This window comes from Manacus vitellinus, unplaced genomic scaffold, assembly GCF_001715985.3.
Source record: "Manacus vitellinus isolate BGI_N305 unplaced genomic scaffold, ASM171598v3 scaffold_96_pilon, whole genome shotgun sequence".
Taxonomy (NCBI): domain Eukaryota; kingdom Metazoa; phylum Chordata; class Aves; order Passeriformes; family Pipridae; genus Manacus; species Manacus vitellinus.
In genome coordinates this window covers 525,312-667,608 of record NW_021940901.1, presented here as the reverse complement: position 1 = coordinate 667,608, position 142,297 = coordinate 525,312, and the positions used below count along the sequence as shown (strand labels likewise).

At 40.1% G+C, this 142,297-nt stretch overlaps 2 protein-coding genes across 2 annotated transcripts; one reads left to right on the top strand and one right to left on the bottom strand.

The window, feature by feature from the left end:
• The first annotated feature begins 1,119 nt into the window (after positions 1-1,119).
• Positions 1,120-11,822, top strand: OTULIN (OTU deubiquitinase with linear linkage specificity). Its single transcript, XM_018086488.2, has 7 exons — positions 1,120-1,459; positions 3,011-3,084; positions 3,878-3,972; positions 5,192-5,335; positions 7,552-7,677; positions 8,706-8,975; positions 10,264-11,822. The coding sequence occupies exons 1-7, from the start codon at positions 1,161-1,163 to the stop codon at positions 10,456-10,458; spliced, it is 1,203 nt and encodes a 400-aa protein (XP_017941977.1). The 5' UTR covers positions 1,120-1,160; the 3' UTR covers positions 10,459-11,822.
• A 9,057-nt stretch (positions 11,823-20,879) lies between these two features.
• ANKH (ANKH inorganic pyrophosphate transport regulator) lies at positions 20,880-126,366 on the bottom strand. Its single transcript, XM_029965292.1, has 12 exons — positions 126,178-126,366; positions 69,899-70,115; positions 61,444-61,562; positions 60,232-60,315; positions 57,562-57,732; positions 56,845-56,979; positions 53,765-53,857; positions 49,998-50,093; positions 32,590-32,719; positions 31,428-31,551; positions 30,743-30,842; positions 20,880-28,375 (listed from the first exon to the last, which is right to left on the bottom strand). Exons 1-12 carry the CDS (start codon positions 126,271-126,273, stop codon positions 28,259-28,261), a joined length of 1,482 nt encoding a protein of 493 aa, XP_029821152.1. The 5' UTR covers positions 126,274-126,366; the 3' UTR covers positions 20,880-28,258.
• Positions 126,367-142,297: the final 15,931 nt, after the last annotated feature.

The window sequence follows — 142,297 nt, the reverse complement described above, 5'->3', positions numbered from 1 at the left end:
CTTTTTAAGGCATGTAGTGACAGGACAAGGGGCAGTGATTTCAAACTGAAAGAGGGGAGGTGAGGCACTAGAACAGGTCGTCCACAGAAGCTGTAGATGCCCCATCCTTGGAAGTGTTCAAGGCCAGATTGGAAGGAGCTCTGAGCAACTTGGTCTATTGGAAGGTGTCCCTGCCCACAGAAGGGGGATTGCAACTAGGTGATATTTAAAGTCCCTTCCAACCCAGGCTATTCTGGGGTTCCATGAACTCTAGTCCTGAGCTGTGCTGTGGGACTGCTTGGTACACAGCAGGGCTTGTGTGCCAAAGGGCAGTAACGTCTGTTGTTTACAGATGTTGCAACAAAGGTTTGTTGCAGATGGGTGGCTTTAACCTGGAGATGGAAATATGTTGTTCAGTTTTAAGGTGTACAGAGTGGATATTAAGATTCTGAGTTCGGAGGTGACCAGCTGAGGTAGCAATGAAGTGTCTAGAACACGAATGTAGCAACTGCAAAGCAACCCATAACTTTTGGGGAGGTTTATGTGTCAGTTTAAGATAAATATCTCTGAAAATCTGCTATGTGGTCACATCCAAAACCTTTGGAGAGCTTGCTAGAAAGGGTCGTAGAAATCCTGTCTTGATACCTTGGGTGTCATATTGGATATGATATGGATTCCAATGCATATTGGAAGGCATAAAGATTGGAAACTTTTGCACTAAGCATAATCCTGATGCAATGGAAGTTTCACATTGCAGCAGGTGCATTTGTAAAAATCCTTGTCTTGCAGGACTGAAACTTGTTTCATTGGGATTTCTTTTAATCCTCGGATTTTTAGATGATAATGCACCTTGAGAGCAGCAGGTGTTCAGTCAGTGCACTAATTCTAGTGCGAGTTGTGTTTGAGAAGCTGGCACAGCTTAGCCTTGGTAATAAGCAGAATTGACTTGCCAGTAGGATGAGTTTGAAAATAGCTTGGGAGCTGTCCTATTTTACTGAACTGTTCTGAATTTAGTTGTTGGTTTTGAAAAATCTGTGTAGGCTCTGAATCCTTAGAATTACTCCTTAGAATTACTATTAAAATATTGTAGTTTTCTTAAAACATGTGCTTTTGTTCTTCTGTGAGAGCTGCTCTTCATATATTTCTCCATTCTTCAAAGACAGGATAATTTTCAAGGGTGGATGACAGAACCAACCGGCCTTTCTGCAGCTGCAGAGCAGAGTGTTCCCACACAGCTGATGAAGCATAAAAAGGAAGTTGGTGTTGCTTCTGAGGAACTTGGTTCGGCAAATGCGGCTACAGACCAGAAAGAGCAAACTACATCAGAAATAAGTAAAGACTATGTATACAGAAGTAGTGGGAGACCTGAGAAGACAGAAATTATTAAATCACTTGTGACAGATCAGGATGAAGCTAGAAACTGTGAACTGTATCTACCTGCATCTAGCCACTGTTCAGCAGTGGAGTCACCTGAGGAAAGGTGAGGATTTTTTTTTTAATATATTAATAGTTTTTCTGTAGAAAGGGAGGGGTACTCTCAGTTCATGAAGGTAAATTTCTTGGGAAAATTAGTTAATGGTTTAGTGAGATAGGTCTAAATGTCACATCTTAAAATTTGAAGGCCACCTTCACCCTTTAGATAATTTTTTGTTTATTTTTGTAGTTTATTAGTGGCTTCTTTCTCCATCTAATGGAATAACTGTGGAGTAGTGTGTTTAGTATCTCCCATCTCTGTTGTTTCTCTTTTAATTGATAATTATTTAGTATTGTTACAGAAGAGATTTCAAGCAGTTACTTGAGCACTTGAGTAAAAACTAAACTGTGGTTTGATATGACAGCATAGTAGATGAGTTTCCTGCTATTAACCGATATTGGTCTTTATACTAAACGCTTTTTTTTCTTCTCATGGGAAATATATGCAAATTATTTGAGTAAGCTGGTTTGGATATAAAGAAACAGAAATACAGTGCCATCATTTAGCAGTGTATCCAGCTTTCTGCATTAAACCCTTTCTTGCAGTCTTCCTCTCTTAGTAGTGTAAGGGGGTGGGGCAGGGTCACTGCCTTAATTTCTTCCTGGTCTTTTACAAGCACACTGTATTTGAGGTTTCTGAGTAGTAGAGTAGAAGCTACTGGTAGTGGTGGGCAATAAATAAAAACCCGATAGCTTTTTCTGCACATGTGCTTTCTTCAAAATACAGACTTTAAGTGTAAGTTTTTTTAGTGATAAACCTAAATGATACTAATAAGTTTGGTGGTGTATGTTTTTTTGAAGTATTTTAACTGCGAGACTGATTATTTTTTGAAAGTTTATTTGCTAGGTGTAATTATATGATAAATGACACTTAGAATCATGTTTAAAGATTCATGTTTTTGAATGTGCAATTTACAGTCAGTTTTTTGAACATTGCATGGGCCTCATTTTTCTCAGTAACGTTCACATCCAAGCTGTGAGATCTCTTTGTGTTAATGCTAAGCTGTACGTAGAAACAATAGTCTTGTAGCCCACCATTTCCTCCCTGATGGTCATAATTTGGCTTCAGAATGTCTGTAGGCTCAAATGGAGATATTTGATTCTTAAGACAACGTACCTTCAAGTGTTTGTCTGGATTTCAGCTAGCCTGTATGCTGCAGTTTGGATCATGTTAGAACTTCTTTGACTTAGTAACATTCAAACCAGCTGCAGATAGTTCATTACTTTTCATCATACTCTGTCATGTTCTGCTCACTACTGGGCAGGTTGCTCAGTCCCAGTGGTGTGTAGATACAAAGCTCTGTTGAGTAATGGGTTCTTAGTTGCATGCATAGGTGGTGTTACTCATATATGCAACAAAAAGGCATGTTGGCTTGTGTCTTTTGCAAATTCATTTGAGAGCTAATGTTGCTTCTATGAAAATGTGTAAGATGGAAAGCAAATTCAGTTAAAAAAATAATTTTAGAAAGACTGCAGTACTTGCCTGAGTTGTAAAAAGGTTGAAAAAGAGTGTAAGATTTGTGCTGTTACATGAGGTATGTGTTAATTTTTATTGCAGTGAGGAGGACATGTATCGTGATGCAGAAGAAATAGAGAGAGAGAAAATACTACTTCGTGAGGCAAACTCTTCAGGTACAATTGAACTTTGTGTGAAGTGCTACAGTTCACTGTAGCACTAATTTGTGATGTTTTGACACCCTCATTTCCAAGGACTTCTGTGCACAGATGTCTGTGTGCAATAGAAGTTACTTATCATGACTGAGTACATTGTACAGTTTAATACACAAAAAGATCAATTTAATGTAAAATTAGTTGGTCTTAGTGTATTATTTCTGTGTTTATGTAGTTACTTGACCAGAGAATGTTAATTCTTTGAAAAGCAGTCACAGCCTATATTACAAGTAAATGTTGTGCTTGAAAATTACCGGTTCAATAGTCGTCATAGCAGCATCTGTTGCTTTGATGCCTTGTTAACCTCAGTGCTATATGTTTTGAAATGAAAGCTGTTGGGACTCCGAGACAAAACTGTATTTCTTCTTTCTACTGTTGTCACTGACTTATTGAGAAAGATGTGTCATCTTTTTCCCTGATAGTTTGGCTGCTTTCTGAAGAGAGAAAGTTTTGTGAAATATTTTTCTGCTTGCTAAGAAAATGAAGAGTACTTCACTAATTTCTACAGTATTTGCGGAAGAGAGGACCAGAGTGTTCTGTTTTGTTGGAGGCAAAAAAATTGTTTTTCTTCACATGTAATTTTCAGAGCAAGCTGGTTTTTTCCCCTCCCATACTAATAATTAGTTGCTGTAAGTTGTTCTGCCAGTTTTGTTTGGCACTAAGATTATTTTAAAGTGATAGTGTATTTAGAAATTTGACACACTTTCTACCTTGTTCTGTTTTTTGTATAATGTTACGTCTTCTATTTTGACAGAATATAAACTAAGTGTTTCACCTGAAATGGACATCATGGAGTATTGTAGAAAAGAATGGAGAGGAAACACACCAGTAGCAAAAAGGATGAGAAAGGTAGCAGTTCTATTTTTGTTGAATTTCATTAGGCTTTTTTTTCATTTGTATGTTTGTTAGGTGATTTCCTATGGGATCAATCTTTAGGACAGGAAATGCAGTAGCAGTGTTTTACATCGCCAGGTCTTAGAAGTGGCTGATAACTGGAAGATGCTTTTTGCACTCACTCCAAATGTGTTTTTAGTAAGGCTACTTGCTGATAGTGTAGGGATTTGATTAATACTGTTCTTCTTTACTGTTTTCAATTGAAGTTTTATGTTTTGTTTATTGTCATGAAATGCTAATTTTGTGGACTGTTGAAATGCAGAGCGGATTACCAAATTTTTGGACAGAAAGCAAATAACCAAAGTTGATGAATTGCATGATTTTTAAGGTGGGGAGCTTTAATGAGTAGGCATGGGTTTTCTTAAAATTTCCTGAAATTTTTTTTTCCAGTTTTTGAACTAGTGTTCTTATATTAATCTTGAACTAGAGTAGTAGAAAATAAAGCAAAATTGTTTTGTTGCTGTTTGAAAATTTATTATATGTATGAGTAAACATAATAAATAAATAAATAAAAAGATGCCACCTTCAAGAGATTACTAAGAAATACAGACAACACAGGGTATTGGCTCTTGCTAGGTTAGCTGGGGAGACATGTTGAGCTTTGGAAGTTTCATTTCAACATTGTGGCTTCTGCTAAAACTGTGTGTATGGGAACAGCAGGGAGGGAACAAATGGGCTGAGGCAAGTGTCAAGATATTTCAGTGTAAACACAAATGTTCCCTGAGGCAGAAGCAAGCTACATGTGACATGTGTTGGGTAAGTAGCATTAACTATTTCTGATACTTCTTGTAAACATGATAGGTAGCCTTGTGTGTGTGTTTATATGGGTTTTTTTTGGAAACCTAGGTGAGTTAGCTACCCATATTTCAATGATGTTCATATTCTGTCATCAAACAAATACCTCAACCAATTATCTACTTAGATTTCTTTGGTTTCTTGTTTGTTTTTCAGCAGAACTAGGGAAGTGGGTTTTTTTCTGAAGCATAATTTGTGACATAAAAGCATTTGAACTTCCAAAATGGGTGGTGGGTCAAATGTGGGTTTTGTTTTTTTTTTTTTTTTAAATAGCATTAGTTATTTGGATGCTAATATTCCAGTATTTTTTACACTACAATGTGTGACCTTAAAGTGTTTTATTAATACTTTCACATTATTTGGGTTTTGTGTTTTTTAGGGATATGAAGCAGTTGCTCAGAAGTTTGCATCTATACGAAGAATACGAGGTGATAACTATTGTGCTTTCAGAGCAACTCTTTTCCAGGCATTAAGCCAAGCTACCCAGTTACCAGGCTGGCTGCAGAGTGAGGATTTGACTATGGTATGTCTCAAACTCTGATCTTCTTCCAGTAGAGGAATATTTGTTCTCACCTATTTGGTAATTTTAATCTCATTTCTCTGTTATGCTCACTTTTCAATATCCTTTGAATTGAGAAGTTTTAGTGTCCAATATTGTTTGTGCACAGTGATTCTTTCACCTTGGAATTGAGTCCAGCTGCCCTTAGTTTCCAATTTGTAATGTATATAAATGTTACTGTAGTGCTGACTGTAACGTAACTTGTCTGTCTTCATCTTGCTCTCTTGGTTTCTTCTTACTGCATAATATGGCAGTAAGAGATTTTCCACAAGGTAGCTGGTAATAACAAAAAATATAGACAATAATTGTAACATTTGAGAAATCCCTGTCTTCAGAATTATCATGTGTGCCATACATGGTTTTTCTGGGAAGTGGAATAGTAAATTGGGTGCTGTAGGCTTTTCAGAATGCGTGTAATTACCTGTGTCTTAAATGTTACTTAAAATAAGCTTAAGAGCAACTCCACCCTGATATGAAGAACAGTTCTTATGGAGCACTGATGTGCAAGCAAAGCAAGGTGTCTTCCTAAGAGCAGAAGAAGAATATTGCAGAATTTGTCTTGTGTCAACAAAGTCCGTTTGGTGGTATTGGTGAACATGGAAGAAACATGTGAGAAGCTGCCTACACAAGAGTGACACACCTCAGAAGAGTAAGGTTCCACTTGTCAGGATGCTGCTGGGAGTGTAAATGGTGAATGCCTGATGCAGACTCTGTGTGTAGCAGTCCAGGTAGAATCACACTGCTCTCGCTATTTTTCTGTATAACTTTAGAGACCATTTTAAAATTTCTCATTGTGGTCTCTGTCATTGTTAATTAAACATCTCCTGATATGTTTTTGTAATTACTGATAAAAATAGTTCTATGAATGTTTTACTGTAGCAGTAAGTACATTGCGAAATGGTTTCTTTTTTATAAAAAAACACATTTCTCAGCTGACAACCATTTCCACATTATCACATTAAAGAACATGGTTTCCCAGTGCTCTCTTAAAGAGTGTGCAAACTTTTTTTAAAAATGGCGTACTTTACAGTTTTTAATGATATTCATCTTTTTTTCTTCCTGCTGGTTCATAGAGGAAAATGTGTCATATGATAATTAACATTTTTTAAAAAAGGCACAACTACAAACCCAGCTGACTGAAATGGTAAAGTACTATGCAGCAAAGCAGAAGGCATGTAGGATAAATGCGTGTAGTGACAAGTACAGTATTGCCAGCATATAGCTGGTAGGACAAATTTGTCAGTTTTTTGGTGTTTTGTTGTTTTTAATTTTAAATGGTGTTTACATGCACATTTCTAGTTGTAAAAGTTACTGGCACGTAATTTTTGATTACTTTGTTTTATGTGTCCTGTTAGCATAGGATGCCAGGCTGGAGGGGGAAGATCTGTGTGTATCTGGCACATATTTGGTTGCCACGTATTTGGAATCCTGATAAAATGAAAACTGGCTGGTAGTGGCTGATGGCATGTGTGTCGCTCTAGCCAAATATTTAATTCATTGTGAGATGCAAGGTGGTCTTCCAGTTCTAGTGGTAAAAGGGGTTAATAGATGAGGATAAAAAACGGGACGTGCAATTTACACTCCTTAAAGAGAAGTGTAAAAGCTCTTAACAGGTGTAGCTCATGAGCAGTAAAAGAGGCAGTTCTGAGGCTAAAACATGATCTGGTGCATCAACTAATTCCGAGGTTGTTTTCTTCTTTAATAAAAAACCTGTCATAGAGTGCTTGAATTATGCTCTCTGAAAAGGAAATGTAATTTGTGTGTCCTGGACAAAGTAGTTTGCAGTCCACCAAGACTTCTGGATTATGTGGTGGACGTCGTCGTCTCTTCTGCTGGTTTAGGGACACTTTGAAACACAGTTGCTGTCATCTATCTCCTGGTGGGAGGTTGTTTTAATTAAAAAAAAATAAAAAAAGGCAGGAGTAACTTGGTGATTAATTTTTCCAGTGCTTAGGTGTTTTGTTGATCTGTAAATAGTAATAGACCAATATTCTGACTGTTACCCAAAAAATATAGAGACAGTTGTGTTTGGTTATGATCATCTTACTGTGACATCTGTTCAAAAGAACATATAAGGGATTGTTTTAAGGTGCAAAATTTTAGAAAAAAAGTAAAATATGCAAGTTAGTGGCTTTCCCTTTCCAGACTTTTGACTTAAGCTCCCTTCCCTCAACTTCCAGCTTCCTGAAAACTTGCTGAACAAGTATGACTGGATCAAGCAGTGGCAGCTAAAACAGAAACTGGGCAAGAAGATGGGAGAAATAAGTGATGAAATTAAAGAATATTTAATACTTCTAAGGAAAAAGGTTGGAAAAGTATTTTTTTTATTCTTGGTCATTTACAAATAAAAAAAATGTCAAAGATTTTTGAATGTGGTGAATTTAGCATAAGGATGCTTTCAGGAGTGAAAGTCACTTTTCTGTATGTATACTGCAAAAGAGTCAAGTAAAGAATGTCTGTTCAGATATGTGAGAGATGTGTGATCTTTCACTGCTTGCGATAGCCCAGTGCTGGAAATAATGTGCAAGCAGCTCTGCAGAAAACTGTTAGACAGGTTTCAATGAAGAAATCAATGTATCAGAGTAACTTTTTACCTCTATTATTTCTTGTATTTATTTGAAGGAATGATATATACTATGGATAAATCCTGTTGCTATCTAGAACAGGTCAAGGAAAGAAAAATACAGAACAAAACTGAAGTAATATCAAAGGAGTAGGTTTTCTTCCATTTTTATATGCTTTTATTCTAGGTTAGCGTCACAGGAACATGGCTGTGCCCTTTCAGTGTTGATTCTGTATTACCTAGCCCCATGCCTTCTCCCTCTAGGAACTCTGGAACCTATTGAAAAAGCTTAAGCTGTTCCTGTCTTACTGTGAATGCATATTGTCTTTTTATGAAGGTTTTTAAGAGTATTTTAAAGGCTGCATTCAAGCAGTTTGAAGGCTGGACTGAAATACGTATTCTGAGTAACAGAAATATAAAGAGTATTAATTATGTACGATTTATGGTACAGAAACAAAAAGACCATTATCTTACTGCTTATTGTCCCATGACAGTATTTTTTCTGCCATCTTGCAACAATTTCCAGCATACCCTCCTTTTACTTTGCTTAAGGACCAATTAAAACAAAATCAGACTAACTGAGCCTGACCTTGATAAGGCTACAATTGTGGAAGTATTCTTGTTTGTTTCTAAAAAGGCACAAAGCCCTTTGTAAATTAAATTCTGAGTGCCTGTACTGAGCATCTGACAAATCACAAGTGTTTTTTGCAGCTCTTGCACGGTGACGGCTATTAATTTGTTGTGTGATGGTTTGTTTTTTTTTTTTTTTAGTGGAGGAATATAAGTGAAATCAAGGATCCCATTGAAAAACAAGAAGCTTGTGATAAATTGTTTAAAAATGAAGAGGAGGAATACAGTCTCTATGAAGCACTGAAGTTTTTGATGCTTAATACTGCAATTGAATTATACAACGATGATAAAAATGGAAGGAGAGTGCCTGTCTTCTCCTGGTTACTGTTTGCTCGGGATACATCTAGCAACCCTTGTCAGCTAATGCATAATCACTTGAATCATATTGGTCACACTGGAGGCCTTGAACAAGTAAGGAGAGATTGTTCTCATAGTGTTATTTTCCTGTTTCGAACATTTTAGTTTCAAGTGGTTTAAGAAATCATCCAGCTTTTGTTGGGCTGACTAAATGGAATGGTGTAGTGTCTGGTCTTTTGGTGGGAACAGTATATTAGAACTGCTTGCTTGTAGTGAGGGTTGGTAAAGACCCTCCTTTTAAATGCTGGATTTTGTCTGGCAGGTGACAGGTACCATTCTTTGGAAATAGGGTTTTCTGTTAATAGAACACTTGTATGAATCTCTTAACTGTTAGCTTTTTAAAAAATATCATCATAAAAGCTGATACTCAAATTATGAAGAGAAGATCACATGTAGCACATATATGTGGTGAATTCTGATAAGCTAATGACAATTGGTATTATATGTGGCATAAATGGTACACATATCACAAAAAAAACCCAAACCAAAGTCCAGTAGTTAATAAGCTGAATAGTCTGAAAGATTTTAGAAACATCCATTTTAAAAAAATCCCATTGAATACTTTGCAAGTGGGATACTGCACTTAAATTCACTACTTAATTATAGACAGTAGAAGCATGGAAGTATTATGTTTTGTTTCTGTTTATTGTCTTAAAAATCTGACAACTATAGTATAGATGAGACAGTTTGCTGCTACTCTTAAATTAAGTGATTCATTGGTGACTTTTTTGCTGCTCGGTTTATTCAAGAAGTTATATCACCTATTTTTGTGCTGACTTGATTTGTTTATTTCAGCAATATTCTTTGTAAATTATTATTTAGAACAGGGTATGCTTGCCACTGTAGTAGACAAGATAGAAGATTTTTTTCAGCTTCTTTCTCTGCATTCCTTCTCCTGTCAACAGGTTGTAAGGGCTTTCCATTTACTTTTTATTTGGCTGGAGAGTTCAGAGTATCCTCTAAGAGTGAAATGATCATTGCTTGAAACCTGCTGTTCCCTGGTTTAGTGAATTAACAGGATGAATACTGATACAAGAGAACGTCTTTCCTGCTTGTTTGTGGTGGAAGGGAAGTTCGGATTCTCTGTGTAAAGTAGCTTTCTTTAGGATTAATATCCTACTATGCCACTGTGGGTCTGAAGAGCTTCGTGTTAAGTGCATGTTATCATAGAGATATATGATTGAGATACTGAAGTAGAGATGTTCATGTGAATGCATTCTCACTTCATAATTTTTTCTTTGAAAAATTACATCTGATAGGTATTACTTTTGTAGTTTTATGAGAAAAATCTTGTAAAAAGAATGTTTAATTTTACACATATATTTGTTTTTTTGCAATGTAGGTGGAAATGTTTCTTCTTGCTTATGCTCTGCAGTATACCATCCAAGTGTATCGGCTCTATAAATATAGCACTGATGAATTCATCACACTTTATCCCAATGACCCGGAGGAGGATTGGCCTGTGGTGACTCTCATAACTGAAGATGACAGACATTATAATATTCCAGTCAGAATGTGCCAAGAGACAATGCTATAAACAAGTGATTTTTGGCAGACAAATATGTGCTGCTTATTGAGGTTTCCAGGGCTGTTTTGAAATGGGACAGTGACAAAATCCACACTATTAAATCTACAACAACTTGAAATCTGTGTTTTGGAAGTTGACATCTGAAAAGAAATATCAAATAGGTATTATCTTAAATAGTAAATGTTTCGCAAGCATGGCTTTTATTGTCCATTTAGAAAGGAAAAAGGAAAAGTAACTTCTGTAGTCTTTTTTTTTTTTTGAGGGCTTACTCTGAAAAAACTATAGATTTATTTCTTTTAAGAAGGATAGTGAGGCTCTGGGGTAAGAAAGTAAGGAGGTAATGTCCTGGCTGGTATTTTTAATGGTGCTTAGAAGCAATTATAGAAATCTTGGATCTTGGGAAGGAATATAATTCTTTTGCAGTTGGAATTTAATGCCTGCCACGATTTATGCTATAAGAGAGATGTTACTTAAAGTTTTCTAATGCTTTGGGTTTATTTTTTCTACATGAGCATCTCATATTTGGAAGCCAGTTGTCTGTTACACTCATTTTCAGTGTAACAGACAACCCCTGGAGAGAAACATGGCAAATGTAATAAAGGAGTATAAAAGTTTAATAGTGGGTCACAGAATTCCTGCTCAAGTTGTGATAGCTGATAAGAGATACCCACATGCCTGTCAACTTCCATGTCTGTTCACATTATTGTTCCAGTAATGTTAAACCTCACTGGCAGCTGCTGTGGAGATCATGAGGATTTTAATTTGTCCAGGGAGTGCAGTAGATGGAAATAAACTTCTGGTGCAGCTTACTCCTCCCAAGAGTGGAGATGTGGGAGGTTCTCTTTCTGCTTACAATTATTCATTATGCTCTAAACTGAAAGAATACAGCATGTATCAGATGCTGGGAGTGCTAAAAAAACCTTTAAAAATCATTAAATAATGAAGCATTCAGCTTTTAGGTTAAAGGGGAAATATGCCCTACAGAGGACTCTTGAAACAAGAGAGTGAAAGCTGATTTAACTGAAATGCTGGTCATAGGCAGTTCACTTGGCTTCTCTTAGAAAGCCGCCTTATATAAACAGGATAAAATGATAAAAAGTATTCATTTGAATATTCTGGAGGAGATGGTGTGCAAAAGTTTTATGCTTTGTTCTACGTGAAATTAATTTAATTATTATTGTGAAAGGTAATTACACGAGAAGATGTATTCACTATGTTCTAAAATGTGTTTTATACACAAGTTAATGAGGTTTATCATGTACTCAGTGTTATATTTGTCATGTTGTCTTTGCCTTTTAAAACAACTAGTTTGTTACTGAACATTTCTGGGAGCTACAAGGGAATAGAAATAAACGTAATAAATTAATCTGGCAGTATTTTGTTTCTTGTTTTATGGCCTGTTCTCTGTCTTGCTTTATATTTTTGATGTTTTCATTTTGAAATCCATGTTAAAAAGTTAGTTTATTCTTGAACCCTGCAAAGCATACTAACCTATGTAAAAGAAGTAATTATTGGCCTTGCTGCTTGTACATGGGCAGCAAAAGCAAATAATTCCCTGAATTGCTGTTGTCCAAGAAAAACTGAAGAGGAAAGAAAAATAAATCAGCTTTTGCAACTCACTTAACCCTGATAAAAAAGTTGAAGTTATTTAAATAACTGAAATTATCTAATTGTGATATATTCTTGAGATTAAAATTTAACACCTCTTTGAAAAAGGCCATGTTGTCACACATTTAGGGCAGTGACTCTGAAAGTATGACAAAAGCTCCAAAGCAGAGGCTTTTTAGAGGCCAAGTTTGCAGCCATTAGGTATGAAAACAATTCACATAACTGACTTGTATCTTGAACTTGGAAGGCAGGATGGGGTGCAAGATACTTAAGTCACATATAGTGTGTATTTTTCACTAAAAACTGTTGCTGTCTACACAGAGCTTTTATTTTGTCTTTATTCTGTTTCTTAGTAAGAAGCATGTTATCAAGTTAATGGATACTTATCCTTCAGCTTCCTTTCCTTTGGTGGAAGAGTACAGCAGAAGTTCTTTGTGTGAAGGAAAGGAGAAGTTGCATTGCTGTACCATGTGGGAATATTTGGCTGTCGGCAGAGAGATGTGCTGAAGTGGTGCTGCAGCAGCAATTTAGCAAAGCTCAGACTGAGTAAGGCTCTGGGAAGCCTGATATGGTGTTTTGTGGGAGCTCACTCCAGGACCTGGTATATTCGGTTCAGGACTGTGACTTTATTCAGATAGTTGAGTCAAAGCTTGACCAAATCTTGGCCAAGTTTCTTTTCGTGTGGCAGCAACAGCCCTCTCATCAAAAACTAGTGAATGAGAGTGGAGAGCAAAGTGAGAACTTCTATCTCATACAAATGGTGGACATGGTCATACATCCCTTTGTAGGTGTTAAGTGAAGGGGTGATAAGGAGCTCTTTGCACAACAAGTGCAGGGCTCAATTTGTCATCTCACGTCCCCCGTATGTAATAGTGTCGGTTGTGTAGCCCCTGCATCTTGTTTTCTTCTGGACATAATTGCCATTTGTTTTCCCAGTACACTAGCTGGCAGGATAGGCCCAAGAATGTCTGAAGAGGGCCAAATGTACTTCATGAATGCTCCCTTTTTTGGTAATGGTGGAAGATGACGGGTGGCATGTTCTGGAAGCTTCCTGCAATGAATATTTTTGCTGTGACATTGACTAACGTGCTTCAAGCCAGATAGATTCAAAGAATACGTCCATTTATAAATTTTTTGAGGAGAACTTTAAGCTCTCAGAAATGGAAATGTTGTTAATGCCACAGAGCTGAAAGCGAAGCAGGGAAGGCTCAGCATGGTACAGGCCTCTCAAGGAAGGTGGCTCTCTAGTCCCTTTTCCCCAGAGCACTCATTTCTGGATAGGTGCTGATGAGTTCTTTTACTTCTATTAATAGCTTCTATTTAAGTCAAGGGGATGGCAAAAAACCACCCCGAAATGTACTGAGCCATCAAAGAACTAGTCAGTACTGACTAACAATTGTTTTGTCAGGGATGTTGGGAGAATGCTGTGGCATGCTGGGAAGGAGTGGCGTACTGAATGTGATCACCAGCTGACTCCTGCAGAGGATTCTTTGCCCAGTTTCCCCCTTTTTGGAATTGTGGGGTTTGGGGTGGTGATTTTAGACACCTGTGCACCAGGTCTTTGACATGGTATATTGCCTTTGGGCTATTGCAGCAGTGGCTGCTGCAGGTGTTGGAGTAGCTGGCCTCTCTGCACATGCTCTTCAGTGTCAAGCTTTCAGTCTGACAAATACAATTTTTTTTAATTGAAAAAAATTCATTTTATTGAAATTATGTTATTACATAGGCTGAACAGAGTAGGTACTTCCCCCCCCCCCCATCTCTTTTACCTTTCTAGAATCAGATGATTCTTCAAGTGTTTGTGGCTTGCCAGGATGGGACAGAATTCAGACACTGCCCTTGTTAGATCTGTTGTGCACGCACATAAATTCAAAAAAAAAAAAAAAAAAAAAGAGCTACATTAATGATGAAACTAGTGCTGTCCTTCTGAAACAGTCTTGTGGCATTTCGCAGACCATTCGCTGAAAGCGTTCTCTTATAGCCTACACCTGGCCCCGGTCTCTGAGTGGCTCTGCAAAGGAGCCCTGGAGGCCCCCTGACCCCGCGGGGGGAGCTCGCCCTCCCCTCCTCTCCCTGTGTGCCGCCAGGTGTCACCGCAGGCCAGGGGACAGCTCAGACTCCCTGCTGCCCAGCTGGTGGCATCCGGAGCCCTTCCTTCCCTCCCTTCCCAGGGCATAGCGAGGGCATCTGCTGACTTGCCGTTTCACCTTGGTGCTCCAGCAAACGCAAGGCGCAGTGACGGTACATAAATACCGATCGTGCTTAGGAAGTACGGCGTGGCTAAAATGCTTTTTGCCTTGTGATCTAGTCATCTCAGAAGACCACGGTTTAGCAGCATCAGCTTTACCTTTATAGACCTGCATGACACAATATATTAGTTAAAATTAATAATGCATAGGTAGAAGAAAGACGTTTTAAAAATGTGTGGAACACTGTGAAATTAAGTGGTAAGAAATTTGAGAATTTTCATTCCTTTACATGTTCATCTTTTTGAATATCAAGAAGTTCATCTGTTTTATACCTTGAATAAGAATCTGCTGGTAGGGATTGAGATTTGTAGCAAGTCCTCTCTTTGATTGCTGAAGTATCTAGTCTTGGTTTGTACGCATCCAAATCTTCAGGTGATGTATTGAAGCCTTTGAGTCTTCACAGCCAGAATAATTCTGTAAAAGTTAGAATCTGAGACATGCTCATGAATTCTGAGTAGTGTTTCTAGGATAATTTACTCTCTCTTCAAAAACACAAGGCTATGTAGTGTCAAAAATGATGTATGGTGAGAAGTGGTGAGGTTGGATTGTCAGATTGTCCAAGAGTAAATAACTTTCAAAATTTATAAACCTGTTGGTTTCCAGACATTTACAGGTGCACAAAGCATATTCTATTTTTACTGTCCTTATTATAGAGTGGAAAAAACCAATTCCAGCCATAGGTGTTTATAAAGATTTAATGTGCCTAAAAAAACAGAATAAACATGATAATAACCTTCTATTGCTGCCTATACTATTGTTACTGAATTGCTGAGATGACAAAAATTATTTCTAGCTGAAAGATGTATTCAGTGTAAAACAGTGCATCAGTAGACTACAGGATGTAACTATAATAGGCTATATATTTAGAGATGGACCACTTGCTGGACTGTTACTGTTTCATGTTTCTGAATGTTTTCTGCATCGTAAGATTTTTTTGGCTTTGCATGAAATGTAAGAGAAATGATAAATTATGTTGAGCAAGAAGCATGTACAGAATGGGCCATAAACCTGTGAAGTGTGGCCATTTCACTCAAACTCTTTCCAGAGCCCCCTTCTTTGAACAAACTGGTTGGGTTTTTTTCAGTATTGCAAACATTTTGGCCTTTGTTTTAAAGCAGAAGATCTGGGTGTTTTGCTTAAAGAGCGGAAAGTAAGAACCTGAGTGAGAGCCTGCTTCTTGCCCCTTCTAGGCAGGTTTCTCTCTTGCTGCCAAGGTTCAGCTGCTGTGTCAGGGTGTAATGAACTGCATTGTGAGTGCACTTGCATTTTGGAGGATTGTATTCCCTTCAGGAAGCCAGCAAGCAACAGTTAAGAGAAGTTTCTATCACCTGAGTATCTCTTTTGAATTTATGGTGTTGAGGGGTGGAGGTGGGCAGAAGAATCAATAAAATTTCTTCTCTGGGCTCTTGTTATGCTGCTTGGCTAATAGGGTTGAAAACAAAGAGGGAAGGGGGGGGGGTTACAACTAAACCAGCAGGAAACCTACCAAACTTCAGGGAGTTAACAGTTTATTTCCCTTGTGTTAAATAGCACGTACACAGTGGCAGGCCAAGCTGCCTCCTTCTGTGAGCCTCAGACCCTCATCTTCCATTCAGGCCCCTAAGATCATCCCCAGCAAACACCCAGCTGGAGCATCACTGGCCTCCTGCACCTCCTGCAGGTATTACCACAGGGGACTGGCACATGGCACTTATGTACTAGCTTTTAGTATCTAATATTAATGCTACTTTTAGACAATCAAGTGGTTCCATGGTGTTCATTTACTGATGAGCCCTCTTTAGAGCTCTCTTCACTCAGATGTTCTGGGTTTTGTCTCATCAAACCATGTTACAAACATAAAACGTCTTTCAATTACAAAAAATATTTTTAGAGGTAGTAGGTGAAAAAGAAAAATAAGTTGAAGCAATGCTTAGGGCTGTTTAAAGCAAATCTGTGATTGCTCCCACAATCAACCAGTTTGTAAGACTCCCAGATGAAAGATCCAGGTCCCCCCATCACCCTGTCCCATGGATGCTCATTCTGATGTGTCTGACTTCCCAAAGAGAAGATGTAAAACAACATGGAAAATGTGAAGGAAATAACGATGTGAAATGTCCTTTGAGGAGCCAGGATAGAAGGTTGTGAAGGCAGTTCTGTTGCACTGCAGGGACTGTGTTAACCTTGGTGGGGCTTGCCACCAAAACACCTGATTCTTCAAAGAGATACTGCACTGGATGATGTATGAATTAAGTACTTATTCATGGTAGGTGAGCTGAGCACAGAGCAATCTATTTTGGTTGTAGTTTTGGGAGCATGGCTCCAGCTGCCAGGAAAATGTTTCTCTGCTCATGAGACACAGGAAGATTCTTCACCTTTTATGTCACCTAGAGGAGGCCCATTTTTCACAGCTACAGAACAGCCTGTGTAGAGAGTTAATAATTACTGCTTGACTTTCTCCTGGGTTGTATCTTCCTCAGCAGCCACTCCTAGGCCTTGGTTTTCCTCCCTGCATGTCACAAGGACTGGGAGAGTATTCACTGTGATCATCCGACACCTTGCTCAGAAGTGTCATTTACAGACAAGCCCCGCCAAAAGGCAACAGCAGGGCTTCTGCTCTCTTAGTGCCATACCTCAGTTAGTGTCAGTATTTTTTTACCTGTCTGTGATAAAGAGCCCTTTTCTGTTCCTTGGCATGGAACAGATCTTCCCCTACCAGTATGGATGCTATAAACCTCCAGCATAGCCATGTTCCCCCACTTTGTCAATGATTATTGGACACAAAAGCAAATGCTATGAAACACCACCACCCACAAACGGAGAGTTTCTGTGTGGGATTGGGCACTCTCTCATCTAAGGTTTTTCCATGCCCTCTGGGGAAATAAACTGGATTATATTTCACTATATGTTGTTGATGGAAGAGCTAATTGTCATCATTACTGATGGAGGAAAAGTCAGAGGAGGGGCTGCTGATGGGAGGGAGGGAGACTTTCAAGACTACGGGTTAAGAAGGTGAATTAATAATGCTATTTGACATCATACTGCATGTATTACTTCTTACCTGCTTTGGATCAGACCCTTTCTTGCTTAGGAAGAGCAAAGTAAAGACTACAAGGTAGTTTAAGAGAAGTCAAAATCACTGCCACGTGACTGTTTGCATAGTTTGGCCTTGCTCAGTCTGCTCAAAACAAAGCAGTGCAGCAGAAATTCTCAAACCTGTTTCCAAACAGGCTCTGGCTTTCTAAACCATGGGGATGTTGGCTTCCTTGGCCCTGCCCTCATAAGCAGGCACAAAGGCAGTATCTTTTTCTGAGCCCTAACAGAACCTCTTTTTTTTTTTCTTTCCATTTTTTTTTTAACATGGCCTCCTGCCAGGCCAGTGCTCTGGGCATGGAGAGCTTGGACAAGGTCAGGGCACACTCTGTGCAAGCGGCCATGGGACAGCAGTGGCGGGTGCCAGCAGCTAATGAGTGTGTGCCTGTGGGCGGTGAAGGGAGTTATCGTCTGCTGGTGTAGATGACCTAATTATATTCCCTGCCCCACTCAGCATTCCCAGTCTCGGGCAGGAATGTGATCCTTTCTCTAGCCGTGGCTGGAGATTGAGAAGGGGGAGCTGGACATGGCAAGAGCCACAGCCAGTTCAAGTTCTCTGAAAGGTTCCCTGGACAGCCCTGCACCGAAGTCCAGGAGAAACAGAGCTCCTGTTCCCAACGCTATCAAAGGGAAGATGGGACACACCCTGCAGAGGCCAGGAAACTGCCAACCCCTGCACTGTACTGGGGATGTGGCCACAGATGCCAGTGGGATGGGAAGGTGGTCATGGAGCCCCAAGGAGAGGAGACAAGAGGAAACAGGAAGGAATTGATGGGCTGACAAGAGGTGGGGAATCCTAAGGCTGCCTGAAACTGAAAGCAGTATGAGAGGAGGTCATTTTGTGGGCTGGAGAAGTTGGGCTTCTCTCTGAGAGCACAGTCTGCGTCTGTGCTGTGGGCCAGCATGAGGAGAGCTGAGGCAGCAGGGTCCCAGGGGGGTCATGAGGAAAATATGAGCAAAGCCCAACCATCGTACCTCTCCAAGGCCATTTTAAAAACAGTGGCTGCTCAAGTGTCAAATCAGGAGAGACATTAAAAGCTGTGATCCCATAGTCAGTCTTCTTGCTAGCCCTGGGTGGCTCAGATTTGGTCATTTGGGAGAACATGTTCAAAATAATACGTTTTTGATTAGGAATGTTTTTGCAGCTTCATAAGAACAGCTTTGGTGACTTGCCAGATGGATGGATAAAGCATCTTCTCATGACATTGCTTTGGCCTGGTGAGAATAATGCTCTCCTTTTAATACTAAGTATTTATTTAACAGGAATTATAAAAGTATTTGATTTAGTATGGAAAAAGTATTCTGACCATGGTATTTCCATATCAACGACACTTGGAAGTTTTGTAGAAATAAAGAGCTTGTCTTGTATCATTTTATGGATACTTTTGGATTTCATTAACTTCAAGTTAAGACCTTGGAGTTGGCAGCATCATGCTCATAGTTCAAAAACAATTTGCGTGTTGGATTAATTTCTCACCAGGAAGTATATTTTGCTTGTTCCAAATGAAAAGAGCATTTTAGACCATGTCAGATTATCAGAATTAATAAAACAGAAGCAATCAGAATCATTAATCATATGCAAACTGTTAGAACTTTAATTAAAGTAATTAGAATATGAAAGCTATTGGACAATATTGGAGCACAGATCCCCCTCAAAGAAAGCACAGATCATTCTTTTTAACAATGCAAAAACATACATCTCTGCTAAATACATAAAGAGCACTCAATTTTAATGTGACACATACTTTTATACTTCTGACCTTAGCAGTGATTTAAAAAATGTACAAAGTTGTAACCTTCATTGGTTTCTTTAGAGTTTAAAGAAAACCCACATGTTTAAAGCAAAGCTTTAAATGGTCAGTAAAAAAATGGTCAGTAAAAAAAAAACCCAAACCAGTAGCTATAGCGTGTGTACAAATTACAGAAAGCAACATTTATTTTGACAGAAATCAACTGGAATTCTACAAGTATGACAGAAGATGATGCATGAGGTAACATTTCATTTAAAATCTAGGATCCCTGTACTGTAGTTCCAAACGGTGCTCTGGCTTGACACCTACAGTCCTTGCAAAATTGACTTGTTTAAGTAGTTGAGGATGGCTATTAGGCACACTGCTTTGCATAAAAACAGCTTTATCCTACTAAAAGAATTTGAATCTAATGCTGAAAGATATTCTGAAAGACATGAAAACCAAGTGATACCTCTCAGGTGAAATATGCATTTCCCTCGTTCTCAGATTACCTTCAAATTATAGAAGCAAACTGAAAAATGGGGCCTTTTCTGTAGAGAATTTTTCTATAGAGAATTGACCTTAATCCCAATGCAACTTCAGCAAAGTGTGGTCAGTTACTGCTCTTGCCTCTTTCAGCATTGTAAGCCTGCTGAGAACAACATGTTGTCCTGCAGAATAATCCATGGTCAGAGGGCCATGTCAGGAAAAGATAAGGCTCCCAAACTTCCTTTCCCCTCTTTACTGAGCAAGAGTCTTCAGATTTTGGGCTGCTTTTTTTTAGGATCTTGCTTCCAGACACTACTCCTCGCTCCCAATTATAAAAGTATTTCCATAAAACTAAAAACAAGTCAATTTTAGAGAACCCAAAGGCACAATTAGAACATGCAAATATTCTAATTTTTAGGCATTTCTGTGACACTGTTCCCTGTATTATCCAAGCATCCGTCACCAGCATTAGTGAATGTTATCCTTATAGCACCCCTCTGAGATTGGAGAACCCTCTAGTCTTATGTTATTAATGGTGGAGTCTGACCTTGCATGATGTGGTCAAAGCTATCTTTGTTCAGAAACTCCATCTCTTTTAAGAGACTTCCTAGGAGTTATATCTACACAGTTTGGTTCTCCTCCATGATAATTTCCTGCTGTGAAGACAAAATAGTCCTCATCTGCTGCTCTGCACTTTAGGTTTTGCTCAACCTTTGTAGTTTCCTTCTGGAGTGACCTTGTGGCAGGCCCTGCTCAAGTATGAAAGACGGAGAGAGCAGGGTGTGTGATACTGGCTGCTCCATTGCAAAAGCTGAGACAGTTTGCATGGTAAAGTTTGTCTTTATCTAGTAACTAGTATCTAGTAAGACTGCCTGATAACCTCTCACTAAAGTGAACCTTTCACTAAAGATGATAATAGAATGGGCTTATGGTTCTCTCTGCCTACCAGTGTGGTCCTTGCAGGGTAACATAGCGCAGGGTGCTTGCAAAAGATGCTTCAACTCATTCATTTGCAAGCCTCTCTCCCCATACACACACTCACTCCTCTACACTCACATGTGCTCCTCCTTAGGCACTCCCAGAAGTTTTCTGTCCCATATAGACCAAACAAGGCTTTCTCAAGCTTGGGAATGCTGCTAGGCTGTGCTGCCAAAGAACCAGGATTTGCGCTTGCTTGCCTTTGTGATGGTGGGGGCCATTTCTGCCCAGTTTGAAAACACAGGTTGAGTTTCGCATCTTGTGCGTTTGCTTTTTAAAAATATACTAGATACTGCAGGTATTTCTATTAAACCTTAAGTAAGTGAAGTGAAAAACTTGTTGATGGTAATAAGTAAGGGTATGTCATCTACAAAAATAGGTCCCTTTAACTTTTATGGAGTTTTTGCTTTTGCAATGTTGTGGTGCTTGCGGAGTCTGAAGATAAAATCAGTTGGTCTAAGTAACCAGTAAATTTGCTGCCTGTAGCCTTCCAGTTGTTTTGTTATAGCTCAGGAGGGATTTTTTTTGTTCATCATAACAGCACACAAAAGCAGAGTAACATTAGTGCTGCTTTGGAGAGCAAACTACAAAGTTGAGTAATGAACATTAGTTCCAGGCTCTGCTGTTTTCTGCATGTGTACATACACCTTACTTTCCACCCAGGCAGTATTCTCATTAAAAGTTAATGCAACTAATTTTCTTTTTTTCAGTTCTGCAATTTTTTCTTTGCATTTCTGTTGTGAGTTTTTTTGCTGAATTATGGATAAAGCTGCTGTTCCAATTTTGAAATACATCCTTTCCTAAGAGAGGATTTATATGCTCTCATTTGCAGATAGGCCAAGCCATTTTATTACATAAATATAAGTATTGACTTTACATTACCTTGATTACAGAAAGGAGTTATGAGAAAGGGTAGCTTTTTTTTAAGCACTGAATGATGTACAGAAAGAGAGATGGGAGGAAGCAGGTAATAGGTGCAATTGCTTGCTGTTTTCAGGTGGTTTTGCTTAGAGAGTTAATGGGAAAAGTGCTGAACAGTACTCAAATACTTCATCTGCAGATACAATAACTTATTTTTGCTTTGTCCTTGTTGTGGGCTCCCAGAGGGTGGGAGGGTAATGTACAGCTGGTTCTGCAATATGAACATTTTGTCATCAGCAAAAGAATCTGTGCAGCTCAGATGTTTGCTCACATGTCTACATTGTAGACCCCTATTAGGCACTATCTCCCAACCCTGAACCTAAAACCTAAAAAACAGGCAAGCAATCTTAAGTCCTTTAAGATGAAGGGACCCTTCTATGTTCCTAGTTGAATCAGAGAACAATTTAGGCAGGAAGGGGATTGCAGCCAGTTATCTTGTTAGGTCCTCCTCTGCTCAAAGCAGGGCCACCTTCGACATTGGACCAGGCTGCTCTTGTCCAGATGGATTTTAAACAAAATGGACTGCCCCTGTTGATCAGGCTCTCAAACCCATTGTTATACATTCAGTTGTGAAATATATGAAGCCTACATACTTCAAACTATTCTGTGATGCTCTGGGGATGCAGTGCTAACTTTGCTGTAAAAGTTTGGGTCATGGTCTCACAGATCACTAGAAAGTAACAAAGTGGATGGAGTTAAGAAATGAACTTAAATTAACTCAATTAATTCTAGATTTTAAATAAAGACACTCCCCAATTCCTTCTACTTTTTGACTCTCCTTTTCAGCTTAGCAAATGAGAAGTAAAAAACACTCCATCAAAGAAGAGTTTTGTTGTAAGCTACTTTTTAATCACAACGTTACTTGACGTTCAGTCAGCATGACGATTACATTTTCCTTCTCAAAATGCCAACAGACAAAATGAGCCTAGCAGGAGCCTTCAGAAGAAAATAAGGAAATGTCTGAAGACACTGAACTAGGAATAATAGAAAATAACGAGATAAAACCAATAAATTGATTTGAGCAGTGACAAGGCTTGCAATACTAAGGAAAACTTTCCCCTCAGGATTACAGGCAAAAGACGACCTAGAAATATACTGCCATTCTTTGTTTTACTAAGATAAAGTGTATACTGTGACTATGAAATGCTGAGACTGAAGCCCACTAACTGTACAATTAATTTCCAAATCTGTGGCCAAAATGCCCTTCTGTGCAAGTCCACGCTCCAAGCTGAGCTTAAAGCTCTGCCCTCATATTTGTCTTTAGCCTTTTTGTTCAGAAGGTGCCAATTACTGAGAAGTCTGGCAATGGTTTTGCTGAGGATTGCATCTATGCACTGACAATTGAACTTGGCTCTCCAAAGAAAATCCACACAGGCTGTCTGAGCCTGAGCTCGGAGCCAGGGCTACCCTGCATCCCATGGCCTTCTGCTGCTCTGCAGGGCTGCCACAGCTTGCGACCACACTTGGACCAAGTTTGCTGCTAAGCTGACAATTCTGCCTTGTTTCATGATGCTGTCAGGCTGCTATACAGGGTGTTGCAGAGCACAGAATAAATCGGGAGCTCTTCATTCCACCTGGTACTCTGCCACAAGCCCCCACAGCCTGCTCTGCACTGTATCCCCTCCACAGGAGCTTGCTCCCTCAAAAAAAGATGGCTTGCTGCACTTGAATTCTAGTAAAAAACCAAATATGAATGGGGGAAGGGAATCCTAACATGCCAATTTGATACCAAAATTGGGATAATTTTGTCTTGTGTTTAATTAATATTTATGTGATGTTTCCTTAATTCAAACCTGCCAGTTACTCAGAAACAGGAAACTATGTAGTGCCTCCTTGCTACACATTATAAAACCTGCATGCTGGTTTATTTCTGCTTGAATCATCTTAAGATGTTTCATACTCTTCTCTCTGAAGAGTCTTTCACTTGGAAACCAAAATACTTAGAAGTGGTGTTTCATGGACACACTTCCTCATCCTTCAGTCCCTCTATAGGACAGCTGAAAGGGAAATGGCAGCAGCCACAGCTCTGGTGTTTTCTGCCCTTTGATTCCCTCATATCCACACCATGCTGTTGTATTCAGGATGGGTATACATTACCCATAAGATTTTCAACATGTCCTCTTTCTCTCCCATTCCAGCTTACTGATCTAAATCATGCTTTAACTTACTGGTATAGGTCAGCTGTTTTATTTACTCTTTTATGTAGCTTTAAACTGCAGTTTTTAAAAATGGCTTAGTACTAGTCCCACATTAAAATCATGTTTAGACTTGTTTGTGTTTAGACTTCCTTGTTCCAATGAACTATACAGAGGTTGTAATAAAAATGCCTGTGCAACACTCTCATATACACACTTATATACATATGCATGGCCTTCCAGTAGACTAATCCTGCAATTATCCTCAGGTAACAACCAGCTGCACTCAACCCTGTGCCAACCATGCCACAACGACAAAACCTCAGTGAGAGATAGAGCCAATACTGCTGCCACGCCATTCTCTACACTGTCCCACACTTCACTGAGGATGCTGGCAGTGGGGTTGGGATGCTTGAGCTGCAGGATGCTCGATTCCCGTTGCCACCTTGCAGCCCAACACGAAAGTATGCCTGACAATTCTGGTGCCTGGGCCTGAAAGCATCCTTTCTCCCGTCTTTTTAAGCATGAGGCGCCATCCCACAAAAGCAGGCACTCCTGCCTTCAAAAGGTTTCTGTTCATGTGCTGTGGCCTGCCCTGAATCAGCTGCATTCATCAGCTAACCCTCCGTCTCAGGCTGCTCCTCTCTGGCTGCAGATTTGGCGAAACACTAAGCAAGAGCCAGATATAAATCTCCTGCTCAAAAGAAATATTTAGCAGCAAAATGAGTAGAAAACAAAAGACTTCTCTGTTACTTACCCAATCCTCTCACTCAGGGTGGCTCTATCTAACAAGCAGGGAACTGAGCCCTCCTGCCTGCAATGGCTGCGCCAGGGGGATGGGGAGCAGGACTGCTCCATGCCTTGGGAACCCGCTGGTGCACCCAAATGGCCTCAGGCACTGGCTGAGAAATGCAGAGCTTTGTGCATCGAGTCCACGGCTTGGTAAGCGTGAGAGCCTGCTTAAAGCAGTGAGGGAAAAACCTGGAGTGTTTCCTGTTAATTCTGAAAAAGGAAAGCTCAAGACAAGTTAACACAATTTTGCAAATGTATTAAAAGCCGAGGAACATTAATCCACAGCTTATCAGTGTTCTGCTCTTATTTCCCACTGTGCAAATTGTTCTGCAACATGAGATGTAGGATGAAGATCAACATTTTTCCTCTTTTTATTGTAACTTCGATTGTATAATTCAGTCTGGAAAGGCCAAGTCTCCACATGAATTCATTGAGCTGACTGCGCTCCAGCTCTCTGACACAGAAACGTAACATGTTTCTATTGTAAAATAATTACCACAGAGATAGATAGCCATTTCATAAGCAACAGCACAAGACAGAGACAGCTAAGCCATTTTACTAGAACTCAGGGAAGTCCTTTTCGAAAGAAAAAGGTGCGGAACAGGGTATGTACCAGCATCTGCCTGAGATACTCGAATCAGTAATGCTCTGACTGGGGCTTTGGCCATAGAGGATGGCTGCCCACTCCCAGCCTGTAACTCATCAGACTGGCTGTTTCACCAGTCCAGCTAATTTGCCACTGACTGGGAGCTGGAGCAGCAACGTTTCAAGTGGTCACTGAAGCTCCTGCCAACAGTACCCAGAAGCATAACCAGTGCCTGCAAGGGACAGAGGAATAGCAACCTGGACATACCTCTTCCTGCTGAGAACTCTGCCTGTCCCCCAGCGAGCACTTGAACCAGCATGAGGGGCTGGCTTGGAATCACTCGCTGCAGAAACGTCATCACATTTTGTTAATCCAGCAGAGCAATGAAAAGAAATACATGACCTGCAGGAAGCAGAAAGCGATGCAATGCACGTGTCTTTATGTCACTGCTTGAATTCTCACACAAATCCCACCACTCCTGTGCTCATTCAGTATCTTGCAAAATAAAGGACTAGTAAGTATTACCCACACAATTGAAAATTTATCTTTTACAATACCATTAGTTTATCTCTGTGTGACCAGTAATTCAACTTTTGTGTTTGTTCAACTTTTATGTAAAGCACAAGCCTCCATGTTTTCCTTTAATTTGTTTTCAATTTTTTATCTTTTGGTGCAATTACTATCTTGAAACCTACATTGGTAATGCTCAACATTTTTCAAAAATACTGCTGTTTGAATTTTAGTCATGTACCAAAGAAATATTACACAAAAATATTTTCTTGCTTCATCTCTACAGTTCCTGAAAAACTGTATCTTGTGGACTTGAATACAAATGTACTGGAGAAACCAAAACTATGTGAATAGAGGAGACCTCAAATGGCCACTGTGATCTGTAACAGTCTATATACACATTATATACATACGATTGTTTGAGAACCTGTATTCATGAATGTGCACAGACTACATACTGCACACATAACTTTGTCTGAGGGTTTTTTTTTAAATTTTGTTTTAAACTACTGTCAAAACCAGGATTTACCCCATGGTGGCACAGAAAAACGTGGTAAATGGATTTAGTCTTACCATCCTAGGGCCACTGCTCATTAACTGAGAAGTGATGTTGCAAATCTGTTAGTTAACACAGTAATTTCTACCTTTTTTTCTTATTGCATTTGCACATGTAACAAATTGGTACAAATGTTTCTGATAAAATGTAAATTTCATTGATACAATGCCTTTCATGATGGCCATAACTGGTTACTAGTCAACTCTGTAGTTTTGTAGAGACATTTTTTGCTGAACTTGGAAAAATAGGAAACATATTGTAGTTTAAAATAAATGTACATAATATACAATATATATATATTTATACACGTGTATGTCTACATACACATATATTGATAAAACATTTAAAGTAATGTTTAGTTTTGATCAGTTCTCTGAGTGCTGGGACTACCTGGCAAATAAATCTAGGAATTTGTCCACAATTAAATAATAATTTCCACAACTTAGAAAAATATACTTTTACTAAATAAGGTTTAAATTAACTGGTTTATGGATATAGGATGGAGGATAATGGTTTCCAGACTCTGACGTGATTAAATCTGAAAGAACCCAAGGTACTACAGACCGGTAGTGAACGCTGCCCTGCAGCCAAACACAGAAGAGCACAGAAATACAAGCTGCTGCCGCAGCCATCATCAGTGGCACCCAAAACCTCCCTGGTCATCTCTTACACAGGCTTCATTTCCACCTGACTTGAATCACCCACCCGACCTCACGCTCCGTTATTTAACCCACTTCAGCCACAGCCACACGGCGCCCGCCGCCTGCTCCATGCACAGCACTGGAGGACTGGTGTGAGCAGCTCCCAGCTCCCACATAATGCTTGCCTTGACAGCAAACATATAAACAAAGTCCCTAATTATCAACTTGGAGGACCACCACCAGTACTTGAGATTCACCATACGGATTTTGACCTACTGCATAGGTAAATATATTATAGCAAAACATACATATGAGTGTGTGTGCCATGTGTATATAAGTATATATACATATACACACATGTGATTATGTGTATCTCTCTATAAAAAATTTCATCGAGCTATGTGTAGTAATGTGATATACCATGGTATCCTGCATATGTTATGTTTGTTTTTTTTTTAATATAGAGGCACCAGAAATAAGTATATAGAGCAAATCAACCTTTAAAAATTAAAGTTAGATCAGTGGACAAGAACTTTGGTAAAGCTTATCAATATTTATTTTTGTTTAATTTAAATACAGTTGTAGTTTATCAGTTGCCATCACCCTCTTCAGAAGAGGATAGTGCCTGCTTTTTTTCCATAAAGAAAATTATATGTAAGGTGGGGCTTAATGATTCAAGAAAATTCTGAATGAAATGTTTACATTTTTCAAAAGATTATTATCTTTCTGCTGGAATGAAAGCTAAATAGAGTTCTTGTCCTGTGTGTACTTTATTTATCATATACATACATACATATATAAATATATATGTATGTATGTCTCTGTTTATGTACCTGTGTGTGTATATATACATCCACACACTTTTAATACAAGAGAGGAACCTGTTTTTCTCCACGTTGTATGTGGAGACTTACATGTTCCTCCCTGTCTTTTACCCTGTGCAGTATAAGCTCTAGTGACGAGGCCAAACAAAAAGATATAGTTCACCATAGTATATTAGTTTATGTAGCAAAGTCATTTTCAAGCAAGTAAAATAAAGCTCTGTATTCCAACTTCTTTTCCTTTACATTTCTCATGAAGAAAAGGAAGGAAAAGGAAAGAGGGGAGGGAGAAGGATTATGGCAGTAGCTTTGAGCCAGTGGCACGTGCCAGTGTGCACGTGTGAGCGTGCAAGTGCATGCCCATACACACGCACACACACACATGCACAGAGAGCAGGGCTTTGGTTGACAAATGCAGATTGTCCAGAGAAGGTAGATGCATAAGTAAGGAAGACTCTACAGTGATGCAATTGTATCTTTTATGTTTGCATGGAGTGAGAAAACAAATTCAATTGGAAAAAAAAAATAAAGAAGCAAAGACCTCTTTTTAGGTCCCTCATCAGTGAGAGCATACTCAGTATGCTAGAGAATTTATCTGAAACCTTTTAAATCAAGGCCTCTTTATTACAAAAATAAAAATGAACAAACGAAAAAGTATGAGAGACGACAAGATGCTGAAGTGTCACTCCAATCGTCCCTGCAGAGAACAATTGCATCCCATTTATTATTCATTCTCTTCTCTCATTTCTACGATGTCTGTCATTTCCTCCGTGTGAGGCATGTCGGTCATTGCAGAGTCTTCACCTTCTACAGCTGTCTCATTCTCATTCCTCTTCTTTTTCTAGATTGAAACAAGCATTCAGACACCTATCAGTTAAGTTGTGCATGAACACACTCCAATGAACTTTCTGCACCTGGGAGTAGTGAGATGGGAACCTGGTTTGTTTAGAGTATTTTAGTAAAAACTAGAATATTTGTGTCATATTTGTGGCTTGTCACTAATAACTTGGATTAACTCAGAAGATTTTCATAACCTTTCTGGGGCTCAGCTTTTTCCTTTCTAACATAAATGCAATCATAGAGGCTTTCTTATGCTAAGCAACATCCAAGACAGGCTTCAGCCATGACTGGAGGGAAGAGAGCATCTGGAATCTTTTACATCACAGACTTTTTATTAAAAAACCAAAAACAAAACAAAAAAACCCCAAAACAAAACAAAAAAACCCAACAAACAAAAACCCCCACAAACAAACAAACAAACAAAAAACCCAAGTCAACAAAATATGGGAGAACAAAAGCTGCTCTAGGGAATGAAACAGAGGTGGCAACCTAATTTCTCAAATGTCAAACTTCAGGCATTTTACAAGATGCGAACATTCTGGTTTTTCTTGGTACTGCCAGTCCACTGTGATCCTCCACCCAACCAAGGCCAAGCAATATTAGAGTATTTTTGGCTAGCAGGAGCAAGAGGTCATTCAAGAGTCCTATGATTCATCCAGGATGTCCTGGATTAGTAAAGCTAAGAAGCGTTCAACCCCCTACAAAACAAGTTGAAGCATCTGTTCCTTATTACCCATTTCTCAGCAGGCTGACTAGTATTACAGAAAACAATTGGACAGCTGACAAAATATCCCCCCCACAGGTATTATTGATTCAGCTGAGCTGGACATATCAGAATTTCAAAATTTCAGAGGTGCCTACAAAACACTCGATTTGCAGCTCTCAAACTGTAGGTGAAAGCAACTTGGTGCATAGAGCTACCGGTTGGCTCTGCCACTGTCACACTGAATAAAGAATAAATTAGGTTGGCACAGTTATTACTACTACTACCTGCACTCACCACTGCAAAAAATGAAGTACCTGGCCAGAAACACTCTATGAGCTATGACTGCAACAAACAAGCAATGAGGACATTAGTCCAATTTTGTGAAACCACAGGCCAAGAACAGGCCATTTCAGAGTCTACAGGTTTTACTCTTTGGTTCTCAAGAAAAACATGACAGACTAATCATGACAGAGATCATGATTCTTCTACTGTCTTATGAACCTTGACATTTTGATCTGCTGCCATGGCCTGCACTGTTAATACATATCAAAACTGATTTTACGTTGTTCCAATATAAGGCTTTTAGATATTCCATCTTCTGTACTTTTTTCCAAAAACAGGAGTGGTGGATATCTCCATTTGGCACTTCATAAGATGTCTAATTAAAAAAGAAACATTCACTGCATAGATTACATTTTCTGCTTCCACCCACAGAGGTGTACTATGGAATGATGTACACAACCATGCTTTTTCTGCGCAGAGTCAGACCTGGTGCCCTACACAGTGCCTTGAATATGTAAGTGGAAGGACACAACATGCAGGCACTGTGATGTACCCAGTCACCCAGACAATATTTATCCTGCATTTGAACGTAATTTAGTGGAATATTCTTTGAAATCCATGTATCACTACTACTCTGTACATGCAGGGTTGTAATGTGTGAAAAATATAAAAATATGCCAGGGAGAAAACCTCCCCTGTTTAATTATTTGTAAGCTGTTATTATCAACTGCTGCAGTTGATAATAATATCTTGTTTTAAACCACTTCTCTAGATGGCAAAATTACATAAGCAACTGTACTTTTTGTCCATTTTCAGCAGAGCTGTTTTTATAATGAAATAGAAGTACACATAGAGATATATACAGCACGTAACACATCCCATGGCAGGGGAGTAAGAACTAGTTGGAACTTTAAGGTCCCTTCCAACCCAAAGCATTCTATCATTCTGTGATTCTGTGATTCTATGATTATATATATATATATATATATACACATATACAATAAGAAGCTTGGACGAGTAGTTTCCATGTCTACATAAAAATGCTATGTTGTACTGTAGTAGTAGATATACAGTGCAACACAGGTGGTGGTAAGGATATGCTACCCATGATACATGTGTTTTGAGGAACAAGAGGATCACATCAGACCAGCATGTCCCATGGCCTCAATGATCACTAGCAGCTGGAGGGCACCTTTTGGTTTTATTTCAACTCAAAGAATTTCCAAGTTGCACACTCCTGAGACCAAACAGGGAAGCAAACCAAGTTCAGTTAGTGGGGATGCCGGTGAGTTACATTTCAACAGTGTACTCCTAATCTAAACTAAAATCCACTATATTCATCAACTGCTTTCACCAGATCCTATAGAGCCAAATTCTTACCTGTTTCCGATAGACATAACAGGCTGCTATTGCAACCATGGTGGATTCTCCTACAAAACCAGCTAGAAGGGATCCTACTCCAAGAGTGGCTCCATGAACTCTGTAGGTGGCATAAAAAGAAAGCAGTCATGGTAGTGTTAGAATACATGATTTGTAATTATATTTTCACTGGCATATAGAACCAGTCTGTTGTTAGAAATTGTTTTCTTCAAAGATATAATACATTGGTAAAGAGAATAACCGGCATTTTAAAGGACTTGTTTGTTCCTTAATGGCTACACTGTTTAGTACTAGAAGCACGCTGAATCTAATTATGGACTAAGAATTTAAGTCTTGTACAGAGTGCTGTAGAATAGATTATTTAACTCATAAACAAGATATTCCTCCATTACTTTTCTTAACAATGCATTTAACAACATGGAAATAAATTCCCCTTAGGATACATTTTTGCCTCTGATATTTGCGTTTATTTTTCAAATGGGACATAAGTACTGCGCCTGCCCAGAGCAGTCACAATTGTAAATTTGTAAAGCTTCTTTTTTCAGAAATTGACACTTTAGCCTTTATATCATGGTTAGTACTTGGGGAAAAAAGTCTGAGCTATGCAAATTCAGCTATAAAGTGACAGGGAACAGGAATGAAGAGGAACACAAACCCATCAGTTTTGTGAAAAATAATGATTTACCCTAAGTAAGGCAGTACGATGAGACTAGTGATGAGGACGATAATCCGCAGCACTGAGCTGGGTGCCAACACAAATGTCTTCTTCAGAGTCATCAGCCAACCAGTCAAGTGTGCTCTGACAGTCACTGTTCAGAAACAGGGGAAGGGGAGGAGGTGAGGAGAAAAGGAGGCAAGAGTAGTAAAAAAAAAAAAAGTCAGTCATCTCATATGCACCTCTTTCATGCAGAGAGCATGAAAATTCAAATCAGAAATAATCACTGTGAAACTTGTTGTTGGTAACTTTGCATACTGGGAAACCCTATTAGAAAGGAAGTAGATCTTGTATCCAAATTGCTTTAATATACTGATTTGGGGAAAACAAAGAAACAAACAAAAAAGGCACTTATGGACAGCAATCCAAGAGCTGCTCTCTTATAATCCATTTAATAGATGGTCCATTCTTTTTCTTCATTTAAAAAAAACTATCCCCTTCCCTAAAGAGAAGTCACATCAAAGAAAATTTTCCATCTGTTGTGGTACATGGTGTAACAGTCAGGCACGAAAAAAGACATCTATATGTACCTATTCTTATATTTGTAGCTTACCTTTATTACAAAACGGTCTTGTCATATAAGCAGAAAACAACACATGATGTCGCATTTAATTAGCTAGAAATTTTTTGAGGAGAAACATTTCAATTATTGCTGTCAAGCTTCTTTTGCTCTTTGATAAGAGTATTAACTTTTACTATATATTGTTTATGCTCTGTATCTGAAAAAGCCACTGGGTCTGGCAGCAGAAGTGGAGACTAATGGAGATGATGTTAATGTGGAGGTGGTCCTAGATGCTATTCCAAACAGTTACTCTCAGTCTTGGCTCTCATGTATCACTACTGCCATTCACGTGTTTGTTCCTGGTCAACTACAATAAAAAGAATTCAAGCTTTACTTTTGACAGTCAGAAATCTGTCCAATAACTGATGCTCTTACTGCAAGATTTGTATCTTGACTACTAATGTAAATAGGCTAGGTCTCCACCACCTTCAATACAAACAGCTTTGATACTTATGCTAGGCATGCATTTAGCCACACTTGTATGTATAGCCATGCCAAATTCTATAACCATACCTCACTGTTGGTTTGGTTTCGAGGTTACAAAATTTATTTTTTTTTTTGTTTTTTTACCTGGAACTGGAAAGAAGGAGAAGATGCGCAAAGGAACGACACACAGCTCTGCAAAAGCGAAGTCTACTCCAATTATGTCAACTAAAATCTTCTCTGACACATTTGGCGTCCAAAACATCACAAAACAGAGCTAGGAAAAATTAAATTAAGAAATGTTTATGTTTCTGAAGGGAAGCACAGCAAAAGATAGTTCCTCCTGGACTAACTTACTGATGAGTAGATAACTCTACTAATGATAAATATACAAACTGTATATTTATATTTAGCTTGTATTCAAATACAGATATATGTAAGAGAGAGACATGTTAACTTCAGAAGCAATTCCTACCCTTCATGTTCCTCACATGAGACTGATGCATATAGAAAGAATTTTTATGATTCCTGCAAACAGTTGTACTTGAATGGTCTAATTGTTATAAAAACAGTAAGAAACTTGATTTTTACAGCATTTGCTCTGGTTAAGACATTCCTATTCCTAAACAGATTATCAAATGTTTTAGTAACTAAAGATTTGAAGTCCTGAAAGACCCAGAAATCTGATCTAAATCTAGGACTAGGGGTTTAAATGTGCTGCTGATGCCCGCACTCTCAATATGCAATATGCAAAAGTGTTAGCACAGTCCTGCAGACACAGTGCCCTCAGGCCACAAATCCATGAAGTCTTGTTATTTTCATTGAAGAGTGTGCTGTTTAGTCCACACATGAATGGAAAACTTCCATGAAAAACCCATTACAAATGGTACAGCAGTAGCACATGCTGTTTAATTTTTTTCGTCAATACTGAGGCAGGACTTCTGAGCTGAGGGGGCTGTTGGCGGCTGGCAGGTCTGGCTTCAGTTCACTCACTGAAGAACAGTGCTGACAGCCCTTACAGGACTTTCCCCATAAGAAGGGGTACCTGGCATCCCTTCAAGTATAACTACTTTGTTATTTAATTTGGTTTTCTGATTTTAAAATTATTTCTTCCTGTTATTCTTGTAGTAAAGTGGATGTTAAGGAAGCGAGCTGACTGAATGGTGTAAAACTTGGGACCTTAAATGCCCTGGTACTCTTCTTGTCAAGTTACAAACCAGTGTACCAGGAAAAATACACACATTGGCTGTACAACACAGTCTGTAAAACTCAGTAACCACTCTGTTATAATTCAGCCTACAACCTAGTATCCTAGTATCTAGCTCTTCTCTTTTTATCCAGTTGTCACACGCCTATGTGTTCAGATGGCTTTTAAACCTAGTCTTTGAAGTCCTACCACCTCCAAGACAGCTGGGATTTTACTCTCATTCTTTGGTTATGTGCCAGAAATTGTCCTTTCTGTTCAGCCTACAAGCACCCAGACCGCATTAGTTTCCCAAAGCCTGTCACCAAGTGGCCTGTGGGAGGTCTTGCATTCTGACCACTTGTGTGGTGAACAAAACATTTCACCTTCCCGCAAAAAGGCTCATCTTCAGTTTTTCCACTTCTTAGGGTATGAACCACTATTTATTTTCCAAAATTGAATGTTTTACTTGACTAAACTGATGCTGTCTTGCAGTCTATCTTCATTACCTATACAGAGAACAGTAAGTGGAGAAAGGTAAGAGCAGAAGACGAACTGAGCACTGCTCTCTCCCTACCAACCTACTTGTACAGGGTACAATTGAAGCAGAGGGGACAATGCAGAGCAGAGGAGGCTGTGTGCTTGAGAATTCGGTTATTAAAAAGTAACTGTACAACAACAGAGTGAATTCTTTCATTGTTTGAAGCACCATTAGGCAGACTGCAGATGACCTGTAAAGCAGTAGTACAGGGAATATTTCTTCAAAGTCCAATAAACAAAATAAGATACAAAGATGTCCACTCTTCAACTATAATTTGCTCTTTTCATGAAAGCAAAGACCCTTATACTGCTTAATCGTACTGCGTAATGCCATTAGTGTCCTACTGAATGATATAGTTACTGGTACTGGGAGATTCCATACGTGTATGCTACCAGCAGTCTGCCCACTGCTAGCAAAAGGCAAATAAAGCAGCCTTTCCTTCTTCAACAGCTGCTTGAAAGAGTATTGAACATGGTTAGACAGGCAAGCAAATAAGTGACCAAAGGAATTGTCCTTTATCCTGCTCTCTCTGAAGTTAAGGTTTGCTTCTGGCCTTAATAAGAACAGAGTTAATCTCCACCCAGCTCCCCTGGGAGGAAGGTCAGTTAGCCAGCGAGAGGTAATGACTTATACCTAGGTGGTATGTGGTCATTCCTCCTCAGCTGTTGCTGCAGTATTCCCCACCCACTCCCCCAGTCAGCACAGAGTTGGTGCTGATAAATGACTTCAAAGAGCACTTCTTAAATAGCAGCTGGTAGAAAAAGACAGCAGTGACTGCTAAGCTCAAGAATAAGCAGTTTGAGGAGGTGAGGCATAGCAGCATAAGGACCTTCTATTTCTGTCTCACCGTGCTCCCACCTTTTAGTTGCAAAAGTGATAACTGGTTTCATTTTGTTCAGAGATTCCTCCATGTCCTCTTATGAGCAGCTACTCACAGGAAGCCTCAGGAAAACAAATTAATGCTTTGCATCATACAAGCCCTCTGCAATTTAAATCCTAGATGCCTGCAACTTGGGAAGCTTCCATACTATTTCAAAGACAAATTTAAAATGTAGTGGAAAAAAACCAGGCTCTACTTCAGGAAAAGAGTAACACTAAACATGTAAAGGAGGGAAGGTATTTCAGCTGCTGATTTTATTACAGATGAGATTTATTGAAAGTAGGATGAAGTCAGCTTTTTTGTGATTCTGAGTGGTCTATATGATGTTTGGCATTACCTTGGTAAAAGGTGAAGCCTGATACGAGACCAGAGAAGATGGTAACAGATGAAATAATGCAAGCAGTCCAGGAAAACTGGGACTGTGGCACAGACAATTAGAGATACATTCTGCTAACTTCCTGCGACTCAGATCAGGAAAGATTTAAAGAAATAGATTTACCTATGGCACGCTTCCTATCTTTTAATTCAACACTGTTTTCTCCTCCCCCTTGTGTTTCTCTGCATGTCTGCAAGGTTAAAAATAGAATAAATGGCTTGGGTAGGGTTACAGCTGTACTTTCATTTAATATAATCAAGAGATGAAGCCTAAGCAGTGAAAGCTTCTGCAGAAGCCAGCAACGCGCATGCACAGTGGCACTGCAGCTCCAGGCTGCAACTGCAGTTAGCTGTTGAGTATTGTACCTGGTAATGCTGCTGAGGCTGAAGCATGTTGATGCTTTGGGAGTAAGAAATTATCTTGTGGAGTTCTAGCAACAGAGTTGATTGAATTCCTGTTTTATGGTATGAGTGCAGCATGATATTAAAGGATAGTTTTGTTAAAGCCTTTGATCATTTAACCAGAACTTCAACTGAACAGTGATGAGTACTTTAAAAATACAGGAAAAAATGAGGGTATAAACTGGAGAGTGGAATGCTACCGAGAATAAGCAGGCCTGTAAAAAGACAGTAGTATTTATTATAGTGATGTTATCTCTGTATCAACAACAAGCTAAGAATTTCTGAAGGTCTTTTAATAATTTGAACTGATCTTAAGTGTTATGATATTGGTAATTGTTCTACACTAGTAAAATTTGAAAAAATTTACTAAATATGTCAATAATTCACAGCACCGTAAGAAAACCAGTACAGCTGTACTAGAGCAGATCAAAGCTCCAGCTAGATTAGTACTGTCTCCCTGCTAAATGTCATTGGGAATTGCTGAAGGGAAGGGCACAAAAAGTGTAGCATGAGATGCCTTTTCTCTGTCTGCGTGGATTGAGCTCCTGGCAGTTATGCCTTCAGGATTTCAGTAATTGTGATGCACCTTCATCCCATGCAGCACTATGTTGTACATGCAACATATCTAATATTAGTGTTTTTTTCCATCCAGCTGTGCATTAAAGTAAGTAAAAAACCCTCTCACTTGTGCCTTAGATATTATCCTCAAGGAGCTGTGCTTACTTTTATGTGGAACCTGGCTATTCTCAGCTAACAAGTTCAGTATCTAAGCATATTAAAAAGCCAAAATTAAAAACTTCTGCTGGCGCCAAGCCTGAGAGAATGAACCAAACCTTTGTTTCAGTATGGAAAGTATGGAACTGCTAGTGCTCAGTTTAACTTCTCTTTAATCTCTTAAGTACACTTGAGGCATTTGATTTCCACAAATGATTGTGATGAAAGATTGTTCATGAGATTTTTGTTTCAGAGGCTGCATGTATGAGTTTGAATGCTTCTAGTTTTTGAAAACTAAGTCTTTTCATAGGCCTTGCATCTCCTGGAAGCTATTTCCATTTATTCTGGTTGCTGACAGGGATTACTAAACCTCAGAGACTCACTATATAATGTATTATAGCACATTATGCTAATAAAGGCTATTGTCATGTGTATAGTAACCTGCAGTGTGCTAGACTGATTTGCTTTTTGGCACTTTTGGAAAGTTGCTTGTCTTTTGGGACATTCATTGATAAATATAAGGCACAAAAGAGTATTCCAGTGAGCTATGAACAACAGTACAGATTTTCTAGACTTCAGTGCAGTCTTCAGTTAGAAGAAAAATTGTCAGAGATACGGTGTGGCTCTATGTTCCTCAGAAAGAAGCTATGAAATCCAAAATGGATGTTTTTAAAAACAGGTTAGACATGGACTCATGGAATGAGTCTCAAATAATAGATTTTACCATGGAAAATGGTTAACCTGTTTAAAGTTATTCTGTGATGAAATGCAGTTCATATTTTGCTCCTGCAAAAAAAATTCTCAGCAGATATTTCATATAATTTGTAGAATTTATTATATTTGCAGAAGTAGGGCTGTACAAGAGAGGTGTTTTACCTTCAAAACATTGTTCTATGTATGTACTGAGGATTATATTTTAACTAACTTAATGTACACCTTGTTCATGACCTCTCTATTCTCATTTATGCTACATTGTGCCCATGAGGCCAGAGGAAATCTATTTTACATCTTATTACACATCTCAGGTTTGAATTGCACCTCATATCTTTGAGATAGTATCAGTTAAGTTTATCACTCCTATTAATATGATTTTGCCTTTTGAACTGTGCAATAAACAAATCAAAAAGTAGCCTGAGTCTCATACAGTCAGATCTCCCGATTTGCCAAATATCTCCCTTCTTTCTCACACAGACAGAACTTCCATAATTCTGTCTCCTTTCAGAGCTTGTATCACACAATATAAACTGATCTCAAAGATACATTTCTGAAGTCAAGAGAACAGCTTGTTCTAACTTGCATCAGTGTAAAATGATGAATTTGCCTCCTCGGTACAAAACACCTTGTTTTGCAAGATGCTAGAAAAAATTGTTTAATAGTTAGTGCTGTTTTATGGCTATTTCAAATCCATACCTTCATAGACCTTGAAAATTTAGTTCTTTAAATGACTATGTAGTACTGGGGCTTGTCACTCCAAAACTTTCTCCAGCAACTTACTGTTGGAGGAAACTGCACTTTGCATGTTTATGAAGAATAGAAGTAACAATGATTTTTACCTGTTAACTACTTACTAGTACTGAAACAACAGAAATAGTTAATAGTTAAGCCCCTTTTCAGACTACGGTTGAGATGTGTTTCTGTGTTGAATTTAGGTGTGCAACAGAACACAAAGTCCTAATACCTCCTGAAGCAAGCGTGCCACTATGGAGTCTCTTAGGTAGTTGAACAATACGTAAAGTGTTCAGCAGGGTTCTTATGAAGGAAGGCAATGCAGCTACTCATCAATTTACACAAATAAAGGATTGGTGTGTTATTGCGGACCAAGAAATCAAAAAGTCTAGGTTTTATCATAAAGGCATTATTCCCTGTTGACAGGAAATCAGTTTACCACGAAAATAACCAATTAAAAAACTTTTTGCCTTTAAAGACTCAAGGAAGACTCATGTAGAATCATATGATATCTTTACTGTAAATCATGTCAGAGAGCAGTCTTTGCAAAGCAATCTTAGTTTTGGCACTTTTGAGGAATTTTTGATGCACAGCAAAAAACCTAAATTCATCATCCCAAATTGTTTGAGGCTTTGAGGTTAAAGGTTGCTGCAGTGTGATGCTCTGTTGAGATACATTATGAGGTGTGCTCATGTTCCCTGTAACTCAGAAGAAGGTCCTTTTCTTGTATTGGAAATGTAAGGTTTTCAGGAACAGACTGTCCAAAGCCCCAGGGAACATGTCCTGACCTCACAATGAACAGTGCTTTGAGCCAAAGGCTGGACCTGATAAACTCCTGAGGCCTTTCCAACCTGAACAATTCTGTGATCCCATGACGCAAAAAGCCTCGGATCTGAGAGCAGTAAAAATGTCAGACCACAGACGTATTTGAAAGTGATTTAGCATAATACTGATGACTTGAATCACAAGGACATTCTCTTATAATGATTATCCCTCAGGCACATGCAAGTCAGCATAGATTTCTGTGAACTTTGTGTTCTGTGAAAGGGGTGTAAAGCTGAAATAAGCCATCATAAAATTTATCAAGCAGAGGTGGAACAAAAGAACCAGAACCTGCCTGTGGAAACACTCCCTAACTTCTTGTCTCCTCTGGAAACAACTGGTTTACACATATCTAAGTCTCTCCCTGCCTTCCCTAACTTTCCTTATAGTTTGGAATGAATGGAGCACTATGTTTTCAGAAATAAAGCTACAGCAAGTAGCTACACAAATCACTGACACTCTAACGGTATTAACACAATGCCACATCTGCTTTCCCCCCAGCTGCTGCTGAAAGTAATTAGGTGGTATTTTTCAGGCTGGGTTGGGTCACTAAATTGTTTAAGGTAGTCATTATATCTCCCCACTGAATTTTGCTGCTTAAGTGTTTTACAGAAAGCAGGATATTTTACTGGGGACAGCTTCACTTCTAAAAAGCTTGAATAAATCAAAGCTGGCAGATTCCTGAGCCCTCTCTGAAAATTGTTGATGTAACAACTTAGTAATTTTCTTCTGTCCTGAGTTTTCTGCAGCCCTTGCTGCTTCTTATTGCGATTATGGAGTATGAGCAGAAACGTGCTGCAGTGACAATTTTTGACGCTTCCTATCCTGCTTGCTCTAGCCACTCACACAGAATAGACCCTTTGTGTGAAACCTGAACAATCAAGAAGGAGACATCAGTCTCCACCTCACTGGAGCAAACAGGAAGCCCTTGTTCCAGGGACAAAGGCTCAGTGCAGTACCATGGATGGGACAAGGTCCTGATGAGGATTTCATAAAGTTTGCCTCTGGTGGTCCAGCGTCTTCCTGAGCAGGCAGGAATGGTTCCACTCATGTCTGAAATAATTTTTACTGAAGTGGGAACTAAACCTGACCTTAAAAAGGTAAAGAGCTGCTTGAGCTAATGTCTACCAACATGCTGTTTTTGAATTTTTATTTCTGTGTCAGCAGCCTGAAGATAAAAAAAAAAACAATCTAGGAGTTCAGAGATGGGCAAAATCAAAGCAGTGAACACAAATTCATCTGTCGGATGAATAGTATTATTCTAAAAGCTGTCCTTGGCATCCGTATAGTGTATGACAGTAAAATCAAAATAAAGTGGATTTAGTCTTAAAAGTTAACATTGCTTTTTTAAAATACAAATATCCAAGATAGGACTTGTGAAATCTCTTTAATACGAGGCTGTAATGAAACCATTGGTGAAATAAGATTTGAGAGTGTGGGGAAAATCTGCACCTCTTTTTTATGTTCTCTCTTTGTATACTCATAAGAGATAAGGACACTGAACTCTGTCACACAGGGAATTTCAGGTCACACAGGGAATGCATGGTCGGCAGCTGAGGTTGTGTCCTCTGAGAGGGACTAGTTTCCTGTTGTGGCATTTATTGCTGTGGATTTTACTGTCTTTAGTCAAGCCCAGTTGTAACCTTTGATAATAAAACAATGCAGAGATGCATAATAAAAACAGCCAATAAAAGACTGGAAAAAAATTAATTAACCTTGTAGACAAATCTAGCAACCTCTTCAAGGGTTTGAGCATTCAGTGACTTCTGACACTGAATGTCACAGGTATATACGGTGGCAGCAAAACATAGTTCCTGTACACATTTCCTTTCATTTATCTTTAAACTTGGGTGTAAAAACTACACAGAAGGCTAAATAATGCTATACGGTACTTCAGTTCTTAAAAAAATGCAGTTTGTACTGTTTCTTAAAGCCAATTGCTAGCCATGACTAAGCTCTTCTTTGTTATAAAAAGGTATTCCTGAAAGCAAGCAACAAATATCAGGAATGAAGATACACTGCAGTAGCTACTCTCAGCCGGAAGATCTTCGGAGGGAATTAATTATTCTCACAAGCAGAAAAGGAGACATTCAGGAAAACTTCCTGTTGAGGAGAGCCGTAAGCACGAACTTGGACAGGGGAGGATCTACTACTGCTTTAACTTGGAGGAACTGGACAATATACTATATGATGTATGATTGCTTTAAATTATGTGGAAGGGAATGAGGATAGGCAGTATTAATCTGCAATTTGATATTGTGTGATGCTTTGAAAAAATTCAATTATTATTCAAACTCTAAAGTTCCACGGTCAGACTAACTTCCTTAAAAAGCTAACAACTTCCTCCCCCCCAAAAAAAATCATATAACCTTGGTCAACTTTAGAAAACAGCAAAGGCTCAACATAGTTAATGCAGTAACACAACCCACTTTAAGAAAGTTGGCTCTTGAGTAGTCTTCCATTTATAAATTCTAGTGCAGAGGCTGGTAACTGATCTACTGGATCTACAATGCTGTGAAACTCTAGCTCATGTCCCAGACCATGTTTGTTAAAACACAAGTGTGTCAAAAACTGAAAAGCCTTATTACCATCAGAAGTCATGTTACCTTTCTGATCCAGAATTCAAATTTGTGATTTCTGCAGAGTAACTTAGTCTGCTCAGTGTTACAGTTTGAACACTGATAAACTCACAGATTTCCTCATTTACATGAAAGAAATCATCATGATGAATCCTGTTTTCCATAGTATGGCACAGCTGTTTCTTCTAGTAAGGCAGAAATGCTACAGTATACAAATCCTCACGACAGAACAGATTAATGAGGTTTATAACTGGATGTCATATTGCATTCCCCTTTTGCAGGAAAGATGTTGAGTACCTGAAATGCCAAGGAAGTTAAAGTATGGCTTGTCCTTTTCAGACCCTGATGCTATTCCCTCGACCATGAGTCAAAAATTTGTGAAAAAATGAGGCTTTGTTAACTTCAGTCCATTTGTACCTACTTGTTCAGCTACTGTGCTCTTCTGCACCATCACTGCACAAAGACTACATCTTTGGCTCTCTCTTTAGCATTAAATACTCTCATATTTCACCACAATTCCCTCCAATACCGTTCCTTTTTCTAATTCACAATTTGGCCCTAATGGGCCATCTTCAGAATGTCTGCTATCTGTCTTCTGTGTAAGAGTTGAGATAGGCAAGTGGGAAGGTTTCAGCATTGCATGCAGGTTAGACGTAAAGCACAGAGAAGAATGCCTAAAAGGATCTCAGAAATCGCCACTTTGTTCTGATTTCAGCTTGTGAACTAAGAACCAGCTTTAGCAGCCCAGAATGCATACAGCTATCAAAGCTATACAATTTGCAATAACTGGGTGATTTTCTTTGGTAGCAACCCTCTCAATACACTGAGGAAGACTGTGGCATTAGTCACAAAGAAACAGAAACAGTTATTTTTTCATTTTTAATTGTTCACCTTTCCAGCATCTGAATCACTTGAAAACGTGGAGATAAGGGAGCAGGTTTTTGGCTAAAAGCCTTGTAAGTGAGAATGGAAAAGAAATTATGAAATAAAAGCCTCGACAGTTTCTTGTAGTGATCAGAATTGCAAACTGCTTTGCTCCACTCTGATGATCTTTACCAAACTTAATCAAATGAACACACAGAACTCTTCTCTTCTGTTTGCTCAAATGTGTGAAGGTGAAGGGATAAATTCTAGTATTTCTATGTTTTCTTGCTATCTGACGGTCTAATACTGATTTCACAGTAGTAGTGGTAACTGACCTTATTTTCTTTAGGAAACAAGAAAAACACTAACCATGTTTTTGTGAAACTATGTTCGTACTACTTGCGGCAAACCCTGTTTTAGAATATCCCTTTGTACATCCTCTGGCTACAGCAAAGCTACCTAAGACATCTTAAAATTAATCTCAGGCCCTGAATGCAATTTACTGTCTCTTGGCCTTGAAATAAGACCCTTCAGGTGTTTCATCTCCAAAGTTGGAAACAAACTGAAGTGTATGATACTTCTGTAGCTATTGCAACTCAGTAAGTGCATTCATGGTGACTAAATGGCAGTCTGCATGGGACTCCTGACACCAATCAACTGACACCCAGGGATCTGCCATGCAGTTACTTCATGCTATGGACACCCCTTTTCTGCCTTCCAGAGGTTTCAGTGAAACCAGAACATGTTCCTTGGCATTTTTCAAGCCTAATTCAATATTAGCCTGAATACAAGCTAAGGATACCTACTAAGCCAGCAGTCAGTCTTGCTGAAGAGATGCAAAGAATTCTTTAACTTCTCTCCTTTAACTTCTCTCAAAAGTTGCTTTTTGTCTCGTTGTTTAGCAGACGGCGTAGTTGAAAACATCAAATACATCAGTGTCTTCTGTACGTAAGAGCTTTACACTGGATAGTTTATCATGTGGAAAATGAACTTATTTGTGAGTGCAGAGAGGAATATGAAATGGTATATTTATTAGACTAGGGACTGAATATTTGAGAGGAAATGGGCCTGTGAAAACTGTACAGTCTTTGGTGTCCCTCATGGGAAAAATCAGCTGCCAGACTGAAGGCTGGGAATGTGATTTGCTGAGTTCAACTGGAAATTAAACAACTATTGAGTATAAAATGTTTGCACAGCATGAGGAAGTAAGTCAATAAGGCAATGCTATTGCAATAATACACTGAGTTGATATGAATATTCTGTCTTCACTCATGCAAGCTCCACTTTGATCTGCCAGTGCTACATCCATTTTACTGGCTGGTGGAGCCTTGCTGATCACCTGGATAGGAGGGTCAGCAGCTGGTATACGCTTGGCAGTTCCTACTTTGGCATAACCAAATCCAAAACACAGAGCAAAAGCTTGGGCATCTGGAGCTGCCTTTTAAACAGACAGGGCTTCTCAGCCTGAATGAAACACAGCTGCTTCTCCTAGGTGCTTGATGATTAATTATAGAACATAACCATGCAGTTGATGACTGAGAATTAGAAAAATGATGGGATGGCTTGCAGTAAACTGTGAAGAAATGGAACAAAGACTTTCCTCCTCCTCTCTTCATACTGAAACTGATCCCATCACAAAGACCTAGCAAGAGAAACCCTGTGACTCTGGAGCTCTCCCTGCTGTTTTCACACTAAGATGGGGTCCATCTGTTGAATCTTGCAAGTCTATGGTTCCCAGCATCTGTCCCTTTTTTGCCCATGGGTGGGGGGAAATAAAAGATGCAGAAATGAACATGATAAATGCTGCATCTTAATACTTCTGATTTTTATAATACAGTATAAAACCCCTCATTTGGAACGGCACTCTGAATATGATTATATGCTTATCAGAAACATATATTATACATTAATATATGAGATGAATATAACTGCCAAGTGATGGTAGTTTATGCTGCTGTGCTACAAGGTAAAATCACTGGAGAGCTGACAAAATGTCAGCTGACAAAATGTTCCAGCTGCTCCTCCTAAAGGACTGATAACTTACAGCAAATGAAAGAAACAACACTTGCCAATAGTAATTCCTTTAACTGCAGATGCTCATCAGCAGGAGCCCTTAGAAATCAGCACTTTTTTTCCTCCATCAAAAGAGTAAGTTATGAATCTAAATATTACATTCTATTGACAAAAATATGTAGTGTTTTATTTATAGCATGAGAGATTACCTAACAAATAATATAGAAAATAATACTGCAAGTATTAAAAAAATTTTACAGTTATAATTAGACTCCTCAATTATAAGCAATATAATTGAGGAGTCAATAAACAAAACCTGACTGTAAGTAGGTGACATTTTGACATGTATGGACATACATAAATTCAGCTCTCAGGGTTAAGCGCATAAGCCAGTAAACTGACCAGCTGTCTGCTCCTAAGTAAACTAAATTTAAACTTAGTCACTAAGATTTAAATCTAATGCAGGTGACCTGCATTTGAATTTGTTTACCACAACACAGTGCATATCAATCTGTTTACTTCTGAACCTTCACTTTAGTTGAAACTTCATGGCAATGTTGGGGTTTTTTAGAGGGATTTAAAGCTTTTACTAGTTTGTTTGTAACAAGTAAATCTGGATTTAGTTTCTTAAATGGTGTCCACTAATTAAATAAAAGACTGCATTCTACACATTGGCTTCTCCCCTTAATCGGTCTGTTTATTAGTGAAAACTACTACCTTCCCCATTTGTCCCTAACCATGTATTCATTTAAAAAAAACCCAAAGCAGCATTGAAATTCCTTTTAAATAGCACTTGTGCTGTTGTACTTAAACCTGGAAAGAGCTTTGAGCTGTTTCTAATAGAACACATGTTAAAAGAGAGAAGTACTGTGGAGATCTCCTGCTGTACACTAACTTGGTGACAGACAGATGAACATGGTGTGGTGTGCTCAGCATGTCACCCTGGCACCTTGAGCCTGTCTTATTGGTAAGGGAAAACCTGTTGTAATACACAGAACACTTAAGAATATGAAGATATAACTGGCCATGTGTCTTGATGACATTTTAGCTAAGAGGAAAAATGCAGCTAACAGGACCTGGTGTTTGGAAACGCATTCCAAAACCATTGTGGTCTGTCCCAGCTGAGGCTGCTTGAAGAGAAAGCTGAACCAATTTGCATAGCTCTCTAACTACTGCTGTAAGAACTGATTGCTCCTTTCCTGGTATAAACAAACAAGCAAGTACAGATTAATCTGGTTCATTTTTAGCGAAGGTCAACTAGGGAGCTTTCACAGTGGTTTCTCAGAAATTTGTGTTCTCTGATCAGCATCCTGTATGTTCCTCATGCAGTGATCTCGTGTCAGCCGCACTGAGCCAGCCATGTGTTTACCCCAGTGTTTGCACCTCATGTTAAGGAAGACATGTCTTGCCTTCTAACATGACTCTGAGACATAAAGAGATGTATATACTGCCAGTCCCCTCAGAGAGTTAAATGTCCCACTTTCCCCACTTCCCCTAGTGCTGCCTGCACAATTGATGGCTGGCTTTCAACTCAGGGCACACAACTTCATCAACCTGCACAGGGTTTGCACACAGACGTGTGCATGACATCTCATGGCTGTGACCACAGAGAGTAGGCTGCAGTGGGTGCAGAGAAGAAGCTTGAGCCTTCAAAAAGGAGACCTCTATTACTTTCATATAGCAGGCACTAACAAGTGACATGAAATCAGCCTGAAAAGCATTGCAGTTTAGAGGCAGGTGACCAAATGCTAATCCTGTGGCTGCCAGCAGCTAACATTAGCGGAGGAAGAGGATCTGAACTGACTGCAACTTCCATGTCATCACATAAGACTTAAATAAGAGCTCAGTTGGAAAATGGAGAGAGAAAGGTAATTTTGCAGTACCTGTGCTGCACCACAGGCTGCCTTGGAAAACCCCTGAATTCTGCACCATGGTGTCCGAGCTCAGAGACACTACCACTATTCTAAGAAAAACCCTTGCTAAGGCACAGCCTATTTGCTATTACTCCTGCTGAGTATGGCAGGGTTCCTTTAAGTAGCTTGCTCCTAGCACAGCCTGACCCTCTACACACAGTTCATGAGTAAGGGAGTGCTCCCCCTGACAGAGCAAACCTTTGCTGCAATGGAGAAATGCAGTAGTTTAGCACCCAGACAAATTATTTTGGGATTTCTGCACTGGACTGAGGCTGACACATCCCACAACCAAAGGGATGTGTTTTATAAATGCACCACTTTTCTCTCATGAGTCTGTGTCTTCACATAGTTTACAACTGTGCAACATTATCAGGGCTGATCTGTAGGGTCATCTAAACAGGTCTAGCATTGAACCAAAATCTTTAGTTCTTCAACTAAACATTCTTCAACAAGCCTGATCCACAATGGCAGCAACACTGGTATTTGGAGCAGTATCTCTACTTACACATGGAAAGAAGCATTTTTCCCATAATGCCAATATCAGTGAAGTAACAAATAACGGCAAACAGCGCTATGCACACTCTTTAAGCTGCAAGTAAATTACCAAGCATGCTTTATTTTCTAAAATCAGAACAGTCCATTAACTATATAGGGCAAAATTCTACAGCTGACTCCCTTCCCTCTGCTACACAAATTTTACATTCAGTTACACAGTCACAAAACAGGGCTGTTGGAAGGAATCACTGCTTACCTACAACCAAAACCACATCAATATGACTAATCAGATCAGCTCTCTTACATGTCGGGGATCTAATGGCTTCTACTTATAGCCTTTAAATACAACAGCTTGTCTACATAATTTTCACTCAGCAATACAACTAATTCCCATTTTTTGAAGAAGCAGCTTTAATACCCCCCTGATGCTTAAAATCCATGAGACAATACTTATGATCATACTTCACAGAACACATGTGCATGCTGCCCAGTTACTGTGGGAAGGCACAAGTGTAGCCTTTCAGATCCCATGGAGATTGAAACAAACCACAAAGTTATGTTTCTTAACAAAAATATGGGGTTTTTTCCTACTCTGACCCAACAGTGTCACCATCAGCAATGGTGAAAAAGTGCTTTCTGTTGCAGCAGTAGGTTTGCCGGCGTGACTGGTCTGTGGAAGGAGGTAGAACATTTTTCTGCCAATTCTATGAAAAAAGTATGTCTTTCATGATCAGAAGGTTTCTGAGGGTTTTACATTGGGAAGACACTTCCCTGCATGTTTGCTGCTTGTACATAAAGCTTCACTGTCATTTTTTTCTAATTGTTAATGGACTTCCTTTACATGTTCTGGAATCCTTCTATAGATCATCCACTGGAAAATGCATTCACGTGACATGTCTAAGTACTTGATTTGGTTTGTCTTATCAGTCTGGGAGCTTGTTCCCCACTTTCTCTCTGATCTGAAAGAACAAGATGTCAAGCCACTAGTCTGACTGCCATTGGTTGAAGTAGAGCCCCTGAATAAAAACACAGCTAGCACTGATGGCCATGGGAGCTCACCTGGAAGCAACAGAGGCAAATCTGAAGTTTAGTTCCTTAGAACCTGTGGCATATACTAACTTCAGTCATACCAACACCTACTAAGTTTGTGTGCTTAAGCATTTGCAGGCTCAGGCCTTCGAATCAAACTGAATCTTTAGAGATCATGTGTCTATTTTTCCCTTCTGTCTGTTGACAAGCAATCCTAAGAATCTGTCACTAGCAGGCAAAAATAGAAACAGGACAGGAAAAGCTATGGACCTCAAAAGTGTTTCTGGAATTTCAGTGTGAATAAATCTCTCATGATGAGCTTATGAAAGAACTGCCCTTGAAAGTATTGTGGAGAACTTTTGGGAAAAAAAATCCCATAAAGACACAAACCAAAAGCTTACTGCAGTAATTAAAAATTACTCTGCAGAGGATGGTGATGGTAATGTGAAAAGCTCAGGATCTATCAGAACTCAAGCAAACTGATAAAGACCATGAGGGATTAAGAATATTGTCAGTTCAGAGAAATCTCAGAGATTTAAACAGTATTCTCAGAACAATTTATAACAAGGAAAGCTCTGCCCTTTGTGGGTCTGTAACAGCACTGACAGACTTCAAGGGAGGCTCCAACTGTAGAGAACATAAACTTGGCCTGGCACAGGACACAAGAGAAAAACTTGTCTTCAGAGAATGGCCAATTCAGTGGCAACAAACATCTGTCTTTGTTTCATGGCATAGGAAATACAAGTTAGAGCAAGAGCTGTTGGTCTCTAAGCCACATGACAGAGTTCAAGCTTAAGGAAATTAAAAGACAGAAGAGATGTCACATTGGCTCATGCAGTTCTGTCTTTGATGGTGGCCAGTTGTAGTTGTTTAGGGAAAAAGTACAAGATACAAAGAGCAGAAGAAATATAATTCAGCTACGGATGAATTGAGTCACTTCATTTTCAACTGTGAAATAAGACACAGAGTACTATATTTCACATTCCCAGGTTGTGGCAAGGGAGTGGGTTGCCACAACTTCAGGCTTGTGTACTGTAATGTTGCCTTTGACATAAATTAGTTTCTCTTCACACATAAGCTGCGTGCAACTCAGTCAAAAAGGTTCTACGCTAAAATGAAAAGGAGAGAGAAATTCTGTCACCACTCCGTTACTCAACAGTAAATATATGAATGTAGGGAGAAGGGAGTTACAAAGCAGCCAGCTACCCCATGGGAAGTATGGAACTCTGAGGATAAAGAGAAAACCTGTTTGGGATATGAACAAATTCAATTGTAAGACTCTGAGCATTGGATTCTAAAACAATTGCTGCATTTCCCAATTACTTTTCTAGTGTTACAAAGTACTTTTTCTGTGAAAAATCTGTTTTCTAGGTTCTCCTTTGTTTTTGTTCTGCTACTGCAGGTACTGAGGAGAGACGATGTCATGGCCCCAAGCGCTAATATGAATCCATCCTATCTAGAGAAACAGACATTGGATTTATCCCGGTCATCTGCTCCATTATTTGCTGTGATCCCCACCAGTTCTAACAGTTTTCTTCTAAAACTGCCTGTTTGTTGCTAAGAAGACTTGTCCAGAAACAATGTTCTTGGAGAAGATGCACTATATGTATGTGTGCAAGCTGGTAGTTTTGAAACACTGTAGGTTCAGCAAAATTTCTCCCTGAATGTCATCCCCATGCACTGCTTCCCAGTGTGGACAAGGCTTTAGATCCTTCCATCAGTGTCAGCACCATCTCTGAGACTCTCCTTTTTACTTAATTTTGAGAGCATACAGAATCAACACACATGGAAGTACCCTCACATGAAAAAACAGTGCCATGAGAGGCAGCACGGAAAAGCTTCTGCAGGTTCAACCTGTGCTGCCCTTCCTACCATTCACAGTAAATGAAGGACACTCAGGGATAGGCTGCCATCCCACTGCATGTGACACAAATGCATTCTTTTGTTTTCCTGACATGCTAGTTACCAGAACTTTTGTTCATTTAAAGAAATAAAACCAAAAGAGATGACAAGAAAAGCAGATCTCTGATATCTTCTTGCATGTGGAGGTTGATTTGAAATGAAAAGTAATGAAAATAAAGTAAGTTCAGCCTTTTAGATATCTGGCGTGAATTAATGACAGCTGATTTTCTCAGTGCTGCAGTACTATGACCACACTCACTTCTTCAGATAAAAGCAACAGATCCTCACAAGAAAAGATAACTCACCTTTCTTGAACTGCTACTGCTTTTAGCATTAGGTAGAGGAGACAGTTTTCTGGTTGAGATGAAAATCAGAGAGTTGAACAAAGGTTTCTTACCGTTAAGGACAAAGCCATGCAAACAAAAGTGAACTTCTTGATATGTGTTGCTGTGACGATGCTGTTTGTGTTCACCAATTTATTGCTGGGGTTATTCTAGGGTAAGAGAAAGAGATAGTGAGCATTAGCTTGGCTCCAGACTACCGGGAGGCTGACAGCACCAGGGTCATGTGCTGGACCTGACTGTCTGTGCCTGTCCATGTCTGACTTTGCTTGTTTACTTTACAACCTAGAGCTTTCTGAGTACTTTGTACCACTACAGAACATTTTCTGCTTAAACTGACACCAACTGCTGTTATGGTCACTGAAGAGCTGTAATCTTTGTACTTTTCTAAAGAATAAGTCTTATGTAATAAATTTAGCTTTGAAAAGGGATGATAGCTATTTCTAAGGAAACTCCACATGCTTTTTTTTAACCTGAGTGTGAAATTTGTAGCATGTTTTCTCAGGAAAAACAAGATTTCATTCCCTTTCACCACAAATTGGTACCAAATCACCAATGCAAGCATCCTTACTGATCCAATTAGACAAGTAGGTAATATAAACAAAGCTCCTGGAACAGTCAGCTCCGTTAATGCAGTTTAATGAACAGAACATAATTAGGACTATTAGATGTTCCACCTTGAACATGGGCTCTGTAATCACATGGCAGCGAAGTTTTATTTAAAACAACAACAGCCTTCTTCCAAAGATCTAATATAGCAAATGAAGCTGAAGATTTAAAATTGCCCTTGGGGAACACATAAAAACAATCTAAGTGGTTTGTGAAAGAAGACGATGGGATATCAAAGCGGGGCACTATTAGGAGCCCTGTAGCAAGAGGCTGTTGGGTCATCTATTGCATTTACCCTGGGGCTGTTTGAGAGACACAAGTTTGTGCACCCACTGATAAAACCTGTACCATGAGACATAGTACTACATTTATACATCCTTGATATAACTCAAGTAGAACAGCAGTATCTGTCACATGGTCAGCCTCCTTTACTGAAGTTACTTGTAAGAGAAATAGAACTGTTGCAAACACATCTTGGGAGGTGACAAACCTCTGTAATTTCAAACAGCTCTGTAATTTCTGTAATTTCTGAAATTTCTGTAAATTCTGAAATTTCTGTAAATTTCTGAAATTTCTGTAAATTCTGAAATTTCTGTAAGCTCTGTGATTTCAAACACATTCAGGTCGCTGATGGAATTTTGCAATTTAAGGCTTTTGTTCTGATCAGTACAGCAACTGCACCTAGACAGCCCCACACTCCTGCCTAAATACCTGCTTGGAAGTCTGGGTGCATGAAAATGCACATAGGCAGCCCAGACCCTAAAGCAGGATGCCACTCCCACAGGTGACCTTTTTTGAGAATAGGTTAGGAAAACTCTCTGTAAACACTTTTTCACGCATCTATTCCTATTAATTGTGTTTCTGAAGAAATACTTTGCTACGGTTAGTTTTTATATATGTGAAGATAGGCCTTGCTTACATCACTCACTAGTGTTTAAAGGAACTTTCTGCTGAATGGCTTAACTTTCTAACAAGGCTAAAATGACAAAGAGGAAGGAAAACACACTCAAATCAAACCATCCAAAAGTTGTCATTCATTCCTACCTCATCGCTGCTGTCTCTGCCTTTGTCCTACTCCACCCTTTGCTCTAACTCTTGACCACATACTCTTTCTTCCTAACTCTTGCATCCTACTTAGTTCTCAGAACAAAACACTATGCAGATCCCAGAGCAAAACAATATCCATTCCCATCTAGTAATCAGACAAATAGCATTCACAAGTCTTCTCACAGTTGCTCTGAATCAGGTTGCATAGTCCATTAAGGGCAATGGCATTATCACCACATAAACCTGCATACAGAGTACAGAACTAGGATATGCCTGTTTTCTTTAAAAATATCAGTAGTAACCCTTAGTCTGAATCTAACTACTAGGCCATGAGGTTGCTCTGGACACAGTCTCACAAAAGACTGAACTAGGACTCTCTCTCTCACAAATGTGAAGAGAGGTAATGATTTCCCTGTGAAGACAATCATCTGGCTTCTCAAGTAGAGCCACTGAAGAGGGGTATACTATTAGGATCCAAAATCCAAATCCCATCAGTCAGTGTGATTCTGATGGCCATCAGCATTGCCAGCTTTCTGAGTAACTGACAAAAGAAAATGGGAGTTTGAATGCATACACACTGTTTTGGCATCTGAAAATCACAATGAAGGCTTTACGGGGTCCAGAAATAAAAAGTGTTTCTGTCCAGACTCTTCTGAGAAAGCCTTAGCTTAAGGAAAAAAAGCTTTTGAAAAGCACAGTGACACACAGAATATGTGTGACTGAGGGAAAAGCAATTCTCACAGCAATCTAAAAAAAACCCCAAACCACTGTGGGTTTCAGGTTTCATATTTATTATCTGAAATGTACAGTGGAGGCATTTACACACATGGTTGCAAGGATATATACTGCTGCTACCTCACTTTGCACATTTTATTCCAAATTGCTCTTAAAACATGGAACTAAAATTCCCATTATGTAGTTTTCCAGCAATTAGATGAACAATAGCCATCTGTACCCTACCCTAGCATTTTCTTCCTCACATTGTTCCACAGGAGCCCTATGAGCAACCTTTAAACTGAAATAAATGAATTGACAAATCATGGTCTAATCCTGTCACCACTACAGTTGTCAGCACATCTTCCACCAGCTAAATGAGAACTGAATTTAGGAGTCTTAATTGCTGTTACTATAGCTTGATAATAGTGCATTTGATTGTGGCTCAGATCAAATGAGGTTAGCAGCCCCTGAGTTTCCTGTCCCAAACTATTTTTATCTTGAAGTTTATTGGGTTTGCATCTGCAGTTCCTTTTCAGCAGCATGACCTCTGAGAAAGCCTGCATGAGGTATTTTTTCTGATAGGTCAATTTAGCTGTACACAGGCAGGTTAGGAGGTTATAACTGATTTGGTTTTCTTTTGGTTTTAAATTCTCCTTGGAAATACAGTGGATGATATCAAACAGGGCTTGCTCCAGTTAAACACATCAGAGCAAGCAAACATATTTTTCATGAGTATTTGGAACCAGAAAGTTCAGTTACTAATTGGTAAATAAAGGAAAGAAGAGGATCTGGCATTTGAATTCTAGAGTCACAGGACAGGACTATTCTTCATGCAACATATGGACTGGTGAGTACCAGTCCTTAATCAGAGGAAAAAAAAAGAGACTAAATAAAATCAATTTTTGTTATATATTTACTCTGTGCTCAGTTCCAGGAGCAGTCCTTGCATTCTTACATAATTACATGATATACCAACAAAAATCTTCATAGCCTTGGTCAGCTAAACCAGTGCAACTAAAAGAATGTACGTTATCTCTGTTACTGTCAGTCTATGAAACACCCTTTGCTAAATATTAACATAAGCAAATGAACCCAAACCCACTTGAGAGATACCACAAAATCTGAAGCAGCGACGTGAGCTTGCTCACTCAGTGGTGTCACTTTGGGAGAAATAACTTCACTACCTAAGTAGCTACATCATAGTGAGGACTTTTTTTAATCCTTAAAAATACAGCACCTATCTGTTCAAAAGGCAGCTTAATACTTTGTAACACAGAGCTAAGATTAAAATCATAAATCAGACAACAGCTTGAAGCCACCCAAACCCAATTAATTTTAACTAGGATTTTAAAAAAACCCATCAGTGGAACAACAAACAGAGAGAACAAGGAGGACCACACATGCAAAACCACACAAAAGGCATTTATCACACCCCAACAGGGACACTCACCTTGTCAAAAGCAGGGTACACTGCTCTGATCTCTGTCAGCCAGCCATACGGCATGTGTCCCACAGGATATGTAGCTGTCAGAATTGCCACTGCCTACAAATGGAGACAGAGAGACATGAATCTCAAATCTTCAAACACAACAGTTAAACTAACATACAATGACATTGTCCACCAATATCACCACATTGACTTTGACACAATGAGAAACCAGACAAGTGACTGAAAGCTCTTTGTTTCAGGAAGGCCATCAGAATGGCCACCATTTGGCCTGGCATTTTAAGCTTATGAAATCTTTTGTGCCACCAAGCTATCTATCTCAGTTTTGTCATTTCACCATCACTCTGGTGCTTTGGGATAATAGTTAACTTGAGCTGTGGTGCACCCCTCAGCCAGACAAACAGCTCCTTCACACATTGCTCCTGAGTGATTTTACTTACAGATAGCTGAATAGCAGAATGCCTTACACCTCATGGTAGCTTTGGATCATATTGCATAATTTTAATTTATATACATTTTATTTGGTATATTCTTATGTATAAAACAGCTTTAAGCAAAACAGAGAGATGACAAATCAGTGGGCCTCAGTGGCTGACTGACATCAATCTGACTACACTGGGGCAGGAGGCACTTACGAGACAAAAAATTCCACCTCTCCTAGTGAACGACAAATAAAAATAATTCCAGATAAATATTTTTATCTTGAGAAAAAACTGTCTGCCTGAAATTTAAAACTACACCCTTTTACACTTTCACAAGTACAGTCCAAGAGATACATAAAAGACAAGCTCCCCTACATAGTAATGTATGAAAGATTTTGATGATGTTTCTGATTGCTGAAGAAAAAGTCTAAATATATGTACTTCATGTCTTTCATGTAGAAAGGGTGCTTCAGAGCTCTTCGTGAGGCTGCCTGTAAATCTACTGTCACTCCAAGTTTTCTAGTCCTCAGTGCTAAAGGATGCATCTGTACTGAGAACTGCATGAATCTCTTAATTCTTAGAAATCAAAGTGCTTGGCTGCCTTTTGACTGCAGGTTCAGGTCTGCTACCATCCACCTAAATTCTTATTCATTTTACATCTGGTAATGGTAGCTTCAGGAAAGACCTTTTTTAACTACTGCTGTCTGTTTCAGTGCTAAACTTTTGATGTACATTTTCTTGGTTATCTGAGCCCAATTTCCCATTATAAATGTAACTTCTGTCTTTGCTTGGTTAAAAGACCTATGCCAACAAATGACCATGTAGAGAGCTAATTTGTTCCCCGTCTGTTTAAAAAGAAGGGGAAACATAGTGATATCCACAGAGAGGAAGAAAGTGTGATAGATCCTTCCCTGCTAATAATAGCTTTAATAATGTTTAATGTACCTTGAAAAAGTAATTGGTTTAAATAAAACAAACTGGAATTTTAAGACAGTACCCTTTTTAATTACACACCTTCCCATTATTGTATTTTTAGCAGAATTTCCCTCTGAAATGAAACCTAACTAGGTTAAATCAAACAAGGAATATAAAAGATATTTTGCTTGTTTTCATCATGAAGTCCTAAAAGACTGCAAAGACACAGTACCTGTAAATAAAACAGTATTTCACTACCACATTTTGTATGCTAGATTCCACTTGGATTAAAATATTGAAGTTTTTAGCAGTGATTTTTTTCCCAGTATTTTTCCTCAGTTGGTCTGATCTCAAAATATATGCATGTAAGCTTTTCTAAATGCCTAGAACCCGTATTTGACAGGTGAAAGAGACCCCCATCAAATCCAACACCAAAGAAGTAGCCCAATAACCATAACTGTGCTGGCAGTCCAAACAAAAGCAGTGGGAGTTGGACAATGCAAGAGGATTGTGGTCCTCATGAATGTGTTACAGACTGGTCCTTCATGGGGACATCCTGCCCACACTGACAGTTGCTAATATTATTGAACAGGGGACCTATAAAACTGTGGATACTGATGCTCCAGACACTGATGTTATCTGTATTTCCAGAACCTCCCTTTTCAGAGGCAATTATTCAGAGAAAGTTGAAATGTGACCATTACCGTCAGTGTAAAACTGCCAGCAAACCACCAGCTATGACACATATTTGGAGTCATCCTAATAGCAACAAAATGCAACTGGCTAGCCATGAAATGTGATGCACCTGAAATCAAAAGTCACCAAGAAATGCTAACCCACTCTGGCTCCCCTTGTACCAAGGCTGATATTAATGCATAGAATGATCCCTGATTTACATATGTAAAAGTGTGAAGTTTCCTAAGTTTTCTCTCCACAGCTGTTCATTTGCAGTCTGGCAACTCCTTAGAGTGAAATACACAGTATCACATATGACAAATTAGCAACAGCTCTCTGAATTTTCCTTTCCATTTAGTATCTTAGAGCTTTGCTTTTCCTGTAGAAAAAACAACATGAGAGATTTGTTTATGACTACGTGCATCTAGACATTCTCCCACTGCAACTGGCAGCAAAGGTCCCCTAGACTCCTTAATAGGTCAGCTCATGGTGAGCATTGGTGAAGGCTCTATGTTACAATCAGAAGTCTGGCTCCCAACAGGTGTATGAGACTTATTGGAGTAACCTGAAATTCCTCAATAAAAAAAAACAAACAGGGTGAATTCCATATCCGAACCAGGAGACAGATGTTTTTAAAATGTTTTCTTATGCCTCTACACTGCTCTGTGTGATGCACTGACTTCTAACAGTAGTTTCACATCAGTTTGCATAGCCATAAAATATACATGAGAGGAAAGAGCAGAACATGGGACTACTGATGACTGTCCTAAAACCTCTGGGATACGAATGCTCCAGGGCATATGTACCTTATCTGTAGAGCATGAAAACTTGGGACACAGGCACTGTTCAGTGACAAAATTCTACAGGTCTTGTTGAGGCTGAGGTCTCACTAGACCTGGCGGAAAGGCTCATGGTAAGAGTCCAAGCAGTTTTCTTTTCAAGCATAAAAAGAGCACTAAACAGAAATGTACTTGAGACAATCTTCTCTTGTCAGCATGGCTGAGAAGAGAAACACAGATCTAACACCATGTTAATGATCATTTGCAGTATGCAGAGCACTGACTTTCTTACCTCTGTGGCTGCAGAACTGCCACCTAGGTCGCGGGAGACAAAAAGGTTGACAATGGGCCTACTTATTCGCTGAGTTGCCAAAATTAATGCCAAAGGCCACCAGAAACTCAGCATCTTCCTTATTGTAGCTTCTCCCTGCAAGACAGAGTAAAAAAAAAGATAGTGTGTTTGGAAAAAAATACAAAGCACAGGACCAAAAGCACAGAGAAAGGTTTTTTGCTTTTCCCACCCATTGTCAGTTTGGTACATTCATTTCAGTAATTTTCAACATGAAGAGCCTAAAATATTATCACTCATGTTATTAATACTGATTCCAAAGAAGATGTGTCATGGATCCCAATAAATAATGCATAAGGTATCTATCTGCATAATTTGTTCTGACAAAGCTACATGAAAACCAATATGACATCTGAGGAAAATGAGAAATTTTGAGATCTTCTTCCATGTGAACTAAGGTGATCACTTAGTTCATGGTGTGGTGTCCTACAGCTCAGTACAGAGGTAGTCAGTAGACAGTACATCCATACCATGGAAGGCACTGTCTAATGTGCACTGTTGCCAGAATAGTTTCTACCATGCCTCTTTAAGTGAGAATGCCTTTTCCTGCAGGACAGAGAGAAGGCCCTTCACGCACAGAAGTTTAATAGAGTATTATAACACAAACCCCCCCAAGGTCAAAATTATTGAGTTTGAAAAAGCACAAGTATTAAGACATACCCCCATTTCAGGCCCACTCCTGTCAGGAATAGCATCATGTATGTTCCTGTAGTATCCGAGGCATAGCGTGGTACATCGCACAAGTGCTCCCATGTATAACGACAAGATTGGGATCAAGAGAGGCTCCCTGCACTCCAAGTGACTGTGAAGCAAAATGGCTACAAAAACAACCTGCAGAGCAAATAAATAAATCATTAATAATTTGTCTGTGTGTTTCTTTAGGGCCAACATATCTCCTGTCTTGATTCCTAGCTAGTCCACCTGAACCAACAACCATGCATGACTACAGTATCTATCTGACTTCAAGTTTATGGTATTAAAAACTTTAATGAGGATCCCTCAGTATTTGGTCATACACATGAGAAGAACAAGAGTTAACTTCTTACTCTATTAAACAGTACTTGAAGGTTGGGCAGGTGTCACACTACGAGCCATAAATAGGAGAAGGGTAGTATGAAAGCCTGGCAAGGTCTGGCAGCAAGCATGTGGCTGAGTGTCACCCTTTCCAGGAGAATGTGCTATTCTGATAGACACTGAGGGTGAAGACATGCTTCTACAGCCAGTTTTTAAGCCCTACTATTTTATTATTTTTTTTTGTTGGGGGAAGGCTAGTGGCAATTAAAAAGCCAGATGTTTTAACATATTCACTTCAACATTTAGGAGCAGGAAGTCTTATGTCAACCTAATTTTCTACTTTTTTGAATTAAATTTCAGTATTTCATTATTTGCTCTTCGGTTGAGTGCCACATTGATGTAAATGCAACGGAAACTTTTGGGCTAATGAACAGCTCATAAGACAGCGTCTTAAGACTGAGTGCTCAATCCATAAAATCCAAGGGAATTGATTAATATGATATTATTCTCTTTGTTAAGTACAGAGTGCTTACATGCCTGCTAAATTTCAAATGACTCTGGATGGGGAGCACAACTGGAAAGCCAACTGTGTTTGGTGCTGTGAAGAGCAGAATACCTGCTAGGACATGCTGGCATTCAATTGAATCACAAGAAATACAACACACATTATTCAGGTGCAGGTTCTCTCCTTCATGGCTAGAGCTCAAGAAGTAGTTAAATAAAAACACACTCTGCAAATATTTCTGAGGCAGGCCACAGGGCTTATGAAGGTTTGCAAAACTGCTGTTTTAAACCCTACAAAACCACCGTTTTTTCAGAAAACAGAAGCAAAGTCAGTCATGAAGAGTGTGCATATGAAGCTAACCAAGGAGAACTGGCTACTGCCTGCACACCTATTGCCTGTGTAGAGAACTGATGTAGCTGTAGAGAGTTCTGGGGTAGGGAGAGTCTCAATTTTTTGTCTTCTGGACTTGCTCTTGCTCTGTGTAATATTTTGCTGAGAGAAGATGACAGGTGTCTTACTCTTCACAACCCTGGGCACCCCACTCACCAATCGCTGTGGAAAGGGCATGGCCAAAATAAGAATTTGTTTCCATATTTAGCTGTGTATGACCTGACATGCACCTAGGGCCAACGAACTTTGTAGATCACATCAGAACAAGAGCAGACCATGAGGGTTAAGGTAATTTACAGTAATTGGTATTATCTTCAGGGATTTAGTGAAGTACTGTAGTGCGGCAGACCTGCCAAACCTGCAGTAGACATTGACTGAATAGTTCAATCTCATTTATGGTTTTCTCATATTTAGTGGGAGGAAAATGTTACGGAAAATTGAACTAAGTGCTGTTGACTTTATATTTCCTCTGATGTTGCATTGTTTCACAGTCTTTCTAATCCAGTCATTACACAATTCAGCTGGTAATGGGGCAGTACAGCAACTGTACAGGTGCTGGGACTCTCCATTTTTTAACATTTTCCTATATGCTTTCGAAAGAGGGCTGTATATTGGTTCTCAAATGCTACAATACTGGCCATCAGGAGTGTATGAATGTTGTTTTTTCAGTGTGCCTAGTACGAAGCAACAGGATAGTTAACATCTCCCTCACAAATGAAAGCTCAAAAAACATTTGGTCTTCTCTGCATCCCTCAGAGGTTATCACCACAGACCCTTTCTGCTGCCGTTGAGAGCCTTCACTTTTTGGAACAGTAACAAGAACAGTGCTGTACTGGCAACCAAAAGATGGTTTACACTATTGCATTTCACTAGATTAGAGAGCATTTGCAAAACCAATGTATGAACTGGAGAATCAAGCCTTCACCTCCCAACTCAGGAGTTCATTGCAACTGCGTGAAGGGTGAGGGAGAACATACAGGGGGAGAAATGTCTCCTTTAAAGCACTCCATCAGCCTCAGGACTGGCAGCAGCCAGCGGTCTCTTTGCCTGATCTTTCTTTTTCCCAGAGGTACACACGTATATATATAACTCTTGTTTCTCAGCCATTATGAAACAGGGTTGTGGAAGTGCTGGAGGACATAACCCTTGCCCAAACAATCCTGGTTCCCTACTCCTGATGTTGGTTTGGGACTGACTTGATTGAGTCAAATGAGACTGTCCTAAATCCCAACTGTCAGCAAACAGCCTTTATGTGATGGAGAAACAGCCACAGAATAGTATGAAAGATTACTTCTTCTGGTATCTTGCTCACAGAGGAGAGAGAAGTCACAGAGAGACTATCTGTACAACAGAGTTTCTGGTTAGGAAAGCATCTGGTTCATAATACAATGGGAACAGTGACTTCTAGGAGGAGCCTTTACCTGAGCTATGACATCTGAGATGGAGGCACATCCCACCAGGAAACTGTACTTGTGTTTCAGCAGAATCCCAGCATGGGTCCATGCCTGAAAAAAGTCAGAGAAAAGTTTGGGAACTGATTATGATGTTGTGAATGATTTCAAGTCCCAGAATACTATTTTCTGGTTGTTACATTGTACACAAGCAACCTGCAAAGCTCTTTTCCACCAGCAGTACCTGGTCTGAACCTGTGCAAATGTTAAGCCATTACTGCAGAGAAAGCACTGTTGAATTCAGTTCCTCATTGCCAGGGCTGACAGGGAGAATGGGAAAAATTTTATAGACTGTATAGAAATTTCTGAGTGATCTAATAAGAAACCACCCCTTCATAAATGAGATGCTGCATAGGATGGATTAGCATAATAAATAATCCAATGTATTCTCATTCACTGGCTGGATGCACCTCTTAAGTGTAATATTCATTGGTCCACTGAGTTATACTGTGTCCTGTCTGGAAGAGAAAATTTCATGATCCAACTTATTTTTATTGTCAGCTACTGTTTCAAGTAGATAAAGTGGTAGAGAAAGTGGTGGACGCATTGCCATGAGGTTCTCCTTTACCAGTTTTACACAGTAGAAGCATTAAAGGGAGGTGCCATGTTTTTATGTTGGCAGGCCATGAGCAGCAAGCCTGGTGATCTGGGAAGCAGCAGTGCACCCCATGTGGCTCTCTTGCCCAATCATTTGAGATATACTGAACTTAGCTGTGCTTGCAAAAACGGACAGCAAGAAATATCTTTCCAACAAATTTGTTTTGAGAAAATATTGACCTTATTCATTACAAGCTCTGCAAGTGATCTGGGAATGCATGGCAACTCTAAATCTTCCACTACAAATGGGAACGAGAAGTCTTATACAGAAAACCAGTGTAGCTCATCACAAGATAACCAATGCTTTCCAACATGCACGTACAGTAGCTCTGACAAGGCAGCTGAGGTTTTTGACATCTGTCATGACCTCTGGATGTTTAAAGTCCACCCAAATGATTTTTCCGCATAGCAGGAGATGATGAGTTCGCAGATGATGAGTTCAGGTATATCCAGAGTTATGGCTTGCAAAGGACATACCTTGCTTCTGCATACCTTCAGTTTCCCATCAGGTAACAGACTTCGTGAACTAAGGCCATAAAAAATGTTACATTAATATTAAAATTCAGTTCTGAATCAGGCACTCACCATGGCATCCATAAAAGGGAAGGCAGCAAGATATAGGAAGGCCCTCCGAGTTTTACTTCCCACTGATTCATCCACATGGTGCAGCTTATTAATAATGTAATACCCCAAATCGCTATATGCTGTAGAGACACAAGAATACGAATGAAAAATAAAGATTACATATGAGCTCTGGGTGAGATATGCAGAAGTACCTGAAGGACTGTGATGCCTTGGAGCTCAGACACCCATCCACTTAGCAAACAGCTGCAAGGGCTTCAGGATATTACAGCCTCACCAGCTGCTGTTTATGACTAAGAAGTGCCCTCATGGTTCTTTTTAAAGTAACCTTTGGCAGAGGAGTGATAACAAATGGCTGGTTTGGAAGATGGGTATAGTAAGTGCCACATCTGTTTGCTAAACGAACACACTGGTACTCCAGAAAATCTACTGCTCCTTCACTAAATCAAGGCTCTTTGTTAGAAAAGCTGTTTTCACCAGGCATTGTGTATTTCATGGGATATAGTGCCTTATAAACGCTGAAACCATCTATTATCACTGCATTCTCTTGACATTACCTGTAAACCTGCTCAAAGCTGTAAAAGGATACTATGATTTGTGAAGGCATGCAACAAATCACACTCATTATGCCTCTCCTTTACTCTGTCTAATGACCACCTCTGACCTGGGACCTGTCAGGGCACTGTGTGCTTTGCTGTCCAGTCCCTGGGCAGCCTTGACCAGCTGTAATTTCTTTCCTTATCTACAGCCAACACCTCAGGAGCCACGAGCCAGAAAAGAGCATCTCTGGAAATCAGAGTTCCCACTTCTGATTGCCAGTATATTATTTCACTGTCCTATTTCAACCCAAGACAAAAACTTTTAGTGCTGGGCAACACACCTCTTTCAAGGTCTTTCTTTCCAAGAAGTGTAGGGTTGGAGATAGCACAGATGCAGGGACTTGCCACACACCTCTCTAAAGAACTGTTTACGGTTCCGTTAGCATCTATATTATCCAGCTGTTTTAATAACCTCCAAGTCCTCCCCATAGCAAGGAATAATGAAGAGCTAGCTGTGACTGGAGTCTCTCAACTATACAGACATATCTAATAGGCACAGTTAAATAATCCAAATAGTTTTTAACCTTTTATAGACTATGTTCTAGACCTGCATATCATTACTTAATTTCCCTATACACTCGTGATAGCTGTTAAAAGAATGACTTGGCTGTAAAGTCAATCTCCCAAGACAAGTAATGGCAGAATTACTTGTGCCTGAGGAACCTTACCTCAGTTCTCTCCCACCTGTGTCTTTTCTAAGATAACTATTTCTAATGTGAACACTATCTGGTTTTTCATCTATAACAATTCTATTATCTTCGTACAGATCTTCATATAGGGTATTTCAGGAAAGTTACCCTTGTCATGCATCAGGTCTCATAATTGGATTGACAAATGCTAGCACTAGTCATCCAATTCAATCTTCTTAGCCTGTCTCTCATAACTCATAAACAGTATTTGGAAGCAATTGAGGAGTTTCAGTCATCACTGTTTTGCAACGGCTTAGGGATACAGCAGTTAAATGATTAACAGAACTGAAAGGACTATTTAAGTCCAAATAAGACAGTGTAAATAACATAGTAGAATAGAAGGAGGTGGTATGATAGCATTGGGAACTGGCACAAGCCTCATTCCAGACAACCAGGCCTATATGTCTTCTGCCTGAGCAATGACTGTTACACCCACAGTCTCCGAGTTCACACAGTAAATCCCAAGTTGCTTAGCCATCTTCCTGGGGCACTCCCAGCCTTGTTTCCTTTTGAAGGAGGTTGAGGAAGAACTTTAAACCAAAACTCCAACCCTTCCTCAGTTCAGGGAGGCCAGTTTAGCTCCTTAAAGTGTTCAAGTGCTTGTTGCACTTCAGTCAAACATCAAGCACAGTCTCTTTTTATTTCCGCATGAGTACCCATGCACCAATCTTTGCTCAGTGTTTGGAAAACTCTCTGCTATGCATGGATTTTTGTGTGGTAAGTCCTTGTTGAAAACTGCTTTTATGGTAGGGCAGTACATGGCCATTTCTGAATCGACTTATTTCAGTGAAGGAGAGGAATCTGGAAGATGTGTGAGACAAGCCATATGTGAGGGTCAGATTCATTGAGCTGTCTCTTAGGTTCCATTAAGGTTGCTTTACACTTCTGCATAAAACCTTAAAAACTGCTGTAGGAAACACACCATCTTCTCCTCCACATAGGGACTGACAAAATCAGAGTCCAGGTGCTGAGGAAGCTGCTTCTGTGGAGAAGCCTCCTCCAGCACTGCCATTCTAGAAGCACAGCATGCTGCAGAAGTCATCCTCCATCCTCTCCATGAACTCTGCCTGTTTTACATGAGACTTTAGAAATGTTTAGAAAGTGAGCAATAAGTAACTTTTTTTGCTCTAAAAGCCATTGTGATGTTTAAATTTTATTTTTTTTTAAGTTTACTATCACAGAAAACTACTTTCACTTCTAGGAACAAACAATTCACCATAGGGTTGTAGTTTATTGACAAGGCACTCTCAATGGGACTTAAACCATCACAGCCCACAGCGCCACATTTTTAAAATTTCTAGGGATATCAGCACTGAGCTCTGTAAGCTTAGCTTTAGTATTTTTTTCTCCCTCCATCAAAAAAAAGTCTAACTGCACTTTTTAATGTGAATTTGGTTTCAAAACCGTAATGGTTAAGCTTAAAATGTTATTTTCAAAATGGCCAACTATTTCATATGTCAGTGAAAGCAAACAGTTACTTTTGCTGGTGTCCATGAATGTTTCCCTCCTCAGAAAGAAGGACTCAGCAAGCTGAGTTTTACTAACAAATATACAGGCATGTGTCACTGAGCTGTGAATCAGGCAATTGCTGATGCAATTAGAACTTAACCTTGGCCAACCTTACAAACTTATTATGTAGAACAGTGCAAAATTAATAACATAGACCACAGAGCCAAAGAGTATTACATGAATCTGAAGCAGATGGCGCTTCCCATTTCTTACATAATTTCAACCAAAACAGAGAAGTCCAACTCCAAGACAAGCTGCCTGTTTGCTCTCCCCTAATACCTAATTTATTTTGCTATGTGGATCAATTTTGCTACAGAAGTTAAGCAGGAATTCTTGCTTTTGGCTTTTCCAGTTGAGTTTTAAGACCCAGAAGCTTAAGAAATGACATTGAAAACTGTATACCTAATTGGATCTCCTCTTTCCTACACCAATTTCTCTAAGAAGCCAATCATTACCACATAAACTTCAGATATTCTTAAAACAACTGAACACACTCTTAATGATGCCAGTAGTCTCAGACAAATAGTTGTACTATAGTTATTTTGGAGCTGACTACTACTGAACATGTTATACTTCAATCATAAGGAAAAAAAAAGAAACTCTCATAGGAAGTGATACCATTTTCTTCCAGGCATGGAGCTACATGTCAGTACTAGCTTTACCACAGGAAAAAAAGAATCAAAAAAATGTTTTTGGGTTAAAGCATGTTCTAGACACATTCCATTTTCATACTTTGCTGCCAGTTTTAAAAATTAAGTTGGAGACTAGAAGTAAAAAATCTATTCTGCTACTTGTCAGAAAGATGGCTCACATGGCCAAAACTGGTGCTGATCAGGAGTTTCTCAATCACAATCACAGAATATTCTGAGTTGTAAGGGACCCACAGGCACCATTGAATTCAGCTCTTAAGAGAATGGCCCATATGGGGATCAAGCCCATGACCTTGGTGGTATTAGCACCATGCTCTAACCTGAGCTAATTTGTTCAGCTAAGTGATTTGGGCAGATAGGAAAATATCAACATGAAAAAATAAAACTAAATAGCAAATCTTCATTTGGAGATGGCATAGGGTATATAGATTCCTTTATGTCTTTGATTACCCTGATCTAAAACAGAAGAAAAAGCCTGTGTCCCCCTTGTGAAAGCCCAAAGGCTTTGTGTATGGTTGGGGTTTTTTTCTGCTTATTTTTACATGAATTAGAAAAAAACCGAAACAGTTTAGGAGCATCTCAATGCAGACTGATTACTGCAATCACCTTTTTCCATGCTCAGCTCTAGTTCCAAAATTGCATTAGTTGATTTTCCCAAATCTATCAATGACAGTTGGTATCTGAAATATCTTCAGATAAGCCAGCATCTCATAAGTGTCAAAATTTGGCTGTTTTAAATAAAACACAGTCATTGTATCCCAAAGTGCTTTGGTGTTAGGCTTTCTTCCTTTGCCCCAAGCATCTTCCTGAGAAGAAACTGCCCCTGCTGTGGAAGAAGGGTTAGGGCAGGCAGGGAAGCATGTTACTGCTTTAACAATGGCCATGTGAAGATGCTGAAGTAGGACAAATTTTTAATGAATAACATTTTAATTTTATTTGGGGGAGGGAGGAAGGCAAATCTGGATTATATTCTGATTTGTGTTCCTGTCATTTTTTTCCAGGGCAAAATGTTCAGTATGAGCCAGTACAGTGGGCACATTTGAACAAGACTGATTGGAAAAAACCCCTCAGCTTGTCATAACCCACTCTGTAACTCCTAGTCTCTAGAAAATTCCAGTAGTGTTACACAGGAATTGGTGGGATTACACCTACGTCTCACTTCTTATGCAGATCTTTCATGTACATACAGTGACTATGCATGTGGGAAGTTCAAAAGGATCAGTGGGATTATCAGAAACTGCTAAATTTTCCCCTGTGCAATCTATGCTGGAGTGGCCTATGCCCACTAGCCTATTAGTAATAAATGGGCACAAAACAAATCACTCATATGTCTTGTCCATCCAATCTGCTATAGATTACTAAAGTTAATTTATACTAAAGTTTACTGGTTACTGAAGTTCCAACCATTTTCTCCTGGTGATGACCATGATCTCTCATGTAGTTTTCAATCAGGTGTAGTGGGCACCAATTAAGGATGTCTGCTTAAGCAAAGAGGATGTTTGCTCTAAATAACTTCTGCCTTGTCATTTCCAGAACCTCAGAGAGTTATTCAAGAGGAAATAAAATTTCTCAGTATACTATTTCTCAGTAAACTAGTGAAAAGTTGAACAATGCTGTTTTATTGCCAAAGAAAATGTGCATGTCCTTCATGACACTGGTGTTAAAAGGACTCAGTTTGAAGGGCTTGCCAGCAACACTAAGAAATGCATTATGTTAGCATAATGTTATATAAATTACTTTTCTCCTCTGTCAAGCTGGCAATTTAGTAAGATATCAAAAATATGCAAAGACAGGCTTAGCATCTTGAATCTCTTCTCTTACAGCCACCAAAATGCCAATCTCTGAAATAATGAGACACTTTAGACTCTGGCTAAGAGTGAACTTCCCACCAGGAAACCCTAAATGGCAGCAGTATCTACCCCCAAAATAGCTCAATGGAAGGAAGGCAGCATACTATCTTCTATTTCCAGATGACACCTGAAACAGCAAATCCAGGAATACTGTACTGACCAAGGTTTGCAGCAGCATTATAAGTGGGATGCGAATATAGTTTCAAATCCCTTCAGTCAACTTGGTTCTCAGTTCTTACTGATACCTGTACAGGGAAGTGATAGGAACTGTTGGTGAGGACTTTGCAGATGTTCATAGGAATGTGGTGGGGACCCAGAGCTTGCAACTGTGAGTTCGAGTGGTTTAGCTCAGCCAGTCACTCCCATAGAGGATTGTGTGAGGCCCAGAGGGGAAGCAGTAGTGGGGAGCTGGTGCTGAAGCAATGAAGCATGAGTCAGGTGGGTGAGACAGTCTGTTTTGATATTTTAAATGAGTAGAGGTTGCTGTTTGTGAAGAGCTGTGTGTGTAGACTGCAAATAGTCTCTATCGCAGTTGGAAATGTGGTGATTCATTGTGGTCAATGTGTTTCTACCACCACTTGTTTTCTTCCTTCTGACTTTTGGTACTCTGTATTTCATCAGGCTTTTTGTTTCCTGTTTCTTCCTGGGCTTTGACAGTCCACAGCAGACAGTCATGTCATCTTCCTTAGCCCTATATTCATGGCATGTAGAAGAAATTCAGTCCCCTGAGTGTTGTTTGTTTCTCTTTTTCATCTACCGAGCATCAGTACCCTGTATTTGTGTCTCCTGTAGATTAGCCTGTGATAGGCTTGTAGCTGCTGGGGAGTAGTTGCAGGTCCTAGGAGGCTGCCTGTCACTGAACTCCTTCTCTTCCTCCTGCTAGGCAGGCTGTGCATCTGTGGGTCAGAGCAGAATAATCAGGACTTGAAACAGGTTCAAAGGAAACTTGGAACATAAAACTTGGCAACGTCGCCCAGGCAATTGGTGCTAGAATCTGACTAACTCCATTCTCTCGGGCGCTCTGCCAGTCTCTGCTGTGGCCTTTGCATACTTTCAGGCATAGGCAAGTTGAAATACTAAAAAATATTTAGCAGTCTGTCACCATAAGCAGCTGAAAGATTGTGTGCAGCCCTTTAATTCAGGACTTTAAAGCATGGCAAGCACAGCTTCCTTTTTTTCCCCCAGTATCTGCAGAGGGCATTTCAGAAGTTCTAAACTTCCAGGCAAAGGCAAGAAACTTATCTGGCAGATTTTCCAACCGTTGTTCCAAACATCTCCTTTCAATAAGAAGTCCCACATGGAAAATCCAGTTATGTCTTTCACCTGGAAATTTGACAGTTATACTTTAAATTTTGTTAAAATCTATCCTAGCTTAAAATAAAATACTGAATGACTAGAAAATAATTTTTTATCCAGCTGGCAAAGCCAAAAATTTTGACCAGCACTGGCAGGAAAGCAAGTGAGCAACTAGAAGAGCAGCTCTGGGGGCTGAAGAAACATTCCAAGCAAAGAAACATGAGAGCCAAATGTACAAATGGCCCAAAGTTTATAATACTGACTCAATAAAGCAGTCTCAAATATCAGCATATTGAGGAAGTGACCAATCGCTTTCAGTGAATTAAATTAACTTGAATGCAGGTATTCAGCTTATAAAATTAGCATGAGCTTATCCCTGGTACAGAGTTGCCATGCCTAGTGAGCCATTATTGTAAGTGTTTATTGTGACCATAACATGGAGCAAAGGTAAATAGCACAGGGCTCTCGTATCAGTGGTGGAATAAGCGATGTGATAGTCAACAAACTGTACTGCTTGGGAGGCACATAAAGCTGGTGACTATAACTGACAGCCTGTTAAAGGATAAGAGCAGAGGGCATTTGAATTTACCAGATTTACCTACTCAGGCAGGAACTGAAATAGTCCTATTCTAGTCTAGTCTAGTCTACTCTAGTCTAGTCTAGTCTACTCTAGTCTCTTTAACACTATAGGCTGAACAGCAACACATGTTGCTCTTGAGATACTAACAGACTGATAATGAATGGTGCCTCACTTCCAGGCCACTCTGTGATTTCACAGCAATTCAGGATATTGCCATTACACTTGCATTTCCCATTTTTCTGTGATAGAATGGCCCCCTACTGCTGGTCATCCAATTCAACACTACTGCCTGTCACCGACACGAGGCTCCACAGGCTGTCACATTACTTCCTCCCTCCCACCCCTTAGAACTCTCAGCTTTTGGGATTTTACCTGCTCAATGCAATGCCCTTTCTGCTTCTTCCTCCAGCATCTCCTGCTCCTCCTTGCTGAGGTCCAGAGATTTCGGCTCTGTAGACTGAGCCAGAAGGTGCAGAGAATCCGGTGCAGTTTTTGGAGAGGATGAAGTTAAAAGTCTTCCAAGTCACGTGACTTTTTATTGCTGTGGCTGATGCTTGAGCTGATATCCCATTTCTCCAGGCTCTCAGAAACTGGCAAATCCTGTGACTGCCTTACTTTTTACGTTCAGTTCATGTTTGCTTGTGTATTTTCTTTGTTTCAGAGTCAGAGTACACTCAGGGAGCTGGCCTCAGTTTGGTATAAAGTGCTCTTAGTAACTACTTCCTCCCTTACAGATTAATTATTCAACAGAAGTGGACGATGACTAGCAGTAGTAGAGAGTAATACCTGATATTTTAATGAGCATGCTGGCACTTACTTGCTTCGAGTTTTGTACTGTAAGTAGCAAAGCGATTGGTACAGAGGGCGTACACTGACAATGCTACCAAGAACTGACAGACAGCCCTACCAAGCACACCTTAAAACCCTGCCAAACCCATTCCAGCAGATACTGCTAGTTGATTATCATTACCTAACAGTAATACTGAGCTATCAGCTTCAGGCAACCTGTCAACCTAGCCAAAGATTTGCTCACACACCTGACTGAAAGAGATCAGCAGCATGTTCAGCTGCCAGGCAGGAAAGCCCTGTGGGTGGAATCTGATCCCTAACAATTTGTTTAAAAGGTAATAAAAATCTTGGGCATGATACCAGCCCAAGAGATTTCATCTCTTTTACATCTCCTGTTGCACTTACAAATGAAATATTAAGTCTACACATTAATCAGTTTGAAGAACAGGCAAGGGAAGCAAATGAAATGACACAACTACATGTGAAGTGACCTTACCTATTAAGGTATGAAATATAGCAGCTACAGCGCCAGCCACAACCATGCACAAAACTGCTTTGGTCCTGTCTCGCTTGCTGTTCACAAACACCAGACCTACATTTTTGAAGTCACTCATTGGACCCGTGAAGAACTTCATCAGGGAGTATGCCAGCCCATAGCTGGCCAACATTTCCACAGCATCTTCCTTGACAGCAGCGATGCCCCTATTCAAGGCCTGTGGAAACACAGAAAGAGCAAATAATGTAGCACATGTGGAAGTATACCAAACACAATTTTCTGCATCTGGTTTCTGAAGTAACAAGCAAGTACAGCTGTCATTGTTTTCACCTCGAGCTGGACTTTATTTCTCTGGATTCAGCAGGAATAGCTTGTGACCTGTTACGCAGGCAAAATAATTTAATATAGACTAAATTCAAGTCAACTAGAGTTGAAGATAAGGTAAGTATCTGTCTCTAAAGTGTATAACGGAACTCTTGCTACACCAGAAGTCAGTCTCTTCTCTTTTTAGAATAATTTTATGACCTACTAATAATCACACATGATACAAGATCACTGAAATACCGCTTTGAGGCCTCAGCCCTGATTTGAACGAAGCACAGTCCTTGCAGGTCATCTTTAAAGGTAAAAACTCTGACATTATTAACTGCTCAAAGTTCAGGAGCTCAGAAGTTTTTTTCAGTGTAACAAGCTTTTCACAACAGCACATGTAATTGTTCTTAATAGCTAATATTAGTCTATGATTTTTATTATGAAATGAGGCCAAATATGCCCATGATTAAACATAACTGATATCCTTTCATCTATTTTACAAGGTTCTGATACTATATTCATTTACATCTCCTTGTAGCATATTTAGAAAGAAATACAGCACATATCTTTTAAGACATATTCAGGTACAACTAACATACTAATTCATTCTAGGTCCGTATTTAGGAAATGTCTGCCAATGAATCTGAGACAATTAGATGGATTATTTTTATAACTAAGGTGAACCGTATTAAAAATGTGTAACATTCCTTCAGATTCCATCTTGAACAAAAATGCTTCTCAATTATTGAATAAAAATGACAGAATGATAGATTTTATCTGCAGTGTGACAGCGTCAATCATCTGGTACACCCAGCAAACTGTTAAAACAAGATTAGATTCAAAAAGCATGAAGGATGAAATATGACTTGTTTTAACAAGTATTTAGCTCCTGTGGGTTACACCTGATGCATTCTGACAGGGCCATGACAATGAGACCAATCAGGAACATCTTGCCAACCCACCTCAGTCTATCCACTTACACAGCCATCCTATTACCACTTTATCTGAATGAACAAACCAGGCAGAGTATCATCACATAACTGTGGTAAAGTCCTTCCATTTCAAATGTAAGCATAGCCTTTTTATTGCAGTCTTTTGACTTTTTTTCCCTTCCAAAGACCATACAAGCAAGCAACTCCTACTGACTTCAAAAGAAACTGCATCCGTGAAGCAGAAATGAGCATTTTTCCTACTGCTCTTTTCCACTCTTCCTGTGAGACATGATTAATATTTGAAACTAAAGCTGCACTGTCAAAATAGCAAAAAAGCCGTAGAAAATACCACCTTCTCCATCCTTGATGCCTGCCAAATCTCCCTTCTGTAATATGCTCTGACCTGAATGCCTGAGGCTCCAAATGTTTTCATCTGTCTTGCTTCAGTTTGTTCCTTCCTGAAAACACCACGTGTTAGATATGGAATAACTGCAGCTCCTCTATGTAACCTCTCCTGGGATATAGATAATTCCATCTAATGCAGTGGTATCAATTCAAATTATATTTAATCTGCAGACGCCAAAACCACTAGTGGGTTCACAAAACTGCATTCAAACAATTTGTGGAAGACTGTGGCCTCTGAAGTGAATAGTCAAGTTTAGATGGATGATGTCATAATTGGTATTAAGGTGTATACAGAGTTACAATTTTTTAATTTAAACTTCCTAGAGATGCTGAATCTCCCAGTTGTTGTTGCCAGTAACAGGCAAATAACCTTAGATTATGACAAATAAAAGGTTCCTTCATCATGGGTCTTCCCTTCTCTTTTCTTCTGTCAAAAGTGAAATCTTTCTGGCAGCTTCAACTTAAAGAGAAACAGCTAACCAATTTCAGGCAGTCTAATTTAAAAGCTTCTTGTCACATGTAAACAGCTGAATTATTTCCAGCACAGTTTCAAAAGCACAAGGGCTTCCTTCCTGCTTTGTACAACTACAGAATACCAGAGTCTGTGGAGGATGGTAATCCACTTCTGACAAGGCCATGGGATAAACTGGCTTTAAGAAATAACATTCTGTCAAGAGGCATGGCACTATGATGCCTGTGCAGAGAGACAAATCTTTGCCTAGCACAGACCTCATGCCAGTGAAAACAGTTCCATATGAATTTGGCCCCGGGGTAACTAAGTTTTTCCACATAAACAGGACAGACAGAAAGACTTGAGCATTCCTTTTTCTCTCCCTCTCTGGTTTTACTGGTCTTTTTTGTATGAACGAATGACAGCCAAGTAGGTAACTTCCTGAGTAATCTTCCCTGGAGACACTCTGTACCAGGTAAGGTAAACTGGCAAAACACAAAAGGGACTTCTCTAAGAGGAATGTTGCCATTAATTTATACTCCTGTGGAATGCCTGGCTGACATGACGAAATACTCTAGAGGCTAGTGCTGAAAAAGCAATCCTCCTAAGTGCTTCTATGGAAAGATCCTTAGGAAATGAACAGTCAATAGGCCTGTGTACAGATGGTTTAGCTTCTGTAGTCTTTTCCTTTTTCACTTCTAGATGACAATGTAAAAGGCTCTTCATCCTCAACTTTCAAACACTATAAGAAAACTTGTGTAGCTTTTCTACCTCATGTACCTTTGAATATTTTTGCTGCTGAAGCTGCTGATGTCATATTTAATATCCTTAAACCCACAAGAAATCCCAGATAATCGATAAAGCTGCTTTGGGGTGCAATATGAAAGATGCAGACACTTGATCTTTCATGGCATGCCACCCATGCAGTTGGTAATCTTACAGTCTAATTTCCTGTTAGATTTCCAATTAAATCTGTCATAAAGGAAGACAATATAAACTAGGGCAAGGTCTTCACTTTTTAATCTATTTTGTATGCTTTTTGTGTGAACAAAAAAATCAATAACAAAAGTTCATCACTAGCATCTGTATTCACAAGAGAGCATAACTTTACAAAGATCTGTGTAGCTTGTCAATGAAATCACACAGAACTAGGTAATAATAATACTAATGACAATATTTAATACAACCATGTAGCTTGATCATACATATTTCAAATGTCAGCCTATTTTGAGATGGCTTATTCACACCAAAATTGATGGGATAACTAGGAAATCCAGATGCTGGAAGACAGACTATTGTTGACATCACCTTCTCCTGAGTTCTTAATGAACCACTGAACATAATACAGTACTAGGTGAAAGTGTCACAGTAAAGTGCAATTCTTCAAACGTGATTAAAACCAAGCCACAGATAGTGGTGGCCCTTCTTTTAGAAATAACAGGAAAAAAACCATTGAACACTTTCAGGTACAGCACAGTCTGGTAAGCACATGGACAAGTTAGTTGAAATAAGTCATATTCCTAAAATACTTCTCAAAAAGGCAGACACCAAGATCTACAGCTACTTCTACACAATGTCTTTCTATAACACATTACATTAACACTAGAAAGATGAAATCTTTACTAGAGGACATGGTAACAACCCTTTGAGCCTTTTTTTAATGAATAATTGTGTGCGGTCTTAAATGTTCACTAAAATCAGAGAGGACTAGCATTTTTAAACTCCTATCCAAAAGATTCAAGTCAGAGGAACACCGAATAATATACTTAATGACATTCAAGTCAGTAACCACATCTTAACAATTGGGTACTGCAGCTGGCTTTATCCTCTTACAAGGAACATATGAGACCTCTATCAAATTTCTAGGACACGCACGATGGATGAATCCAACAAACTTTTGCAGGCAAAGGCAGCGATTTAAAAAGCAACAGTTGTGAGAAAAATGTCAAAGGTCTGACTTGTCCTATTTTGCATGAGCTTTTAGCACTATTCACTAATGTTGGTAGAAAAGGTTTGGTTTCAATCTACGGCTACACACCTCTGTTGCCAAAAATTCAAAGTCCATCTCTTGAACTGGCTCTATAGAGTTTAACCATTACTCACATGATCCTCTCCTCCCAGAGACTACTGGATGACTGATGTTTTATTTTGTATTGGTTTAGACATATAAAAATATTTTAAAAATACACTGAGAAAGCAATACCTATTGTATAGGTTTTCTTCTGATTTTAAAACTGTTTTATATACTGCATAGAATTTCAATAGTCTATATCTGACTATAAGGGCATATTTTCTACTTCATTTGAAGTTAACTACTGACCATGCAGTTCGAAGCTGGGATCTTGGCTGAGATGTTTTCAAGTTTGCTCAGGCTATTTATTTACCCAAGAGTGACATCAAAAATCTGCTCAATTTGGCAGTATCTCGGCCAAATGTATGTTCAGTTCAGCAAACGTTTTTAATGGTTACCCTTCTTCCTACCTGCTCTCTCCCAAGAAAAATGGAAGAGTGCCAACACATCCAGGTAAAGAGCAGGCTGATGTAGAGGATAGTCTTTCCCTGTGTCAAATAATCTCTCCTGATGATTGTTAGCTGAGTTTTCATTTACTAAGTCCTGTCATGCTACAATCTTCAGCATCAAATGTACCAGCTGGCTCTGGTTGTTCTGCCTCCTGCTGTCACCACTGCCAGAAGGACACCTGACACATCTGATGCTCTGTAAGTACGGCATAATTAGACCACTGTGTAGGTGACAACCTGAGCATTATCACATCTGCATCTCTGCTTCTGGTAAAAGCATAAAGGCAGAAACCCCTGATAGGCAATTTGACATAAACAGCTAGTGCTCTGACACAGGTTTCTGTAAGACTTCCACAGACACAGGCATAGAAGTGGGAGAAAACTGGGCAAAAATAACATGCACACATTTATTCTGATCCAAGCAGACTGTCCAAACATACTATACGAAGAGAGAGCCCAGAAGGGTAGAGGGACTCAGACCTTGTATCTTGAAAATTATGACTGAGGAGTGTTCATTGTTTTAGGTCTTTTGTTTTGGGGTTTGTTTTGTTTTGTTCTGCAAGGCTTTCACCCTAATTCAGTATATCTAATTTTGGGTCAGCATCTGTTGTAGCTCATGCATCAGATGACTGAAATGCCATCTGAGGTCAATTGCTATTAGCCCACTACTAAAAACCTTTACTTCCCCCTGTTCTGTTACTAAAGCTGGCTGTGAGATAACAGCCAGTCACCCCTGCCCACAGCACTGCAAATGCTAACACTGGTTCAACCCACAGAAATAATCCCAGTCCCCAGCAAGAGACCAGAGCTCTGAACCCGCATTTGAAGGAACACAAGATGCCTGTCCTGAGAGAGGAACACCTAGACATCCCTAGGGTATACGGCCTATCTATTGAGAAGCTGTCCTTGAGCATCAGGACTGCCCCAAAAACGAGAGCTGAAGTTCTTCTGCTACTTGCTTCTTTGTAATTCAAAGTGCAGGGCAACTGCCACATTTTATCTTTAAAAAAAATTAGTCAACAAAAAACTTCAATCCAATTTACTCTCTCTGCTTAAGTAATGAGAATATAGCCCAGAAGAAAGCCCATATACAAAACAAAAAATAATTAAAAAAAAAGACAAAAGCCATGAAATGCAATCGGTGGCAATTTTTCCCCATTCACATTCCTGAGCAGCAATGAAAAACAAGAATTAATATTTTGCAAAGTTCTTACTCTAATAGAAATGCCTGTTACCCTGTGACCATGATCAGGATCTCAGTTTTACTTCTTGACACTATCCACTCACTATCCAATGTCCAGGCTATATCAAAGTATGTCTTGGGAGAAGTTTAAATAAATTCTCTAAATCCAAAATAACATAATTCTAGAGCACTTGCAGCTTTCACTTGACCTGGGATGCACTGGGGAACAGCACTTTCAAATAGGCATAGCCAGGAGGTGTAGGAATAACTAGGGCAGCAGTGGCAACAGTCACGTCAGTGAAAATGGGAAATCCTTCCCATGGCAAGAACTAAGGCAGAAGAGGACATGTTTTGGAGCTGGAGGAGCAGCTATGGCACACTGGCCCTAGGGCACCCACTGCCTTTGTGTAGATTCAAGGACAACAAACAGCACAAGGAGGCAGAGAAAAATAGAAAAGCCACAGGAGACTGATGATGATACTGGTGAAAGCCAGATGATACTGGTGCAGAACTACAGGAAAGAAACTACACTAAGTGAAGCCAAAACATGTCTCCTTTTCAAGCTAGATTTGACAAAGCTTCAAAATATTTATGACAGGGAGAAATGGTGGAGAGGTGAATCAGTTGGTGCAGATGGTTGCCTCCCTGTGGGATGTGGAGAACATAGATCTTGAAGCCAAGAGTGCTATTAGCCATGACAGTGGGAAGCCCTTCAGAACACATCTCGTGTAGTGTCTATGGAACAGGGATGCCCAACACCTGTATGAGGACAACTTAAACCACTGCCGTTTCCACTGATGTCTGTGAAGAAACATGACCCCTGAGATGAGATAACAAGCATTAACTTTTCCTGGCCTTTTTTAGGCAAGCAGTGCTTCTAGGGGAACAGGACAAAAGCAAAATCAATGTGTACGAGATATTCCTCTGCATTATGACTTTTCTGGTATCCTCTGACTGGTGATAATCAACTGTCCAAAATGTACTTGGGATGAAACATACAAAGGAATGCTTTGCTCCCAAAGCAGTGTGCAAGCTTTTCATTCAGGTTTCCCTGGAGCTCATCTACAAAGGTGAGAACCATTTGTGATTATGTTACATAAGCATGGCAAACTCCGGGCTGAGGTTGTTTTCAGATCTTCTTCATGCAGAGGCCAAAGACTCATTCTCCCCTCAAAAGCTATTTCTGTTTCTAAGTCTATGAGCATAGACAAAAAAAATCGAGACATAAATTGAGATGCATAAAACCAGGAGAAGGTTGGTTCCCTGTCTCTGAAAAATGCCCAGTGGAATATCTATCATTTCTTCACCAAATTCCATTTTGATTACTTTAAGTGCTAGAAACCACTGGGGAGGATACGAATGCATATTATATGTATCTACCCACAAAGAATATTTGCCTTAATCACAAGTGATACAGCAGTACTCCTTCTTTTGTTTTTAATTTCCCACAGAAATAGGCTTTGTTCTCTTCCTCACATCATACCCCCAGTGTAAAAAGTAAGCTGATTTACTATCAGTTGCACATTTCATAAAATCACATTTTCTCATGTTTATAAATTAAATCTCTGCAAGGATTGCTATAAGACTTGTTTGTATGCACACGGCAAATCTAATCTACACAGCTCCCACAGCTGTCAGTCTCTCACAACTCTGGCATATTGCCTTTTCATTAGCATTAACTCAGTCTTTGCTGAAATATTGCTAATGGCTCTCTCATCCTGAAATGGAGAGTGCCACTTTATCCATGATCACACCTCACTAGACTCCAAAGTGCAAGGACAGGTTCAGGTTGGAAGGAGCCCTTGGGAGCTAGCTTAGAGCGCTGGCCCAGGCTGAACACCTGGGATATGTTGTCAAGGACAGTCCACAGGTCTTCTAGACAACCACCCTGAGAGACCTTAACCCTCACCCTCACCCTGAACCTTAACATGTCACCAGAACTGGCATCTGAAGATCCACATCTGCCTCCCTTGCACATTAAAGCAGACTCTCCTGCCAGGGAAGACTACACTGCTAGCATCAGCCTAACTCAACTTCCCACGTTTTCCTTTCCCGGAAGATCTTTTGTTTCATGGCTCAGTACCACTTCTTCTCACTTTGACGAAAGATCTTGTCCTTCACAATAACTCACCTATGTTTTTACCTCATAGCAAGAAATTATTTAGCTCCATTTGTCTTCCAATTTTCAACCTTTCTGTTCAGCATTTTTCAGATGTTGTGTTTGTTTCTTTTGTATTTCCAAGTTCATGCACTGCATATGAAGCTTCTGCTTTCTCATGTTTTTGCATATTATAAGTAGTTCTCTGAAGTGGTATTTTTTCACATAAGGTCACCTGACACTCACAATTACAAGATCCTGCATATAGTGTAAATCCATTTTTCCCCTTAAAAAATAGGCAAATACTCAAACTGAAGAAAAAAAAATCCAAGCAAATACTTTAACATATATGCAAAACTACTTTTGCCAGCTGCAGGAATACAGGAAATTAATGAGGTTTGTCCCTGGCTTTGTAGATTTTTTTAACCATTCTCCTTAAATTTTTCAAGTTCAAAAAGATCTTAATGCATGCAGCATTTGGTGAGAATTTCTGAAATTTGGCAGAGGCTATCAAAAATCCCTTTAAACCAGACCAAAATTTGGCCAAGCACCTGCAAAGTACGTGTTGCACAGGTTCAGTGAAACTTGTTGACTACTTTAACTGCACACACATCTTGCCTGTATTTCAGTTGTGCTAAGTGTGCTTCTGGGCATCAAGCTTAGAGAAGTGAAGTCAAGCACCACACAGCAGAGACCATATAGGTACAAGTCCTTAAGGAACCAGGAGACAGGAACACTACTTGTATTTGCTCAAAGCAAAAGGGAAAGTATTTCTCTTTCCACAGACTGAAGTTGCAGTACCCTGCTAAGAATTCTTTCTCTGGGGAATTGTGAGGTCATTTATTCTCCAATTTTGGCTCTTGGGGAAAGAACCCTGGAGTCCAGATCTGTAAAATTTACTTTTATTGCTTCAGTTCTCTTATTTCTATACACTTTCCACTCTTTGTTACTGATTAAGAGCCCATGTCCTACTACTTGGAAGACAAATAGTTGACATTTCCTATCAATTCCCTTTCCACATGGATTTTAAGTGATATAATAATTACACTCACCAACTCTGTGAAAGCCAACAATCAAATTCAAGGCCATCAATACTGTAGCAAAGTCTTTTAGTATCATCACATGTACTATCCTACCACTTCATGGCTGCTCTCGAGATTATCCTACTGCTGCTATTGCTAAAATTACTGATTTTGCTACAGTCAGCACTAGTAGTCAGTTGGGAGAGACAGGTTACTTCACTGGAGTATGGGCATGCAAACACGTATTTTGAGGTTTGGTGTAACAAAGAAGTAGAAGCCTCCAAGATGGATGTCCTATGAGGGAACTTTCTGTTATATCAGCAGCTGATATGAGACACATAGTTCAGTGGTAGATGTTCAGCCTGTCTTCATTGCAGAAGATGGCAAAGTTCACCGACACTGTGCAGGATGGGACCAAAATGGTTTCAGATAATGGGCTCCAAGGGAAGACTGTGTAGAAATAGAATTCTTTCCTCAAATCACTCTCAGACATGACTAAAGCACAAATTCGTTACTCGAAAGTTGAATATGTGAGAATTAGGGGACACTACTCTTATCTGGTCCTTGCTCCTTCCCTCCACCAGTATAGTTCAAATTCATCAGTAGCCAGCAGGAGACCAAAGTAAGTGTAGCTCACAAACTGCGATCCCTCTGTTTTCAGTGGAGTTTCCCTAGTCATTCAGAGCTCCCTCAAAGTGTCATCATGCATGTCTGCTAGGCAAAATATGTAAAGTGATCGAGTCTGTCATTTAATGAACAATTCTTGTACATAATGAAATACTAAAGCAAACCAAAGCAAGTGTCGGCAGGTTTTGTTCATTCAGCTTCGGTAAATGTTCCCTCTCTCACTGCAGACTGGAGAAGTAAGGAGCCTGCTGAGTAAATGCGAAGAATTCTTGACTTGTCCAATGACTGGGCTTGGGAAGAAAAAAGGCAAATAACTGGAGGTTGGTCTTTCATCCTCCTCAGTACTGCACTATGTCAAAAAAACCCCAAACAATTTAAAAAACACATGTCAAAGCAACTATGATTACAAAATAATACACATAACCATCAAAAAAGGCTTCTGTGCCTGACTTTAGAAGTGGGAGCTTGACCAGCTGTCCGTGAACATGTAGGACAGCCCTACCTTTATGTGTACTTAGTGCACTATGCAATTATCTGCTGTCCATTAGCTTACTCTTAAAGCATTTATCTCCCCATGTGGCCCAGCATAGACTTGTTACTTATGTTCCAGGGCTTTGCCCAGCTTCAGCAGAGCAGAACATATTTGAGGTCTGATATTTTCATCAGCTGTTGTGTCGGGAGCAGGGAGCACGGCTGGTTAAGGTCTGTCATTAAGCAGCTGTTCCCTCCAGCATGCTGCCGGCTAGCCAAAGCACAGTTTGGGCTACACAAAGCTGAGTTTGTTAGGTGTGAGCGCCTGCGACTGCAAGTGTAGAGCTGCCAGAATAGCTCATGTCTTAGTTGCTTAGAAGTGACAAATAGAGGGCACCCAGATCACCAGCCTAAATACAAACTTGATGTTTCCGCTGCTGGAAACACCCATGTAAATTAAGTCCTCAACAAGAGTAAGAAAACTTTCCATTTGTATCTGGTTTTCTTTCTCTTCCATTCTTATTCTTTGTACCAACTTTATTGGGATGAGATTAAAGTTACTCAGTGGACCTGAAAACAAACTGTGGATAGTGGCAGTGGTTTCGTTTCTCTGAAGCTCGTGCAGAAGACACTTTGAAGTATTTCCAGTTATTACAAAACTTTCCAATACTTCAATATCTGCAGAAAGAGACAGTCTCACTAAACCAGTAATTCTGCCTCTAGAATCTGACCTAATGCATCTGTTTAAAATAAGTGAGAAGTGGGTGGTAAAGATGTGGGTGCAGAGGAAGGTAAAAAGGAGAACAGGTAGTCTTTTTCCAAAGTAAATTTTTTTCTCAGAAAATCTAACCTTCTATGTCTTCAGCCTAAGTTTTGAGAACCTTGAACTTCTCTTCTGGTTTTTGCAGGTGTTGTTGACAGGATTAGCTAACACTTCCTTTTAAAAATAGCTCGACTGGTTCTTTCAGTATCCAATGACATGAAGTCAACAAGCCAACTCACAATGAAATTATTGCACAAGGGTTTTTTCCAGACATTGGGTATATGGAACACAGGTAATCAAGAAGTTTCTTTTGAAACCATGCACTCTTTTTTAAATGCCCTGTCTTTCACAAGGAGAAGCACAGTAATATTTCTACACAAGCAAGGCTGAAAATACCCTTCTGACCCAGAAGAGTGGGATGCCATGGGACAACCTGATTACTGCTGCTTATGTTATCATCTCATGGCAGCTGGGAGCCCATTTGGTGCCATTATAATAAATGGCTTTCTGTGACAATGGAAACACAGGTGAAATATTAGTTAATTTGAAATGCAATCAGGATAGATATGCCCTGTCCTTACTGGATTCAATAAAAAAGGGGAGAACTGGAAAATGCATCAATGCTGCAAGCTTTTCCTCTGTACCTCCTGGTAACACATAAATTAGAGGAAGACAAAAAAGCATACTTTCTGAATATACTGGGACAAAAACCCTAGAGCCAGGGGTTCACTGTAGTAACCTTTAAATGCCTGACAATAACTAATTTTGTTACATCTTCAGCAAATCGGTAGCTAGTGCTTCTACTCAGAATTCCTTAAGTAGTACCTAGGTAGCCTTCCCCTAAGGGAAGGAGAGACTTAGAAGCACCCATGGGCTTGTAGAAAGCCTTGTAACTTTTATTTCTATGTGTCTGTGGGGTGTGAGTCTTCACCAGAAGCACAGTCACGAGTGCATTTTTGAGTGTTCTTGATTATGCCAAATATGTGGTATAATTTGATGCTTAATCTGATTTCAAAAGTGTCTAGCTCCAAGTTCACAAAATAAAAAAAAAAAATTAAATCTCTTCCAGCTAAAGAATCAGATCAGACACACTATGGATGGGTTCCGCCACTAACTGAGGAACTGTAAATACTGTCCCAGTAATTCTTAAATGGGTTTTGCTGAATAACAGCATTTCTACAGAGGTCTTCAGCAACAGAGTATCTATCACCCATGAGACATCTGATAAACTTAATGCTCTCTTAGCCTTGTGACTACATCAAACCTAACTCCAAGCTTAAAGCTATCTTACTGCATCCTTTCTCATTCTTCTATTCCTGATGCAATGATTCCTTCTTATTAAAAGTGATTCTTGCAAGAGCAATGAACATTTTTCTACCATTCTACTCCCTCTAATTGTTTGACCTTTTCATAAACTTTCAAAACTTAGTAACTCCTTTTCATAAGGCTGACTTTTTAAGTTCAGGAAAAACACTGAGGGATTCTCAGAAGCTTAAGCGAAACTGAAGCTGAAACACCATAGTGCAACAGGCAATTTTGCCTAGTAGGTTCTCTGTCTGAGTCACTGGTTTTAAATAATGGGTCTCCTTACTCATGGATTTCAAAAGTGGTATGAAATGCAAGGAAGATAGACTATCTACCACACTTTTATAGCAGTAGTCCACATTGTGCTGGGGTTTCATTGGGAGAACAGCCTCTCATTATAGACCCCCTCACCCCTACACCAGTCTTGTTCTGCCTTCTGAGTCATTTACTATCCTATTTCCACAAAGTCAGAGGAGATGCAATCTCCTGTCTTCTCTATACATGGAATTTTTTTTGTCCTCTTGCTGATGAGCAGGGAAGTACAGAGGATGTAAAACATTAATTCAGAACAGCTATAATTTATCTCTTTAATATGAAAGACAAAATTGGCTTCGGATGGGGCATCCTGCCAAGATTCTTATGAAGGGAGAGAGAGTCGAGTTGAGTGTCACACTACTGCTGCTGTGGGAATTGAAAAATTTAGCTAGCTGGCTTCAATAGCATAGTATGGCCTATAAGCTATTCTTATCCAGTGAACTCTTCACTACATTTTTCTGTCTATAAGAACAATAAATTACAATTTATCCTTTGCTGAATCTTCGATGCCAAAGGACAAAATAAAATACAAGGTACAAAAACCAACCAACCAACCAAAAAAACACCAAAAAAAATCTAACAAACCACCACCCAAAAAGAAAAACAACTCTCATTTGCAAAATCCTGAATGCACAGGCAATAAAAGGACTAACATTACTATGGACAAGCTGATGGTCTCTGTCACTAAGTGTAATTTGCCTTAACAAAACTTCAAAACTTGCAGGGGGCACACAAACCCAAACACACTATTTTTCTACGATAATCTACTCGAGTTGCTGCATTTTGTCTGCCTGTACTGAAAACTCCAGTAGGGCTTAGCAATAAAGAAGGAAAAGCACATATTTCAGCTCAGCTTCAGTTTCGGAACCTGTAAATAGATAATGTTGTGTTTTCAGGTTCTCAAAAAGTGTGGCACAAGAAACTTCAATGCCGTCATCCTTGGGGCTAAACAACAGGATTGAAAACCCTTCTTGCACACATATTCTGTCCTCTATCCTGTTTATCTAGAAGCACAGTTTTTCTACCAACAATAATATGCACAGGGGATGCTTTCTTCTTCAAACATAATAAGATGGACTTAGAGAAAGCAGTGAATACTCTGCTTATCATCATGGACTCCAGATTCGGTGCTTGTGATACTCTAGCCCTTGGGAGAGTATCAATAGCCGCTAGCTATTGGGCTTGCTTTGTCAAGGCTTGCAGGGCAGTCAGGCAAAAGCATTAAGTGCTTCCAAAACAGTTTCTGAAATGTGATGATGCTAAGGCCACCAACTTGGACTGCAATGGCATACCACCTTGGGGTAAATATAATGCTGAAGCTCTTGTAGGGGTGGTATGTAATACCAGAATACAACCACTGCAGACACATGCATGAAGCCAACAGCACACAGGGATCACGACAGAACTGTTTTTCTACTGGCATGGCAGAAATGCAATGAAATGAGAATGTGCACAGCCACTGGTAGAACATTTTTGGGAAGTAAGTGCCAGGAAGGCACTAAGACTACTGAGTCTCCAGGTGCAGGTCAGGAACAAACTAGTCTATGCAGGTCTTGACAAACAGATTGTTTCTGACATCAGGGAAATGAAGTCCTGGAACAGACCTTGTAGAGTGGTAGTGGGAGCAAACATCTGAAATATTTTGAAGCTGTCAGTGCTGGTTGATGTCTTGCAACAAAAGCTGAAAGGTATGTTTGCAAAGGAAATGAAGATTTCTTTGAGATAATGCCACATGATGGTTTTAATTGCTACTCCCTCTTGTCATGCTCCCGCTGATAATCTATTACATTTGTTCTAAGCAGCCTAGAAGAAACTTGTTCTTACTAATCACAGCTCTCAAAGTAAAATTTATAACTGAAGCTAAAATGAGACTATATTCTGATAGAATTCAAGTAATGATCTAGCTTAGGAACTGCAGTTTAAGAGCTGTAGAAGTATTGTGGGATGGTCCTCCAAAGCACTGTCATTTGGCAATTGTGATCCTGAAGGGGCAGATGTTCAAAACCAGCTTACTAGAACTGTAAAGCATAGTTTTCTACTCCATGCATTTATAGGCTTGATGCTGCACAGCACATATCTTTTCTAAACTCTCTATTTGAAACTCTTTTTTCCAAAGAGTCAAAAATATTACTGCGATAAGAGTAAAGTGAATGTAGGTGTCATGACACCTCTCTTAAATAGTCTAACTTCAAGGTTGGATGATCCAAAAAGATCCTTTCTCTCAGGTCACCCCAGATTTACTGCAGGTAGTGAATTTTCTGAAATTGGTTATGCTACTGTGATGACAGCATAGGGCAGGACTCAACGCCCAGTGAGGTCTGGAGCCCAATCCCAAGGAACATACACCTCAGTGCCTGTTGCTGGTGGGTAACTTGCAAACCCCAATGGGTTTGTCCCTTGTGGTTTAATCTCACAGCAACATATTCAACCTTCTTTAAGTCATCGTGCACTTTATCAAAGAGCAGTAGATGGCATCACAGAAAACAGCTTCTCAGTGCTGCCCACTCTCAGGTGATTTAGACCTTCACACTTTTCTCTGCTCACCCTCTCCATCCTCAGATGCATCCCTGGCATCTCTTGCTCAAGCACAGGGCAGGTATGTACACACTCCCCATCTGCCATCTGTGCCAGAACCTGATGGGATCCAATCGTCCTTATGTCTTGGGTCTCATCATATCTTCTTTTTGGAAGACCTGACTTTATGTTTCAACTTCATTTTAGTGTTTGATACTGGAGGAAATCCTTTGTTGAGGTTACACTGGAGCAGAATTGTTGCTGTCAGTGCAAATTTAAGCTAACGGTGTGACTGGTCTGTCAGCTCCAGGCAAGAGTGCCAAAACCTTATTTTATAGCAGGAACTGAGATGCAATAATTCTCTAACTCAATTAACAATATCTCAAACAAATACAGCTCAAATCTGGGGGAAGGATTTAATTTCTTTTGTTAGCTATATGAGTTATTTCACTCTGAACAAAAGACAGGCCCATTCAACTACATATTCAAATAATGTAAATTTTTTTTTTGCAGTCAGAAATGCATCTGCTGCTGTTGATCAAAAAACTTTAAGGAAAATAAGGTACTTCTTTTTATAACAGAGCTTTATGATGCCTTTCCCCCAGGAGACTATCTTGATTCATTTTAATAAAGATGCCTTTGAGGAAGCAGATGCTTGTCACAGTGGTATCCAGTGGATTAAGCCTTTTCTCCTTGGAACTGGGGGGATTTATAACCTAAGAGCCTTGAATTATAGGCATTGTAAAATTAAAGGCAATTCTGTTCTGAAGCTCTGTTGCAAGCTTATCTTGAAACTCAAATAGCGTAGGACAAAGAATAGTTTGAACCTCTTTCAGTCATGGTATTTATTTCACCTCTAATTTGGGGATCAACTCTTGAGCTCCAGTTCACACACGTACAACTGTGTTCCCCCTCTGCTTTCACACTCTGGAGAAAGACCTACAGCACTAATGGATGTACCAGCAACAGCAGCTAAAAACGAAGTTTTCTGCTAAACCCCAGATGGCTGTGGCAGGACGAAGTGGCACACTCTTCATGTTTGTGTCACAAAGCTCACAATGCAAACACTCAACCTAGACCATGTCTCAGCCCTTCACAAGACACTTCAGTAACAGAGGACCCCTCCTAGCAGACCACGTGGAGTGACAGCCTTTAATTTGAACTAGCAGTGAAGCTGAGGGTGCAGGAAGGTACACCCCAGTTTGCTGATTTACTGCAGCTGTCAGAATTAATTTCTCTGGAAAGGGAAGCAATAGAGCAGTTACTCATTCAGGACCATCCTTGCTGCCTGCAGTGGGAAAGCACCCACCCTTGCAGCTATCATTGGAACAGGTACCAGTGCCTTTGGGAAAGAAAGAAGGGCTATAAAGTACAAAATAAAGTGAAAAACTTAAAGGCCTCTGAAAAAGTACTATGATAATAGCCTGAAATATAAGCCTTTTTTCAAAATCATGTTTCATGAATGGCAAGTAAATGTACTTAAAATGCTATTTAACGCAAGTAGTAGGACCTGATCCAGTAGCCTCTAAAATCAGTGCAAATCAAAAAGTGTTTTTTCCTTGAGGAATAACTTTCTTTGAGTGCTTCTGCTTTCCCAGGTATATTACCAGGAGGCATTGAAGGATGCAGCAAGCGTCAAGACCTCCCCCACTCATCTCATCCAGCTGCACAAATTTAAACAGGTGAAATTACATTAGCAATGGAAAGAAGGAATGGTACAGTTCTACATGCAGTGGCAAAAATAATCTTGGCTTTGTTGAATTTAATATTGCTTTTAATATTCCAAACGTAATATCTGTCAAAAGGTGCAATCAACTCTCAACTCTGCTACCTGTGGTCATGAAAAAAGTCATGTCTTGTTTTGTACAATTCGAACATGTTTCTCTTACAGCTGTTAGGTGAAACAGTCTTGAAGTTTTAGTCAAGTAATACTCTGCTTTCCGTCCTAAATTCCTATGTTGGATATTGGAGGGCACAAAAGTGCTGTAATTTTCCAGGCAAGTTTACATTTCAGAGCAATACTTATTTACAGTATTGCACAGTTTACACTGTGCTATGATGAAAGTATTGTATACATAACATTTATTTATTTGCTAGTTTATTTCATTTTGAAAATATTGGTTCAGATTAGGATTACTGTTCTTCTCTAGAGATTGGAAGAACTAAAGTAGCTTAAAGCACCCATACAAAAAGTTTTTGTACCATATGACTGGGCAACATATGAAGCAAGCCGAAGTGCCACAGCTACAGTGAGGGGCTGCACAGAGGCTGGTGAGCAACTCACTGTCCCTGTGACTCTGGAAGCCCTTGCCAAGGGCCTTTCCAACTTTCTGATTCCAGGCTGGGTTGTCTGCCTACAGCAAACTAATAAACTACAAAGCAAGCCTACAGTGGACCTTGACCAAAATACCAAAACCTTATTGGTACCAGAGGGCATTTCAATAATCTACTTTTAAGCAGAAGGTTTTTCTTTTTCTACTCCTAAAGAACCTGATGTTAATATTATACATTTGTTAGTTGCTTCAGTGCCAGCATTCTGTCATGCCATAGATTATGGTTTTCCATCCAGACAAAGTAGTTTGGAATAAATAGATTTTGAGAGAGGAAAGTGAAATCCAGTTCAGTGCCAGAACAGATATTCTGTTTTGAAGCCTTTATGTACAGTCTAAATTCTTATGCTTTTACCACCTAAGGAGTCTTTCTGCTGTGCCTTTTGCAATTGGACATGTCTATCTCGTATTGGCCTCATAAGCCACCAGCGTGCCTGTAACAAATGTGGATAGAGCCTTCCTAAATCTTCATTCATGAAGCCTAGCCATGAAGTTCTTATGCTTCACAACAATTAAAACATTTATGGACTTTAAGGTGTATTGATTTGGTAACAGGTCAGTGAATTCTTTAGGATACTCAGCAGTGTGAATTTGGCATGCTTACTGAACTTGCCTGTACTAGAGAAAAGCAATTTGTTGCTAGCAGGAAGGCAGCAATCCATATAGAAACATACAGGCAGTCGTGCCTGCAGTGGTAGATGTGGGATGGAGGGAGAGGCCAGGTTTGGAAGATGCCATGAGAAAAGGCTTATTAGGCTTAGAGAGGAAGTGACTGGAAGACCTCAGACCAAAAAATAATTGCAAGGTACGGCTCAGAGGGTCATTATCTTTCCCTTTTCCACTCTGGCACACATCTCCACTTGTGCATCTCCACCAACAGTAGTAATGACAGAGGAGACCATGAAGTCAGCTGGTGGAAACAAAGCTGCACGCCTATTGCAAGTGCTCTTTTGAAAGGGCTGTTCGACTGTACACACCCATTTTATTTTCAAGGCAATGGTGGATCTCATGGTGGAATGCTACCAAGTCAGTGGGAAGCAGGACTGCTGGTTTCAGCTCACAAAAAAATCTCAGTCTGCTGCGGATGTCTTTGCACAGGTCTGTGGGAGTACTGCTGGCACTGGTACTCCAGTGCATTCTGACCACGTTACATACTTTGCCCACATCAAGTAAACAACCAAGCCTGCATACTGCAGCAGTAAAAACAAAACAAACCAAAACAAAAAAAAGAATGGAGGACATCCTCAAGCAATGCTTACATGGGAGAAAAAGTAACGATGAAAACTTCAGAAAATGGCCAATGAATTAGAATATTCTCCTTCTGATTATTTGAAATGGTTCAAACTAGAGTAAACATCATCCCCAAATCCCACTGTATTTTCAGCAAATATGTTGTTGAACACAGGCAAAACTGAGGACTGAAGCTATACTCAGCAAGCTTTACTTAGGGTCCAGACAGCAACAGCCAGACAGTCCACACTGCAAACCTTTTAAAGAAACAGTGCATGAAATTGCAGGGGCTTTAATTAATTTGTCATGCTTGTGTTTGTACAATCTGATTAGGTAACAGCATCTGATATGGTAGCACATAGGAGAGGATTCGTCAGACTGAATAATTACATGGATTAGAAGAGGACCTCTGAAATGCTTACGGGGCTGGCTCAAAGAGAAATGCAATCAGCAATGCTGAAAGGAGATGCACAGGCCTCAAAGGAATTTACTGGTGGGGCTCCTGAAGATCAAGCTGATATTCTTGAGCATTTTCATTAATTTTTATTCACCACACCACAAACACTGTGAATATGCAGATTACACATGCTAGGGATGCAAATCTACTAAACACCACAGGCACAGATCACTTTGAGACTTGTGCAATAAAACTGGGATGAAAAAAGTTGAAAATGCCAAGCCAAATACTGGAGACTAACAACAAGAATTTTTGGCACAAGCCAGGAACTTCAGTTAGACTGAGTGTACTAACACACTGCCAAATGACTGACCGGCAGGGTGATGCAGCCATGAAAAAAGGCAAATGCAATTGGAGAACCGGTCTGGTGAGGCATTTCTGGTAGACACTGAGAAATATTTTTTCCATTTTTTCTGCAATGGATCAAGGAGGCTTTCAGAGCATCCCCAATTCAGTGGAAGGTTACTAAGCTGATCCAGGGGTACAGAGAAACCTGATGAAGTGAGTGGAAACCAAAGAGGTTGTTTTCCATACCAAAGAGAAGGCTAAGAAGCTTCTCTGTTTCAACACAACCATGACGGAAAAAACAGGGAAGAAGAGTAATTTCATTCAGAAGATGGTGCTGGCACTAGAACAAACGGGTATAAACAGGACTTGTATACAATTTGGCTCGAGTTCAAAAGACAGCTCTCTAACCCATGAAACAGAAAACTGTTTTTCTTCCACAGGTAACAAGGGCAAAAAGATGTGTGGCATAATCCTTCTCAGCAATATATTCCTTGTGCATTCCAAGGTAGGGAAATATAACCTGGAAAACCAAAGGAGTGCCTACATCTTATTTTTAAATTATTATCATAGGCACTAATGTCACTTGGATCTCTTGTCCCATTTCACCCCTTCTTTCAGGACAAGATGCAGCATGAGGATGAGAAAACAACCCCAAAAGCCAGATTTCAAACAAGGAGGCCTCACCTCCTTTTGCAGAAGATGCTCTGAAGGAGAACTTCAGCAGAGGGCTCTGGCTTAAGTCCTCAAGGTCACATCTCTGAGGTGTTTCCCCCTGGTTCTCCAGCTGTTTTCTAACACCAGACAGCTCAGCCAACCTCCAAGGCAGCATGTTTCAGTGCTGCTGAGATCCTTTTATGTGTGTGCAACAGCTCGGTTACATAGCAGGAGGTTCTGGTTTTGGTTGTTGGGGGTTTTTTTATAGTCTTGCTTTTTTCACCCCACACTATGGTTACAGCTATGCCTTTGCCTCCCCATTTCCTCTTTTTCTTTAACAAGGGCAAATGTATTGCCTTTCAAAAAAAGCCTGTAAGGGAGGAATGGGTCACAACATCATCCCTAATTTCCTGTGCTCTCAACCACTACAGCACCCAGCTCCTCTTTCTCTGTACACTGTGTTTGCATTGCAGCCTGCCAGAACCATTCAATATTGTTATATAATACTTACAGGTATGGCCTCCTCTTTTTTCTTTTAATCATGCGGGCATCAGCTTTTATTAGCCATGCCCCAAGTTATCTCCTTTAGCATCAGTTAAACCAATATTTTATCAGCGTCACTGTTTTTACTTGACTACATGTGCAAAGAGAACAGATGAATATATATTAAAAGATACAACGGAGATAACTGTAGGTGCACGGCAAGCCAAGATAATGAGAAATTTGATTAAGGACTTTTAGTTGTATTTTTTAAAGTGAAATATTTTGCGGACTCTGCATTCAATGAGGTGCTCAGGCTTGGAAGGGTGCAGGGTCTGAAGTTTACTGTAGTAAGAGTGTGTGACAGGATCCTTGTTCTTCTTCACCTGCTTAAAGCTCAGAAATATTTTAATTGTGTCCAAGACAGGGAAAGGCATGAGACCTCCTACATTAGCTAGGTACAGGAGTCAGCTGCCGTGCCTTCAAATGGTTTGAGGCTTTCTCAAAATCTAGGCTAGGAACGACCCTGGTTAGTTTGGCACCTCAGTCCACTGAAAAGAAAAACTTTTTTTTCCTTAACACAACCCTTTTGATTTTTTCATTACTCAGTTTTGCTTGACTTTCTTTTGTTTGCATTACACTTTTTGATCTTCAAGGGCTACAGAGCCTTCCTACATTAAACCACAGTCCTTTCCAATACATTTACCTGATGTTAAGTATAACTTTTGGAAAATGTATGTACTAGGAAAAACTTAGCCAAAATGCTCGATCATAAAAGTGGCTGCATCCACAGCAGCTGCAGATGCTTCAGAGGTGATTCCCATGCATCCTCTCTGACTTTAGAAATCCCTTCCAAGAAGCTTCTGTTTGAAGAATACAGCAGGAAGAAGCTTCAGGGAGGATTCTTCATGTCCTTCTACTTTCTATAGGTATTTGCGTCTGGATAAACTGAAAATAAGGAAGCTTTCCTCCTGAGGTTATAAGATGGAGGAGAACTGAAATGGAAAATGGAATAAATCTTTCTGTTTTGACTTGTGAGTAATAACTGCTGAAGCCAATATTTCCACACAAAATGCTCCATTGGTTTATGTGGCCAGGATGTTTTGCCACCAAAATCTAGGTGGAGTCCATTGAAATCTGTCCTGTGGGTTTTGTGGTACATTAATATGTTTTCTAAATTTAATATACTGTAGGGCAGAAGGTTTGAATTCCTGAAGATAGCAACTCATGTATTTTTTTCCTCTTTCTCTTACCAAATAGAACTAGATGGAAAGGTTTCTTACAGCTGTCTCTTCTTCCTACCACAGGCCAGTCAATGAACCAAAGTTTATTCACTTTGCCCCTTTGGGAGTGGTGTTCATCTGCACATCTGAGAGTGAATGACTGCTAAAGTGAGGATAAACATCCTGTAAAATATCTGGAGGAAGGAGAATCGAATCAGACCTCTCCTGAGTAATTAAAATCTGAGTGTATCTCCTCCATTTTTTCAGTCATTTGAAGAAGTATATGATATGTGGTGAGCAGTTCACTGAGGAATCATGAACTTTATTCTCCTGCATTCGTTGCTGAAAAACTCATCAGCACATGAATAGTTCAAAGAATGGTACTAAAAAGTGACAACAGGAAAGGCAGAGCTATGATTTGTCTGGCGGTGAACTTCCTAATGACTAAGTACTCACAGCACATGAGTGGAAAAATCTGATACTACACTTGGAGGCCAGAGGCCATAGTCCAAAAAAACAATCTCCTCTAACAAGGAAAAGGTCATCAAGACTAAGCTTTCATTTAACCTATGAAAGTATCTTCAGTTTTTCATGAGCACAAGGGCAGTCATGACTTCAAATGCCAGACCTGAAATCCTGATACAGCCAATTTGGCAGAGGATGAATGAAAACCAACCATTCTTCTCCCCAGAGATGCAAAGCATAAACAGCTTTAGAAGATATCTGATAGAGAGAAAAGAGTATTCACTTCTTCTAAGTGAAAACAATATAATGATCTAAGCAGTCACACGGGTTCTACAGAAAGAAATTGCTTTCCCCTTTGGCTAGAGACCTTCAGTGTTTCTTGTCTTCTGTTCAGAGGTGGCACTGTAGTGTACTAATGCCAAGAGACAAAGGATGACATTAATTAAAAAAAAATTAAATCCATCCACATGTAAGTAAAAACAATTCTGTTATGGATTTTAACAACACTATCAAAGTCCTAATCTGGGAGTCAAATCAGACAGTGGGGATTAAAACCACTACTCTGAAGTTTTGTTTACTAAGGCTGAAACTCAACTGAACAATTTGAGCTGATCTGAAATGGAAAATGAGGTGGTTTGCCTCCTTCTGCAGTGAACAAGTCCTACCTTTACAGATTTTTCTGCTAGAGGTTAACCTCTCAAACCTCTCTTCCTTATTTGCCAAAGAAGAGTGAGGATACAAGCAATTCCTTAGAAAGCTAGTAACTTTTTTCCAGATGGTGAACAGAAAATAATGCATATACCATGTAACTCTAAGGAACTGGAAGCCAGACCACTGCCTTATTTGCAAATACTGCAGCAGCATTTTCTTCTAATCTCCTTGCTCCTCAAGAACCAGACCTCTCAGGATAGAGTGCCTCCTCTATATTTGCTTAACACCACTGCACATATTTAGTTTCAATTAAGACATTATGGTAACTGAAAATACTATTCCCAGTCTTTTCTGATGATGGAAAAGAGTGAAAATAAACTAAGGGCCATAATTCACTGACTGAAATTTCGATGCATGCCAGTGATGATCCTAGAACCAGAGATATATCTGAATAATTTTGTGTGCATCAGAAGTCCTTTTCAGGTGCTAGATTTAAAGTAGGCTCAACCCCAATCATGACTTTTTCAGCCTTTATTATTTCCCTCACCTTGAAATAGGAACAAAAAGCCCTCACGTAAAAAAAAAACTGGGACACTATAGCTTTGAAAGGTATCACCATGAGTTTTTTCAAAAGAGCTTATCTGTCACTTCTCTATTATCCTCCTCTACAGTGTGTAACAGATAACCTGATGGTTCCTTAAGACAGCAGTGAACGATTGAGGTCACTTTATTTCTCCACTACTGCATGGTTAAAACAAAGAACAAATAGTTACTGTGTTTAAAGTTTAGCACACTGTGATGAAGCAGTGCTTGTGGTTTGACCTCAGCCATCAGCTAAGCCCCACACAGCTGCTCACTCACTCCCCCTCTTCACTGTGATGGGGGAAAGAATCAGAAGGGTAAAAGTGAGAAAACTCGTGGGCTGAGATAAAGACAGTTTAACAGGGAAAGCAAAAGACACACGCACTAGCAAAGCAGAACAAGGAATTCATTCACCACTTCCCATGGGCAGGGGGATGTTCAGTCATTCCCAGGAAAGCAGGGCTCTGTCGTGCATAAAGGTGACTTGGGAAGACAGATACCACTACTCCAAATGTCCCCCCTTCCTTCCTCTTTCTTCAGAGTTTTGCATGCTGAGCATGATGCCATATGGTCTGGAACATCCTTTGGGTCAGCTGGGGTCAGCTGTTCCAGATTAGTCCCCTCCCAACTTCTTGTGCACCTCCAGCCCCCTGACTGGTGGGGTAAGGAGCAGAAAAGCCCTCGACTCTGGGTAAGTGCTGCTCAGCAATAACTAAAAACTCCCCTGAATTATCACCACTGTTTTCAGCACAAATCCAAAATGTAGCCCCATAGTAGTTACTATAAAGTAATAACTCTATCCCAACCAAAACCAGCAGATGCAGATATCAAGACCTGCCATGCAAAGTACCTTAACTGAATTATCGACACTCTGTGCCCAATGAAGAAAAGGTACTTGTCAGTGAAACTACCCCTTTATTCACTGAAGGCAGAGAAAAGGGAAATGAGGATTTCTTTATTGACCAGCTCAGCCATCCATAGAAGAAATGGTTTCCTCAAGTTTTCTTTCACTTTATCTTTCAAATCCTTCAATAAGCATTACTGAAAAACTTGCCATACCCAAGTTAAAGTAAACAAGACAACTCAGCAGCCCTAGTGCTTTAGAAGTACTAAAGCAAAAAGAAAAAAGTCTACATCTGATATAAAAATATGTTTATTAACTTAAAAAATAAAAGTTTGTATTTTTTAACCCTTCAAAGTATGTTTTTAATTTCGCATCCAGAGGTTTGTCAACTTTGAAAAACTTGAATCAAAATTCAGGAATTAGCATGACAAATATAATAAAATTTGATTAGACTGAATGCCCAAGCAATTTTTTATTATCTACTTGCTTGTCAATGAGCCTAAGTAAGACATATGCCTGTTTTTATTAATTTAATCAAATTACTTCACTATATTACTTCTCTGAAGGGCTGAACTCCAGAGCTAGAATAGCTGTATACCTTCTTACTGTGCAAAGACATTTCACTTCAGTATTTAATTGAACTGGCTTACTTGTTCTAAGCCAAGTCTTCTCTTTCAATCTGCACATCAAAGGAAAAAGAAAGCATGTGCTCCGATGCTGTCATTAAGTTCAGCAACTGGACACAGACCTGGAAAGGCACTTTTCTTTTTCACAGCCTTCTCATTCAGATGGCTTCTTACAGTGGTTCTCGGATGTCTAATTGATTTCAGAGGTGTCTAGCAGTGTTTAGGAAATCTGATTTAGTGTGTTTTAAGCTGACTCTTTTGACATGTTTCTTAGCAATGTGTTCATCTAGGATTTCTTAGTAAGAAAATAATTACTTTTTTTTTTTTTCTTCCTGCTTATAGCTTAGATGCTTGTTAGAGGCAGATCATTAATAACTAATTTGGCAGTATCAATACTTTCAGCTGCTGGCTCACTAGGTGATTCACCTATCTTACTAGAACAAGCTAAACCAAAGGCTATAATGATGTGATGTCAATTCCCTTCAGCAAGACAGGTAAAATGCAGAGGTTGAAGGGAAGCAGCTTTGGGAAGTGGCAGCTACCCAAACAGCTACCACTGCTGCCTTTTTCAGACTTCTTTAAAACTACTGCCTTGGCAGAAGGCAGTGCCCTGAGCAATGCCTCCAAAGCTATTGTACATGCTCCACGAGGTATTGTGCAGCCTACGTCTGTATGGCGGATATAAATTTTCCTCCTGAAAGGAATAAACCTTTCACAAGTAAGGGAAAGAGAAGATATGGTTTCTAAATGAATGATTCATTGTTTGAGGGTGCAGTCTTGATTTGTTGGAGTTGCTACGATACCGCAGCAGCAATGCCAACTTATCATAGCCCTTAACGTTCTCTGGAAGCTCAGCAAGCCGAAAAGGCATTGCTGAGAGAAATTATTTATTTTTAAACAGAATGGCTGTATTTACCACAGAACTACTTTTAATCTCCCACCTTTCTCTGTAGGCTGGCTTCAAACTAGGCGTAATTTCCCCGCCTCCCCCCTCCCCCTCCCTGGTTCTGGGGGAGTGAAGGGCATAAACAGGAAGGCATTGTACACTGAAAAGGATGGCAGAATGCCTCAAAATGGTGATTTAAAAAACTGTCTTGCTAAGCCTGCCAAAACTTGGGGTTTGGCCTTTTTTTCATTAAAAAAAAAGAATAATATAGTCAACAATTTTCTCTTGTATTGAAAGCATGTGTGGCTTTGCTGACTCATGTTTACCTAGAAAAAGTATGAAAGCATTCAGCATATGTGAAAAAGCACAGCAGGGCTATACTAGAATAAAGTCATAATTTCGTGGGAATGCTTGTGTTTAAAACAATAACTGTAGTAATACCAAATCAGTCTTTCACCAGCATAAAAACTGCATGTTATGCAAGCTGATACCCTAAACTGGGCTCCTGCAGCAAGTTAACAGTACAAAATCGGGAACTGGCTCTAACTAAACACCAAAGCCTCCTAGACACTAACAAAAAGGGCTAGTGGAGATGGCAGTGAGAAAGAAATTAAGTATCAGCATGCAAATCTCTGATGCAGCAAACTGTGAGGAAAATGTGGAACTGAATTGCTACTGTTACTGAAGGAAACTTGGCTCCTGTTGCAGAAGAGCCCGTGACTGTCTTAGGAAGATGAAAGCTCTGGAAGAGGAAAGACACAAGTCATGTCCTTCCCATGGGCTGCAGACTTTCAGAGAACGTGAAACAGCAAAATTAATTTAATAAATAATAATTCCAGCGATTTAATAAGGATTATGATGATAAAAACATGACAGCCCCTAGGTAAAGATTACCTAAGCACACACTACTCTTCTGTTGCAAAATCAACTCAATTTTCTCCAAAGACTTGTAGCACATGCTGCCACTTCCTTTCTTTTGACATTCTCATTAGTCCTCCTAAATTCAGAAAACAGAATACTACAAAAATGGGAAGTCAGAGAGGACTGCTGTTAAAAAGTCTTCTGCTCCTACACCTTGTCCCTGCCAAGTCACAAAGTACAAATAGAGCATGCAGGATGGAAACCAAAATAGGAAAATTGCTTATAAAGAAGAGACTAGATAAGGAAATGGACACCCAGCCTCTACTACTGAAAGGAACCAAAATGATTCTTAGCTTAACTTTTTTTTTTTCTAAATTTGAAAACTTTAAGTTTTTACTTTCATTTTAAAGAACGGACAGATTTCTTTCTGAATTAATGACTGAACTGGCATGAGAGCCATCTCTGTGTGGTTCTTGAACAAACTGAGTACTTCTTGATTGGACACTTAGGAACATCACTCTTTCCTGATGAAGTCTGGTAAGTGGTGTCTGCTTTCAAAGAGGTTGTGCTCCTTGACTGAAGGTCCATCATTTTTTGCTTCCAGTGCATGCTGAGAAATAACTCAAATTGGTTTTGTAGGAGGACAAAGCTGTATTTATTAATGCTTTTCTTAAATAAAATATTTTTCAAAATTGTCATTAAATCTCTCTTTTTTGTATCACAATTAAAAAGTCTCACCAAGTTACTACACTGGGATGAGAATGACTTACATGAGCTTATATATCAGAGGATATTTACTGATAATCTGAAATATGACTTGAGTCCTACACACAAAATATGTGCATGAAATAACTCTGTTAGCCATTCCTGAGACCTAACCATACTGTATTTTGTTCAAATAAGACTTTTCTCCCTTTATTGCTGTTGTCTACCAGTGTGTGGCTGTTCAAAAATATCTGAAGTCATACAAAATGACCCAATTACAACATACCACTGGCATTACACTGAACATATATGCTTCAAAAGATACAGCTTAAATCTAAATATATGGAACCTGACGGTGACTTCGTTTGTCATTTTGCAGTGTGGTCAAAAGGCAGAATAATCAGATGTTTCATCCTTGGGCTGAAGAAGGATATTCTTTCTAAGTCCTGTTAGTTCTCAGTTTTTGCCCCTTGGTACTATGATATCTGAAGAAACTGCTGACACTTCCTATTCCTTTGCTGCTTGATAGTAGCAGGAAAACAGGGAGGTTAAAAGAGCAATAAGGGAATTAAAAGGATTCTTAAAAGGACTTGAAAGGAAGTACAAGCAGTGTTGGGAGGAAAGCACGCTCTCTGAATGAACGCCCTGCTTCCTGACAGCATCTCCAGCCTTTGATTAGGCTCAGCCCCTGGAGACTCCTGCAAGAATCCTAAGGGCTAATTAGAAAAATGACATGAAGCAATGTTAGTATTCCCAGCTGGTCTTTATTCTTTGCTTTCCTTCTGAGGGGGGAAAAAAAGCAAAAGGAGCGAGTACTGTACACGCCAGTAACATCAGAAATTGAGCTGCATTGATTATGGTGGTTATTCTATCAGATTTGTGTTGCAGTTGAAGGGATTGAGCTCCATGAAAGGAGGTCAGAGAATTAAAAAAAGGTCTTTCCTAAGAAGCCACCCCTTGGAGTGTGCATGAAAGGCTATGGGAAGAAAATTACTCTCAGGTAAGACTGTGCTGTTGCTGCACCTTTTTTTAATACAGCCAGGGCTGGAAACAGCATGAATAATTCACCCAAGAGACTTGCTAGATTGAAGTGGGAGAAAAAGTGAATTTCCTTAATTTACTACCAGTATTTACAAACTGTACCTTGTTTTAGTCTTCCTTGTTGGTAATTCTTACTACTTTCTTGACTTATGAGTTTGGCACGATGTCTGAAAAACAGAGAGCAGTGCAGTGACACAGCAAAACAAAAAAGAAAAAAAAATCAGGAGCCAAAATTGATCTGCCTCTACCAGCAGCTCAAATAAAAATTATAATGGAAAAAACCAACAGCACCTTCCATGCAAGCTTCTCAGACTGTAGAGTTTATATGTAAAGGTAGCTCCATCTATAAATAGTGACTGATGCAACTTATTATGTTACAGCTTAGTTTAGCAGGAACAACCTTTGATGAGTGTGGAGGTAAGAATCAGTTTTCCTTGGTCCAGCATTTCTGTGCAGACAGATCATGGCTGTTGACCATCTAAGCCTCATTACTGGGTACATGACAAAGAAGAGAAAATATATGACAACAGCCATGACACAGTTGTCTTGGAGGAAAGAGCTGCACCTTTCAGCCAAGCTGAACCACTTCTGTGTAATGGCTTAGAAACATAATGTTATATGAAACGTAATAAGATGCTAGTGGTGGCTGTCACAACTAAAAGCTTTATCATGATGTGGCCCCAGGTTAATGATCCAGATCCCAAATACCCCAAGGGGAAGCATCATATAAACCAATTAGTCCCCATGTGCAGAAGAAGAGCTCTGTATGGAAGGACTGATTTCCACCCAAAAGAGACATCTGCTTCTCTTTAATTTAAATACTATTTTTTATAAGTAAAGGACTCTCTGGCTCTTTCACTGCTGAGAAAAACCCAAGTCTCAATTAGAGGCCACAGCTAATATAAGTGTAATAGACAGAGATGTGCCTATTTGTAGGGATGTGCACATTCAGTTGTCAGTGGGAAGAAGCAAAGACTATTAAAAAGAAAGTGAGAGTACCTTTCTGAAGGATGAGCTGTTTAACAGAGAGAAAACATGGCCTGGAGTTTTTAATGTTTGTGGTCTGAAGTGAAGAAAGTAGGTCCTGTTTCTTGTGTGGCTGTCAACTTACATGACTTACATTATAATAGTGTCTTTGCAATGTGCATTGAGAATTTAAGTTTGTAGAAGCCACATAGTGGAAAATCCAGTAGTAGTATAGGAATAAAGAATAACCCATGCTGACCTTCACTGTGTAGATTTAGATATCTGATTTCTATATATATTTTCAGAGAATGATTTGAGGTTTTTCACCCTGGCAGGAGGAATACGGCACCATGACAAGAAAAGACAATTGAGAGCAGTCTACAAAAAAAAGAGGTCTGTGCATGCCTCTGTATAATACAAGCTTAACAAAACTGGAGTTCATCAAATATAAATATTTTTTTTTTAATTTTACCGAATAAAAGGAAACTTATGCTAAGTAGTATGAGAGCTTTTAAACAAATAGGATGATCTCTCTGCCACTATGGGAGCATGTGATTCCCCATGTCCACTGCAGTTTCACTTCTGAAGACAAACAAAACATCCCCAGTGGCCAAGTCATTCCACAACAGTCCCTCAGCAACAACTTCTAGCAAATGTTAGCAACTGTCAGAAGAAGTTGCTAGATTAGATGGCCATCTGAGTTGACACTGATGGACAACTAGAGGGGCACTGGCTGATCTGGTGTTAATAACATAAATTTACTTGTTATTCATATAATTTGAAATATTACTAACCTAATTCAGAGACTATGTACTGATATCTGAGGTGTGCTTTGAGATAGAGTCTATGCACAAAATACGCACCTAAATTTATGGGAAGCAATCTGTCTTCTGGGAAGGTATTTAAAAGAAAACTGCTGGTCTGCTTGAAAACAGTGCTGACAAGAAAAATGGCAAGTCCATATCATTCAGCATTTGCAGGGTTAATTTTTTTGCTAAAAATGACATTAAGTCATGCCTTACATCTGTAAGTCTATATATACTTTCTGAGGTGGCAAACAATTTCTACTATATGCATATAGAAATTAATAAATTGACATTGACCTAATTGATGTGTTTTTAAAATGTATACTCAAGCTGACACTGGCTGATGGTTTTCCTCAGTGCAATTAGGAGAGAGATTTTGTTTCCAAAAACTCTCCCACAAATGATGCACCCAGCTGCTATCAGCTCACAACAGCCAACAGCAGGCAGCCTAAATCCCTCAGCTGACACTGGGTCAGGGTATTTATTACCTTCCCAACCTTCTCCTTATCGCCACACTGCTGAACCCAGGCGTGGTGGGTTGTTCTGCATCAGCAGGCAGGAGCATCAAGCTTGTTTTGGTCCTTTCTACAGAGTTAGCTTCTCACCTCAGGTGTGTTTAGTCATTCAAGAGCAGGAAGCATCCCACCGTTGTTCTCCACTACCTTTCTCATCTCCTCCTTGAGCACCCAGTGTGAATCTTAAGTGATTTCCCATGAGAAGAAGAGAAGGCACACATGCTAAAAATACTGTATGGACAAGTAGTCCTCAAAGTTCAGGGCAAGAACCTACCTGACAGGAGTAAGCTTAAAAATAAGCCAGGTCCTGAGAGAAGAAGAGACATTGCACAGTCCCTGTATCCCAACAGTGAGGCTTTTACCAAGGATTATGTTTTGCTGTGTACCCTATCAGGACAGTGTGTAACAAGAAATCTCACATGAAATATATGTCATGTCTTGCACAATAGCTTTTTCTGCAAAATGCAATACTGTACATGAACAATCACTGCTCTTTTCTTAAAAACAGAGATGAAAAATACCAATACTGGTTGCGGAGATGCTGGAAGCTGTCCGCCAGAAGGCTGGCCTCACTGGCCACATGGCCAAAGGCACAGCAGCTGCCTGACACAGCCTCCGTCATGTCAGCCCTCCTGGCACTCCCCCTTCTCCTCCTCCTCTTCCCTGCACCCAGCCTCCACTTAAGCCAATGGAAACATTTTTTTGGCTTCAATCAATACTGGATCAGGTCCTCTATCACTGAGTGAACTTGTTTGGTTTCTTCTGGAGTGGCTTCCACATATGCAGAAAAAGTTATCCCATAAACCTAAATTCAGGTGGAAAAAATAAGCAGCAGCATGCAGGGCACTCATGCCTTGTGATGTTGTGGCTACAGGGAGCTGAGCTGCCTCCCCCAGCACCACAGGCACGGACTTGGGGGGAAACACTGGCCCTCTGCGCCTCTCAACCCCCTGCAAGAGGCAGCCAAGCACAACATCCCTGCCTGTGCAGAGAAGGGAAGGAAGCAGTCTGGGACGAAACACCATAATGTGGACATCGTAATCGGTTTTCATCCAAACCGAGTCACATGTAGGGAAGTTAAAGAGCAAGACTGGAAAAACACATTGCAGAGCAATGCTGTAAAGAATTTGTACTAAATCAAGCACCAAACTTAAGCACGCCTTAAAAATATTAATTCAAGAGGACTGATTTTGGCTTGAAAGGTCAGCATAAACACAAAAATATCTGAAAGAAGAAATGAAAAATGCTCTCAAAGGCATCCCAACAAGCTTTCTTTATTTTAAATTTGCTAATCTTTTCCTAAATTGAGCGGACATGTAGTTGGCCTATTAACATGGTTGCATATTCCTATGGCACTTCATGAAAACTTTTTTTAAAAAAAAAATCTTTTTGAATAATTTTCATTAATAGAAATGTCAGAATGTTTCAGGGGAAATTTATGACTTGTTATTATATGCTGTTTTAATAATTTAAATGGCGGTGTAACAATCCAGGAATGGAAACAGCGTGTTCCAGGAATGTTGCAGTGAATTAGTAATCGTGATCTGCTTGTAATTGCTGATTATCCCCATGAATTCTACCCAGACTAGTAAAGTGAATGTTTTTTTACTGACAAAAAGAAACTTGGGAATAGTATTAACTTACAAAAATTCAAATCAACAGTGGCCTACTCTGTTTCCAACAAGGTTTTTGACTATCTGTATCATTCATATAAATAATTGCAGAGGTTCAGCATATTGAGCAAGAGACTCTACTCCAAGAGCAGGGCCAGGGCAGGAGTCATGTCCTTCGGTACATGTAAATAGGGTATCCTGTTACCAGGCAGTGCCATTGCAATGTCAACAGAAATACTGTCGCTAGGGGAAGGAGAACAGCCAGCGGGCTATGGAGGCAGGCAGCTGGACAGAAGACAAGGTAGCAGAACCATGTATCATGGGCAGTTATTGCATATGCCAAGAAGTATTTGAGTGATATATGGGATACACGGCAAAATAACATATGTTCATTTGGATGTGTTGTTTTTACTGACTGTCTCACTCAGCCTTGTTTCTCTTTTGACAGTATTTGTTTCGAGGAAAAATTTTGTGGTTTGGAGGGAGTAATAAATACAGCATCAGCACAGATTTGCATGAGCAGATGCTGGGTTTCTTGTGTAGCAGGCTGAGAGGTCAGATGCACAGTCACCAGGCAGTACCAATAAGAAAGCTTATGAAAACAGGTATGATTACAAAGGAAAATGTTAAAAGAGGAGTCCAAGACAACAGATGGTTCTGATAAAGTAGAAAATGAATAAAAAGAAGATGTGATGGAGACTAACAAGGGACAGGGTATGCAGTAAGGAGCGGTGAAGTGTGACATACACTTAAGGAAAAAAGAAGGCAAGAGGAAAGCCAAGGCTTTAAACTTTGCCAGGGAGTATTTACTGTATATGATGAAATTAATTGCACTTAAAGCAAACTGATATCCATAGTGAACTCAAGAGATAATTCATGAACTGAAGACATTAGATAAGTCAGCTCTTGCAAATGAGCAGTTCAGAGCACTGACAGGCCGGCAGCTCGTTAAATAGTTGATACACAACAGTCATCAGGAAAACAGAAGAGAATCAGATGAAGGTGCTGAAGGAAGGAGAACAGAAGCACAGATGAGTAGGAAATACTGTGAAAAGGGCTGCACACTAAAAAAGAAAGATGACTTCAGTAAAAAATCATTCCAGATCATGTTGGACAAAACATGCATTTTGGTATACCAGGTTGTGACACAAGAAAGCGCTCAGCTGAGACAGCATCCCTAAACCAAGCTCAGTGATTTTTGCTATTGCATCTCTGAGCCACATTTAACACTTGATAGGTACCAAGTTTCTTCAACCGTCACCATGAAATAATTTCTTGAGGTATGCACAAAGTTCTTTTGAAGTCAGCAGAGCACTACAAGCATCTGCTCATATGCATTGTACCAGGACCAGACTGATACTGACCATGGAATACTCTGCAGACTACTTGTAAAACACTGCTCAACACATGATGCATTTTTGCTTTCTGTCTTTAAATTAACATATGACAAATCTAAAGTATTTCTGAAGGTTATGGTTATTGCATTTTGTGGAAAAAATCATGGACTTGATGGACTTGATTCTCCCTTTGGAAGCATTTATGATACTTGGGAGTTAAAGGCAGAAATTCCACATAATTTATTGTATTAGACTTTATTGGCAAAGGTTCTAGTTTAATATTGTTATATTCCTACAATTTCAAGTGGTTTTCCTCACTTGAATGGAGATGCCCAATGGTATCAAATATGCTGTTGGCTTTGAGGCAGGAAGCAAAACACCTCAAAAATGACAAAGCTTCCAGATTCTTGGAGCTGAAACTCTTAGGTTTATACTGAATGACTGAGTTTTCAGAGTCCTAAGGCAATATGTAAGATTGCATAACCTTGCCTGACAGACACTAATTTAGCTGTAGGTTGTCCAAAGAGACAAACCAGGGTCTTATGAAAATCAACTTAAGCCAAGATGGAATAAGAACTTAGGTACAATGAAAGAAATACTGTAGATAATGTCTCTATCTCCTGAAACAAAACTTCACAAGACAAAGCAGAGCAGATCATCCTTAAGTGATATTAACGTTGCATAAATTATGCCATGCTAATAATTGGTTTGTTAAGTGTTGAGAATGCCTTCTTATACAAACATGTAGGTTTACATATTAATAAATACTAACCTGAAATCTGACTCTGAAGTATCAGTCATCATTGATAACATCAACATATGAAAGAGAAAAAAAAATTAATAAACATGGTTCAAGTGTCCAATCAGAGCAATTCCTATCCCTGTCCTATCCTACATGCCTGCTTTACATACACACACATACACAACCATACTTGTTTGTTGAACCACTATACTTTCCATTTTCTGTACATTTGGTGGTTTGTAAGTGCAGCAGCAGATATGGCTGATATATAGCACAGAGATTTTGCAAGTGTTTCTATTACAGTTGCACAAGAAATAAACAGAATTCAATAAACCAAAAAATGCTGTTTGCCTTTCCCAGCTTTGGAAATTTTTCCCTTTGATCACTGTTTGCCAGGGAATCTGGGCTCTTTAAAGTATTCAGGGACCTTCACTGACATAACTTCACCTTCTGCATCTCTTCTCTTGAAAACTGCTGGCAAGATAAGTTCTTCCTGATAACCAAGGGTCATTAAAGTTTAGTGACCCTCTATGGACACCCTTGCAACATCACTGCTTGCAAATGCAGCCAAATGTGGACTGTGGAGGCAATTAAGATAGCAGAAGGAGAGACTGGGCTTACAAACAAAAGGGGAACTTGGTGTACGATAAAGATGCTTACACAGAGCTCATAATCTCCTCAATGCAGCTCACAAGTTGCACTGTCCCCAAACAGCCACAAGTGAGACATGCTTTCTCCAGCCTGCAGCACATTTGCCATGAGGAGAGCACAGAAACAGCAATGGTGCAACACCATGCTCACCAGCCACAGTCAGTGCAAAAGCTGATCTCTCCTTTGGGTGTGGTGGGGAACAGAGATATTTTAATTTCACTTATCAATTTATGAGTTTTCTCTTTAGTCTGAATGAGCCCCTCAAACAGTATCTGCAGGTGCAGGATGACAGCTTCAGAGCTACCTCGCTGTACCCGGTTTTGTGTAACAGATCTGTCGGGATCTCCACAGCTCAGATGTGCAGATTCCAGGCTCCACAGGAGACTCCACTACCCCTGACACTGTAGGACAGTCAAGACCAAGTCCCTGCTGCATTCACAGGAGGAAATCTGTTTTCAAGGTGGCACATTTTCTCATTTACTTTGTTTCTTGAGTTCAAAAACAACAACTTGAACTTTGGAAAATTTTCAGTAAAGAGTAGGAGGCTGACTGGCACAAACTAAAAAGTGAAACTTGAGGGGAAAAAGGAAGAAGCAAGACTGGTCTCCTTGGGCATATTCCAAATATTTATATTCTGCCTTTTAAAGTCCTCTTCTGTTGTCAGATACAGCCTCATTCTGCTAGCAGCAGTCAGAAACACAAAATGGGCTAGAGTTCAAAGCAGGAAAAATCAATGCACAAATTTTGGTTTACCATAAATACACAATGGTTGGCTGAATTTGCTTCTAACAGTCTGCAGCCCAAGCATGGTATTCACAAACTACTTTGCATTTATTTTTGGATTGGGTAAGTACAGGGGGAGGAAACTGAGCAAAGTAGCAAGCAACTTGCATCACACAACTCCACCTATTAGATAGGACGGGCAAAGTGGTGACAGTCGCTAACAGTGAAAATAAATCTGAATGCAGCATTCTTAATTGTGACAAGTGTTCAGTAGTGAATTATAATTATCATGTTATTTGTTTACAGCACTCCTGTCCCTAATTTTTATTTCTTCAGCTGATGACCTAGAAAGTAAAACAATTATTTAAGCAAAAATAATGAGGGTTTTTTTTCTAAAAGGAAGTAGCTGCAAGAGACTGTGGTGTCACTAAGTCTTCATTTGTCACTGCTCCCCAGTCCACCAGTGCAGTTCTGCTGGGCTTAGCTGCACACTTATGCTGAAGTTGCCAGACATAGCTTTGGGACCCAGGTGAGAGCAAGACTGTCAGCACTGTAAGCAATCCCCATTGGTTCCTGGTGATGGCTGTAGAAGGGAAGAAACCAGGTGCTCTTTGAATAAGAAGTGTTGAGATCTGGCAAGGTAAGGAGGTTTTTTTGTGGAATGAAGGGAATTCCCTTAGGATTGTGAGGTTCTCTGAAGAGTGTATTTTTATCACGTTGCATCTTATAGGATATTGCCCACTGGGCTATGAATTATCCCACTGCTGACATCCAAGCTGTGAACACAGCAGCATTGCTGCTATCGGAGACATCCCAGGACAGGAAGCAGCGAATAAGTGGCCATTCAGTACAACATCAGGTCAGCTTGATATTTAGAGAATTCATTGCCTATGTTTCCAGAAGAAACATGACTCAGATACATGTGATCAAGAACATTTGCATAGAAATTGGAGGCAGATGTTTGCTGACAGGCAAAGTGCAAACTTCAGAAGCAATGAGCTCCATTGAAAAGATGGGTCTTTGGGTTTCTGGAGGAAATAATCTTTTTTGGCTACCACTGTAACAGCAAATAAGGAGTTAAAGTTGCAGTGTCATGCAAACTAGAAAGAACATTAGAAGAAAACAGAACTTTCTGTGTTTTTTTTTTTTTAAAGGGAACATGCTGGGTGTTCAGAATACTAAGAAACTACAGTGCTGGTGAACTGGAATGAAACATGGCGTTAAAACACAGAGTGCTGTAACTGAACTATAGCAATTGTTATTTGAAACACAGAAACTGTCCTTTCTTCCAAATCTAATTCTCTGGTCACAGACACAGTAAATCAGCCAAAATATCATAATTAAAAAATCCCTTTCACTGCATAAGCACACTTAATTTTTGTCTTAAGCTTTACTCTGGTATCCATAAAGTCTGCATGTATTCCACTTAAGAGATACTGAAATTCTATAGTAAAAGGCTGAAGCATAGATTCCTAAAATGTAGATAAATCAAGTAAACTGTCTGTGGGAGATTTATCCCTTTATTTTTTTTTTTTGAGTATAACTGTACATATATGCAGGTTTATATCACCTTATCATCTTCAACTTTTTTCCTCTAATATTTTTTTTCTGAAACATAATACTACAAATGATACTCCTTGCTCTCCACAGCTGTTGCATAGCCTTCACAATTTTTAGCTGTCTGAGGCTTGTTCACTACCTGACTGTGAATTTGGCTAGATTACAGCTGTTTTCCTGCTGTTAGTTTATAAATACAACTCAGACAACATGATATTGAAACACTGGTCCTTTATCTTCAAAACAGAAAAGTGAAATGTAGTCGTAGCTTCAGAGCAGCCTATTTCATGGCCCTAACTAGCCTTCTTCCTTTATTTAACATTGTTAAGAATGGGTACAGTCAGCTGTATGTTTTGTTGTTTTTCTGTAGGTCACATAAACATTTATCAGCATAGAAAATTGTGGAAAACAGAACTATTCATGTAGAGTAGTTCTCAATTTAGAGCTTCAAAAGAAACCACGCACTTACCTGAATCACTGCCTTAAATTTTATTTTCATGGAATTAACGTTATGAGTGATCAGCTTTATCTGAGCTTTATTCCCAGAAAACATCTCACACTTCTGTATAGTGAAAATCAGCTTTTTGCTTGTTCAGGTCTGAGCTTATTCTTCTCAGCAGTAGCCGTCTAGCTCTGCCAATGGGCAAAAATTATGTCCAATGGAGTCATCGAAGACAGTACTCTTTGGGTATCCAGTGAAGGCAGACACGGTGGTTTCCTCATCTCTCCTGGGAGCTCTGCATCTTACTATAACAATGCTATTGATTTCTTCACAGAAGTACCCTTCAGTTACAAATAAAGACCAGGCTACTGGAGCATTAAAAGAAAAGAAAATTCCTTGCCTCATTTTGTTAGTTTCATGAAAATCTGTGAGATTTGGCTACTGCTTTCAAAAATTGACATCCTGCAGCCTCATTAGGATTATCTGATATTAGTTCATAAATAAAGACGCTTTTTCACACATTGTTCCTGTCTCTTTTTCTGTCAACGAGTGCCAGCTACCTTCTCCTTCATTGCTGACTTCTCAGTCTATGGCAAACAAGTCCTGGTGATACAAAACAGAGGTACTGTTGAGGTAGTAATACAATAACATTGTATTACAACTATTAGACTACTACCTTCTCCATTCTTTTCTTTCTTTCTCTTTTGAGATGTCACTACTATGCAATAAGGACTCAGCAGTGATTTCATCATTATTGGAAACAGAAATATTATATGAACAGATACCCCTCACTTTTACAACAGCACTAACTTCTGACAGAAGCTGGGGGCTCTTTAAAGTCATGGGCTTTGATGTTACAAGAGAAACTCCAAAGGCACAGACAGTGTGATTCCCTGCAGGTGAAAAACTGGTGGACCTTCATCCCAAATCCATGTTGATCTCATGGGTTAACAGGCTGCTGCTTGAAGCCTTGCATTTGGTCCTCTCTCCTGATCTGTTCTTTAATTGTCTGAGTAAAGGGAGGTTTGCTTATTGGCATATCCAAGGCCCTTGACTTTTATTCTGCTTTTTACATAATAAGTTCTTTGTCCAGAAAGCAAAGAAATGTGATGACTATAACTTTTGTTCCAACGTCTGGGCTGAGTTTTGGGCCATTAAGACTCTTTCCAATTGTAAGATCTTGTTCCCTCAGGCTTTTTTATGTAATGGGTGATAAAGGAGTTGGAAAGTAAATTTATTGCCTCTTTTTCTTAAAGGCTTTCCTTTTTCTCCTCAACAGTGCTAACAGGACCTCTACCGCTGATGCTATTGGATTTCTCCTGAGTGTCTTATTCCTCAGTGTCATTAACAAGGTAAATTATCCTTTCCTAAATCTCCTCCTCCTACTCGCTTTCAAGGGCCGTGTTTTTGCATGGCTTCAATGTTAATGTGGAGAACGTTCCCACTGAGCATAGGGAAACTCTACAGACTGTCTTGGATCAGGAGTGCACTTATGGGTCATGGGTCTTCAGATATCTTTTCTGTGGGTATCAGATATTACGGACAGCCAAAAACTTCCAGTGAGCCCAAAAGAATTGGAGCCACTTTTATGTCATGTGATATTAGTCTTCTTTCTTTTACTCAGACTTCTGTTTCTCTATTTTCAGTTTGGAAACCCAGCATTGTGCCCGATATTCACGTCCCCAGTGAGGACTCTTTCTGATGACTCCACAGTTTCATAATGACATTGAGCAACAGCTGACTTCTATCTGCACAGGCTGCAGCAATTTCTATTTCCAGACTGTCTTTATTCTGCTTAGTTAACAATGATACAGCAAATTTCTAACTCACTACCAAGAGTGAATGAAAAAGACCAGTCTTTTAAAAAGACTGGGGCAGAAAAAAAATCAGTTTTCTACTTTCTAAGGGCACTGTTACCTATCTATGGCTGCAGGGATCATAATGACTATTCAAGGAGCGAAGATATGGAGGGAAATACCAAATCTAAACCCATTTTCCCATGCATTAGTCTAGCAATGAGGAGTGATCATTAGTGATGAAAAGGCCATAGCTATGCTGCAGAGAGACTTCAACCTTTCCAACTCTAGGATGCAAGTATAAAGTAAACAGATCAGCCACTTTATTTGTGGAGGAGTGAACACTGCCCTGATTAAAAAAAAACAAAAAAAGGTCAACAGTGTTCATAAATGCTAGAGGATTCACCTCTTTGCACATACAACAGTGACAGAGTGAGACAAACCTTTTGCCTACCCCTCTCCCTGGCCACCCCTCTTCAGCAGGGTAGAAGGAGGAGTGGAGCCAGATGATGGACACAGGGCAGAGCAGGTAGCACACACCTCATGGTCTGGCCCTTTGCTTCCATCTGCTGTCAGCAGAGTAACTGGACTGTGCTTCATCAGCACTCAAACACTTGCATGTATGTGGTATAACTAAAAAGAATCCAGAAGGCCCCAAATCAAATAAAAGTCCCTCTTCCCTCAACCACAACTCACCTAAAGGAAAATGCCTAATCTCTCAGACACAGAAGTAAGACTCTCATGTTTCAGCATGTGCTCTCCTTAGAGGATGCATTGTTCTAGTCACGTCATGTAAACATTTTAAAATCATATTTTTAATTTACTAGAACAACACCAATATGGCTTCTTAGTAGCCACAGTTATGCAGAGGCCAACAAATTTAATGGTCGCACTTCTAAAATGCCACATTTCTGAAAGTACTGTCTTGTAAAACTTGTAATAGATTTTTTTTCTCATTATGGTAATAATGGTTGCTTTGCTTTCTGAAGGACAAAAGCAGCATAATTCAAATGGATGGAAATACACACACTGAGATTTTCGAAGTGGCCAATGGAAGATGTCTCTTCCAGTGTTCTCAGTACAGTCTGGATGCTTCCCTCTTTAAAAGGATTTTCATATCACAACAGCAGCCTGCTATTTGGAATGCTGGGAGAAGACATAAGCAGTCAGAAAATGGGAAAGTATTTTATGTTTTGAGATTGTTTTAAATCAGAATTAATGGCAACAAGAAGATGATCAGCTTTGATTTATCATTAGCATTCAAAACAGAAAAAAATAAAAGATAAGCTATCCTGTGAACAGGGATAAAAGGGAATTACCAAACCCTTCCAGATTTTGTTTAACGTGTTATCATTGAAAGAACTTCTTTATGAAACTGAATATACATTGTCTTCTCTCATTATATTTTTCTCATTTGATTGAGCAACCTCCATCCCCAAGCTCATCCTTCTTCTGTCCTGTTCCCCACCCCCCGCTCATTCTGCTGGAGCTGAAAATGAACAGAGCTTTGTTTGTTCGCTGGTGCCAGCAGCAGCAGCAGCAGCAATGTCAGCCTTGCAGAGGAAGCCCCCTGCGTAAGTGTCCCCAGGGGAGGAGACACCTTGCATTTTTGGGGATCATTCCTCTGACAGAACAGGGTTTGTGGAGGTCTCAAGTAAGCAAGGAAGAAAGATTCAAAAACATGTATTTTAGAACCACAGCATATTCAGAGAGATTGAGAAGTTTGCAATCTTCCTTTCACACAAGGAACAGAAACAACTTGCAGGGGTGTACGCTTATGTCCTTTGTGGTTCTCCAGGCACACATGCAATAGCATGACATTTACTAATGCAATCTTAAAAACAAGTAGTTCAGCTTTGCTGACCCTGCTCTTTCCAGAGTCTCATTGTTCTGGTGGCTGGGAACCTTCCTTATTTCCAGCTTAAAAGCACTCACTGTCTTTTCACAGTCATGTTGCTACTCAATTTCCTCTTGTTTACAGGTAGGCTAACATCTTCTCATCAGAGAATATGATCCCATCTCCCTCACACAGAACCACCTTAATCATGCTCTACCTATCTTTGCTGGACTACAGAAACCAAAACCTTTCAGTTTTGCCTCCTCAGATAGGATGATGAAAAAAATTGAGAAATTAACAGTTGGGTTTTCTTTTTCTTAATCTTTTGAACAAGCTCAAACTGAGCTGCTTTGAGTATGTATGGCCACAACTTTGCAAAGTATCCCAGGTGAAATCTCACTTAAACCATTATTATCTCTACTGGGGGATAGGTCATTAGATAAACCCTCCAAGATCTCCTATCTTCTGATCTTCATGTTATCCTCACACATTTCATGGTGTTCTTTTTTCCTCCCAGAAAACAGAAGCCCTTTGCAATGATACTTCAGGCAGCTTGCAGTGCCTAGGTAGGGAAACAGCCATCGATTAGGAGACAGCCTTGCTTCCACAAAGTTAGAGGTTTGAAATTTGAACTCTTAAGAATGCTAGGCAAGCCAAAACCTATCTGCTACTGAAGCTGTTAATTCACTGACTTGTTTATTTAGAATACTTTCTCCTAGTTACATGTTTTGATTCCTCCCAGCTGGCTTGTTGCTTCCTTACTGTCCTCCATGCTTCTGCGTTATTTTTTTCTTCATTATCAACCTCTGCAGAAACACTATCAGCAATTTCTGTAAGGTGCGGGGATTTTCGAAAGAGTCTTAGGATCAGTGTTGGCTCAGCACAAGTTTAATTTAGAACATGTGATGGGTCTGACTCACACTGTGCTATTCATGCCATCCATCTCTAATCTGGAAACCTAGTAGTTTAGTTATGACCTGGAAATGTCTGAAGACAAACTATATATAGCATTTAAAAATATTTATAATGTTAAAAAATGTTATGAACATCTCCAAAGTCCCTCAAGTGATGCACAGGTTCACAATGGACACATTTGTCTGAGGCCTACAGTGAACACTTTCACAGCACCTGGACCTCTCTGCAGAATATATTCATGCCCATATACAACTGACTAAGTTTGACATGCTTCTCCCAGGTTTCCTCCAAGGATTGTCTTTGAAAAAACATACAAAGGAGCAAGTACCCTCTAATCCAAAAGGGGCTTTGTTGATATTAGATTCTCTCAGCACTCCAACATCTTTATCTCTGGTCACAAAGGTAAGAAAACCTTCCTGCTCAGCTACAGCAATGAGACATAATGGCGGGATGGACAGGCATGTGGGGAATGCGGGCAATGTTATTCTCGTCTGTGATCCAGAAATTGGCTTTAAGACTTAGTGAGAATAATCACTAACTGACATCACTGACTTTTGTTTGCAACTTCTTTAAAAAAAGCCGCCAATGAGGACAGCAGGCATTTACCACGTGCCATCAGACATCAGCATTCAGGGACAAAAATTTCACTGCTTCTCCTACACAGCATTGCACTGAGCAGGAATTCAAAGCAAGCCACCTGGGTGATGAGAGGGAGCCACAGGTCATTGGCAGTGGAAAAGCAGTCACAGCTGTGCCTTGCCAGTACTGTGACTTGCCTGATCCTAGAGAACAAGAATCTGAACCAGACCGACCCAACCCGGCTCTGACATGGTGGGAAGTGAAAGGAGGAATACAGATAGCTGGGTAACACATTGCCTGGTATCGCAACTGCATGTCTGAAGGAAGAAGAGGCAAGCACAGACCCTTTCCTAGATAAAGTCGTGCAGCTTTACAAAGCTCACATTGATCATTTGAAGCCTGGTTATCTCATACGAGATAAATACCTGTACATGAGCTTAACTCAGGCTTACATTTAAGGGCCACAAACATAAGAAAGATTTTTAATTAATCATTTGTTTTGCTGAACCAGGCCTCTCGTTTGCAAGAAAGGAATCTGTTGGGGGCAGGCAGCAAGCACCTTGCTGCCATACTTACAGTGGACTGCTTATCTGCAAACAGCAATGGGATGTGCTTTTGGAGGCAGCCTGTGGGACAGGCACAGAAAAGGAGAAGCAGAGAGGACAGAAGGAAAGATGTCTGAAGATTACAGACTACTGTGGACAAAAAAAGGGTAGCAAATGAGAGGCAAGATGACAAGGAGGAGGGACAGGAGCTGTCCAGGGCCACCAAACATGGTAGCATGTGGGAAGCCCCAGCACAGGGCTGAAAAAAAAAAATCCCCAGTTTTAAATAAATATGTATAAACAAAGACCAAAACCAGACAATAAAATATGAGACTGATGATGCTTGATCCAAGCTTTTCAGCTTGTCAGGCTGCAGACGCCAGACTGTTGGTTATGGTGCTGCGTCAGTGCGCTGCCATGCAGGGATTCAGTGGAAGAGAAAAAAAGGATTGAATTGTGCATAGCTCCTTATTTTTATATCCTGTTTCTCTCTTTCTCAATAGTTGTTTTCTTTCTTTCACAAAGGAATCACAAAACAAAGGGATATACACAGAAGATTTGAGGTTATAGAATCTTATCTGGTCAAAACAGAAAGAAGGAAAGTGTAGAGGTATTTGATTCTAAATGTCATGAGACTATAGAGGCATTATTCTTTATGCAGAGCAAATGAGAGACACTCATGCTTGTAGTTGCCTTTGAAACCAACTCCCAGAAGCTGCAATAGTAACCTCTTGCAAAACAGCTACTAATCCTTTCTTGTAATAGTTCCAAGCTTGTCTGTGCATCCCTCACCCCCACACTGTGTCAACAGCAAAGTGAAACAGTGCTTAGGGTCCCTAATGCTATAAGCATGTTAAGAGTGAAAAAAACCAAAACAATAAACTCAAATATCCTTTGTTCTTCTGGCTGCAGACAGTATCACTTCCCTGTCAGCCAGTTATCTTATTTCTTGTCATGGCGCTCCCTACTTAGAGTTCTCAAAAGACAGAGCAAACTCATCTAGAAATCCCTGTATTCATATCTAATGGTTTCAGGTGCTGATACTATTCTTACCTGTTCTTGGAAAAAGGTCAAGGATATCAGTGAGTCATATTTTTTCCTCCATTTATTTTTACAGTTATGCACAGGTTATCCCTTATCAACAACTGGACAAGTATTGCTTTAACATTCTTAATGGTGCTGGGGATAGAGAACCTGATGGCCTTCTCGTTAAGCTAAATTTGCACTGGCATGCCTCCTTTGTCTACTTTAGACTTCCAGCAGGATGAGAGAGGAAAAAGTATCTAGTTCATTATTCAGAAGGATATTAGTGATGAAATTATGACCCTGCAGTCACTTTGACTGCAAGCATTTCAGCCCTTCTAGTGTGGTGAAAAGCTTACATGACCCAAGACAGGCATTTGCTGGACACTGGGACTTCTGGGATGTGCTGATATTTTTGAAGCCAAAGATGTAGGCTCTTCCCTTTCAGACAGCTTCCCTCTTCATCTAAACTCCTCTCTCTTACCACTCATTTCCCCTTTCAAATCAGTGGATACACACAGAATACAGCAGACCCCATATCTGCAGATTACTGCAAAGCATGACCAAACCCTTGGAGCTCAAGTCACGAACATGTAACTTCACATGAGGTTTCCTTGATGAAGTCCTGAGGCAGTGATTGTACCTTCACTAGCTATTTTCTCCTCAGTGATGCAACCACCCACAATGCGGTAAGAGCTTGCAGCTGACAAAAAAGGCATGCTGCGATTTGAAAAAGCTAGCCCACAACGATACTAGCCTCTTCTGGACAGCAATTCAAAGCTCACCAACAGGTCAAGCCTAGAATAAGAAAATGTCAAGCAGGCTACCTGCTGCGATTTGTCATAAATTTATTAAAGAGAGAAACACTGGCCTTTGCATGGTATTAGCTGAAGGGAAATACACTACTTACATATCAGATTCAGAAGGCACTGCTGACAAAAGCTCTTCCCAAGAGCTGGAGCATGTCCTAACCAGTAGACCGTTGACTGCATCTCAGAAAGCTCATATAAGACCAAGACTGTGAATGCTGAAAGGTCGTCATGCTTTCATGCTTTGAAATAAAACACTTTGAAGCAAAACGACTGCCCACAAGTATATAAAGAACAGTGGTGCAGTGATCAGGAGTGCTCTCAAGGTCACATTTTTGAAAAGATGAAATCCATGTAGAAAACCATAGATTCAGAAAAAAACCCCAGCATTTGCACATACAACACGTAACAGAGGCAGCTCGAGCTATAAACAACACATCAAGTACATGTGCAGTTACAGCCCCTCTCATTTCCTTAACCATTTTGCCTTGCATATAAGTCAGTAAGTAATCAAGACAGTACTTTAGCACCAATCGGTGTATAATTCTCCTATAAAGTCAGTCTCCTACTCACAACAAACTATGTACATGTGCATGTGTGTATTAAAGAAGGGTGTGAAAAATGTATTTACCTGTGACAAAGAGAAAGCTTTCAGTGGATGACTATCTTTGGTGTTTTAAGGAGCTGAAAAATGTTGTGTGGTTTGGACTTTCTTTCTCTTTTCAAGGAAATGCTTAAGATTGCAAAATCATTACATCCCAACACAACCACAGGGGAAGCTGACAGTGCTGGAGCCCCACATTACCAGTTTTTATGTGCTACTGAAGTGCAGAGGAAAATGACCAGAGATGTCCCCATGACTGTACAAAACCAAGGACAATTGGAGTTATTTTGATGAGCTTCAAAAACCTATGAGCAAGAGAGGGCAAAAATTAAAATTTAATGAAGAGGATGATCCAAACACTCAGATCAGAAGATTTATTCAACACCACCACAGGCCATGCAAATGGAGAAAACCAGTTCCTTTCCAAGTACATCACCCAGTATTTTCACTTCTGCCAGGCAGAGTTCATGTCTGGTTTGAACTCATCTCCTTAGCTGGCCTCTTGGGCTCAGTGAGTTGCAAATAATTCTAACACTCAAAGTCATCTCCAAAATGCCACAGAGGGGAAGGAAGGGGGATGGACTGATGGAGTAAGTTACCAAAGCCAGTAACAGGGTGAGGGCAAAATGCATGGGCTCCCTGGTAGCAATCAAGGAAAGGAGCTGCAATGCAGCTCCAGTTGGGTGACAAAGCCACATAAGTGTCTAGGTAACTAACACACTCCAGCACTCAGGAGAACCAAGCAAAGGACCCTCAGAACTGAACTGGAAAGACAGTAAGGGTCAAGAAAGGGTGCAGGGCTGGGCAGGCACCATATGAGACCACAAGACCTAAAATGTCCTTGATGCTTGCCTTGATGCTAGCCAAGTTTTGTCTCCCTGTAGCTATGCCTTTAAGCCCTTCAAAAAACTCAGCAAGCCTCCAGCTAAGAAGCAGAGTTAAGACTGCCCTTACTTCTGCGCTGGGGAAATCTCAACACTTCAATTCTCCCATACTGGAAAAGTCCCCCGATTTTGATAAGCTCATTTTGTTTGGATTTTTTCCACTCAGCTCTGCCAGGGAGACCCCAATGCTGTGTATTTCTCACCTGGGTAACAAAGGGCACACTGCTTCCAGTACACACTTCTAAAAGGAACAAGACAGGGACTCACAGTCAACACTTCTACTAGCTAGGTAGCTCTGGTTTCTCTCCCTAGGAAGTGCTCTCTGTATCTGTATCACAGAATCTTGAAGGCAGCATGGGAAAAACAGAGTGCTGCAAGAAAACTGTATCGTGACTGCTAATCATTAATAATAGAAATTCCACACCTCTGAATTGCAGTTTTTGTTTATTTTACATTAGTAAAAGCCCGAAACCACACCGCCCTTCTAGAGTACACTGAATGCTTCGAAGAGGATGTGGTTCTCAAGTTGATTGTCTCCTTCACCAGGAAATGTGGTCTTCAGGCTTGACCCATCATGTACAGCACTTTACAGTGATCACAGCAGTCTTTGCTTTTGGTGACTTACTGAATCTGAACCTACATAAAACAATCACCACCACTTACTCTATCACTGTTTAAAGCACAGCACTCTTTGTGCCATGTTTTAGATGGAAGTAATGTGTGAGAGGGAACAACTTCTGCTTTTTAATCGGAAAATCATCTGGAAACCTTTTCAGTCTAAATTGTGTTTAACTGCCTCAGTCTTTCTCACTGCTCCTGGCCACATTCTCCTCCTCAGCAGTGACCTAGCTAACCTCATTTCCCCGTTTCCTCTCCTTTATGACCACACCACAGTTCATACAACTGCAGATGGTTATCAAATTCCCTTTTCCGTCTGAGCTATAAATGCTTCATTTCTATAGACTTTCCTCTTACATAACTGACATTTTTTCCCCTCTCACCAGTACCAAAAATGTAAATGTCTTCCCACCCTGTGATGTTGCTAACAATTTGTTTTCTTTTCAAATGGGCTAGAGGCTTTTTAATTGGTAAGATGCTGACAGAGGAAATGGCAATGATGGACTTGTGCAAGAATCAGTCTTTCATCTGTAGGACAGCATATTTGAGATCAAAGGCTGTCAAGTTCTTGGAGCACATTAGTATGCTGTGGTAAGGAAAGCCTTTGCCATGAAGAGGGAAGCTGCCAGAGGTAGATCAGAGCTACCTCACCTTAGCTGCCCATGGCTACAGGAACAGCAGCTATGATACACTAACACAGAGGTTACAAAAATAAGATACTGGCCACTGATATGCAGCGGATTGAAGAATGGGTGAGCAAGAAGTGAACAAGAAAATGAGCCAAATGAAGTCTAGACATAAAGCCTATATTTTCAGGGGCATTATATCAAACGTCACGATTAGAAAAACAGGGGAAGAACAGTGGGTGCCATGTGGTTCCATCCCTTATGCTGCACATCTGACTTGATGAAGGAAAACAATCAGTCCCAGCTGGCAGGCACCAGTGCATTCTTCAGCCAGCAGAGGTGAAAACCATGCCAGTCATGAAAGCTCACGTACAGCCTGCATCTGACTTAATTCACTAATTTAGGTACAAAACACAGGTAAGAAGGCCAGAAGACAGACCATCTCCCAGCCAAAAGCCTTTAAAATGTATTTGTTGGCAAACATACTAGCACATGCTTTGGTGCATTGAGCTTTCAGTCCCACAGAACCCTGTACTTAAGGGAACGTTTACAAGGAGTTGGAAACAGGTTACTAAAAAATAAAAATAAAAACATGGATGTGAATTTCCTCTGCACCTCCACTTAAGGTTTTCGGGCCTCTGAAAATTGAGAAAGGTTGGAAAAAATTGCCTTAGCAATTAAAAATGCTTTATGAAGCAAACACTTGAAAATAAGTAGTGTCTTGCAGTTTATTCACTTCCCACGCTAAAAGCTGAACTCTTGCTGAACCACTACATAAGTAAAGCAAACTGGGCATGCTGGGCAACAGTTACCACCCTTTCTGCAACTGTAACACTCCTGCCAAATTGAGAACACTGAATTTTTTGCATCATCTTAGGGACAATAATTAAATTGGCACTTGATTTTCATGCCCTTGTGGCACTTATTTTTCAATAAACTGCTCTTTACTCTCCAGCATTTTTCCTTTGTCCTTTTCTAGAATGCTCTTGAAAGGGCCATGGAAATCAACTGTGGCTTTGCAAATAACAGTGCTGTACTTCATGCCTCTTTGGAAACAAATGCATATTTACACCTAGAGTCATTCTTAGTTAATGTTTCATGCAGGCTCTTTTATTCTGCATTGCATCAAGGAAAACATATATAGGAAAACCCTAAAGCAAGGTAGTGAAGTTCCATGGACAATCTGAAAGAGGTGATACCACAGAGGAGACAGAAGATGGGAGAACTGCAGAGCTTTGCTGCTTCAGACACTAAAGTTCATGAGTCATTTAGGTCTCTTATTCTTACAGCAGTTCTTTTTTTGATGCCCCAGCAAATGGTTATCTGAAAAGGTAGTGGTGGTGCCTAAAACTGTAGCTACAGCAACATCGTGTCAGTAGAAAATCAAGCAGGCAGAAAGAAGTGTAATCTGATGATCTAATTGCATAGTAACACTCCTGTTTCCCTCACCCCAAAATCCACAGGTTCCCAAGTACAAAAAGGATAAGGTATCAACAGGTGATTAGATTAGCTTGTTAAAATCTAAGGCACTTACAAATTTTCCGTAATCTTTTTTAAGAAACACATGTTCCGATATGCCATTTAAACTGGAATTGAGCTCAGCAGTAATATATAAAAACATCACAGATTTCTGAAAGTATCTGCAACGCAAAATCTGTTTGGAATTGCTCAGTTTTATGCACAGAGTTTTCTGCATGAGCTGGCAGATATATTTAAATTTTCTATTTATACAGCAACTTACATCCATGTTTTACAAACATGAAGAAGTAAACTTTGTAGCTGCCTTGTGAAACAAATCACAATTTTAGAACTGACAAAATTCACACAAAGAGAGATAAATGTCTTGTCTAGGATCAAGATAGGAACAGATAGAATCTGCGCTTCTGAAGCTGTATCCTTGAGCATATACCTCCTTTGCATATAAAAAGACACTTATCTTCAGTCATAAGATTGGTCATGTCATATAAGACTTTGTATACAACCAAGTTCTTCAGACAGCAGCAAAATGAGCAAAGACTACAAATAAATCAGTTCAGACCAAAACAAATGTGAAATCAGCTTTCTCGGTTTTGGGAACAGGCAACCAAAAGAACTGAACAAGAAAACCCCCAAAATAGTTCACCTCAAAACCAAAAGCTGTATTTCAGGATTTCTCTCTATGATGCAGAATATAGCGGTTCAAACACATTTCAAAATTTCAGTTTTGAAGCCGTGTTTTAAAATAAGCCTTGGGGTATTTTCATCTCTCCTTCCTGACGCTGTCTTAGTGTTCTAGATTTTCACTGGCAAAGGGAGGAGAAACAAATCTCCCTACCTCTGAAATAAGCATCAGAAGTATTTGCTTACCCCCTGAACCTTTTTCAGTGAAAATTCAGTGATATTATGACTGTAGTATCTCCAGAGAGGGCCCTCCAGCCTAGAGACTGGGAATTGGGACTGCTCAGAAAAACTGTAAGTGCTCCTTGTCTCCCACTGCATTGGTTAGTCTTCTGGCAGGGAGAATCGCTTCCACTCCACAGAACTCAAAGTTTCATTTTCCAGCAACCTGGTGGGCAAATATCATCTGAACTTACAGTTTTGAGATTAATTAAATTTCTTCATAAAGAAGTGGCTAGTTGGAGAAGTCCCTAGAGCAGAGGTGACACAGCCATGGGAAGTGGGAGGCAGGAAACTGGAAGGTTTTGGGAAGGAAGGAGAGAATACGATGAAAAAAGGGAAGATACTGACAAACAAGGCATAACACAAGTCCTAGCTTTAGATTATGTATTTTACACTATGGCAACATGGAGCACTGCAGGGAATGGACACCTCATTAGCAGGTTCATTCTCACAATTTCTAGTATCATCTGAAATCTCCAGTGGTGATAGCTCCACTGTTCCTCATAAGCTGTTTATTTTGTACCTTAAGTGCTATAAAATACAAATATATGTTGGTTTAGCTGACGGGAGTCTTTGACACCTTTAAGAACACTAGCACTTTGCAGAAATTTGGCTTTTATCTGCAAATGTTTTATGAGATCTCCGACTTCTTTCCCAGATCTCAGCATGCATTGCTTGCTGTGAAAAACCAGCAAATGCTCTGCATGAGGGGTGAATGCAATGCCTGGTATCTAACACTCACTGCAACTAACATAGACATAGAAGCCTAATTAATCTCTTGTGTAGTTTCAAGAACTGTCTGAGTGGTCTAGAGCCCACTTAGCACTGATGTGAAAATCCACAGTGCTTGGTATATGACCATTTAGGAACTAAGGCTGTAGGATTCAGGCCGGTGTGCAAAAGGACATAAAGCTGCTTTGCTTAGAAGAAAGTCTCTGGAGCCAGCACTAAGGTATAAATTCTGAAAATTACTACTTTGGGTGTGTGTGGTTTCTTTTTCAATCCTTCATAGAAGGTCTCACTTGGATTTGCTAATTCTAAACTGGAAAGTTAGATGTATTTCAGTGATCATTTCTAGCTATTTCCCTGACTATTTGTCTTGTGAATTCTGCAGGAAAATAAAACAAAAAAAATTCTGTTGATAATATACTCTGTTTATGTTTGCTTCTTCACCACAATTTCATCTAAATTTAATTTAAAAGGCTGCATAGTTCACATTCATTTAAAACAAACAGGGCATTTTCATCAGCATACCCTATTAGTAATGTGGTTGTGGTAATAACATACAGTCATGTTCTACACAAATTACAAGACTTCATTAGCTTTCTTATTTATATGGTACTAAAGTCCTACACAATTTAAACAAGTCCCTGACCTCTCACAACATCAATAACAGGAGTACTTTGCACTCGTACAGCACCTTTCATCTTAGAGTTCTTCTGACACATGAATTTTCATTACATCTACATACAGGTAGGTGTCTAGGCACACTTCAAAGGCAGGGAAACTGTGCCACGGAAAGGTTACACAACTTGGCCCAAATCCCTGATGAACAGCTGGGAATGTGAACTCTCCCTTACTTGTTTTGAACGTCCAGACAATAATACTTACCCCCAAAACAAGCTTCATAAGGCATTAATCAAAATGTTTAACCCCCTACTAAGTTTGCAAATGGCATGGGCAGACAATAAGCTCACTAATTCTTTTTGATACATTATTCATGACTTGTTCTCTTTTTCTGGCAACACTTTCTTTTTTTAAGTAAAAAAAAAAAAAAACTAACCAAAAAAACCCAATCAAATACAAGAAAATAACAGTTTGTTTCAAAGCAATTACTGCAAAACAATTTGGAATCCAAAACGTTTAGCATTTCCTTTATGGCTCGCCTGTTTGATACCAATCACTACACCACGCACAACATATGGCAACTTCTCTGCAGAACCAAAGCACCCGAATGACCCCAGGAGAAAGCAGCAGCAAGGCTCTCCTTACTCGGTTTTAGTTTCCAAGGACGTGCAAACCGCTGAGCAAGGTTATGTCTGCATATGTAACAGTTATGTTGGCAAGTTAAACTGCCCAACCAACACCTAGTGACAGCAACTGCAACTAATGATCCAGGGGCTAGCTAGAAAGTTAAAAGACTCCCAAAAAAACCCAAAACCCTAGTGTTTCCCACTGATAATTAAGGGACTACTGCAGACAGGCCTTGAGATCAAAATATTGCTCTCTGCCTGGCCTTTGCCACCCCATGAGCATCCTCTGATGTTACCAGTTACCAGCCACACTTGCTAATTGTATTAAATGCTGCCTAAGGTTGATTCTGTGCTTCCAGGAACGTTAGTGAACTAATGCACACCTCAGCTTTCCCCCTCTATAATAATGCTGATGCAAATGCACACAGACATTACAAGTCAGGCCACCACTATATATGTGAGCAGCTCTGAAACTGTGTGGGTGGTGATGGATTTTGGAGCCCACAGGGTAGCGGTGCTATTATTTGCTGGGTGAGTTGTTTGAGGTTGTGTTGTGCCTCATCACATTGGATCCATTTATTTATTTATTTCCAAGCAAGTGCATCCAACAACATTTTTCAAGGGAGCCAGAATTTTTAATGCAAACCCTGCTTTCCAACAACTGAGCTCTAAATACAACTGTAATTATTGTGAATCTCAGGGTAACATACTGAGAGTTGAATGCTTTCAACAGCAGAATAAAAGTGAGCATCTCTCTTCTGATGGCGTTAAATTCAAGACACATATTTGTGTGGAGACACATATTTGTGTGGAGAAAGAACATTTAGCCAAAATACTCGAGACTATTTTCCTGAAGGCCTTTCTCTAAGAAGAGAGCTATGTAGTAGTTCATTTCATAAAAGCCATGTAGCAGTTCATTTCATAAAAGCCATGTAGCACTGTAAATAAACTGGAAATGGGCTGCAGAAGGAAATAATGAAAATAAGTTAGAAATGGTTTATCTCTCTAATATGCTGGTAATTTACCTGCTCATGCATCAGGATGACCTTTTTTAGTAGGGGCAAAAAACAGGTATTTGTCTAAGAGATTTTATGAGAAGAACAAATGAGGTCACCTCACTGGATTGCAGTAATATAGCCTTGTCCTAAGGCATTATTGGATTAGAGTCCAGAGGTCAACAGGAGGCTCTTCACTGGCTACAGCGGTTCTGGAAGTCGTTGCAGGAGCCGAGCTTATTAGTTCTTAAGCATTCTGCCAGCATTTTTACTTCCTATAAACTAAACACACTTGCCATTGCAAACATCTTATACGGGGTGATGATGACAGCCTCAACCTATGTTCTGCAAATATTCTTTAGCCTTACTGTAAATTTCTCTTAAGGTAGCAAGAAGTCTATAGAGACAGCTGCATACCAAGGGTCTGGTAATTTCCTAGTGTTATTTGCTATTGACTACAACTACCAACTTCCAGAAAAGCCTCTAAAGGTAATTTAAAAAAAAAAAAAAAAGGTGAGATTATGTTTGTTTCTCACTTTTCAAACTCAGGTATCTAAGTATAATAGTTTGTTAAAAAGGCTCTGCTTTGAACACTTTGCTTCCAAATATCATCCCCACTTGAGGAAGCAATGTATGAATACCACATATCAAAAGGGTTTATGACTTATAGCATTTCTTACACACCTCTTCCCTGGTCAGGCAAGGTCTATTCTCTCCCTAATTTTTTACAGTGATCTCTTACTTCTGACCTATAGTTCTTCTGTCTCCTTCACAGTATTGTTCAGAGCAGGTAATATTACTTCATGCAAACTTTTCTTCCCTTATCATTCTTAGAAATCTGTTATCTGCAGCACACATTCACAGAAGGAGGTACAGTAGTCTTTTCAGAGCTATCTATTGGCACACGCGTTCTTCTATGTTGCTTCCATTCAGACCTGGCATTAAAATTATTACAAATTTGTAAAGCAGAAAGAGGACTGGCTCAGCAAGTCAAAGTATTTTCAACCTCACAAGTCCAACAGTAATGACCTAAAAGTGTAAAAAACAACTTCATGTCTTATATACCAGAAAATAAAATCACTATGCTTTTGTCTGTAAGAGGAACCCTTCAGACCTGGAGTAACTTTGTCCCTGCTTAGGTTTCCTGATTTCCATGTAAGTAATGCTGGTACAAAAATTATCTTTCCAGTTTCTGCTCCTGAAAGGAGCTAGATGTCTAGCAGCCTAGATTTCTCCCTTTTCAATTAATCACCTCCCCAGGCTGCCATCTGAGACAAGGGATAACTCCAACTCTGCTGGAAGGCCAATTCTATTACTTGGCTATGAAATAAAACACATCTTCTAAGATATTCTTGTTCCTAATGCTGTCAAAGTTGTTTAAATAAGTGTTCACACGTATCATCCACATGTTAACATGCCTCCCATGTCACCACTACCTAAGCAGACAGAAAGCCCCTCACTTGTAAGATTTTTTAAATCCTGGTCCAGAGCACACTGAAGCCAAGGGGATGTTTTTTATAGACTGACATGGATCTTGAATCACGCTGACCTTGTATGAAGCAAACTGTAGCTATGCACCTGTCATACTCAGTTTGCTGAGTGAACTGCTTTCAATTTAACTTCTGCTGTATGTTATTAACGTGGCATAGTTATTAGCATTTAAATCACCTTGTCTCTTGTCACTTCTATCTTTACATTTCCGTTTTTCCCCACTGAGTATGATTTATAGAAGACTGACTCAGTAGGAAAGCATGTCGTTGTCAGACAAGGATGGAATTGTATTTTTTAGTATCACAGTTTATTTAAGAGACTAGGAATCAAAATGCAACTGACACAGTCATGACAAACATATGATTAATGTTAGTTATTTTTTTCCCCACTGTAATATTTTTCTTTTCACTTCCTCTTTACAAATGCCTGAAAGTACCCACTAATTTTCTGATATCTTTGCTCAAGGAGCACGGGAGCAAGTGCCTATTCTTCTTAGAAAACAAGAGCTTCTTAGTAAAACCGAGTGACTTAGGACAAGGATAAATCTATTTGAGATGCAATATCTAGTGTGGCTGCCCAGCTCAACACTTATGAGTAAGTGGTAGTGTATACCATCCTACTAAAAATGTAATTAGTGATATGCCCTATATAGTGCAGCCTAACACAAGACCGGGGCCTGGACTGTCATAAATACCGAAACATGAGTGCAGAGATTTCCCACACCACAGCGCAGTGGCAAACGAGCACCCTGCGGGGAAAGCTCGGGCAGAGGAGGACTGGGTACGTCAAGCATTGAACATGTTTTCAGTGCAAACGCTGCAAGTGGGGACTGGGAGGACGAAGCGGGAAGGCTGCACGTCAGGGAGATAGGTTCGGGTACCAGGGGTATCTTCTCGGTGCCTATAACAGGGGACAGCCTCAGGTCACCAACACCGCTACGGAACTGCAGCACGGCTGAGGCGCACCGAACACCGGCGGAGGCAGGGGCGCAGCCGGAGCTTCACCTGCTCGGAGACTCGCCGGGAAGTCTCCCCCTCACCGAGGGGGCGCGGAGCGGCTCCCTGCGGGATGCCGCCCTCCTCCCCGCGATGCTAACGGCAGGGGCTGCCGGCGCCGAGGGCCGAACCGCTGCGGCAGCAGCAAGCGCGGCGGGGCGAGGGGGTCCGCGGCGCCTTCGGCAGCGGGCGGCGGCAGCCGGTCCGCCCTCCCACGCCCCGCTTCCAGCCGCCGCCGCCACCGGCTGCACTGCGCTAGGGGCTGCTACACCTGAGGGCTGTGTCACGGGGGCATAAACCAAAACCACCCCCGGCGATGCATTATGTAATTTGAGATATATAATCCTGAATACGAGGGAAAAAAAAAATCCCCAAATCCCGCCGTCCTTCCCCGTGCATCCTCGCGGGGTGCGCGGGGCAGCCCATGCTCTCGGGCAGCCGCCGACCGGCGATGGGCGCCGCAGTCCCCGCCCCGCCGCGATGAGCCGGGGCAGACGACGGGGCAACGGTCGGCTCTGCCGTTGGCTCCCCGTTCCCTTCCCGGCGGAGGCGCCGAGCCCCGCCGGACCGGCGCTGCGGGCGGGAGAGGGTCGCTCCCGGGGGAGGCGCTGCCTTACCTGCTCCCCGAAGTCGATGGCGATGTTGGTGATGCCGAGAGGGACCAGGAACCGGATCAGGGGCCAGTAGTTAGTGAGCGCTGGAAATTTCACCATAGTCCCAGCTGCGCGGTGACCCGCGGCGCATCTGCCGCGCAGAGCCGGCGCGGGAGTGACGGCGGGGGGGAAGGATGAAAGGGCACCGAGGAGGGTGAAGCGTGTCCCTGTGCGTGTGTGCCGGCGGGGAGAAAGGGGGGGGGAGAGATAAGGGCGAGGGAAAGGAGCAGCAAGCCCCCTAAAAATAAAGAGCCCAGGGAGAGGGCCGGGGGCCGGGCCGGTCCCCTCCTCCCGGCGGGCGGCCGCTGGCTGGGCGCGGGCGCGCCTGTGCTGCCGCCTCAGCAGGAGACCCGAGAGATCAAATCCATCCCCGCACCCTCCTCCCACACAACAATGATCCGCCGCCTGCTGCCGCCGCCGGCCGCCGCCGCTGCCGGAAAAAAAAAGAGGAGGACACCGCCCGCCACCATCGTGGGCGGGCAGCGCTGCCATCCTCGGGGCGCGGGGCCAGGGAAGGGCCGGGCCCCCCCCTCGCCTGACGCTCGCCGGCGGCGGGCGACGGCCGCGGGCGCCGCGCAGGAAAACACCGCCCTCCCACCTACTTCTCCTCCTCCTTCTCCCCCCGCACGCCGCCGCCGCGGGACGGCGCAGGCCGCGTGCGGTGCGGCCCGCCGCCGGAGGTGGCCGTGCGGGCCGGCGCGGTGCGTGCGCGGGCGGCGGAGGAGCGCGGGCCGGCGGGTGCGGTGGGGCTCGGCCGCGGGGACCGCTCCCCCGTGTTGCGCGGGCTGCCGGAGCACGTGGGTTTGACACACGCTTCGCAGAAAGACGGGCCGGCGGGGGAAAGAAGCGGCACCGAGCGGGTTTTTCGGCCTCCCTCCTGACGCCAGAGCGGCCGCGCTGCGCCCCAGCGCTGGGCCAGGCACGGCACCTGTCCCGCATCCTTTGCCCCGCTGGGTCCCGCTGGGCGCCATGGGGTCTCACCCATCTGCGCTCCCTTCGCAGCCGGGGCAGGGGAAGGCGTTTCCTGGCCGTGGGCTTCGGGCCTTGGGGCAGGGGCACTCGTGGGGCTGCAGGAAAGGTGGGTTTCCTGAACGTGGCGTTAACGAGGATGTCTGACCCATAGCTCTTCTTCTGGTCAAACACCTGAAATAAATAAATAAATGAATGGTGAACGTTTGCCGGTGCAACATCTTCATCTTCCAAGGTCTCTGGGCAAGAGAATGCACTTGTGGGCCAGGGGAGCTTGCAGAAGGGTCCTCGCTTCCTCGCTGGCAGGGGCACTGGCTGCCTTGAGAATCAGGGCCTTTGACAAACCTTACTCAGCCCTTACACCCAGTCATAAAGGTGGGGGAAGAAAGCAAGCTCCCTTCTGAATGCCTTGCAGAAGTTTCTCAGCATTTTCAAACTTGCAGGGGGGTTTCAAAGTTTCATTGTGATTGAGTTCCTCTGGGGCATTTAGGTTTGTGTTGTTACCTTCCCTTGCCCCCTTTGAGGTCAGTTGGCAAATATTTTGGAAAGGTGGGAACTCTGTGAGGAATCAGGTACCTGTATACAAGTATCTGATCTTCAGGGGAGCAGTGGCCAGCAGAAGAGTGCTGCAAAGCCTCCCTCTCCCAAAGACTCCTGTACTAGAATGTTCCTGTGACCAAGCACCATTCCACACATTTGGAGAGTCAGTAGGAGGTGAGCTCTGAAAATCCCTGGGAGGCAGATGACAGGCTGTGGAGTGGGGCTGGAGTGGAAAAGCCCCTGAGTCCTGAGGTGACTTGGCAAAGTCAGCCTCAGTTGGTGTTGGAGGCTTTTTCCCTCCTACAGCTGGAGTTTGTTTCACCTAGCAGTCCTTGAGCTGGTACAGCCATTGTTGTGAGCACACAAGAGCAAACTCAAGTGCTTATAAGAGAGTAGACCTTTATTCATCCCATTGGTCACTTAAAATGCCACAGGCATGATGTCCTGGAGCGGAGCAGGGCAAAGCAGGAGAGGACAATAAACTGAGAAGAAGGAAGCAGGAGTGGTTTGTGATTGCCTAAGCCTGTCTTTGGACTAACAGCACCAAATCTTCATCATCCTAAGGGAGAGCTAATCATCTCCAGATGCACCAGTGGTTGGTCCATTGGACAGCTTCTAACCATATCCACGATGGGGAACATTCAAGCTCCAGCCACCCAGACTAAACTTGGACTGAAGCAGAAACTCTTGTAGTTGCAGGGGCCTTACGGCAGCTGCCTTGTTTTATTTGTTTGCTTGTGCTGAGCTGAATTGCCTCCCAAATTAGACTTAACCTGTGTGCACACTTAAGTGTGAGTTTCAGATCTGCATAGCAGGTCTTTTTCTTTGAAGCAAGTCTTGTGACTTTTGAAGTCAAGGCTGGATATATTTTGAAGCATTAATTCAATATTAAATTCTGTCTTCCTGAGAATATGTTTGGTTTCAGATAACTGTATTGCCAGTAAGTAATTTCTTCCTGTTAGGACTAGTTTTTACTGGGAGTGAGGTCATTCTTCCTTGCCATTCTTCCTTGCCATACCGTAATTTCACTTGAAATTATGGAAGAATATTTTTTATAGGTCTATATTTTTAAATATTTTCTTGGCAAAGTGTTCTTATTTTGTTTCAGTTTAAAGGGATTCTTTTTTTTAAGGGAAAGAAATGTTTAGCACTGTTCTTGAGTCAGAGAAAAGTAAAAGGGAATCCCCAAAGCCACTTGTAAAGATATGATTTTAACTTGCCATTTGAAAATTCTAGATGAGCTGATATTCGAGGAGTACCTCCTCTTGTTCCTGGCAAAAACAAGCCAGTCCAAAATTAAAGCTTCCTGAATCAAAATGTTTGAACACCGAATGTGTGTCTCCAAGTGCTAACTATAAAGCACACATAGTGATTATTTGTCCAAAAATTATGTTCAGTCCTGGAAATACTGAGACACCCAAGTATTTTAATGGAGTATAAGAGAGGCATATCCATCTGGGGGTTTGTTATGTGTTCATAAGGTAGTTGATACTTTTTAACTCCGGCAGATAATGAATCATGTCCCTTAAGTCTGTAATTAATTTCCGTCTGATTGGTCACTTGAGAGCTCGGGCTAGCTTTTTATCTTCCTGCTGCCCAAAGCAATAGTACAGTTTTATTTTAAAAGTAGTTTTACATTTTAATTCCTAACATGTACTGGAATGTCCTGGGCAAATGTTAACCTAGCTGATGGTTTCTTGAGTTCCATATATTAAAATCATTAAGCTTATTTAATGAACTGTTAGACAATGTTTTAGGCTTGTCTATCTGCCTCCCATTCATGTCTTTGTGGGATGACTCTAGTTCTTGTGTGCTTCTCTTTCAGCTCAGGTCATATTTGCTCCTTGAATTCATTACTAAAACAAAATTGTGTTTGGAACCAAAAAACAAGGATGGTTTCACACATCTTGTAGTCAGTAGTTTGCTCAGCTGATGAGCTGAGTAAATAGGTCATTTTAGCTGTATTGGGCAAAAAACAGTGATTAGTAATCATTTCCTTTCTAGCATATTTTCTGTTACACTACATTTCTTACTCATATACCAAACACTGTCTGTTTGTTTAATAGAGTAATAAAGACACAGAGAGGACAGCAGGAAATAATTACCCATACTCTCTGCTTTTTATAGAAAAATTATCTGGTCCAGGAGTATCTCAAATGTAGCCATCTCACTGGAGAAGTCATATGAATAGAGTACAGTGCTGTAACATGTTACAGTGTATAAGTGACGAAACATATTAGAAAACTCCCATGTGCCTGGTAAGGAAATGTGTTAGTAATTGCTACTTAAGCAATAGGGACAAAGTCTAAAGGTGTTCCCAGTAGCAGATCAAATCAGGGTAGTGCATGTTACTTTTACTCACACAGTCGGAAATCCAACATGCAGCTCAGCACATGAGCTTTAACATGTTAGAGTCCCAGTCCTTCCCTGAGCTTAAAGGGGGCCCCTCATCACAACTCCATAATGGGAATCTTGAGAGAACCCTGCTGAGGTATTGCCTTGCTTCAGAAAGATGCCTCTTTTTACCTTGTCGAGGCTACTACTAATTACCTGCTAGAGAAAATGGGTCTTGGGTTTGTTTTCTTAAATTACTAAACTTGGGCTTTCCATCACTAGTTAGCTATTTAGCTGTCACCCCTTTTTTTTTGCAGCTACTGGGTCTCTTCCAAACCTTTTCTTCTACAAAGGAATTTTTTTTCTTATAGTCTAGTGATTCAGAATCACTCATTGTATAAGAAATTCAAACTAGCAGATAACAAAATTTGTGACCCAGTTGTTCCATAAGAGGACAGATGAACTGGATTTCCCAGCCTGAAGAATGGCCAATGATTCTGGTCTCTGAATGGCCCTGGGCTGGGAAAGAGCAAGTGATGACTGTCTTTTCCTACCTATTCCTATCAGATAAAGTGGAAGGACATCTCCACAATCATGTTCTGCTTCTGTCTTGAGTTATTCCTCCCCTAGCAACAACTGCCTCTTGCAGACTTAACTTTTAAGCTGGAACTGAGTCTGATGCATATTTCCATCTCTTTGCACAACAGTAATTAAAACAATAAGATTGTCATTTAAAAATGTTGTCAAATTATGACTGAATGTTACTGAAGGAATGCTCAGAATGTGAGTCTTGTGTACAAAGTGGAAAAATACTCTCCTATTTAGTGCTGAGGAATAAAAATAAAAAAATCTCCTACGCATTCATTTTTTTTAGGAGACTGGCCAGACACAAAGCTCAGTTTTAACGAATTTTCCTGACCCAACAACTGAAGATCCCCTTTTTCCCTGGGATCCAAGTTCTGCAGAAAGCCTGTTTCTAGGAAAAATGTATGCTCAGCCTCTTCTTTTCCTGCAAAGGAGAGGGCAAAGAAGAGCTGGATGCACAACACTTTCTCTTACCATGTGTAAACTAAGCCTGAATCACTACAGTCACTGTGAGTTGTGCAGAAAGCCTTCATCTCAGAGGGTTAATGGAACTCTCCTTGTCTCACTCATGCATCAGCCATAGGATCAAGGGGCACTATGTTCTTGGGCTGTGTACCTGGCCATGACTTCTAGGCTCTTGCAGTTCATGACTGGAAGGACTACAGAAATGCTGCAAGAGAAGTCTGAATTTTTATATAACATTTTATTCTGTGAATGGGTAGAGTTAAATTGAAAGATCAGAAAACAGCCAATGGAATCAGGTTGTCAGTCAGACAAGTGTCCAGCTAATACAGTTCTGATTTAGCTGCAGCTCTGTGTGAAGAATAAAAATGGTCTTTACAACCTATGTCCCCTCCCTAAGGCCAGTCTGCTCCGTACACAGCTGGCTTGTCAAGTTAGATAAGGATGGTGCCCCTGCAGTAAACCCATGTCTTTCTTTCTTTGGCTGGCACAAGTGCACTGGCACCTTCAGGCAAAATTGTTTCCCAGCTGATGAAGCAGAAGAAGTCTTCTATTAATGCTTAAAAGACCAAGATAAAAATAATGTTGGGTTTCAGTGGCACAAGGAGACCTGTGTTGCTCAGAAGTGCCTGACATTTTTCAGGTGAGAATCAAAGGCCTGTCTCTGGTCTCCTGCAGCAGAGGACTTGTTCAGAACATGCCTTCTGCCACAGGTCACCCAGGAGTGTTGGCTCCGTATGCCCCATCTTCACAATGGTGTCTGCTCCATGGCTCACTTGGGCGCATGGCCTGGGGTAATCCCAGCTGTATGCATGACTTGTGGTGCTGGCCTTAATAGTGTTATTTGTTCTTTGGGCTGGTGTTCTGAGTCCAGAACTGTATCTTCTTCTGAGGCAACCTGGGGCACATGACTCTGCAGGAGCTCCAAAATGAGAGAGCTGGTGTGAACAACTGGTCTCAAGCTGTTGGCAGGGGATACACAGGGATGCCCAGTTGCAGCCCTACTCACTGAGGCAACGCTGTGCCATTTCTTAGCAGGTTAATCCAAACAGCTCCTTCCTCAGTGTTGCAGTGATGTTAATGTAAATATTGCATTGCAGAAGGCTAACTGGACCAGGCGCTTCCTGGTTTAAAGATTTCTCTCTCAAGCGCTTGTAGCATGGCATCTGGGATCCTGAGGGACCAGAGTGCTGATGAACCTTGCATGCTACAGAGGGAATTGCATTGTCCTAGCACCAGGCCTGAGGCTTCAGCATTGTTTCATGATCAGAGGAAGAGAAACTTTCTCATCATCAAAGCAAACATATACAAATACTGCATTTTCTCAGCACGAGAGAAATTAAGTTTTTAAACACAGGGCAGTTTTTAGCATTTTGTGTAGTTTTTTACCTTGCCTAATTTCTAAATAACAGTTTATTTAATGATTATAACTTAGGCATTCAAACATCTTGAAAAAATGCAAGTAATAATTTAAAATATTTTCCAGAACTTATTTCTATAAAATAAATTAAAATCTAGTTATGTGGATTTGCCTGGAATTCAGAACTCGTTTTTAAATTTACATTTTACATATTTGCTTCAGGCATTAGGATATACCAGGACTTTCTGTAGTCTGTTTGATTCTCACTAAAACATCTACATGTAATATCACTTGCTGTGCTGTATATGAAATTTAATAGCACACAAAGTCACCAGTGATTGTAAAGGTCAATCTTTATGGCTTTGTGTATCATTAAAACAATCAATACTAGACTTCAGTTGTCTGTGGAGGTTACTGATGTAGTTGAACGCCATTTAACTAAAACTTGTAGGAGGTGGTGGTGAATTTGCATTCTAAACTCATATTCTATGTTCTTTTGTGATGAGCTCAGTAGTTAGATTAATTGTTTAAATGTTTCAAGAGTACACATTTATAAGCTTGCAATACTTCACCCTCTCTGGTTTTATTTAGAAGGAGCTCACTCCATCCTAAATATGTGTCTTGCCAAATATGTATCTTGCCATATATGGCTTCTGTGTTGTCACAGCAAATGACAAAATAGCCTCTGTATAGAACCTACAGTAAACTAATGAATAATCAATGTATTTGTGAAAATACTGTAATATGCAAATGCATAAGCATTATTTATTAGTGCTTGTATGGCTGAAAATGCTATAGTATATGCATGCCTAAATCCAATATTTCTCAAGTGTAAATTTCAGCAGAAGATCTCTCAGTGATAAATTTTGTGTTTACCAAGTGCAATAGGACAAGGGGTAAGAGTTTTAAACTAAAAGAGGGTCAATTTGGACTAGATATAAGAAAGAAATTTTTTTACAATGAGGATGATGAAACACTGGAGCAGGTTGCCAAGAGAGGTGGTGGATGCCCCACCCTCCCCCTGGAAACACTCCTGGTCAGGCTGGATGGGGCTCTGAGGAACCTAATCTAGTTGGAGATGTCCCTGCTCATTGCAGGGAGACTGGACTACATGGTCTTTAAACGTTTCTTCCAACCCAAGCTATTCTGAGATTCTATGAATCTATGATTTAAAGATGAGCTTGAGATTTAGATAATATTCAAGTACTTTCTGGCACTTACTTTCAAGTCTGCTATGAGAGCACCAATAAACTTGCTGAAGGAGCGTAGAAATCTTCTTTTTCGTGAAGGCTGATGAATGACATAACTATTGGCATTTTTCCTTCTCCCAGCGTTTTTTCTGTCATTTTTTTCTCTAGTTTCAAACCAGTATTATGAAGAGGCAAAAGAAACAAGGCACAGTACTGGCTGTCATTTCCATGCGAACATGAAATATCTGAGGCAGGATTCTTTCAAAAGCCCCCTGCCTTCCCTTCTGGATATTTCGTTAACAGAATTCCCATTCTTCCTAGGATATGGAAAACTAAATGTTTTGAATTATGTTACCAAACTTTTTCATTGTTTTCTTATTTCTTTCGGTGCAGTGCAATGAGGTTTTTAATTCCGTCAGACTCCAGATCTATACTTATCATCTAAACAAGGTGCATTTCTATCCAAATATAGTCAAAGAACTATTTCTTGCATGTAGGTGGAACAAGACTCTTATTAGCTGAAGCACACATAGTGCTAAGATAAGCCTAAAAAAAGAACACTGTGATATACTCTTTTCTTCCTATGAGAATTCAGATTAACGTGTTATTATCTTAAATTGCAAAAAAGATCTGTAATATACAATGGAATAAAACAGAACTGATTTACTCAGTTACTACTGAAAGTAAAAATTGCGTGCCGAATAGATTTCTTACTAAAACTGTCTAACAAGTGTGTTGTCTCAGTTGATCATAAACCACAAGGAATTTGGTATAGACAAGCTCCAGACCCACCAATGTATTCAGCAGTTGATGACCACATTTTCCTTTCCTTTCTAGAAAAAAAGTCTTCTGGAATTAAATAAATACTTTGAGAAGAACTGCATTAAATGTGGGTCAGTCTGGAACAAAAACTGATTTGATGAGTAAAATCCCATGGCAATAATCAGCCTCTCTCACATCTAAAACATGTTGCAGTCACTAAAGTACAACAATAAGACATAAACTCTGTGAGTCAGAGCTCCTCCCATCAGAATTAACAAGTTTGGACTGCCAAGGCCTAAACTGGAAGAGGGTGGTTCAAGTTTCCCTAAAGCCATAGGTATGAGGAAGAATGAGGGGGAGACCTGTTGTCCCATTTTGGTCATTCTCTGTTCTTTCTAATATCTCAGCATCTTTTAGCAGACTGAACAGGGCTGTAACCTGTGGAAGTGAAACACAGATTTTTCTCCATCCTCCGTCCAGCAGCTATGCTATGAATTGGTGGAAAAAGAAAGCGAGAGGAGGTAATAGAGAAACCACATATGACAGGGTGGGCTTGGTGTGTTTGAGAAACCTTTGTAGTTATGGAAGGAGCTGCGAGTGCTCCTCCCTTACAGCTTGGCAGCTGGATCAAGCTGGTCAGATGCATCCCACCCTGAGATGCCAAAGAGTTGTACAAAAAGCAATTGCTGTGCTACTGGAGCAGGGCTTGTTGGGCTAGTGGCAATGACACCAATAACCTCACCTTCAGCCTCTGTGGGTGGAGTTTAGTGGTGAGAACAGCTTGTGCTGTGCTTTATTGCTTCTGCTGTGAATTTATAGCATGGCATCAGGGTAAATATTTGATTTTTACCAAAGGCTCTTTCCTTTACTGAATATAACGGCATTACCTCTTAGAGTCTGGAATCAGAACCTGAGTAGGTGATGAGGCTAAAGGTCTGAAACTTGGCAGGGCAGGGGAGCGGCAGCATCTCATGGGGATGTAGGGGAAAACAGCAATTTGTGGACATCTGTCCAAGAATATGTGAAAGAATCTGCAGGGAATCAGGACTGCTTTGATGGTGGGTAATGCGTTGGTACCTTACTGTTTAAGATCAGCCCTGTTGAGAAGAACAGATGTAAATTTGCTGAAGGATGCTGTGGTACTCACTGTAGTCTGCAGTTTAAAATGTTAGAGTTTTGGTGGTGGCGAGAAGGTTTTTTCCTTGTTTGTTAAAGGACAGGAAGAGACTTCATGTAAAAGGTTACCTGTTTTGAAATACAGATTCTCTGAGGAGGGTATCTGCCCTCAGTCTCTTGATGAAGGAGCTGTAGGACACTGAAGCCATTGCTGTAACAAACAGCCAGCAGTTAGCAAGGATTGCTGCTGATCCATACAGGCAGCAGATGTCCCAGACACTTAGGTTTAGTGCCTGAATTGTATGGAGGCCTCTCTTCCCAGATGGATTAGACAGTGCAATCCTCAAAACCAAATATCCATCTAAGGAAACAGATTTATTTCTCATTCACCTGAAATCTGCTGAGTCTGATGTTCATCAGCGTGGTCCCACCAGAAAAAGAAATCCCTTTCTATCTACTCAGTGTGAACAGCGGCAGACTAAGCTAGGACTTTTGCCAGTATACTCCGAAGGATGTCAGTCTCATCTGCTGTTATTTTTTCAGGTTTTGCCAAGTTTGTGTTTTCTCAGTAAAGTCTGGTTTTCTTTCAAGCAAGAAGCTATTTGTCATTTTTGAATGTCCGGACAATAAAATTTCATTTACAATTCCCAAATGCCTAACTGCTAATCCCTGGAGAATTTGGAAGATTTTCTGAGACTTTTTCTCCTCTGGCAAAAATTAGTTGAAGCTGGTTGAGTAGCCTAAAGAATGTCAGGCAAGGACAAATAGATGGACTGGCAAACAGCAGAGTCTCAGGCTGCCTCATGTGCCTAGGAAACAATTAATCATGTAAATATGACCTGTAACAAGTGTGCCTTCAGCCTGAAAATTTTATTGGCCAATAAAATGGAAAAAAAAAAAAGTGTCTTTCCCCCCATTTTTATCAGGTATTTTATGTCTGATTACTAACCTATGCAAAATCCATGGAAAAATTCAAGTTAGGTTTTTACAAATGTGTAATGGATCTCTGTGAGCTTTTAGTGCAGATAAAAGGCTTACAAAAAAACCCCCATGAACATTGTTTAGCTGACATGAGGCCCTGGGAATACAAAGTTAGAATCAGTGCTACGTGCCTAAAGATTAATCTCCCTGTTAAGTTTAAGCATCCTTTGATTCACAGCATGTAAACTGCCTAAACAATTTCTTTTAATTCAGGGCTTTGTAGTGGAAGATGTTACAAGTACCATGAGGAAATTTTACAGGCTCAGGTCACTGCCATTTGATCTTCCAGCTCTGAGTTGAGCTCCTGGGGGTTCAGACATCCTTTGGACAAAGTGATGAGGTTCCAATATGTGCCCTGAGGTGAAACTTTTTGCATAGTGCCCAGTCTTTAATGTTGTAGAGTGTTGTACTTACATATTTTGACAAATATAGTTGAATCTTAATTATTTATATAGCTTCAGAATGTGAAGTGATTCATTTCTGCAAAAATAATTGCTTCTGTAGCATGAGAGCAAACACATCATAGTGCTGCCTTCAAGTCTGTGACAAATTAAGACATGTCACCAATGAGCCAGCAATTGCTGCTTGTTCCCACTGGGGGGTATCTTAGTTTTTATACTTACAAATTTTAGTATAGAAAAGTAATGCTTTTTATCTTATTTTATCATGTAATGCATGCAACATTTCAATTATTCTCTTAATAGTCACTGTACTACAGTCATCTCTGTGTGTGAGAATTTGCATGAGTGGAGGAAAGGAATTCAGTGCTGTGGGATTTCTCTGTCACTGTGTGTTCATGTTCCTCTGCTGGTGGGTTCTGTGGCATCAGTGGAAATCAGGATGAGCAGAGTGATTGTTCCTTCTGGTGCTTTTTTTGTGTGGTTTTGCTGGGCTTTGAGTTTTTCTCCTGGGCATGAAAATAAGCACTAAACTGGGCCAGAAATGTTCACCACTACGGAACGGCAGTTCCTTACTATGCTTGATAACTAATGTGACAGAAAAATCCCTCTAGTAGCTTTGTGCTGAGCTTGTAGGCTGATGAGAAGTAGTTATATGCAACATTAAGTTTGGGGCTGATCACTTGCTAATAGTGATCAGGTTCCCAAAATCTGCTTTCAGATTCTGGCTGATGATATTGTTCTATGGAGTCTAGTTTAGCTATTGTGAGGGAAATCCATAATTATCAAGTTTTGGTATTTGTGTGTGTGTATGTAATTTTCAGACAGACTTGCTGCTTGATTGCAGAATTTGACTTTAACTTTTATCATTTAATTTAGTTCTTTAAATGATTGACCCTGAACTCTATATACAGAACACATTATCACTGAGGTACCCTGGAGATGCAGGTGTGCCTGTGCCTGAAGGAGACTGAGTTGATATATATTTCCTAGTTTTTTGCTTCTTATAGTCCCCCTTACCACACTAAATAACTTGTTCTTTAGAAATGGATCTTTATTTTGCTATTCTATCAAGCAGTATTTTTGTAAAAAAATAACGTGTTTAAGATTTCCTTTTCAACAGCAAATGAGTTGTAGCCGATAACCAGTTCTTTATTAACTAACTGCAAAATCTTTGTTTTGTTTTGAGTTCAGAAATATTTACTAACATATACCAAACACCTCCATCTGATTCCCACATCTTCCATGTGTGGATACAGAACTGGTTAGGTCATTCAGGGGTGCCGGACTTCATGAAAGAATCTTTACTGATGCCCCTAACTGATGACACCTGACTAAACTTTTTTGTATATTTTTCAGTAGATCTGGCACTTCCAGTCCTATCAAAATTCATTGAACAAATCTTGATATTTCTTTCTAACATCTCATTATCCCTCATGCACATCTGGACATCTCTGGAATGCAGACATAAACACACAAACCCCACAATATTTTATTTTTATTTGTACATATGTATTGAACTGGATTTCTTTGGGTACTTCTGGTATTTAAGCAATAGCACACATAAACTGTAGTTTCTGTTTAATTTTTAAATGACAAAATATAAATGAAGATGTTTGCAGTTTTGCCCCCAAGGGATGCTTTTGCTTTGTCAACATAAAGGTTTTATTCTGCTGTGATCAGCAGTTACCTTGATTGTGTCTGTTTTTACAGCATAATGAGGTACGATGAATTTTAAAATGAACTTCTCTTTTCATTATCAAATTTGTCTTATGTCTAGGAAAAACTTCATTTGTTGAAGGATAGATGCCTTTTTAGTTCAGTTTGCTAATGTAGCATATGGGAAATTTTGAAATTTTGTGATAGCCTTTCTTGGTAGTAATCTTCCAATTTTGGTTGCAGCCATGGCTGTCACTGGAGGCTTGAACTCTTGTGGCTGTCTGGACCAGAGACAGTAATCTTCCCAGGATATGGGTGAAAACAAGAGGTTTGGTGTCTCTAGTCTATGAAATTGTTTACTTGTGCAGGAAACACCACGGGCTGTTAAAACTGCTATGAGGACATTTGACCTAGAGTTGTCCTTCAAATGCTGAAGCTGTTCCAAACTTTTCTTCCATCTAGTTGTTTCTGGCAAAATGTCAGAAAGCACTGCATTTTTTGGCTACTTTTGCAGTAAAGCAGAGGATACCTTTTGTTTAAAGGTAGTGGAGTCCAGGGGATAAAATACAGAGGTGCTCCCCCAAGGTGGGGTTCTCTCCATTTTCTGAAAATGCAGGTTCTTCTTCACAGTCACAAAAGTGATCCCCAAAACTTATGAGTTAGTGGAAACTTGTTCCCAGTGAGGTCTGTAAATGTTTTGTACTGTACAGAAAGGGTCCACTGGTTCTGTTACTCACCATTTCCCAGAGCAAGCCTGTCTTCCTTCCAGAGAGAAAAGATATGGGATTTGGGGAAGAATATACAATACCCATCTGGGGTTTAATGCAGATATGAGCAATGCAACCTCAGAAACACAGCGAAGGGACTGAAGCAGCTAAATTCGGGGTAAGTGGGTGAAACCAACTGTGTACTGAATTGATGGTTTTATTTCAACATGCAGGGAACTTCAGCCAATCAGTCATAGTGTTCATCCACTGGTTGCACTTTGTGCAGCAAGCACTTTGGATTTCTTATTTGTTTTCAGAGGATATTAGGCTGCCTGTGCCCTCTTCCAGCACCTGATTCTAGTTTGGCAGATCCCTTGTTGCAAGGTAGCATTTGCCAAGGGTAACTTATTTATTTCATGTCTCAGAATAAGTGAAAAGACTAGTTTTTCCAGATGCAGTGTGAAATGTAAATACACTCATTAGTGAGGGACTGCCAGAATGGCCCTCAGCCTGGGGAGCCAAACCTCTGGGAGGGGCCCCAGCACAGGGCTCTCCCCTTGATACCACTTTATCAAAGGTAAATAAGCTGAGATTTGCTATCTGCTGAACATGCTTTGTGACTATTAATTGAATAGAGATTTAAATGTAAAAGATTTTTAATCTTTTACAAATCACTATTAATCCATCCTGTTTACACTTCCATGCTCTAAGCAGGAATAATTCTTATTAATCAATACACCCATTTGCTGTTTTACTATGGCAGGAAGCAAGGATTTGCTGCCTGCATGCTTTATGCATAGGGATACCACTACTGGGATCCCATGAGTCTGCATCAGAGGGAGACTGGGAGCTAAAGGAGCCTTGCCGTTAAGCAGATTAACAGTGATTTCTTCAGTCTGACAGCAATTGCATGTAACTGATTCTGTGCTTTGCAAGATGATACTTCATCAAATAAATGCACTGTCAAAGTTAATTAGTTACATTTTTGTTTTGCAATTTACCTCCATGATGACATCCTGCTAATGAAAAGTGCTCCAAAAGAAGATCATTTGTGCTTTAGCTGGTGGATTTTATGAAAACGTGAAAAGGAATATGAAGGCTTTATGTTTGATTTTACTTCATTGGTTGGTGCTGACAATATAAATGCTATTTAAACTTTTTGGAGATTTTGACCAAGCTGGCAACTTTCAGGAGTCTGTCAGCTGTCTTCACTTGATAATGTCTCCTGCTCTCGTAGTTAAGACATGAATGCATGGAAACCTCTGAACTGTGATCATTACAAGAATGACCATTGTGTCATGTATTGTTTGTGATATTCCTTTATGTTCTGTTCTTCAGGGTGCTTATCTCTTATTCTGTGAAATTATATAAAAAATTTGGGCTGAAGCAATGTCAGTGAATGAAGTTAAGGTGCTCATCTGTCTGTCAGATACCATTTCTATCAAAAAAAACCACACTGAGCATTTATTTCATAGGTGCCAAAATGCTTGGCAAGGGCTTCAGTAGAAACATCTGCATATTCACAACACTTTGGGCCATCTTTCTAGAGATGGAGACCCTATCAGCTCAAGGAATGAGATAGATAATGTCTAGGGGAAAATTCCCACCACTGAAACATGGTGATTTTTCACTTTTTGCCTGAAATACTATAGACCGCATTCGTTGAAACATTTAACAACAATGCAAATATATGGCAGCAATTATAAAAAGAATTATAGCATTATAAGGATTGCACTTATATTGCTTATCTTTCAGCAACATGAAAGTGTAGAAAGGCCTTCTTTTTAGATGGAGGATGTAGTACAAATTTACTGAGACAGTATAATTGCTTCATTTTCTTCAGAAGTCTGAAAAGTAGCTTATACAAATAATCATCATCAGCTGAATTGTTGAAGAATTGTGTTGTGCTTTTATCTGCAGCTAAAATCAGATGTGCCATTTTACAGTTGCGAAATCTGTATTTTATGTGTGCTGCCAACAAAGGCTCTGATAGTGCAAGCCTGAGAGGTTATTCCTTGGCAAAACAACATCACATTGATGCAGGTCATGTCAAATGAAAATAGCTTTTATGGTGTCTTGTAGTTTTGTATATTTTAGTTTCTTTTCCTTTATTCTGGTGACAGGAAACACCTAGGCTAATAAATGCTTTACTAACAGAATAAGAGGAATCACTGAAAGTTGGGTTCTGAGTTTTCTCAGGATTATTTAAATATTCTAGGCAAAAAACTTCAGCATTATTGAGGCTTTTTTTTTTTTTTTTTGAAACAACACTGTTCTGGGAGGCATCTCTGCCAAAGTATCTCATGTATCCCTGGCACTCACATTCAAAAGCAATTGGGACAAGAATCTAGACAGGGCCTGGCTGTGGTGTCAATATGGTAGATCAATTTCCATTCTCCAAACTGAGAGGCATGTGTTCAGATGAAAATTGTTCTACCCTTCTCCTCAGATGGTGGAAGGAGATAAGCAGTTCAGGTAGGGACTGAATCACCTTTTTGAGGTTCATGCTTCACCCTGATTATTATCTAGAGATAAGGGAGTCTTGCCGTCTTAATTATCAAGGGTGCAGCCACACCTTTCTGTTTGTAGTAGGGTATTACACTTACATTCAAAATCTGGAGTTTCTTTTTATTTCTATTTTTAATCAGCAAGTTCTTACTGTACCATGGGAAAAAAATTACTTGTGAAGAGGGTGAGGATGACACTGAATACCTAGAAGTTCCATGAGGGAAATAAACTGGGCTCTATGGTAAATCTCAGCAGCTTGTTGTTTGTTCTGGGAAGAATCCTCAGTCAAGTGGACAGTTTTCCACTGGTTTGTTTTTAAATGGGGTGGCCACATCCTCCCCATTTACCCCCTGCTCCCTTCACCCCTTGCAAAACTGCTTTGACAGGGTAACCCACAATTACCAGAAGCAAAGACCCATCATTATGTTTCCATCAGACTGTGCAAATACTCATTTTAAAACACAGGAAGTCCTTGTGTTGTTGCCTAACTACATTCCTTAGGGAAGAAACAAA

Bases quoted from the DNA above. Each gene is read 5' to 3' on its own strand.
- OTULIN (XM_018086488.2), top strand. From the start codon at position 1,161: ATGACAGAACCAACCGGCCTTTCTGCAGCTGCAGAGCAGAGTGTTCCC. The intron at 1,460-3,010 runs GTGAGGATTTTT...TTTTTATTGCAG, and splicing joins GTGGAGTCACCTGAGGAAAG to TGAGGAGGACATGTATCGTG. The intron at 3,973-5,191 runs GTAGCAGTTCTA...TGTGTTTTTTAG, and splicing joins TAGCAAAAAGGATGAGAAAG to GGATATGAAGCAGTTGCTCA.
- ANKH (XM_029965292.1), bottom strand. From the start codon at position 126,273: ATGGTGAAATTTCCAGCGCTCACTAACTACTGGCCCCTGATCCGGTTC. The intron at 53,858-56,844 runs GTAAGAAAGTCA...CTCCATTTGTAG, and splicing joins GCAGTTCTGCAGCCACAGAG to GCAGTGGCAATTCTGACAGC. The intron at 50,094-53,764 runs GTGAGTGTCCCT...CTCTTACCCTAG, and splicing joins TGTACCCTGCTTTTGACAAG to AATAACCCCAGCAATAAATT.